Source organism: Coffea arabica, chromosome 8e, assembly GCF_036785885.1.
Source record: "Coffea arabica cultivar ET-39 chromosome 8e, Coffea Arabica ET-39 HiFi, whole genome shotgun sequence".
In the NCBI taxonomy this organism is placed as follows: Eukaryota; Viridiplantae; Streptophyta; class Magnoliopsida; order Gentianales; family Rubiaceae; genus Coffea; species Coffea arabica.
The window spans coordinates 37,883,828-38,028,006 of NC_092324.1; the positions used below are offsets into that span (position 1 = coordinate 37,883,828).

At 33.4% G+C, this 144,179-nt stretch overlaps 2 protein-coding genes and 2 long non-coding RNA genes across 5 annotated transcripts; 3 read left to right on the forward strand and 1 right to left on the reverse strand.

The window, feature by feature from the left end:
• Positions 1 to 49,908: 49,908 nt before the first annotated feature.
• On the forward strand, positions 49,909 to 55,146 carry LOC140012543 (uncharacterized). The gene is made up of 2 exons (XR_011819728.1): positions 49,909 to 50,242; positions 51,751 to 55,146. It is a non-coding gene; the product is annotated as an uncharacterized lncRNA (long non-coding RNA).
• A 9,078-nt stretch (positions 55,147 to 64,224) lies between these two features.
• Positions 64,225 to 69,381, reverse strand: LOC113704060 (zinc finger CCCH domain-containing protein 18-like). Of its 2 annotated transcripts, XM_027225698.2 has the most exons (4): positions 69,070 to 69,381; positions 68,191 to 68,502; positions 65,913 to 65,973; positions 64,225 to 65,413 (listed from the first exon to the last, which is right to left on the reverse strand). In XM_027225698.2, the coding sequence occupies exons 1-4, from the start codon at positions 69,196 to 69,198 to the stop codon at positions 64,422 to 64,424; spliced, it is 1,494 nt and encodes a 497-aa protein (XP_027081499.1). In that variant the 5' UTR covers positions 69,199 to 69,381; the 3' UTR covers positions 64,225 to 64,421. The 2 variants fall into 2 exon arrangements, with proteins under 2 accessions (XP_027081499.1, XP_027081500.1); XM_027225699.2 differs by lacking the exon at positions 65,913 to 65,973 and having other exon boundaries at positions 68,199 to 68,502; positions 69,070 to 69,356.
• Positions 69,382 to 76,387: 7,006 nt separating this feature from the next.
• LOC140012755 (uncharacterized) lies at positions 76,388 to 79,355 on the forward strand. The gene is made up of 5 exons (XM_072061051.1): positions 76,388 to 76,580; positions 76,689 to 77,886; positions 78,091 to 78,226; positions 78,648 to 78,710; positions 78,753 to 79,355. The coding sequence occupies exons 1-5, from the start codon at positions 76,388 to 76,390 to the stop codon at positions 79,353 to 79,355; spliced, it is 2,193 nt and encodes a 730-aa protein (XP_071917152.1).
• Positions 79,356 to 88,279: 8,924 nt separating this feature from the next.
• Positions 88,280 to 91,016, forward strand: LOC113705069 (uncharacterized). Its single transcript, XR_003451731.2, has 3 exons — positions 88,280 to 88,519; positions 90,090 to 90,147; positions 90,769 to 91,016. It is a non-coding gene; the product is annotated as an uncharacterized lncRNA (long non-coding RNA).
• Positions 91,017 to 144,179: the final 53,163 nt, after the last annotated feature.

Here is a 144,179-nt window from a genome sequence, read left to right on the forward strand (position 1 = left end):
GGGTTGAATGGAGGTTTTTAATTTTTATGTTACGACAATTTGGCTTTCAAGAATGGGTGATGGACTTAATCTTCTCTACTTTGTCTAATAACTGATTGTCAGTGTTGATTAATGGTTCTCCGGTGGGATTATTCAGGTCTACAAAGGGTGTTAAACAAGATGACCCGCTGTCTCCGGTACTATTCCTATTAGTTGCTGAATTCTTAGACTGGGGGTTGCGGCACCTCTTTTCTCAGGAGGAGAGTCGCTTTTGTGTGTCAGCAGGGTCTAAAATTCCCTACCTCGTTTTCGCGGATAACATTTTGATATTTACACGGTGTTCAGAGGATTGCCTAGAGGCTCTGAAGAATCTTCTTGATAGTTATCAATCCTACTCGGGTCAAAAGATTAATTCTATGAAAAGCTCTTTCATTATTTCTTCTCAAGCATCAGAAGATCAATGTGCATGGGTAAGTTCTAAATTGCACTTCTCGCATCAAGGTTTGCCATTCACCGATCTTGGGGCGCCTATTTCTAGGGGAAGAAACACCTGTTTGTTATTTGACAACATCGTTTCCCGGATGAGAGAGTGGGTGTTCCATTGAAGTGCGAGATTGTTGTCGTATGAAGGAAAGTTGGTACTGATTCGACACGTTTTCACGTCAATCCCAATGTATCTACTACAAGCGCTGCATCCCCCAAAAGCGGTTCTTCTAAGGTTGGCAAGGATTTGTAGCTCATTCCTATGGGATAAATCATTCGAGTGACGGAGTATTCATTGGATGGCTTGGGAGAATTTATGCTTCCCCCAGGAGGAGGGAGGATTAGTGTTTCGATCATTTGCAAATATGAGCCCGGCTTTTGACTGCAAGCTATGGTGGCGCTTGAGAAAAAATGATTCGATTTGGGCAGACTTCATGCAAGTTAAGTACATTAAGGGGATGCATCCCGCTAGGGTTTAGGTATGTCGACCTTCAGCGTTGTGGAGACATTTGGAAAAGATCAGGAAGGTAGCAGAAAGCCACATTCGTTGGTGTCTGGGTAGGGGGTTTATCGACTTCTGGTATAACTGGTGGCTTTCTGATCTACCACTTGCCGAGATGGTTCCTTTATTAAATCCTCCGCATATGTTGCTAGCAGAATTTTTTGACAATGGCGATTAGAAGGTTGAGGGATTGGGTGCCCGAGAGTTTGGTGCGCAAAATTCAAGAAGTCCAATTATATCTAGACCAGGAGGATTGCATGGTATGGGTAGGTGATGCCACAGGTAATTTTACAATCAGGGCTACGTGGAATACTATTAGATAGAAGCGTAGCATCTCACGTGTGAATAAATTTGTTTGGAGTAGTAGGGTACCCCTCAAGATTTTTTTTCGTATGGAAGCTAATTCGAGGATGGGTGCTCTTAGAGATGGTCCTGAAGAGGCGAGGCTTCTCGCCGGGCTCTCGTTGTTCTTGCTGTTTAGCTGTGGAAGAGTTCTTACTACATGTTTTTGTATCTGGTCCGGTAGCGAAAGATGTGTGGGATCATTTTCAGAGACGATTTGGGATTATGGACGGTCCTTCCCCTTCTGTCTCAGCTACACTCTTTCGTGGTTTTATTCGACTTCTTTGGTAACGTTGGGTCACATACGCACAATTATTCCATTACTCGTGTTATAGTTCTTATGGAAGAAGAGAAATAAAGTACGGTTTGAAGGAATTTTTGTTCAGGCATAAGATGTTATTTTCATGGTTGAACAGTTTGTCGAGCAATTGGAGAGGGTTAGGATGTTGTCAAGGGACAACTTTAGGGGCAACCTAGAGGACCCATGGTCCCGGTGGATGGTAGCTATGAATATGAGGTGTAGAGCGATGGCGGTCTCCTGGAAGAGACCTCCGGCGTAGTGGCTCACGCTAAATACGGACGCAAGTGTCAATCACGGCCGCGCTTATGGGGGAGGTTTGTTGCGAGATTCGAATGGCAGGTTAATCTTCACTTTCTACTAGGAGTTTGGGGAGTTGGATGTACTATCGGCAGAAAGTTCCTCACTGTTATATGGACTCCAGCAGTGTTCGGAAGAGCTTAGAGGGCGACTGATGGTATAGGTGGATTCGGAAAGTCTAGTTTGATTGCTCACTTCAGGAGCGATAGCCAAATGGCCGCTCTGTAACACGATCAGAAGCATACGAGCATTGCTTCTCTTCTTTTCGGCTTCAATTAAACATATATTTAGGGAGGCTAATTCCTCTGCTGATATGCTACATAAGCTGAGACTGCCATCAGAGTTATTTTGTACCTCGCAAGATTAGCTTCCAAGGAAGATCCGGGCGGCCCTGAACCTTGATCGTCGAGAGTTTTGTTATGTGCGACTATAGATTGACAAAGGGTACGCTCTCAGTGCTGGGGGGATAGTGGTTTTTGTCCTCAAACTAATTGTAATGCTGTTGGTTATTAATAAAAGCAGGGGTTGGCATCCCTACCTGGTAAGTGGGTTTTGCTAAAAAAAAAACCATACGAGTTTGAAATGTCTCTTCAAATTACTTTAACCCTTAATAATAACAGTAACTCATGTATAAATTGGCACTTCTAAATTGTCTTGTCATTTAACAATTGAGAATTATTTCCTTTACTTTTCATTGCTTTCTTGCTATATAAGAAGAAATTGGGAAATCAAAATTAGTGAATAATTGTAAACGACCAAGTGAAAAATTATCTTCAATCTTAATCTGAAAAGGAAAAGAATTAACAAATAAAAATTATCCTTAAAAATATCATGGCAAAATATTCCTTATAGATAACACACTTGAATTTATTTATTTCTTGTTAGAACGCAATTGTTATTGGATAACTTTTAAAAGTATTCAGTAATAGAACGAAATTGTAAGTAAGAAATAGGAAGGAATCAATGGAGGATATAGGTTGGCATGTCAAACTCGTTATTCAATAATGACCATCACTAACAATTGTTTCAAATTAATATTTCTACTTTATAATGTAATCTATAAATCAAAATGCATTAATTATTCCTTTTGTTTTATTCATTGTTGACATGTGTTGATAAAACAATTAACTATAATCTTGGAGATACTATGGAGTGATAGTACCATGCTAATTGTTGTTTCACTATATTAATAACACTTCTGTCATTTAGAAGTTGTATTCTTCCACAGATGAGGGCGAGTCTAACATTTTCTAGTCATTATGGATAGAGCATTAGTAATATGCTATATTGAAATTACAATATTGTTTAAACAATATATTGAATATTATAATAAATTTTCTTAATTTTTGTTTCAGTTGTGCAGATTAATACTCACTAAAAAAACGGCATGTAATGGAAAGACAATTGAATTAGTTATGAGGTATTCTTGCAGAAGAAAATTCATTGAGAATTGTGATAATTGCTTCTAGTAAGTTATTAGACTACTAGTTGTTGGTTTGAAATTAAGATGTGGTAGTTCCAATAGTATAAAACCATATTGATGACTTCTAGTAATGAGACTATTCGCCACTAGAGTAGAGATATTGAAAAAAAAAATGGATATATATATATATGTATGTATGTATGCATGTATATGTGAATATATATTATAAAATATCGCTACTATAATAGATATATAACCATAAAAAGTAGTAGTTCGAATAGTATAATATTAGTCATCTATATTGATAATTTCTAATGATGAGATAACTGATTGCTAGAGTAGAGATGTTAAAAAATATGGATTTATACTTACTATAATTGGAAATGAATGAGAAATTTTTTTGTCGAATATTGAATTTACATAATTTATATACTGGGCCGTTATTCGAAGTAATTTGACTTGAATGTCAATAATATGATATCTTTGCTATTATATATGCGTGACAAAAATTTGAATCCAAATTTGAATTAAAAATATAATATACATTGAGGGGGATAAGATATATGTCCAAATATGTTAAAAATTACCTATGAGGATATAACCATCTAGGAACTAGAGATCCCAAGAGCTAAAGTTAGAGACAAACGAATTATAGAGTGATTTGGGTGATTATTATATACTTATTATGTATTATACCTTTTTATGATGAAAAAATTATCATTTTACTAAAGCTGCACTAATGACAAAAATTATATGAACTATACATAGATATAAATAGATCCCAAAAATAAATGCATAGTACTACAAATCTAGAAAAGCAATATAATATTACATTGAATCTCCAAAAAAAATAAAAGATAAATTTTTATAGCCCCAAAATCTTTTGTGGGTGTTTCTAATCATACTGTTTGCTTTCTTCTATATCTACTAATGAACTAATTTAAACCCAGATGTGAAGGTGATATCTAACAAGGTAGATATAGAATATTTCAGATTCGACAACCAAATCTGAAAAGATTTAGACCTAATACAAGAAATAGGCTAATTACAAAAATCTCATTAGAAATTCCTAAGAGATGAGGAAACTCTCATTAAAAATCATAAGAGAGAAGAAACTCTCACTAGAAAATCCTTGGATAAGAGAGAACTCTCACTAGAAATCCTTAAAGGAGAAAGAATTCTCATTAGGAAACCTAAGGAGAGACTTTATTGTAAACACAAAAAATAAAATAAGAAAAGGTATGGAAGGGAGGGAGACCAAAAAAGACCAATTGGCCTCCTTCCCAAAGAAGAAGATGTTCTGTACGCTTAGGAAAGAAAAGTTCAAGGGAAGAAAGCTCTTAACCGAATTGTCTCAATTATGTATTACATCTAATTTTCTTCCTAATTGTCTATTCCTATGGTGTAAGTGCATGATTTCTTATGACGTTAAGTGAGATTAAAATATATTTAAATCTCTAAAATAAATTCTATAACCCTTATAGGTGGAATGTGTTAGGAAATTGATTTAATTTCTTTAGATAGATTTCTTGTTTTGTATGGAAGTAATTAGTTTTCTAATTGGTTTTAGTTACTTGAATTAGTAGCCAAAGAATATTCTATTTAGTTTAGAATTAGAAGTTATTTTCTACAAGCGTAGGAATTAGAATTGGTTTCCTATTGTTATTTGGGTTTTGACCAAATAATATTTCCTATAAATAGGTGGGTTGACATACTACACAGGGACATACTAAGGGCACACAAGAGGCAACATGTAGCCTTATACGTGGGTGATGAGAGAGGGTTCTTGGGAGATGAGAGATGGTATGCAATGGTTGGATTTGGATTCAAGTTGTATTCTTGTATAGGATTTTCTTATCATAATAAAGAATGTATTTCTCTCCGTGGACGTAGGTTCAATGGTGGAGCCGAACCACGTTAAATATTCTGTGTCATTTATCGTTCATGCTTGTGGTTTGCCCCCTCATTAAATTGTTGTGTACTTGATGTCTCAATAGTTGTTTATTCCACGTTTGGATCCTAATAAGTGATATCAGAGTTTCAGGTTGCGAGACTAGACAATAGAGCAAAGTTTGTGGTTGGATCCTTGTTAACTATTGAGATCAAATAGATTGGTAGTTGTTACTAATTGAACAATTTAATGAGTGGTGTCCTTATTTCAATGGCTTGGCAAAAAGCATTGATGGTGAAGGATGGAAAGTTGAAAAGTATGAAAATACTTGACGGTGAATCTAGACATGTGATTCAAGGGTCAAGGAAAAAATGGAGTCCAATATTGATTTTGAACGTGAATCGGTGGAGACTTTTTCACACCTCCAACGGTTGATATTTCATCCCGATGAATTTTAGATTTTGGTTATATTGTTTGGGTGGTGTGGTACGTATCCCAAAAAAATAAAGAGATCTGATTTCCATGCGCCAGAAGACTCTGACAGTAATGAGTTTTTCATTTTAAGTGGAGTCTTGGAAACCACACATGGTGAGACAGTCCTGAGGATGAGAAGAAGTATGGTGATTTTACCACTTGGTTGCCTCAATTGTTAGGGTTAGAACTCACAGAAAGGGATCCCGGATTACAAGTGGTGGTGAAAAGAAATCCTACAAAGGGAGATGATGAATTGAGACACTTTCTCACGAGTCAATTGAAAATTGGATTCGGGGTAAATACACATGTTCATTTGTCAATTGAATCAATTTGGTGTCAGGACTGTATTGATTCGGGTGTGTTGTTCAGTACCATATTATTTGGTAGTTGAAGGCAAATGGTTGCTAAAAGAAATTTTCATCAAAGTGGAGATTTATTAGGAAATTGACTTAATTTCTTTAGGTAGATTTCTTGTTTTGTGTATAAGTAACTAGTTTTCTAATTGATTTTAGTTACTTGAATTAGTAGCCAAAGAATATTCTATTTAGTTTAGAATTAGAAGTTATTTCCTACAAGTGTCGGAATTAGAATTGGTTTCCTATTATTATTTGGATTTTGACCAAATAATATTCCCTATAAATAAGTGGGTTGACATACTACACAGGGACACACCAAGGGCACACAATAGGCGACATGTAGCCTTATACATAGGTGGTGAGAGAGGGTTCTTGGGAGATGATAGATGGTATGCAAGGGTTGGGTTTGGGTTCAAGTTGTATTATTGTATAGGATTTTCCTCTCATAATAAAGAACGGGTTTCTCTCCATAGACGTAGGCTCAATGATGGAGGCGAATCATGTTAAATATTGTGTGTCATTTATCTTTCATACTTGTGGTTTGTTCCTCATTAAATTGTTGTGCACTTGATGTTTTAATAGTTGTTTGTTCCGCATTTGGATCCTAACAGAATGTCTTAATTATCGGATTATCCTAGCCTTGATAGATTTATCTATACGAGTGTAGAAGTGGGGCATGAGAATTTGGGCTGATTCTCTAGAACATTCGTGAAAATCATGATAAAGCACAAGGTTGAGATATACTGGCTTATGAAATTTGTTTTAGAACTCTTAAAGATTCATGTGTGAAACGATTTCCCATGGCCTTATAGATTCATTGTTTAAAGGCAAAATCTACTTTTGCTCTAGTACGAAATTGCAAAACACCAAATGGAAGTATAAAAGCATGGCCACCTTCATTATGAACGAGTTTTTAATCTTTGCGCTATTGATTATTAAGCATTGATTATATGTTATTTTTTTTTATTGAAATAAGCATGGTATTGATAGAGTATTTTATTTAAAAAATAAAAATAACAAAAATGAGGTAATAAGGTTTTCAATTACAATTGTTTTACATAAATTTATAATGGCTATAATAGTTAAATGATCATAATAGCTATAATGGTTTTATGAAAATATGAATTTGACAGTAATAAATTAAACTTAATTTTTATGCATTGTAACCAAATTTTATAATGATTACTCTTTATTGCCTATTTGTAACTCCTATACAAGTCTACCTATAAATAGATAATGAAACAATTTGTTTCTAATACTTTTTAGATTTATCTCTCTATATCCTATAAGGGGATTTTCCTACTATCTTTCTTATTACTATATAAATAATACTAATTTCATACCTAAATGAATTTTTTTTAAAAAAAGTGTAAAAGGTAAAGTGCAGTTGCTTTAGTTCTCTGCTACCTAGCGAAGATGCTCAACAAGATCTGTCATGCTTTCAAATTTATTATAACAGATATCACATATGATGAGAGCTAATGTGTTTCAATTAACCTTTTAGGGTAGGGAATCTATGTTGACATTCGCAATAATACCAATGAATCCCAAGAGGTGAAGGTTGGGGTATTTGCATTTTCTTTGTTATACCGGCTTTTGGGGTTCTCACGGGATTCGGGTTAGTTTATTACCACAAAAGTCTTAACTTGCTTGGTAAAAAAAAAAAATTCAACAAATACTCAAAATTTATCAAATATTTTAAGAAACACTACTATAAGACTTAATATATATTCTAAAAAAGAAAAATAAAAAATGAAAGAAAAATCAAGAATAAAAACAAACAAGAATCTAGAAGCTGTAGGATTACCATATGTTCACAAGAATTCATCATACAAAGCAAATAAATAAAATTTGAAAGCAACAACCCACAAAACATCATATAAAATTTTTAAAAAAAACATATCAAACCTTTCCAACTTCTTGAGATAAAAAAATAGACTTCCTGTAGAATTTCCATGAAAAGATGCATAAGAATGTCATGACAAATTACAAATTAAAAAAGATAAAGGAATAACAATAAAAGAAAAGGAAAAAATCTGTGCGCTACCTGAGTTATATTAACTAATATTGTGTCATATTTAAAGTGTTTAACATCCATTTGTTCTGCACAAATATATTCTAAGGGGAGAAATGCCTTATGAAATTTAGTAGGTACTAATTTACTGTCAAAAATTGTACTAAAACTACCGGTGTCTACTAGACCTTGTACTTCTAATTGCTAATCTTGTATTGTAATTTTACATTTAATAATAATTATTGTTAATGTATTTTGTCCTAAATATTCTATTTAAGGTTGAGAAAAATATGTGTTCTATATTATGCTATTCTTCATTTATTATTTGTTTTATCGCGCCCCATTTTTGAAATAAAAGAATGGAGTTTTAAAAATGGGTTTTTTTTATTTTTGAAAAATAAAGAAAAATGTCCTAAAATGGGATTTAGAAAATGTGACGGCTTGGGTCTAAAATAATAGTCTAAAAGGATTTTTTTTTTAGAAAAATAGGAGTTGCTACTTGGTATCAACTTTAGGTATACCAAGTCATCCAAAAATGTTTTTAACAAAATAAAATAAAAATAAAAACCCTTTTTGACAACTTCAGATTTTTAAAAACAAGAGAAAATGAGTTTGGCAGTCACGATTGAAGAAAGGAAAAGCAAATGTTCAATTAATTCAAACCCAAGGCACCTTTTCAATCTAATCTAAGTTAGTTGCAAGATTTAGTTAAAATTTTCCTAATTTATCCGTTAAACTTATCAAATTTTGATGTTTCCTATATAGATGCAAACCTATATTTAAATAAGATATTGAAAGGGACAAAATGTCCATTCAAGAATTAATTGGTATCAATTGCATTAATTGCGAAAGCCAAAATGATTTTTTGAAGAGGTCACGAGTATGCAAAGATGAAATTTAAAGGAAAGAAAATTGAATCAAATTATATATATAAATATAAGTGATCAAAGGAAAGGAAGTGCAACATAATGGGTACGAAGAGATAAAATTCGTGATTTAAGTTTTCTTCTTATATAGAGGGGTAAGAGTGTATTAAGATTAAGAAGTCATACTCGCTCATTTCTCATATTCGAAAGGTAATTCTTGTAATCTATGCATGCAAATGAACTAAGCTATTTCCCAATTGCCTAAATGAAATACAAGTCTAAATGATATGATTTTGCGCATGTAGGGATAAGAGGATTAATATAAAGGATATATCATGCAAATAGAAATAACCTAAAATATCGAAAAATGCATAAAATGCAATGAATATCACGCAAAGTATGAATCTAGTGCACGAAAGACCTAAAGGGTCTAGTATTAGATTAATCCATTTTTACAAGTTCTCACTAGTGTTGGACTAGTGAGAAATCAGAATAAAAATCACAACTAGTGTTGGGTTAGTGTGGTGACGTCGTGCACTCATTATAAATAAATAAATAAAACATATAAAAAGCAAATAACACATAAAGCATATAGAGCAAATAACATGTAAACATAATATTTAGATGCAAAATTCTAAAAAAGCGAAAAAATACATAAGCACACAAACATACAAGCATGCAAGCAAATAAAACCTAACTATTACATTTGGAAGTCCTAACTACAATCTAAAAGAGGAATTTTGAAAATAATACACCTATCTATTACATTTATCTAACTAATTATATTTTTAGCAAAATTAAAATCTATCTATTACATAGTCTATCTAAATACATTTTCTTGGGTAAAATGGTAAAACCTATCTATTACAATTTGACATTTAAATGCCTCCCAAATAATCATCAAAATTAAATAAAATAAATGAAAGCTAACAAATGAATAAAATAAAAGAAAAGTACTTAAAACATGCAATTACACATTAAAAAAACACATAGGGGCACATTAAAAAAATTAAAGATATTAGAGGGTACCTCCCTTGAAGTAATAGTTAAATGAGGTAGAATTTGCCCTACTTATACTTCAAAACCAATAAAATGGTCAAGACACCAATTTTATTAACAATTTAAAAGAAAATATAAAAATGTAGCAAATTCACTTTATTATTTTAAAGAAATATGATTAAATAAAAATTTCCTAAAATTTACTAATTAGATACATTTAAATGAAGCATGATTAACAATTAAAAAAGATAAACAATTATTATTAAGAAATCAAAATCATCAAGGACTTAATTACAAAAATTTGAAAAATTTTTGGATCAAGTTATAATTTTTAAAGAGATCAGGGTTAAAATCAAGAAAAAATAAAGTTCAGGGGTCAAAATGTAATTAAAAGAAGGACCTAAGTGAAAGAAATTTAAAATTTTAGGGTCACAGAAAAATTACTCAAAAAGTACGGACTGAATTGTAAAATTTTGTATCTAACTTGAAAAACAACCTTGGGCCATATTTTGGACCAAAACTCTTTAGTCCAAGGCAAATAACCGGATTATTTTGTTAAAAAGAACAGATCAACCCAACTAATTTTTACTTCTTAAAACCTAATAAGAAACGTTGGGTTTGAATCTCAAAACCCATGCACAAACCCAACATGAATTAAATTCTTGACCCAATTCTTTAGTTCAAAAACATGTTCCACTAAACATTTACAGACCAAATGGATCTAACATAACAAAGTAAAACAAAATAAAGGGAACATAAATAGAGAGAAAATTGGCAAGAATTTTCCGGCGGTTATGAAGTTTCCAACGGGTTGACTCGCCGGAAACTGGAGAAATTCCAACCAAGTTGGCCGGAATCTCACTGGAACCCCTTTTTTCCAACCTTGAGCTTGGATCTTTTCTAATGCATGTAGCTCATGGCATTATGGACTCAAACAAACATTAAACAAGGTCCGAAAAACTAAATAATCACACAAAAATGAAGATCTAAACTCCTTGAACATGAACTTCCATCAATACACTCAAATCCTTTGCATTAATGTCAAATCAAATAGGCAAAAGTTGTGAAAATATTTGAGGATGATTTTGGACTAGATTGAAACCAAAAAAACGTGAATGGAAGAAGATTTGTTGAAACTTCAAGCGTGCACTAGTGAAGACGAAGCAGCAACTTTAGAGCTAAATTTGAGGGGTTTCTGGACGTTATTTCCAAAAAATTTCTAAACAAAACTTTCTCTACTAAATTCCTAGATTATGTAAAAATTGAAAGCTCCTCAAATGAAGCTATATCAAAAGAGAAAATCCGGTCGCAACAGAGCTAAACAATCATCATTTTTTGTGAAAAAATTTCCAAAAATTTTTCTTTTCCCCTCTCGATTTTCCTTTCTTTTCTTCTGTTTCTTTTTTCTGCTGTTTCCTCTCACTCCTCCTTACTCCTAGAAACGTCTTTCTTCCCTTTTAAATGAAACTAAACCGCAAAACCTTCATATCAATGGTGAAGATGAGACTGGTTTTTGCTGGCCCATTTTGATCTGTTTTATAGCCTTTTTTCTAGAGATTTCCTGATGATTCCTGCAAGGATAGGGTGACTCTTTACACCTCTATGCTTGGGGGAAAAGAAAGGGAAGAAAAATTCGATTTTGCTACTCTAAAAACTTGCCACCTTCGGTTCTGTTTTCTGTTATTTTGGTGAGGAAGATGAAGCGCATGTGCGGGTTTATTTTTTGAAATTACATTTTCAGTTTCATTTTCTTTCATTTTCTTTATTTTCCTACAAAAACCAGCCAATCAAAACTTAAAATAAGAATAAAAAGTAAAAAAAAAGATCAAAATTTTGGTGTCTACAGTTTGCCCCTCTTTATCTGACATTTGAATCAAAACATAGACATCAAATTACTTACCTGTCTCCTTTGATTGCCACTGAATCAAAACAAACAAGTGGGAATTCAAACAAGATTGAAATATGCATGAATTTATTTACATCTTCCATCGTATCAGATATAGTATAAATATGAGGTTAAACGAAATTCATGTTGGAAACAAAATGAAATGAAGAAAATCACAAAAAGCCAATAATTAGAATAAATAATAAGAGAATAGCTGTATTGGATTGCGAGTTGATGTTTATTGGTGGGATTTAACCCAATTCCAAACAACCAATGAAAAATTTGAAAAATCATTTTGAAATTAGATTGATTGGTGGGTTCCAATCCAAATCTAAATAATTAATGGAAACCTAATAGATTGATAGAATAAAATTGAAACCCAATTAAATAACAGATTGATGGGATAAAATCTAAACCCAATTAAATAACGGATTGGTGAGATAAAAAACCAATCTCAATTAAATAACACATTAGTTGGATAAAAGACGAACCCAATTAAATAATAGATTGATCAAATAACACATTGGTGGAATAAAATCTGAATCCAATTAAATAATAGATTGGTGGAATAAAACTCGAACCCAATAAATAATAAATTGGTGAGATAAAAATCTGAACCCAATTAAATAGCAGATTAATGGGATAAAACCCAAACTCCAATTAAATAACAGATTGGTGGGATAAAATTTGACCCCAATTAAATGACAAATTGGTGTGATAAAACTCAAATCCAATTAAATAACATATTGATGGGATAAAATTTGACCCCAATTAAATGACAGATTGATGAGATAACACTCAAATCCAATTAAATAATAGATTGATGGAATAAAAACTCAAACCTAATTAAATAACAGATTGATGGGATAGAACATTGACTTAATTAAATAAAATATTTGTGAGATAAAAATTTGAATTCAATTAAATAACAGATTGGTGGGATAAAAATTCAAATTCAATTAAATAACAGATTGTTGGGATAAAATTCGAGTCCAATTAAATAACAAGAGAAACGAAAATACGTCCCAGACCTAGATTATTGGTGGAATAAGACTCAAACTTAGACGACTAGTGAAAAAAATAAAACTGCGAATTACTAATCTTGAGAAAGCGAGTTTCCAATGTTCATGCCACTGGATTGGAAGAACCAAAAACTAAAAAAAAATACTTCCAAAAGAGTTGAAATGCAATGTGGAGCCTAGGTTAATTGAAATGCAAGGTTTGGAGTGCATTTATGATTTTTTCTAAGCAAATATTGAGCATATTGATAGAATCCGATATCATCCTTACAAAATTTTGCCCTAGTGTAGATCGGATTCAGTTAAAACAAGTGTTGTTCTTTTCCTCCTTTCAAAAAGGTATAACTAATGGTCACATAATCTAGCCTGCAAAAGAAAGCAAAAACAACTACGATGAAATATAACGCTACCATTGTGCAATCCCTCGAATTTTGAGAGCCATGTAAACATGAGCTTTGAAACTGCCTCATTTTAGAACTGTTCTGCAGCCTATTTCGGATCTTCTAGTATTTGTACTATTCAACCATACTATATATCATGAAACATATTCATTTATACATCTTTTACGATAAATTATGGGGATTGTCTCTTGACAAAATTCAATGAAAAATATAAAGATATATAAAGCCTATAAACAACGTTATTTCATGCAATGACACAAAATAGAGTAAAAATGACATTCAATAAGAAAAAAACTTTTATTGAGTTTACAAAAAATGATTTAGAGATTCTAAATGAATCGGATACAAATCTTGAAGGGCCACCTTTGAAGAGGAAAGATACCACATTTAACACTTTTTGATATCATCCTCCTGGAATCCAGTGTTGCCAAAAGAATAACAATATGGAGAGAAACTCAAATAAATATAGTTACTAGCTATTCAATTCTCAACCTTTGGCTTTGTATTCATGACTCTTTATGTGTTTCAAAACACTATTTGAGCGCCCTTTCAAGTTTTCACTAAGATTACCCTCACCCATTTTTATATTTTTCTTTCTCTTCTCTTTTTTCTTTTCTATTTTACTTTCCTTTTTTCTCTCTCTTTTTTTGTTTCTTCTTTTTTTTTTTGAAAAAGGCACCCTTTTGAGTTTTCATCTGACGAACCACTTTAATTTACAGCCTCAATTCAATTCAGAAATATGTTTTAAAATTGATAACATCTGTGAGACAATCCTTCCTTTGCAAAATTAGTAAAGATGTATTTATAGCATTTGTCATTTGATTAAAAGTTTTTTTGTTAGAAATATTGCAAAAGGCAGAGGTCGGGAGCTTTTAATTTTCATAATGGGGTCAGATGGGGATGTTAAAAAAGGTTAAGGTTTGAAAGCAGATCTTTTAAGGGGGTTTAAAATGATTCTGAAATCACATTTGTCAGAACTTGCCCCAATTTAGGGCTACTAAAACTAAAAAACTAAAATTTCCCTAGTTTAGTTTTGACTGCGCTTTCTCCTATCTTTCCTTTATCTTGTATTTTTCTTTTCTCTTTTTTTCTTCTTCTCCTTTTTATAAAAAAAATATATAGAAAATAAAAATTGCTCCAATATGAGGTTTGTGATCCTCAAGGACTGCCAAACGAAAAGAGTAGATCATTTTGAAAGTTCAAAAGGAAAAATTAGGGACAAAATGTTTAAGTGGAAAGGAAGAAAACCCGCCTCTTAATCTATCATATTCAGTAGTTCTAAGAGAAAAATTACATAATCAGATGAAAAATCTTTTATGTATGTCTGAATTGACTGATTGAAGAAAAACTTGTCTGTTAATCTCCATGAGAATAAGCACTTCTCCAAACAATACCTTCGTAATAATGAAGGGTTCCTGCCAATTTGGGGCAAATTTTTCTTTCGTTTGATCTTGAATTGAAAGAATTCGCTTCAAGATCTTGCCTCTTTTCTCGAATAGTCGAGATTTGACTTTCTTCTTGTAAGTAAAAGTCATTCACTTTTGATAACATTGGGCATGACACACAACATTTAACCGCTTTTTATCAATCTGCGATAACTAACTGCTCATGACGCTGGTTAATCCATTCAATTTCCTCTAACTGGATTTTCATTAGAATGCATAACGATGGAATCTCAACTTTTGCAGGTAATACCACTTTCATTCCATACATGAGAGAATAAGATGTTGCTCTAGTGGAGGTCTTGATTGCAGTTCTATGCACCATTGACACAAGATAATTTTTCTTGCCAATTTCGATATGTTTCAATCATCTTGCAGATGATCTTCTTCAGATTTTTGTTTGCAATTTCCACAAGTCCATTCATCTGAGATTTATAGATAGCAAAATTTTGGTATCTAATTTTCTCATAGTCCATCTACCACGGCATTATTAAGATTCTTTACATTGTTAGTGATCAACATTTCTGGTACCCAAAAAAGACAGATAATATGACTCCTTTAAAAAATCTGCTACTACCTTCTTGGTTACATGCATGTAAGATATAGTCGTAACTCATTTGATAAAATACTCAATCGTCACTAGGATGAATCGATGTCCAATCGAAATAGGAGGATCAATAGCCTCAATTACATCCATTTTCATATTGAGTATAGCTAAAGAGCAGTCATACTATATAGTTCTATAGGAAAAGTGCGTATAACATTGCAGGCATTTGACATTTGATTCATTTTCTAATAAAATCTATATAGTCATACTCCATAGTGAGTCAAAAAAATCCCATTCTCATGATCTTTTTATCCAATAAATATCCATTTATGTGTGATCCACATACACCACTATGCACTTCTTTCATCATATAATCAACTTTCTCTTCATCAATGCATCTTAGAAGGTTCAAATCAGATGTTTTCTTATACAACACTTCTCCACTTAAAAAAAACTTCGAAGACATTCTTTACAAGAAATTTTTGGCAACTAAATTGGCATCTAGAGGATAGGATATTGTTTCTATGAATTCTTTAATATCACTATACCAAAGACGACAATCAGAATCCTTTTTCACAACCAAATAATGCACTGGTCTTTTCTGAAATTGAATATGTATAAACTTGATCACCAACTCATCCGGATGTTAAATCATTGAAGACAAGATAGTTAAAGCGTCATCGAAGATATTGCGAGTGCGAGAAATATGTCTGAACTCCGAGAGTGAGGAATATGCTTGAATTCCAAGTTTCTAAACTTATCAGCCAAATTGAGCAGATTACAATAATACAACATGATTTTTGAAACTCGAATTACCCATTACTTGAGTGTTTAATGCATGAACAACACTATTAAATTCTTAATCTCCATTTTCAATGCCATCTTTAATCCAAAAATGCAAGATTCATGTTTAGCTGTATCGTTGGTATAGGAAATTGCAACTTAGCAACGACAGGGTAGTGCTTTCCTTCAAGTGATATAAGAACAGCTTCGATCCAATTCCAAAAGAATTCGAAACTCCGTCAAAGAATAATCTCCATCTAGGGCATTATTCACTCATATCTTCCATTATACTAACAAATAAGATTTTCTCATCAGAAAAATAAGTATGTAATGATTGGTAATCATTCTCCCTCAAATTTTCAACCAAATGATCAATTATGACCTGCTCCTTGATTGCCTTTTGGATTATGAAAATAATATCAAATTTAGCAAGAATCATTTGCCATTTAGCCATACACTCTATCAGCATAGGCTTTCCTAATAAATATTTCAAATGATAGGAACGGAAAATGAGATAAGTAGTGTGATTAAGCAAATAGTACCTCAACTTTTGTGCTATCTAAAACAAAGCACAACTCCTCTCAAGAAAAGAATAATTGGCCTCATATACTGTAAATTTCTTGTTGAGGTAATCAATGGCTTGTTCCTTCTTCTCAAAATCATTATGTTGTCTCAAAACACACCCTACGACTTCATCAAATACAGACAAATACATAATTAGAGGTCGCTCTGACTTAGGTGGCACTAAGATCAAATGGTTCAACAAAAAATTCTTGATTTTATCAAAAGCCTATTGACATTCTTCATTCCAATCATTGGCGTATTTTTCTTCAATAATTTGAACAAAGACTCATATGTAGAGGTCAATTGTACAATAAATCTGTCAATAAAATTGATCTTTTCCAAAAAACTTTTCACATCCTTCTGAGTTTTCAAAACGGACATTTCTCGAATTATTTTGATCTTTGCAGGATCTATTTCTATTCCCTTTTTACTAACAATAAACCTAATAATTTACCAGCAGGAGCCCCGAAAGCACATTTTGCAGGATTTAACTTCAACTTATATTTCCTCAACCTTTTAAATAATTTTTTAAAATCAACCAGATGATCTTCAATTTTCTTGAACTTGATTATAATATCATCCACATAAACCTCTATCTCCTTGTGAATCATACCATGAAATAAGGTGGCCGTGGTTCGTTGATAGGTAGCTCCAATATTTTTTAAATCAAAATACATCAGCCGATAACAGAATGTTTTTCAAGGAGTGATAAAAGTAGTTTTCTTTCTATCCTCTTCTGCTATTAGAATTTGATAATTTTTAACGAAACAGTTATCAAAGGATTCAATTTCATGTCTAGTAGTATTGTCCAAAAAGATGTGAACATCTGGTAGAGGAAAATCGTCTTTCGGACGAATCTTATTAAGATCCCTATAATCAACACATACTTGCACTTCTCCATACTTTTTCGAAACAGGTATTGAATTTAAAAGACATATAAGATAATGAGACACCACTATAATCTTGGCATTGAGTGGGTTCTCAATCTGTTCCTTTATTTTGAGATTCATATCTAGTTTAAACTTACGAGATTTCTTCTTTATTGGCAAAAAATTTGGATTAGCTGGTAATCTGTAGACCATTACATCTGTAAAAATTTCAAACATATCATCATACGATCCTGCAAATACATCTTAAAATATAGTTAGAAATTCAATCATCTCCTTCCTCTGTTTTTTTTTCAAATGAACACTGATTTTAATTTCTTTAACATCTGTCTTAGTGTCAATATTAATGATTTCTATTTCTCCTAGATTTGATTTGAATTTATCTTCATATTGTTTAAAAATCTTTGAAATAGACTCATATTTTTCTCACTATCACTCTCGTTTTGAATTTTAAATTTCATAATTTCAAAGTCGTGAGAGACATTGAGATTGTAATCATCGAATTTTAGAAAGGTAATATCCAAAGGGTTAAAAGATTTTAGTGACCATCTGAAAATAAAAAAAAATTCATAACCAAGTAGAAGATAATAGAAAGATAAACAGAGATTTTTTTATTTTATTGAATTTAAAAAAATAGATAGAAAACTGAACAAGAACAACTACTTCACAAATAAAACTTTAGTTAAAAAACACATCCCTCTTAGAGTGATGCATTGGGAATGAAATTCATTTAAACAAAAACACATATTAAAATAATACTGAAAGAAAATAGACAACTAAATGACAAAAGTGTTTTTATCTAAAATATTATCTAGACATAGATTCTAACCAAAGACAATCTCCTAAATTTATCGAAATTTCCTTCGAGAGAGAAGATAATCAGCAGTCTAGTTTTACATAACTCTTTCGAAAATTATTGGAAACTTTAGACATTTTGACGGTTCATCCTTGTAAGTAGCTCCGATGAACAACTGAGACAAACCCACCTCTACTTCATTGATTAGGTTCTCCTCATCTAATTCAGATAGCATTACCCGCAATGAACAAGAAAAAGTTAGTGCAGGGGTGGAATACTCGTGATAATTTGCTTTCTCTCTTTTTCTGCCCTCTTGCTAGTTTGCATCTCTTTTTTATGCTTAGCAGTCAGTTGAAATCCGAATCTAAATATATCTTTTTGTCTTGAAAGTTCTATCGACTCTAAGATTTCTTGCAGATTTCGTCCAAGACCTTTGCCTACCTCATATTTTTTTTGGATTATCTCTTTGGCCAAAATAACATTAACTTCTAGCAGATTCGATTTCATTAACAACTTTTCTTTAAATATCCATCCCACTGAGATAATATCAGTAACATGATGAAGAAAAACTAAAGTCTTTCTACTATTTTTCCTTTTGATCCAAAATTAATGATCATGGTACAGTCATTTTCAATGAACACAGTGACTAGTTGATTGTTCACAACAAATTTTAATATCTGATGGAGAGTGGACGACACTGAATTAGAGGAGTGAATCCAAGATCGTCCAAACAAGAGATTGTATACACTTAAAAAGTTCATAACTTGACAAGTGACTTGAAATTGAATAGGTCCTATCTCCAGCACTAAGTCAAACTCGTCTATAGATTCCCTCCTTGCACAATCAAACCCTCTTACAATAGTTGTTGAGACAAGAAATCTAGCATAAAAAAATCCTAACTTTGTAAGAGTATTCTATGAACAGATTTTTAAAACTAAACCATTATCCATCAAAATTTTGGGTAGGAACTTTCCATTACAATGTACTGTTATATACAATGGTCTATTATGTCCAATTCCTTTCGGAGTCGAATCATTATTAGAAAAAGTGATGTGATTAGAGATTAGAATATTTTCAATAACAGGGGGGAACTTCTCGACAGGAATGCTTTTAAGTACTTGAATTTCGCTCAAGATCTTAAACAATACCTCTCTATGTGGTTCGGAAGTCAAAAACAAATCCAAAATAGAGGTTTGAATGGGCATTTTATCCAACTGTTCTATAATCTTATACTTACTCCTCTTCAGCAGTTTTAAAAAATCCAATGCTTCCTTTTCAGTCACATGCATTTTTGGTAGTGGAATACCCTCCTTGGCTCTTGTTTGAGTATATATTTGCCCACAACTTTTTCAGATTTGATAACGATAGTCACCTCTTTTTTCAACATCTCATTATCTCCAATCAATTTGGTGGGTTTGCTATAATTTCACAACACTTCATGTAAATTATGAGCGGGCAATTACTTTGAAAATTCAAATACAATAGTCTCAAAAGGCGGCAAGTCTATAATGAAAAGTTCTTCAATGTCCCCAACTTCAGAGGTTCCTCTTCTAACATCACTACAAGAAATATATTTTTCAGTGACAAAAATTTATGTGACAACAAAAATCTTGTCACAGATAACCTAATTCAGTGACGACATTAGGTGTCATCATAGATGAGTACAGCACAAGCATAATCAGTGACAACATTGGAAGTTGTCATTCTCAACTCGTCACGAAATAGTTGGCGCGCATCTCATTTGATGCCGCGGGAAATGATTTTATGACAACTCAAGTAAAGTCGTCACAAACGCTCTCTCTACAGTGACAACATAACTTGTTGTCATTGAAAGTCTACCCGGTTCCAATTTTGTGACAACTTTTTGCGTCACTGTATACTACAGTATTTTCATCAACTTTCACTAATTCTACTATGACACCCTAATTTTATTATTTAGCCCCCAATTCTTTTATATTAGCAAAAGCACCGAAGATATGACACCCTAATTTTATAATTTAGCCCCTATTCATTATGTATTAACAAAATGCAAATGATATAATAACAAACTATTTTTAGATATTTGTAATTTTTGCTAAGTTGACATAATAGACATGTCTGAGCATAAAAATTTTTTCATGAATTATTTATTATTACTTATAACAACCCTCAAAAATCAATAACTGAAATAATTTGAAAAAGTGTAATTGAATATAATTTGTAGTCTAATGTTAGCACTGTGAAAGATTAGTATAACGTGTAACACATCATAAGTAATAATTATTTTCATATGGAATGGGTATATACGAAATTAAAATTATTCAGTAAAATATCTGTCGTGCAATAAGATTGAGAGTTGTAACACATTTAACAGAATATTTGATTACATGTTTCTTTTAATTTATTATAAAAACTAAGTAATAGACAAAGAGTAGGATAAGCATGAGTAAGAAGTGCTATACTGTATATAAGCAATTCTATAGTATTTTCATCAAATTTCACTAATTCTACTATGGCACCCTAATTTTATTATTTAGCCCCCAATTCTTTTATATGAGCAAAAGCACCAAAGATATGACACCCTAATTTTATAATTTAACCCCTATTCATTACGTATTAGCAAAATGCAAATGATATAATAACAAACTATTTTTAGATATTTGTAATTTTTGCTAAGTTGACATAATAGACATGTCTGAGCATAAAAATTTTTTCACGAATTGTTTATTATTCCTTATAACAACCCCCAAAAATCAATAACTGAAATAATTTGAAAAAGTGTAATTGAATATAATTTGTAGTCTAATGTTAGCACTGTGAAAGATTAGTATAACGTGTAATACATCATAAGTAATAATTATTTTCATATGGAATGGGTATATACGAAATTAAAATTATTCAGTAAAATATCTGTTGTGCAATAAGATTGAGAGTTGCCACACATTTAACAGAATATTTGATTACATGTTTCTTTTAATTTATTATAAAAACTAAGTAATAGACAAAGAGTAGTATAAGCATGAGTAAGAAGTGCTATACTGTATATAAGCGATTCTATGCAGGTTAAATTTTTGAAACATGTTTTATTGTGTAAGTTTTATTGTAAGGTAATTGCTTAAATAATTTGTATATTGAGTTGTCCAAACCCAAAAAGATGTATATAGACACAAACAAGCACACATATATATACATGCACAAAAAAGAAACCAATATCAAATAATTTATTTGATATTTATAGATGAGATTAAGGAAAAAAAAAAGAGATTAAGTATGAAAAAAGAAACCTGAAAAAAAAATTTGGCTAAAAAAAAAAAAAGAAAAAAGATGTATGAAGCTAAAGGCGTGAATCCTGGAATCTCAAAGACGTGCTTAGATGCCAAAAAAAAAAAGAGTGCCAGTCTGAAATCTGAAAGAGGCGCGAGGCGGGTGGCTGAAATCTCTACAAAACGACGTCGTTTTTGGTTGTTCACACACAAACAAAAGTCTCGCCGCTTCTCTCTTCCAACACTTAGACAAATTTCATTCTCAGTCTTTCCTTCCTATGGTGAACTAACCCTTCCTTCTCGTAGATTCGAAATGCCGCTCGCCACCGTTAGCCGCTGAAGTCCGCCGCTATCCACCACCATCAGCCGCTGAAGTTCGCCGCTACCCAGCAACTTGAGCTTTATTCTTTAGCCTTTCCTTCACCATTGACGATGACCCTTTCTCCCCTCCATTGACCCGCAACCGCGTCGAAATGCCGCTCACCACCGTTAACCGCTGAAGTCCGCCGCTATCCACCACGATCAGCCGCTGAAGTCCGAGCTATCCAGCACCATAATTTATTCTTCAGCATTTCCTTCACCACTGACGATAGCCCTTTCTCCCCTCTATTGACCCGCAACCACGTCGAGCTCTTTAGCACCAGCAAATCCGAGGCAATTGGGGAAAGCTATACATTTCTCAGGTAAGTTCAACTGAAGTTTGTTCTTTGTTCTTCATTTCCTTGCCATTTTCGAACCTACATTTTAATTTTCCCCTGTTTTTGTTAGCTCATTATCCAATGGCTTCTGTCCTGCCCCCGAAAGGCTTCATTTCCTTGCCATTATCCGAGGCAATTTGGGCTTCTGAAATGTTGCATTTTACATATTACTTTTCTTGATATATGATACTGATTTCATGGCTTTTCATATGAATTTTCATATTACTTTTATGGCTGCTTTTCATATGACTTGTAGCCTTAATTTTTGAAAAGGCTAGTTAACAAATTATTCTCTTTAGTTTGATATTAGAAAAGTATTTTGTACTAAAGGCTGATGTGTCTATATCTAGGACATGGATAAAACTTGGATGAAGATTAGCAATAGGAAGGACAAGGCTTATGAACTCGGAGTCAAAAATTTCCTCAAGTTTGCATATTCTCAAAAAGTTGAAAATCAGAAAATCCCGTGCCCATGTACACAATGCAATAATTTTTGTAACCAAACTAAAACAGTTGTGGAGGATCATTTATTGACTCAAGGCATTCGTAAAAGCTACACAAGATAGATACACCATGGGGAACAATTTCGACACCAAAATTGTGGGGATAGTACTGAACATGGGGATGGAGAGGAGGATAGTGATACTGAAGATTTAAATGACATGTTGCACGACATTGGGACAGCACAATGGGGGGACAATTGGGCTGGTAGGGAAGAATCAACGGATGATAGTCTAAATGCGAATCATAGTGACACAGATAACTTTCTTAAATTGTTAGAAGATGCAAAAAAGGAGCTGTATCCAGGGAATCATTTTTACTCAAAGCTATCCTTTGTAGTCACTTTGCTCCATTTGAAAACAATGAGCGAATGGACTATAAAGTCCTTCAATGCATTGCTGGAAATTTTTAGGCATGCACTACCTCCTGAAGCCACAGTTCCCAAGTCTTTTGCTGATGCTAAGAAGCTCATTCAAGACTTAGGTTTTAAATCTGAAAAAATCCATGCTTGTGTCAATGATTGTGTTCTCTTCCGCAAGGAAAATGAAAATTTAGACACTTGTCCAAATCTAAATTGTAAAGAACCTCACTACAAGATGGCAGGTTCAAGAGTTCCACGCAAAGTTTTGCGTTACTTCCTTTGAAGCCTAGGCTGCAACGATTATATACCCACAAAGAAATAGCTTCAGATATGAGATGGCATAAAGAAAAGTGTGTGCATGATGATAACATTATGCGGCATCCAGCAGACAGTGAAGCATGGAAACACTTTGATAGGTTGCATCCGGACTTCGCCGTTGATCCTAGAAATGTGAGGTTAGGTCTTGCAACTGATGGTTTCAATCCTTTTGGGACCATGAGTAGTGCTTATAGCATCTAGCCTATTTATCTAGTGCCATACAATTTGCCCCCTTGGAAGTGTATGAGAGATCCTTTCTTTTTCCTATCAATGCTAATTCCTGGGCCTAAATCCTCGGGAAATGAGATTGATGTTTACATGAAGCCTCTAATAGATGAACTGAATGAAATGTGGCTTGGTGTTGAAACATATGATGCATATAGTGGCAAGAAATTTGACCTCCGGGCAGCTTTACTATAGACTATAAATGATTTTCCAGCTTATGCAATGCTGTCTGAATGGAGTACGAAAGGGTATCAAGCATGTCCTATTTGCATGGTTGAGACAACTTGCGTACATTTACCACACCGAAAAAAGTTGTGTTACACAGGTCATCGCCGCTTCTTACCCATTGACCATTCTTGGCGGCGAGAAAAAAAACCTTTCGATGGTAATGTGGACTTTAGGAATCCTGTTGCACCTTTATCTGGAAATAAAATTTTGGATCAGGTACAAAATATGGAGGTAAATTTCGGGAAGACCAAGGCGCAATCCAATGCAAAGAAACGCAAGCGTTCTGAGAGTGGTTTGAACTGGACAAAGAAAAGTTGTTTCTTTGAGTTACCATATTGGGCAGACCTCCTTCTTAGGCATAATTTGGATTTAATGCATGTGTCAAAAAATGTCTCAGAGGCTGTCATTGCCACAATTATGGATATTGAAAAGAAAACCAAAGACCACTAGTTGTGTCGTCAAGATTTGAAGGATTTGGGTTTGAAAAAAGAGCTACATTTGATTCCAAATGGCGACTCTTATATCATGCCACATGCCTGTTACAGCCTAACCAAGGAGGAGAAAAAAAAGTATATGAGTTCTTGAATTCTGTCAAATATCCAGATGGGTTTGCCTCAAACATTTGCCGATGTATAAAGAATGGCCAGTTTCAAATTTCTGGAATGAAAAGTCATGACTTCCACATTTTTATACAAAGGCTACTCCCACTTGCAATCCGTGGAAGTTTAACAAAAGAAGTTCGGCAAGTGCTATTTGAGTTAAGTGAATTCTTCAAAAAATTATATGCTAGAACATTACATAGAGAGGTTCTGGAGGAGTTAGGCCAAAAAATTGCAGTCATCTTATGTAAATTAGAGAGGTTGTTCCCTCCAGCTTTCTTCGATATAATGATGCACTTGATGGTTCACTTGCCTGCTGAAGCTTTCCTTGGCGGTCCAGCTCAATATCGATGGATGTTCCCATTTGAGAGGTAGAGAGTTGTACATATAGCCTTGTAAGTTTTTTTTTTTATTAAAGACCACTGCAATCTTCTAATTTCTTTTATTTTCCTTTGAGAAAGACATATGGCAATGCTGAAAAGTTATGTTGGGAATAAGGCCAGGCCAGAGGGATGCATTGCTGAGCGGTACATAGATAAAGAATGCTTGACATTCTGCTCTATGTACCTAGACAATATTGATACGATATTCAACAAGCCTGAACGAAACAATGATAGGGGATATAATACTGGTGAATTGTCCATTTTTTCATGCCCTGGTCGTCCATTTGGAGGGCCCAAAAGGGGCAATTTCCTTGACTCAGAGTTGGAAAAAATTCATACATTTATATTGAACAATTGTGATGAGCTTGAGGACTATATAAAGTAAGCTTTTAATGTTAATTAAAGCTTGTACCTTTGTTCTATTGTTTGATATGTTCATAAAAAATTTATGGGTTTATTGTTTTTGTCTATAGTGCGCATAAAATGGAGTTGGAGGTAGAGAGTGTTGAAAATGTGGACCAAAGGCACGATAGAGAATTTGCAAAATGGGTTAAACAGCGTGTATGTTTGTAGTGTCATTTGGACAGCCTACTTTTTTTATCTCTAATACAATAAATTACTGATTTAGGTGAAATTGTCCTTACTAGGTTATGTATGGCAGCGAGGCTTCCAATGGCGAGCTTCGAGCATTAGCATTTGGGCTAGACAACCGAGTTTGCATGTATACGGGCTGCATGGTTAATGGGTATAGGTTTCACACGAAAAATCGGGAAAGGCAAAGAAAGACTCAAAACAGTGGTTTTGTAGTTAGAGGTGAGCATGGTAACAATATGATCGATTTTTATGGTGTGATACAACAAATTATTGAAGTAAGATACTGGCTCGGGAAAAAAGGTTATAGTATTCAAGTATGACTGGTGGAAGACCGATGATAATGCTGGGATGCAAGTGGACAAAGAATGGGGTATCACAAGTGTCAATTCGTCCAGAAAATGGTATGAAGACCAACCATATGTCCTCCCTCAACATGTCCAACAAGTCTTTTATCTTGAAGACTTGAAACTAGGCAAAAACTGGTTTGTCGTCGAGAGGTTCAGTCCAAGGCACTTGTATGATGTTCCTGAAGATTTAGAAAAAGAACCAATTGTTGAGGAAATATATCAAAAAGAAGCAACTGGGGATTTCACTATTATAATAGACCTCGACAATCCACCATTACTTTCAAGAGAAGACAATGAGATACCGAAGGTTGTATCTTCATCCATTGTACATGCTGAGAAGTCAAAAAATAGCTCAAATGGCACCTTTGAAGACTTCATTAATGATGATGATGAAGTGAATGAACATGAGTCTAACAATGAGGAAGACGAAGAGGAGATTCTTAGTGATAATGACATCGATTCGGAATAGGTGAAATTGATGAGGACTACATGACACTAAGTTTAATCTCTTTAACTCCGGCTAACTAGTTTTTATTCCTAAATTATACTATGCTGTAACACTAACTTCTTGTTACTTTTAGATGGCTGGACCAGGAAAGCGAGACCAAATGCTGCAGAGAAAAGCTCAAGGTGCACAACAGCCTGCAATACCTAATTCAGTTGGAAGCAATCAACCAAGAAGTGCATCCAAGAGTGTATCCTCAGAGAATGCAATATCTGTCACTCCAACTTCTTCACCTAGAGAAATTGCTAGTGAGAGTAGGATGATACACCCTCAGACATCTGAGTCTCGTGCATCCGGAGAAAATGAGACTATTCCAGTTTCGGATGAGCAAGAAAATGGTAAGTTAGACTTCATTTTCACGGCTGAAATTAAAAACCAAGTTTCTATTTCATGACTGACTTTGTTAATGTGGTCAAAGTAATGTATGGACTGATATTTGTTAATAGCTATGCTGCTGTCAGCAAGAAGAAGAGGATGTACACGAAATCTATCATTATCAAAAAAAAGGGAGGCTAATGAGACGCTCACCATTGAAATTGATGATTGTATTCGGCGGATTGTTGGGAAGGATTCTCAATACTTCATCACAGAAGGGGGTTGTGTTGTTAGGAAAGCTGCTAGGCTTAATGTTCCAAAGTGGTCCCATCTCAATCCCGGTGACCGAGAAGGCATAGACAGCACGGTTACGGTATTTGTTGACCTACTAATACTCTAATTTCATGATAGGGTATAATTTGTTAGTAATTTTATTATTAATTTCCCCTTTTATTCCTGACAAATATTGTGTTAATTGCTGACATTTACTTATATTTGGTACCATGACTTAATTTCAGGAATGAAGCAGAAAACCATAAAAAAGGAAGGACTTTATGGAAAATAGGGAGACTTCTAAGGGCTTCAATTCTTGGGCCCTTGAATTGGTGGGGGACCACAAGCTAGTGGAAAGCATCTAGTCATTTGGGCTCTTAAAAGAAAGTTACGGGAAAGAGACTTGGAACAAGAAGTACTTGGAGGGCTTTGTCCACATGTGTGGGGACCACCTAGATAGCCTTTAGTCATCTTCCTCTTGTTGCTTAAATAGGGATAACGTAGAGTAGCAGGGACATTGAGGGCTTTAGTTTTAGTTTTTTAGTTTAGTTCTAGTTTCCTTTCTTTGGACTGGCCTCTGACACACGCCAGGTATTCGACAATATTCCCCAACGGGGAGATTTTCTCATGAGGCGTGGTTAAGCTTTTCTAGTCAAGGGGACAACTGACGATTTGGTTCGACAATTACTGTGAGATCGAATCTGTTTTAATTATTTTCTCCATTTATTGGTATTTATATGTTCCTTGATTTTAATTGCTATGGCCTTGTGTATGATTGATTAGTGCGCAATAATTAATTATTCATATAGGCTATTTTTGCTAAATAGGGGTAATTGAATCCGTAATTGTTCGTTATCTCTATCTCAGTAGCAACTGGCGTAATTGGGTTTATGTCAGGGGAGCATATGATCTAATTTAAACAAACCCTCGTAGCGTGCTTGTTGGTTAGGATTGGGCCTTTCTAATTATTAATGCAATCTAGAAATTAAATCCTACGGTCGTACCTAGGGTTATTTTTGGGTTAGAGAAATAGCTAACGGTCGTACCTTAGCTATCGAGAAATTAAGGAAGGGTTGGTTGTTTATCGCGTGCATGACAACTATAACTAATCTATTGCTAAATGTTGGAATTATTTCTGCATCAATGATCAGTGCATGAACCATTTCTGATGTGTACCCTTGGCTAGAGTTTTCTCTTAATTATTTCTCTTAATCAATTATTTCCTGCAGTTAATTTATTTAGTTAGTATTTAATCCAAAAACCCCTCATACTTTGGACTCTAGAAGAAACGAATTATTCCCAATCCCTGTGGATTCGACCCTACTCACCGCTATATACAAAATCTGTATTTTTCTCGAGTAGGTATTTATTATTGCACAGGTTCGGCACCTACCAATTTTTGGCGCCGTTGCCGGGGACTGGTGTCAGATTAATTTGTTTCCTTTTTTTTTAGTTCACCTTGTTTTCATTTTCAATTTATTTTTCTTTTTTTTTTATGGCTGCTAACATTCCATATTTTGATGATAGACTGGACTTTGTTCCTGAATGGGGTTATGAGACTCATGTGTTTCCTAATGATCAATGGGATAGTGCAAATTGTGGAACTTATTTTGACTCAGGTTATTCAACTGACACATGCCCCGCATTTCAAGATAATCTAAGTGCTCCAATTGATACTTTTGGAGATTTTCCACCCCAATATCAAATGCAGTATGACCCTTATTCAAACGGGTATGATCAAGGATGGTGGGATAATTCCAATTTTGATTATGCGACCGGGCCAATGGATTTTCAACAGCAAGAGTCTCAACAACCATCGTCCTTGTCAGGTATGTCTTTTCAGGAATTGGGTGAATTATTTATTAATACATACTGATTCCAACAGGAGACACAAATGAGGAATGAGATGATGAAGGATCCAATGAGTTATCTAGCAGATCAACTATGTCTATTGATATCCAAAATGAATCGATTGGCTTCTCAAATGGAAGAATTGTCCTCGGAAATCATTGTTGATTTTGAAGAAAATGAGAGTGCAATTTGCTTGACTAGTGATGAGGAGATGCAAGAGTGTCAAAATGAAAAATGTACAGATGCAGTTGAAAAAGAAGCCGAAAAGGAAGAAATGGAATCCCAACCGCAACCCATTCAAGTGAATGAATCCAATGAACAATCTCCAAATGCGGTGACATCTTCTCCACTCCTTAATCAATATTTTCCTGACTCCTATTCTTCAATTCCTGTTACTGAAATTGATTTTATTATACCAGAAAATTTGAAATTTCATGACAGGAATAAATTAAGAGTGGCAATGGAAAAATATCTTAAACCGAAGAATGCATGTGATGGAGGAGTGAATGGAGAATGCAAATTATCGTTGACTTGTTTAGCACCATTTACTAGTCCATGGAAGCCCGCAACTCGTGTGCTCAAGGATTACTCTATTTACGAGGGTTACCAGGATCACATTGAAGATGAAGCATTGAAGCGAGCCTCAAGATTTTATCCTCCGTGAACAAGCATAGCATGTCTAGCCAAAGACATTAAAGAAAGTCGCTTTTTGGGAGGCAACCCAATTGTTGATTTTGTTATTTTTGTGTTCAATTTCTTAAATATGTCGTTTCTCACTTGGGTACTAATCACTCTTGATGTTTCCTCACTATGACCAGAATAGGTAATCTTGGCGTGCCCACGTGGTGTTTGTATCTCCTGAGGTCAGAGGATGTTTGTCAATCTTGGCGTGCCCACGCGGTGTTTGGGTCTCTTGAGGTCAGTGGACGTTTACTAATCTTGGCGTGCCCACGCGGTGTTTGACGACCCAAAACATGAAAAAAAAATAAAATAAAATAAAATACAGAAAATTTATTTTCCTTTTTCAGTTCTGTGTTTCCTTCAAAAATTCAAAATTTGAAAATTTAAAAAAAAAAAAACAAAAACAAAAAAAAAAAAAAATTTTTTTTAAAAAAAATAATAAATATAAAAAATTATTTCTTCTTCTTCACTTTCAGTTTAGTTTCTTTCAGCAATTCGTTTTTTTTGAAATTTCAATTCGAAAAAAAAAAAGAAAAAAAAAGAGAAACAAAAATAGACCAAAAGCTGTTATTTTTCTTTTCTTTTTCTTTCTTCTTCTTTTCTTTCTTTCCTTTCCTTTTCTTCTTCTTCTCCGCTATTCCCCTGTTTTCCACTTTTCCTTCTCTTCCTTCGTTTGTCCGCCGCCGCAAGCCCACGCCACCAGCTCTGCCCAGCCACACCTAGCCGCCGCCTCCAAGCTTCACCCACGGCCTGCTCCAGTACCAGCTCTCCACCAGCGCGCGAGCTCGAGCTACACCAGAGGCGTTCGCCGCCTCCCCTGCTCTCCCTTCGCGACGCCACCAGCAGCCGCGGAGCTGCCCGCCGTTCCCCTCACTCTCCCTTTCAAGCTCCACCCGCCACCTCCACTCACCAGCACCTTTGACCACCGCCAGCGCTCCTTCTTCCTCTCCTGCAGCGGCGCTCGTCCAGCTCCTCTCCGTCCACGCTCCACAGCCGCGGCCACCACCTCGTCACCAGCTCAAGGCCAACAGCTCCTGCTCGCAGCTCCTCCACGAAGTGACTCCGTGCGCTCCTCCGCTGCTCCTCTGCTCCACCACCCATGCCATTTGCTTGGTGTCTCTGGTATGAAGCGGAGGTATTAGTTTTTCCCAATTTATTGGCTAACTTTCTAAGGTAAATTACTTATATTTGGAGTACTATTTCTGGAATAGATTTCTAGATTGAATTGGGCACAGACTTTGGATTCAATGTTGAACTTTGGTTTTCGGTCCCTGCTAAATTAATTTGCTGAATTCTTGATGCCCTATGACTGTTGATTTAAGTAGCTAAGGTATTCGGGCCTCTGCTGAATTGTAGTTGGCAGAGTTGTGCATTTATTTGTTCAATCCATCAACTATAATACTTAGTGCATTGATTGTTGATTTCATGGCCATAGTTACTATCCCAATTCATTTGGTTGGTTGAGTTGTGCAATTGACTGTCCAATTGGAGACAGTTGTTGAGATGTTGGGTGGAATTCAATTTATTTGCTACCCCATTTGGGGGTGCTCTCTGGTATTGATTATATTGTTGAATATTATTTGGGCTTTGACTACTTGAGATTTCTATTGCATCTGGGGGATAAAATTGGATGACTTTTGTGCCAGTTTATTTGTTTGGAAATTGTTGGGGGTAATTTGGGAGTTACTTGTCAATTGGGTCCCGTGTTACTCTCTGCCATTCAGTGGTACTGAGTGGTGTGTTTGGCGTTATCACATGTCTTGGGTTGGCCATTTGATTTCAATTTTCCTTATGCATGCACGACTTTCTTGAATTGTTCTTCTTGCGAGTATTGTGCACCAAAATTTCTGAGTCGATTTTCGTATTGTGGAATGACTAAAGCCATCTATTTAGAGTCCAGAATATAGGCAATATTCTCATCATCGAATAATGTACCCCAAGCCTCAATAATCGATATTTTCATTAAAATTTCGTTCGGATAGATTCTCTTATCAAAATTGATGGTGAATTTGATCAAATCGGGTGTGAGTGGCGATCCTTGAACACGTCCTAACTGTCTGAGAAACCTTTTTGGAGTATAAGCCATGATGCCTTGAATTCTTAGCAACGGAATAAAATCTGATGATTTGGTGCGAAGAGCAGATTTGAAACAGTCAGTCCAATCCAAAATCCACCTAATCCTTTGATCTGGCAGTATCTTCAAAAAATCCAAATAGTCTAATGCACTTTTCGGTAGACAATTTTTGTCGGCTCTTTTGTGATGAGTCACTAGCCAATTGTACGCAATTAAGAGTAAGCTATCAGAAATAGATAATTGTCTCCTAAAATGCTCTATAACCCACATATGCAGAATTAGATTCGAACCATGAAAGAATTTTGCTTCCCTCTGACAATTGATACAAGTAACAAATATATGGCTAATATGATCGGTACTATAGAACACTATTGATTCTTAATCCCAAGAAAAAGGTCAAAACATAAGTTTCGTGATTTTGAAAGCAATCTTCTTATCCCTTCTCGAAAAGAGATAAATTCCAGGCATGATGAGTCCATATACCCATGGTCTTTTGCGCTCCCACATTATCTTAGACGTGAACGAGAAGTTCTCGAAATACCCGTCGAACCCATTTCTTAGTGCAAATCTGTCAAATAGGAACTTTACATCTATACTCTGATCAGATCCTTAGACTACAGACTCTTTCAATCTAATAAAGTGAAAAAATTCAACCTTGTTAGAGGCAAATGGGAACATAATTGTTGTGCCATTTACTGACAAGTTAAGAAGACCGATTACCTCTTCAATTGTCACAGTCATTTTTTTATTTCCTATCCTAAATGTCGAACAGTTAGAATCCCATAATTGTATCAAAACCTCTATTAAGTAGCTGTAGAAACCAAAATTTCAATTTTTATTTAATTCAATTTTAGCTTTATTTTTTATTATTTATTCTTGTTTTTATTTTATTTCATTTAGTTGACTAAGTTTACCAAGATGATAGTTAGTCGTTATTTTATTTATTTTAGTAAATTAGGTTCATCATTTTTCTTTTAAAACATTTTTACATTAAATTTCAGAAAAAAAAAACAAAATTCTTATAAAAATTCCAATCTTTTTTTATCTTTTCAATTTTTTCAAAATAAAATAAAATGAATTTTTGCAAGGTGAAATAAAAAAAAGGAATGTAACATTTGTTATTTATCCTAAATTTGTTTTGGAAAACAAAAAATTAAAAAAGGAAAAATATGTGGAACACATGCATAATAGATAGGTGAAGGCCATGCAAACTAGCTAACTGGGATAGGTAAGGGCTAGACAAGTGTCCTCATTTTTTGTTGACACCACCACAATTGCTAGATTAGGTGGTAGGACACTTGTTGATTTGGGATAATTTTGGAGAAAAATCTGGAAATTAAAGATAAGAAAAAGAAGCCACGGGAAGAGAGAAAAAAAGGAAGCAAAGGAAAAAGAAAAGAGAGAGGCTGCGGACAGAAAAAAAAAAAAAAGAAAAAAAAGGGCTAGAGAAAAAAGCAAGAAAAACCAGAGAGAGAGAATAGCAAGATCGAGTGAGATTCAAGGGGAGTGAAAGCAAGGAAAAGCAAGAAAATTGCAGGGGAAATACACTGCAGTTCATCAGTCCAGACTGTTTTTTTGGGGTTTTGGGTCAAAAATTTGATTGCCAAAACATTGTCTATTCAGGGATTCTTTGAAATCTGGGGTATATAGAGATAGTGTATTACCACTTTCCTTAAAGGATTCACTCAAGAAAACATCTGCGAGGTCTCCAAATTCGGCTGCAAAATCGGAAGCTCGAGAGTTCCGGTACTTTCTGGGTCTGCTCAAAGAAATTTTTCCTCTAGTTCGTTCGATTGTTGGAGGATCCTGCAAGTCCAGATCAAATTGTGACGCAACAGTAAACTCTTTTCTCTCTTAATTAGGGTACCAGCATGCGTAAATCCTTAGTTTTTCTTTCATCATGCCACTGTTGGATTCTGAGTGGTGTTTTCTTGCTGCTTGCTATTTCATCACTTGACTCCCTTGCGTTGTGGTCGAGTTTGACTATCGACAAGGTCTGGAAGCTAGCTGATTGGCCTGATAAGTTCAGGTCATGGTGAAATAAGTTGCATTTTGCTTAAACTTTGAAAATCTAGCCTGAACCTGTGATGCATCAGAAAATTGTGCGTTTCCTCTTCATGGTTAAGCTTGTCCCTGTCTTTTCCCTGTTAACTGTCATGGTTATGGTTGTTTAAGTCTAGAAAGTGTTCAGTCAGAGTTTTTCTAGAAGAATGAAGTTTTGCTTAAATCTGTTTTTTCGAATTTGTGGGTTTTCTCGTGAAAATAGACAGCAAACCATTCGCTAGTTCTTATGTGCTGTTTTCTCTTGTTTGTTTTTTCGGCTTCATGGGTTCCCTTCGTTTCATACCTTTCTTTGACTAACCGGTCAGATATTGAGATTCTCTTTGATGAATGTGAGTCATGCCCAGAATGCACGCAGCAAAAGTTTGCTGGTTTGCAGTTGCTGATGCGTTTCTCCATTTCTTCGTTGGTTACTTGCATATCCACGTTTCTGTCCTTCTTGTTCTCCTTGCTTGCGATCTTCTTGTATCCGTGCTTTAAAGTCTTCTCGCTTGTTATATGAAACAGTGAGTTCCATGTTTGCTGGAACCATTTTTGTCGAAAGGCTGCGAACATGCTGCACGGTTCGCAGCTCGTGAAGTCCGTAGCTCATAAATTTGTTACACAGCAACTCACAAGTTCCACACTTATTTGCATTTGTTTGCATTGAAGTTTATCATTTGGTTTATGATTGTTTCATCATGTTAGTTTCCAGTTCTCCAAGTGCCTGAAGGAAAATTGCTGATTTTCATTTTGCTCACTTGCTGATTTTTTATGCGTGTTCAATAGTGTTGTTTCTTTCTCTCATTTTCCTCTTGCTGTGAGCAAATCACCTTGAGTTTGCAAAGTAAGTTCATGCACGACTTTGCTACCACAAACCCAAAACTTGGTTGAAAGTTGGGGAGGGGGGGAAGTTTCCTGCTTTCCTTTTGGTGGTAGTGCTAAGCTTAAAACAGCAAGTTCACGAATTGCTAAGAAACTGATTAAGAGGCTTGTTTCGCTAGTAAAGCAGAAGTTCTAAATTTCCTTTTGGCCGTTAGCATGCCTTAGTGAAGCAATTCAAGTCTTGCATGTTTAAGGGGATTCATTAAGTTTAGCTTTGATGTTTCACAACCTTGGCGATTAATATACTAAATTTGAGTTATTTTAGGAATAAAAGGGTAATAAAGCCGGTTTTGCAACTTTGTTCAAATTTTTTTCAATATTACAATTTGACCCCACAACTTTCCAATTCTTTGCAATTGGGTCCAATTTTGCATTTTGTTGGCCTTAGTTGAAAATCTTGCTTCGTTTAGTTACTTTTCATTTGTAAATATTAGGAGTTTTGGGTTTATTTAGAGTAATTTATGTCATGTTTGCATATTTCTTTAAATTTCTCAATTAAAGTGGTGCCTTAATCGTTTTTTTTGTGTTGGAGGGTAAATAAGAGAAATTTCATTTCATTAGGCCACCAATTCAAGGGAGGTACACTTTTCTCCTTTATTTTGATTTTTTACTTGATCCTATGTCTCCTATGTGATTTTATGTGTGTAATTGCATGCTTTTTTTTAGAATGTTTTTATTTCATCTATTTATTTACTTTATTTGTTTTAATTTAGTATATCTATTTTAATTTAATTTAAATGCCAAATTGTAATAGTTACGTTATTATTTTATTTCATTTCATTCTTTCCCCTTTTAGATTGTAGTTAGGGTCTCCAAATGTAATAGTTAAAACTTTATTTGCTTTGTGTGTTTTGCATGATTGTGTGTTTACATGTTACTCGTTTTTTTTGGGTTGTTGCATCTAGATACCATACTTGTGTGCTATGTGCTATATGTTATTTATGTGTTTACTTGCTTTCATTATGTTTTACATAATTTGTTTAGTTATAATAAATGTATGACGTCACCATATTAGTTCAATGCTAGTTGTGGTCCCTTTTCCCGCTTTCTTGCTAGTCCAATGCTAGTGAGAACTATAGACATGGGTTAGTCCAACGTTAGACCCTTAGGGACTATCCACGCGTTAGATCATGCTGATGTGACAAAATCACTACATTTCATGCATATTTTCTACTTTTTAGGATCCTTATCATTTTTGCATGATATTTCCCTTATATATATCCTTTATCCCTATGTGTGAGACATAGCATTTAGATTTGCATCTCATTTAGGAAAATTAGAAATAGGTTAGATCACTTGCTTGATTAGATTAGGAGAAAACTCCTCGAATATGGGATATGGACGAGTATGACTTTTTAGCCTTAACACGCTCATATTCCCTCTGTAAAAGGAAAAATCTAGTCACGAATTTTAGCCCCCCGCACCCATTATGATGCATTCCTCTAGGTCATGTATATTTGTATAATTATTATTTTATTTTCTTTTCTTCGAGTCTCATATTTTGCACATTCATGACCTCTTCAAATAATCACTTTTGGGTATCGCAATTAATGCGATTTGTACCAACTAAAATTCGAAAAGATAGGTTGACCCCCGATACATTAGGTCTAGGTTTTGCATCCATATAGTGACATCCAAACGTGATAAATTTTTAAGTTAAAATAAGAAAATTTTTGACTGAATTACGCAAGTAGCCTTGGTTAGGTTGAAAAGATACCTTGGATTTTATCCTTGCATTCCCTTTCTTCAACCATGACTCCCGACCCCTTTTCTCTTGATTTTCGCAGACTTGGAGTTGTTTAAAAAGGATTTTCTCTACTTTTTCTTTAAAAATTCATTTTAGGTGACTTGGTACACCTTAACTTAATATCAAGTGGCGACTCCTATTTTTTCATTAAAAATCCTTTTAAACTATTATTTTGGGCCAAAATCGTCGCATTTTTAAAGTCCCATTTAGGCCCATTTTCTTTATTTATTTTCTAAAAATCAAAAATTCATTTTTCAAAAAAAATTAATCAAAATTCATTTCTTTATTCATTTTCTAATTAAAAATTCATTTTCTCAAAATTAATCAAAAAATTCATTTTTATAAACACGTTTATTTTTCATTTAAAGAATGGGGCGCGACAGTAACCGCCTGATTCAATAGTCTTAAAATCTCTGATCGGTCCTAGGTAAGACGTTATTTGATGAATTTTACTAGACAAGAGGAGCGTAGGCCACCTCCGAACCTCAATTGGAGCTACCAACAATTGTTTAATTCATCAAAAATTGTCCATCTGAAGTATAAATTTTGGGTCAAATACCTTACCTACAGCCCTCACTTCTCCAATTTTAATGAAAATTTAAACATGAAAATTTCATAAATGGTTAGATACCCAGTGGAAAAAAGGTTGACATAATTCTAAAATGAAATTCCCTAAATAGCATTCCCTCTAAGGTTAATGTATGATACTAGTTTATTAAATCAAGTAAATATGTAACAACAAGAGTTAAATATGACCTAAATGAGCCTTCTTGATATGTCGGGGTAGGTCTAAAATGAGATGCAATTATTAAGACATTGATGTGGTAAAATATAATTTAAACATGTAATAACCTATCTACTAAGGTAGGCTCTTAAAAGAGTGCCATATCAGCACTTTTATTTTAGGGCTCATGAATGCAAGAAAAGAAGAAAAAAGAGAAGGGTTAGTTCACTTGATAAATAATACATAACACATTAGAACAAAAATGAAAAGATAAAGAAAAGAGAGGGGTAGAATCCTTCTCCTCGTATCTAGTGTCTCTAATAAGGTAAGGTAAACTCTGTCCTAGGTAATTTTCTAATATGAATGCATGAGATTTGTTCACAAATGCAAAGAGACTCAATAAAATTTCAGGTTCCCAAAAACTTCAGACCAAAATGCAAAGGGTCATCAATCCCAAGACCCTTAGTCGGTACCTCGAGTGAACATGAATTACAAGTTTCTAATGAACATGAATTACAAGCTTCTAGACAAAATTTACAAACTTCTAATAAACATGAATTACACTTATATCTTAAGGCTAAAATTGGATATTTATTACAGCACATACACGAGTGATCATCTGAACCACATCTGTGTTGCCAATTATGTTCACAAATAGTTTCTACTAAGTTTCTTAGAATATTATCTATATTTTCTAAATGTTTCATTTGATCATAATAATCTTCCTTAAATTTTCTATTTGATTCTAATAATTCTTTTATTAATTCATTTATACTATCACTGCTTAATTCTTGTTCAAAATGATCTTCTACTAAAACTATACTATATATTGATTTTGTATCATCCATGTATTTGTTTACTTGTAATATATCATTATTTACACATTCTACTAATATTATATTTTTATTATGCATATTATGCCTTTTATTACGTTCTCTTGCTAAATGGTCAGTGCTACGATAGGTACAATAGACTAATTAATTATTATAATTTCTTCTAGAATTACATTTTTTAACATGTTTATCTTTATTCAAATAAAGTTTTCTAGCTAGAGATTTTTTTATGTAATATTTTTTATGGGTTTATATATATTTTTTCTTTTTACCTTCTTTTCTTCTTTCTCATACCTTTGTGGGATATATATATCTATTTGGAAAAACTATATTTTCCTTTTAATTGTTTAGTAATTTGAATATTTGTACATTTTTCTACAAGTTGAGAAATAATAAATTGTATCCTAGTAGCAATATTATCTAATTGGGGTTCTATTATTTGTTGTTCTAAGAATTTTTTATGAATTTCAGATCCTAAGGGGTCTGGTAATTTCATAAATAATTTTTCTCCTATTGTTTTATCATAAAAGCATCCTGCTAATGTTGGATAATAATAAAAATCTTGTACAAAAACTTTAATATAAGACCAATTTCTAATATGGAATTGTTCTAATATTCTCATGACCTCTTGTTGTTGTTTATTAATTCTTACATTTGGTTGTGATTCTAATAATAACAATTGTATTTTATTTGTAAAATTATATGGATTAGGACCTAAGAACAAGTCTATGGCAGAATCTCGAGGATAATTACTTTTATAGGATTCCCAAACTACTTTAACTGTTTCTCCTAAAAAAATTTTCTAAACAATTATACATTTCTTCTGCTGTTTGTTCATATTCCAATTCATCCCATTTTCTAGCTACCATTTGTGACCATATTTGTAAAACTGTGTACAATAATTGGGGGTCATGTGCTGATAAATTAAGGATTCAACCATCATCTATTAATTTTTTATCTATTATTTCTAATCGCATCCTCTTACGTTTAGGTTTGTTTTCTTTTTCTACTGTTGTATATTCTAAGTAAGGAGTTCTAGGAGGTTGTTCTGATCTACTTTCATTTTTATTAGTATATAAAGGAGATGTTGTATTGTTAGATTGTCCTATACTTTCCATTACTTCTACTAAAGGTTCTATTTTTATTTCTGCCGGAGCTTGGTATTGTCCAATTCTAATATTGCTATCACTATCATAGTAACATTCATCTTCTTCTTGATAATTATTAATATACTACTAGGTACTTAAAATTATTCATATACGACTAGGTACTTTCCCTTGATAATTATCCTTCCTAAAATAGTATACATCAAAGATTAAAATTTCATTAGATCATACATTAGTTCACCTTTTGCATACTCTTATAGCCAATACGCTTTCCTCGGCTAGCAACGGCCTTATTTCCGCAAATCTTTTACTAAGGATATCTAAGAGAGATTTTAAGAATTTCTTATAACCTTATTCTCAGGATTATATTTGGGAAAGGAAGAATGGGCAAGAGACAAGAAAACTTATTTTATTGGAAGTAAAGTATTTACAATATCAGAAGAGGAATGTTTTCCCATGGATATTCCATAAGGTCGAAGTCTCATGGTTTATATAGAGTCTGCTAATATACACTTTCCATTGGATACCCGTACTTTTTTCGAGATCCAAGGGTATTACAGTATATGTAATATTTTCTAATCTTGTTGCTAAATCCGGACACAAAGAGTGGCTCACGTGATATGGGCCCCATCTATGTTTCCATCATTTTGTCAAGATTCTCTATTCCTTCTGGTCCCATCAAGTCTTCGAAATCGTCATTGCTTGCATCAGCTTCCTCAAAAACATTTCTAGTTCTTTCCATGCCATCTTTAAATTCTTGAAAGTATACCTTTAATATATTCAAAAATTTTGTTATTATTTCGAATTCTACTTCTGCAGCGTAATATTGATTTTGTACATATATTTTCTGGTTTTTACTTTCAGCAAAAATTCAAAAATTTTCCTGCTGCATTGCATCTTGTCATGTTTCACGGCATAAGTTCTTAGTCTTAAATGTTTGAGATATTTTTGGATACTTTTTGTGCATGGCTGAATAGGGTTTAACGTATCCACTGGTGCAAATAATGACCTTTGCACAAATTTGATTAATATTCTATGAATAGTTGGTTCTGCATCATATTCTATCCATACTGGAGGAGCAGTCTTGATTTCAGCTTCTACTTGTGCTAGTCCATATTCAAAATATTTTAAAATAGCAATTGAAAATTGCCTTCCAAACTAATCAGTTTGATCTGGATCATTGAAACGTACCTTTTCGAGGACTCTATAATCCATTAATAATTGAGGCATTAATTCTAGTATTTCTAATCTTGCTTGTGTTATGTCTAGTTTGTAATATGCCAGAAATATGTATGCTTTGTTTGATCTAATTTTGGTGCTTTACAGTCTGGTTTGCATACTTTTGAAGGATTTTTATGATAAATTGGTTTTATTCGGATAGCTCTATGGTTGGGTTGAGTATATACTAAATGGCAAAAATAGGTTTCGACGGCTTCAAATCTTTTATAAAAGTTTTTTTCAACCTTTGATAGAGTAAGTTGGATTATATAGGTAGGAAGAGGGTTTAGTTCAATTTCAGGTTTAAATAAAAGATGTGGTCTAAGAAATTCAAAAGGTCTTTCTAAGAGTGATTTTCTTTTAAGAATACCGTAGGAGGTGATCTTCCTTTGAGCTCAACTTCTTTGGATAATGAAACAATCAACTCTTTTTGAGATTTAATTTGTTCATTATAAGATCTGCATTTATCATTTAACAATCTAAATTTTTTACTCATGCATTCACAGTGTTTACAAAATCCTATATTAGTAATAAGATTATAAGCGGCTGATTCTATATAATCGATGGTCTATCTTGCTGTGATAATGTTCTAACAGAGTCTTCGATGTAAAAATTTATTTCTATTGATTTATGAGCAAATTCTAATGCTTTTGAAAGATCATAAAAGCCTTTATATAAAGGACCTTTTATTCCTTTGATTTGTTCTAAGACTTTTGTCCATGAAGAATAAATTCTTGGACCTCGGATGATTACATAAAATGTAGAACTTTTAGAAGGTAACTTTCTAAAATAATATGATAAAGCATTTAGACTTTTAATTTTCTGGGTTACATTTTGTGTTTTGTTGTATTTCTAATTGTCGAACACAATCTTTTGGTTCAGCTGTATGACAAGAAGTCAGTAGCATTACACGATCTTTGAATCCATGGTTCGCACAGTGAAGTTTTGTTTTGACCATCCTATAGGGGCCCTGCCCTTTTCCTTCGCTACTAGGAAAGTAAGCAACTTCTATTAGTGCCGGACCTTGAGTTGAATTGATCGTGTCATGTGCAACATCCATCATCAAACACAGAGCATATGGATCAGATGTTCTATTACAGTAATAATTAGTTTTTAATAGCCACTTTTTTTAACCATTGGGAGCATGTTTTGGACATCTATAAAATGCCAAATCTTCACCATTCAACCCCAACAAGTGAAGAAATATTGTTGAGAGTTTATAAATCAATTTCTTTCATCTCTTGTTCAAAATCAAGAGCTTAAACCTGAATATCTTTCATTCTTGAGTTTTTATTGTAAAAATCATATTATTGAGGGAGCTATTGAATTTTTATTTTTATCATGTAAACTACTTTGATTTTTATTATACCTTAAATCATTTGAATATTTATATGACATTTCTTATTAAGGATAAGTAAAACCTTGGAGAATGTGATCTTTACTTGTAATATATTGAGGTTACTCTACAGAGAAATACAAAATTTGACTCAAGTGTGAGTGAACTCACAAAGGAAGCTTGATCCTCATTAAAAGATGGATGTAATGGAAGAATACAGAGACTTAAAAGAAAATTGGAAGTGGATATAGGCATCAAGGAGGGTAACCGAAGCACTATAAATCTCTTGCGTTTGACTTTTTTTTCCTACTCTCATTATCTTTAATTGTGGTTCTTACTTGCCTAATATGATTCGTGTGAGTTTTGCTTCTTTTTTTCATCTTATTGATTATTACAAAGTTTCATCTTTTACATTCTCCACTTAAATTAGGTTGCTTTGGGGCTAATAACAACCATGCCAACCAACTTTAATAGTACAGATTATTTGCATATTTTATGAAATATTGAGATAAGATGAATTTTATTAATTTTCTTAGTGAATTTAATTGGTGATATTATTTTATCTAATATGATTATTTTAGCCTAGTACCAATAATTTTAAGATGATTATGCTTTTTTAAGAAAATGCTATACTTGATATTTTGTTTATATGATTTTGACTAATGAAATTATTATGGAACACTTGAAATTTTAGTGTAACTATATAGCATGTTTTAAGCCTTGAATTGGATTTGTCATTCTGTGCTGGTAACATCTTGATTTATAATTGTGAAATTACTATATCTAGTTTTTGTATATCAGCATATGGTTTCAAGACTAAAATAAATGGAAAAGAAATATCTAACTACATGAAACTGCATATGATGTCATAAGAGACATTGCTAGCTCTGATGCGATAAATTTAAATTTTTGATATGGAAAATGCTATGTACTCAAACTCTATTATTGCTATCTTTGATTTCTTGGTGGTAATAGAGGAAATTGTTCCTTTCTTAAAATCAAATCTGATTTTTTTAAGACCTTAACGTCGTTTGCAAAATATATACATACATACATATATATATATATATATATGAAAGTAGCTATTTTAATCACAGTGTTTCTCACTCCTATGTGACATGCCTAATTGAAAAAAATTAACGGGTTAAGGGTCATTTGGGTTTTCCCCATGCTGAATCCTATTTGGATTATATTATGTGTTTAAAAATTATTTCTAATTTTAAAATTACTTTATAAAATAACTAATCTTATCTTAATGATATATGCTTTCTATCAAATTATTACAATGATTATATTATATGTTTAAAAATTATCTTTAATTTTAAAATAACTTTAAAAATAACTAATCTTATCTTAATGATATTTGCTTTCTACCAAATTATTACATACAAGTATAGTAAAACCTTTTGACACAATTATTGAAATCTTATTGAAATTTTACATATCCCATAAATTACTTGCTTTCACCACCATATCATTGATTAGTATTCAAATTGTTCATCATTTCTTCTAAATTTTGAATTAACACAGTGTAAAAAAGAGAATTAACTTTTATACCAATAGATTTACCAATATTATTGAAATTTAATTATTTATTGATTAAGAAAAATGGATTAATGGATCTTTTTTCTACTTAATTAAGTATGAATATATAATTCTGGATTTATGGTCATTATAAAAATTTAAATTATCTAAAAAATATTTATAAAATAGAATATCTACCAAGTTTTGGATATGGGGTACATTATTTGATGTATACTATCATATTATAGTGAAAGTATGTAAACAAATTTTTAAAAATTAGTAAATAATTGAACATTTAAAATAAATTAAGTTTTTAAAATTAATATGAATGAACATGTAGAACTGTTGTTAATTTTTATATTTATATTATTCATATTTGTATAAATTCACAATAAATAAAAAAAAGACCGTGCTAAGGCACGGGTAAAATTCTAGTTATGTATGATAGAATCTCCGTTATTAATACATTCATAACCTCAATTACATACAATGTACCAATAAACGTTCCTTATTTCAATGAAATAGGACTCTAATATGTATTATTAAATTATAATTTCAAAATATTTGTACATCATTATATTTTAGTCAGATTTCTGTTGTTCTCCAAATTTACTAGTAGATAAGAATAAAATAAAATGCTATTAAAGTATGATAACTATTACAGGATTTAGGTTTATACTATTTATGGCAAATACGAAGTGCAAAATTTTGATATTACGTGCTAATATAAAGTTTAAACATGCCGAGATATTATGTGTTATTAAATTTGTGTGGCATATGTTTTCTTAAGCATGTTTTAAAATCACCAAATTTCAAATTTTGACGAGCAATGGGGGTCTTAGCTTGGGTACTTTTCATGCTGACAAGTAAAGATTATCTCTAACAAAGAATTATATATGTATTAACAATTGCATTAATTGTATGAAGTTGTGAAATTTATTGTTTAGAAATATAATTCTTAGATAATTCAATTCTAGTTTTTGACTTGTGATAGTTCAACTTGTTACTTCAAGATTTTGACTTTGACATAGTATTATATACATGTCAATAAATAAACTCAACAACTTTCATCCAATCATGCAACTAGAGATTCAATTAGAGTTATTAATCCTTTTATAATTAGAAATTTGATCCTTTTCAATGAAAATTGTATATAAGAAATTGGAAGAGATCAATGCAGGATATAAGCTGGTATGTCAATCTCATTTTTCACTAATGATCATTACTAACAATACTTCCAAATTAATATTTGTACTTTATAATGTAATCTATAATACAAAATGTTTTAGTGATTCCTTATTTTTCTACTCATTGTTGACATGTGTTGATGAAACAATTAACTATAATTTTGGAGATTCTATGGAGTGATAGTACCATGCCAATTTTTGCTTCACTATATTAATAGAACTTCTGTCATTTAGAAACTGTAATCAAGCTTGGATTAGCTGTTTTTGGGGGTGTTTTTGAAAAATTTTGCTGTAGCAGAGTTTTTAGAGTATATTTTGGAATATTTTTAGAAAATATTTTGGGATATTTAAGAGTAGAAGAATTTCTAGAATATATTTTGAGATATTTTTTAAAATTTTAAAAAAATTTAAACTAATTTTTAGATTACTTTTTAGAGTACTTTTTAAAAATTTTTGTTGTATTTGAAAAACTAGTTTTTGAAAAACACTCCTATCCAAGATGAGAGCGAGTCTGACTTTTTCTGGTCATTATGGATAGATTATCAATAATATACTGCGTCGAATTTACAATATTGCTTAAATAGCATATTAAGTATTATATTGAATTTTCTTAATTTTTGGTTCAATTGTGTAGATTAATGCTCACTATAAAAACAACACATAATGGAAACACAATTGAATTACTTATGATGTATTCTTGCAAAAGAAAATTCATTGTAAAAATTCTATATATATAAATATATATATGCACATATATATTGAAAAAAATGTTGATATATGTGTGTGTGTGTGTGTGTATGTGTATCCATAAAAAGTAGTAGTTCCAATAGTATAATATTAGCCATCTATATCGATGATTTGTGAGACTACTACTAATAAAGTAGAGATGTTAAAAAATATATAGATATATACTTACTGTAATTGGAAATGGATGAGAAATTTTTTTGCTGAATGTTGGATTAACATAATTAACATATTGGGTCATTATTAGGAACAATTTGACTTTAACGTCAATAATATCATATCTTTGATATTATATATCTGTGACAAAAATTTGAATTCAAATTTGAGTTAAAGATATAATATACTGTTGTAATTGTTTACAACAATTGGGACATGAATATCTTTAAACATTCTCTAATAATTTCAAGACAAAGATGGACTCCTTAATCGATTTAGATAAAATGGGTCACGAAATTATTTCAAAAGTTAACTTTGCTTACATCAAGTTCACTTGGAAAAAACTAAAAGTTTTTGGAGTTGTTTCATAAAAAATCTGGATGTAAGTGGTTCACCTTCTTCCTAATAATTGTTTCTTTCTTTTATAGGTAATTTCTTAAGAAAGCTTTGCAAATTATGTGAAGAATATTTTACGATAAAATTATTATTATGTGGAAATGTAATGTTAGACTTTCGAAACATTTATTATGTTAAGAATATTATTTTTGTGTAAAGTTGGATTAATTTTTGCTTTCAATAATTGCTAACTTTTATCATTTTTTAAAAATAGAAATCTATTTTATTAATCACCATGAAAGTACAAAAGTTCGTAAACAACATTGAAATTCACCGAACTCTTGCACGAAATCTTGGAAATCCTAATCTATCAAGTCTAACTTCACCACGAACCATAGCAGGTAGAACCGCAAAAGTATCAAAAATACAATCAATCTCTAGTGCAACCCTTACGTTGGCAAGTCTGTCAGCTGGCTTATTCGCCTCCCTGTAATAGTACTAGATAACACGAAAATGATGCTGGTACCTCATCAACTCATCTAGTTCCTGTTGCAATCTCCAAGGGCATGCAAAGCACCCTTGAATCATCTTTATCAAAACAAGAGAATCATTTTCAATATGCAAATCATAATATCCACGAGATAGGCATTGCCGAACTCTGAAAAGCAAAGACTTAGTATACGTTTGGTTCGCACCTTGGAATCGGATTTAGATTTGAAATCATTCATCTTGGGTTTGGAATGGAGTTAGTCATTCCAATACATCTATTTGATTCAATACCATGAATGTATGCAATTACTATAATTAATATTTGGTTTGTTGGCTCTTTTAAAATAAGATATAAGAAATTTTCACTAATTAGATGTATTAGTAAATTTAGTATAACTAATTAATAATTTCTATTAATAAACATGTATAATTATTAGTATAATTGATAATATCAATTATATATCATATATTAATATACATTATATAATACATATAACAAATAATATCATTATTATAAATTTGTAACTAATTAAATTAAATGTTATATATATAATTAAATATAATTATACTAATATTATAATATCATTATATATAATTATAAATATATATTATATATAAATATTAATTATACTAATCTATTATATAATTATAATGTATATTATATATTAAATATAATTATAATTATAATTATAATATATTATTATATACACATATATTATAATTATAATAATTATTATATTTATAATTATATAATATATTAGTATTATATACACATATATATTATATATACACATATAATATATAATTAAAATATATATAAATATCAATATATATTTATAATATTGTAATATAGTATAATATATTTATAAATATATTATATAATATATAATATAATTATAATATATATATTTATTATATATTTATAAATATATTATATAATTATAATATATTTTTATATAATATATAATATATTTGTATATAATAATATATTATAATTATATTGATAATATATGTGTATATAATAATTATAAATATATTATAAAATTATACTAACATTATAATAAAATATATAATTACAAAGGATTAATCTCCTATACACTGACAATGTATACACTTTCACCATTAGATGCATGACACATAATTTAAATTTGAATTTGAAACTCAAATTTTGCGTATGTGTCATTTATCCAATAATAATAGTGTATACACCGTCAGTGTATATACGATTTACTCTAATTATAATTAAATATTATAATTGTAATATATATTATATAATTATATATATGTATATGTATACAATTATATATTAATTTTTTTAACAGGTGGCGGGGCGGGTATCATTTCTAAATGGGGGAAAAAATTCCCCCTGCCCCATTAGCCTACCACGGAGTGGGTGGCCCAATTGCCATCCCTAGTTTTCAATAAATTATATAGGAATCAGACTTGGATTTCGTCTAAAATCCTCCAGGTTACTAGAGAATTGGAGAATTTCAAATTTTTAAATATCATTCCAAAATCTCAATTTCAATGGTAGTAATCCAAACAACAATTATGGAATTTATTCCAATTCTCCATTCCAAAACTCTCTTACCAAACGCCATGTTAAGCTTCGCATGCAAATGTGGCAAATGGCCAAAGAAACATGAATAACCAAAGACAAAATTCCCTTGCACATCACGTAGCAAACCACCCCCACCACTTAAGCTTGGGTTTCTTTTAGAGCACCCATCCGAATTTATATATGCCACCATTGGAGCCACCCATCTCAGAAAGACTAAGACTTTTCACGGCTGACCAATCAAGAAAGAATGGGCTAACTTTTATCATGGTTTTCCTTTAGATAAAAAATAATGAGTTTGGGATTGTGAGATCGTATATCCCTTTTATCATGGTTTTCCCTTAGATAAAAAATAATGAGTTTGGGATTGTGAGATCGTATATCCCTTATAATATAAGAGGCAAGGCTAACAAAGTCAATAAATTTGAATTATGTAGGTATTGTTTTTGCTGAATATAGACAAGCAATAATTTTAAAAATTATGATATGTCTTGAAAATTTGATGTCTAAAATTTCTGGATCTTGGTAGTTATTCATGGAAAAGAAAAACTCTAAAAGAGTGAGCAGAAATTGAGCCAATATATTAAAGAGTTATGATTGGGCAATAGTTTAGTGCTTGTCCTACAATTGTGGGTTAGTTATAAGCAAAAGGATCTTAATATAGATTGTTGTATTGGGGGAGGGGGAAGGGATTGGTCGAGCGGTTCGGGGAAAGGGAATGTAAGTGAGAGGCACCGGGTTCGAATTCTTCCATTTACACCAAAAAAAAATTAAGAAAAATATTGTTGTATTCTTTGTATTGATAGAGAATATGATCACATAATAATTGGTGCATATTAATTCCTTTTGTATAAATAGTAATTGTACACATTAAAGACAATGATTCCTTTGTTGCTGCTAAATGTAAGGTAATGAACTTCTCTTATTAATAAAAGTCTCATATTTTGCTAAAAAAAGATATAACAGTTGTCAAAAGATGGCAAGAGAATAGAAAACAAAGTGAAACGATTCATTTTTGATAGAAGATGGTTGAAAAAGGATGGGCTGGAACATGTAATAAAACAGGCCTGGGAGGAGGAGCAAATAGTCTCGAGTATGTATAAAGTGCACAGAAAAGTTGCAAATTGCAGAGTAGCTATTCTCAAATGGAGAAATAACTTCCAAAGAAATGCCAGAAAGAGAATTGAAAGTCTTAAAAAACTCCTGGAGGAACTCCAAAATTGAGTGCCAAGACAAACAGGGAAGAAACAAGGCACTTAAAATGCAATTGAAGGAGGCTTATGCTGAAGAGGAGCTCTTTTGGAGCCAGAAATCTAGAGTCCAATGACTAAAGGAGGGTGATAGGAATACTCATTTTTTCCACTCTAGTGTGAAAGGAAGAAGAAAGAGGAACAAGATTCAAAAGATACAAAGAGAGGACAGCTCATGGACAAACACAGAAGAGGAAATTGGAGAAGAAGCGGTGAAGCAATTTAAAGACCTTTTCTATAGCAAGGGAGTGGATCAGGCAGATATGGGTTTGGAAGGAATATCATAGACCATCATAGACCAAATGAACACAGACCTCATTCAACCTGTTAAGGAGAAAGAAATTAAAGAAGCCTTGTTCTCCATGAACCCAACAAAATCCCCTGGTTCAAATGGCATGACACCAATCTTCTTTCAGAAATTCTGGCATATCCTTAAAGCAGATATCATACAAGCCATTAAAAGTTTCTTTCATTCTGGACACATGTTGAAAGCAGTAAACCATACCATCATATCCCTCATTCCTAAGGTAGAGAACCCCACTGAGGTCCAGCAGTATAGGCCAATAAATCTTTGTAATGTCCTGCACAAAATCATTTCCAAAATTTTATCAAACAGACTGAAAAAAGTTTTGGAAAACTGCATCAGCAAAAACCAGGCAACCTTTGTGAGAACTCGGGAAAAATTTATGGGTACACTTCGAACTTATATCATTACATTTAATTTGTTATTAAAAATCTTATGTATAACAAATAATTGGTTAAATTAAATGCCTAATTGAATTCCTATAAATTGAGAATTTAGAAAATAAATTCAATAAGTACATGTCTAGAAGTGTAGAAAAATTTTACAAATTAAATAAATATATGACGTGCATATCGCAAATTGTGTTAATTGCAAATATTACTAGACACGTAACATACACTAGAAGTTTAACAAGTACATGTCTAATAAGTTTTCTTTAAAGCTAAATGTGTCAAAATCAATGTAAGAAATTTTTAAGGTAAATGCAAATTAGAACAACGAAATTTTGAATCAATGTATGAGACGATAAAATTGCGGACTCCTGGCAAACAAATGAACTAAAGACCAAACCAACCTTAGACCTTTGGTTAATCTTCCATGCAGCCAAGAAACCAACTAACGGTACAACATAAAACCAAACTGAAAGATAGGCAATTGTTTACCAAGATTAAGCGGTGGAAGGGAGAAATCAGTAGGATTTGGCTTCTAGCTGTGGGCGGTGAATAAAACCTGTGATGACAGCTGCCCATTTGTTTACTACATGAAGTGATGACCAAAAGGGGGAAAGAGGACAGCGGTGAAATTGTTTGGGCGGTGGCCGAGTGAAGAAACACATTTCATTTCTTTCTTACCAATCAAATATTAAGAGTAAGACTGAGAGAGAGAGAGACGAAACCACATTTCTTTATCTCAGTACTCAAACCAGAGGGAGAAAAAGGAAATATATCTGATTTCCTCTTGCTTCCAGTCGCAACCGAGAGAGAGTGAGGAGGGGAGAGTTAGAGAAACCAGCTTGTAACCCCAGTACCGTGAGCCGAAAGTCAATACAAAGGGGAGTCTGGTGCAGTTTAGGAACTGAAGCAGGAAACCATACGTGCAGCCTGCAAATTTTTTTTTCAAACACTAGGTGGAAGGAAAGAGGTAAATGACTGCAATAATCTTTCGATCATCTGGTATAATTGACTGCCTAGGTTGCATGTTCAATTCTAGATAGGAAGCTGAGTTTAACGTTGCTAATGACTGACTAAAAGTTGAAAAGAAAAACTGTGGCAACCAGAAAGAGTAAGCCGGAAAAGATTGGAGTTCGCTGCTGGAATTTTTTTCAGTTTCAGCCGAGGGAAAAGAAAGAATAATATCAGGTTTCCTTGTTGATTTTGCTCCAAAATTTTACCCTGAAACTTGATTCGTTGCATAGTATCCTAGCTTTAACCTGCATGGAAGACTTGTGTATAAATAACGAAACTTTGAAGAGCTTCATGTTGTATTATCAGCTGCTGCATGCGTTTCTTTCAATTTGACCGAGTAGAAGGCCTGGTTCAGCTATGGTTTCAGCTCCTTGGCTGTTTCCTGCAAACCCTTTGCGTCTAACTGATTTACAGAGTTGAAACCTGTCCTAATGCCTCTAAACTTTAACCAGAAAAACAGGAATGAGTAGGATCTAAACTGAGTGATGAAGGGGGGGAACAAGTTCACTGATTGCAGGTTGTTGGCCGAGGGAAGGAAGCAGAAGGTGCTTCTGACAGGCCATTTTTGACCTTAAAAATGTGAGAACTGGGTGTCGATGTCTTTATAAGAAATGTAGGTCTATGTCTTAGTTTCGAAACGCTATAAAATTTGCCTCAATCCGATAAGCATAGCTCTAGTTATGATCAAAACACCAGAGGATGGCAAAGCTGCCATCTTCCTTGTTCCTCATTGCTTTCTTTTATTTCCCGAATGCATTTTGCTATAATGCTAGCCGTGAGGAAACCTATTTTTTTTTTAACAACATTTCATCTAATTTCCAACCTTGTAAGCTTTCATAAATGGTAGCTACAGTTGTTTTGAGATTTAATGGCTATATATAGTTCTACGAGTAGAGCTAAATTAAAGCAAATGAGACGAAAACTCATGAAAGTTACGTACCTGAATTGGCTTCTAATCACTTAATATTGTCCTTACAAATATTTTAAAGACTATAAAATTGGAGGAACTGGTGTAGTGGAATAAAATTTAAATTCCAGATAACCTAGAGTTTAATCAATTAAAATGGCACCAATGGAATACTCCTAAACCTTAATCTTAGAATCTTGAGTGGAAAATGATTTAATCCTAAAATAAATATTTTTATAAATCGTTAACCGGGGAAATACGTATGTTTCTTGATTTAAGACAATAAAGTCAATAAGTCTCGAAATAAATTGGGGAATAAATATTGGGGGATAAATATTGCGTGTATTTTGTATTTTAAGGTCAAACTTGATTTTAATAAGTTAAACAATAAGGTAGAATAAATGTTGAATATGTTATATTTTATATTTTAAAGTCAAACTTAATTTGAATAATTTAAATAATAGGCGAACATCTACAAATTGTAAATTTACCAATTTAAATAATAGGTGAACATCTACAAATTGTAAATTTACCATGGAATTATATATTTATCTCAGGAAGTAGCTGCGAGCCAGGAAACAAACCCAAGGCTCGAGAGTAATTTATTTAAGAGTTTGGTGAGTGTTTTTCGAATTTATGTGTTTAACTGTTTATGTTTACTTAAGTAAAATTATGTGATAAATGTGCTTATTATGAAATATTGTTAAGTGATTCATTGCAAAGTGTATTTTAATTGTCCCTCGCCTTCTAAGACGAGAGTGTACTTTATTGCACTCGATTTAGTTGAGGTTGAAGGTCGATAATTGACTGAATGTTACTGTAAGTGCGCATGAATGTAAGCCGTATGTGTGCCTCGCCACATCGGCTGAACTGGGCCCCAAAACCCTCTGTTCAACGGACTATTCGAGCCAGCAAAGGGCTTGGTCGGGTAGGACTGTAGTTTTGGGTAAATGTTTCGGTATACTCGAGTATTACCATGAGGTTGGGAGATTATTGAACTGATTATTGAATGTAGGGGATTGTTTATTATTTTGGAGGACATAAAGAGGTGAATTGGCGGAATGTACAATGATATTGAAATGAATGTACAATGACAGTGAAATGATTGTCTCTTGACACTGAAATGAATGCTCAATGACATTGAAGTGGCTCTAATGCGAGCACCGTATCCTTTTAAAAGTGATTGTTTAGTGAAGTGTTTCCCCAATTGCTTAATGAAAGTGATTGTACAGTGAAATGTGCACTACTTGCTTAATTGTACTGATTTAAGGGTTTATTAAAAGTTACTTGCTCGGCAAACCTCACTGAGCTTTAACTCAGCCCTTTAGTTTTGTTTTCCTTATAGGAGTTGGTGGTCGGGGAACGAACGAGGGATCTTAGGAAATTAACGTGAAGACTTTTGTGATTGTAAATCCTTTAGTTTCATATTATGGTTGAAACTTTTGTATTGAATTTGGTATTGTAAAAGATTTGAGCGTTTGGTTTTGGTTTATCAAAATGTTATTTCTGAAGTTAATGTTAGTGAGTTCTAGCGAAAGTCGGGCAGGTGGTCCGCTAACTCCTAGGGTATGCTCTGAGAGAAAGTGGGGTCGTCACAGCCTTTGTGCCTGGAAGATAAATTTTGGATAATGTTATAATCTCTCATGAATACTTGCATTACCTCAAAAACAAAAGACAGGGGTCTCAAGGTTTTATGGCTTTAAAATTAGATATGTCAAAAACTTATGACAGGGTGGAGTGGGGATACCTGAAAGCAATCATGGCAAGAATGGGGTTCTGTGATATGTGGATCAACTGGATAATGGAGTGCATCACAACAGCTACGTTCTCTTTCAACATAAATGGGGAACCAAAAGGTTATGTAATACCTTCAAGGGGAATTAGGCATGGTGATCCTTTGTCACCTTACCTATTCCTACTAGTATGAGAAGGCTTTTCGAATTTGTTGGCTCAAGCAGAGAGGAATCACAGGTTGACTGGAATGAAGATTAGTAGAAATGGCACTTCAATAACTCACCTCTTCTTTACAGATGACTCCTTGATATTTTGCAAAGCAGAAAAGACTCAAGCTGAAGAAGCGATGGAAATTTTGAAGAAATATGAAAAAGGCTCAGGACAGATGATCAATATGGAAAAATCCTCAGTGTTCTTTAGTAAGAATATGGAACAGGATGAACAAAGTGAGATTTGCAACAGATTAGGAAACATAAAGGTGGTGAAACAAGGGAAGTACTTGGGCTGCCAATGGTTATCACAAGAACCAAAGACCAAATCTTTGGTTTTATCAGAGAAAAATGCCAGAAAACAATCTCTAACTGGTGCAACAAGAAGCTAAGCCAAGCAGGGAAGGAGATTTTGCTGAAAACAATAACTATGGCAATGCCAACTTATGCAATGTCATGCTTCAAGCTTCCAGTGAAGTTATGCAAAGAAATAAATGTGTTGATGGCAAGATTCTGGTAGGGAGAAGACAGTGGAAAAAGAAAAATTCACTGGTGTTCATAGAAAAAGATGACAGCTGACAAGAACACTGGGGGATTAGGATTCAAAGACCTCCAAGGTTTCAATAAAGCTTTGCTGGGCAAACAGATTTGGAGGCTACTCACATGCCCGAATCTACTGATGAGTAAAGTGATGAAAGCTAAATACTATCCCAAGGAATCACCATTGAGATGTGAAGTAAAAGGTAACTCATCCTAGATATGGAAAAGTCTGATGGGAGCAAGAGAGGAAGTGCAAAGACGAGCAAGAAAGAAAATTGGAAATGGCAAAAGCACCAACATTTGGGAGGATGCCTGGATACAGGAATGCAAGAGAGGTAAACTAGAATCCCCTAAACCCCCAGATTGCAAGATCAGTAAAGTGAGTGATTTGATATCCAACTTTAGATGGAATTCACCACTCATATTTAGGATCTTTAGTTCAAAGGAAGCTGGAAAAAAAATACTCAAGATGCCTGTAAGCTGAACTGGTAGACCTGATTGCTACTTTTGGAGCCATAGCAACAATGGACAATACACGGTCAGGTCAGCATATGAAGCAATGACAAGAGAGGATAGGCAGTTGAAAACACATGAGAGAAATGAGGGAGAAACAAGCTGGGTAGGGGGAATTGAAAAAGCTTGGAAACAACTATGGAAGATTAGGATAAAGCACAAGCAAAAGTTGTTTCTATGGAAGAGCTTGCATCAAGCATTACCAGGAAGGGAAGCAATATATAGAAGAATAGGAAAAGGTGATATGATCTGCAAGGTGTGTGGAGAAAACAGTGAGACAGTGGAACATATATTCTTCCAATGCAGAAGAGCATGAATGATATGGCAGATGGCACCACTACAGTGGGATGGACTTAAGGAATATACAAGTGATTTCAGAAGGTGGTGGAGTAAGCTAATGGAAGTGAAGGCCAGAAAGGATGGAATGGAACACATAGTGGACATACTTTGGCAGATTTGGAAAGCCAGGAATGAAACAGAATTTGAAGAGAAAGATAGACATCCAATGGAAGTAATTAGAAAAGCAGTCAAGGAGTGGGAGGAATATCAAAAATCTCAACAGACAGAACATCAGATGAGCATCTCAGAAACAGAAATAGCACATGAACAAGAGGAAAGGGTGGGGGAAGATGAAAACATGCTGAACATTTGTGAAGATGTGGGGCAACATGTAGAAGGTCAGAACATGGGAATTGGAATCACAACAGAAAATAATATGAGCCAGATATGTGCAGCTTGGATATTGAAAGAGAGAAGCACTGGATTAGTTGTGCTGGATAATCTTCTAGCTATACAATTGGCACTATGTAAGATAAAGGAACAAGGCTGGCAGTCCATCAAGATCCAAACACCATGCTCTCAGGTCCTAAAATTGATCAGGAATCAAGCCTCAAGAGATATACGTTTAGCAGCTCACCTAGAGGACATAAAAGACCTCAGCTCAATGTTTAGGACATGCTCATTTGATAGTTTGCCTGGTGAATTTAATAGGCTCAGTGTAAGACTGAGTAAATTAGCAACGCACATACATTTTGATGAGGAATTCCTAGATCCTCAGTGTCTCAATACACTTTTGTAAAGCCCAAGTTTGAGCCCTTGCTCATATATTGTAATGTTCTCTTATTAGCAATAAATATTTCTATTGTTTCAGGAAAAAAAAGAATAGAAAACAAAGCACAAAAGAGTAGGACATTAGAATTAATTAATCAATGTATTGCTTCCATCGAACACTAATATTTCATTGAATTGTGGCATTCAAATAAGTAAAATAATTGACTATAGTTATTATAACTATTTAATTTACTTTTCAATATCAATGTCAATGCATTTTGAGCACAGTGGACACTTTATATATAAAGACAAGATTTAAGCACTTCTACCTAAAGAGTTAAAATCCATGTTTGGAAACTGTTCAAAAAGACTTGTGGAATAAAATTGACCATTTTTTATAGGCCAGAAATTATTGTTTGAGCAAAAGACTATGAGGTGCCTACTAAACGAGTTCAATTTAAATGTTTGTGAAATATAGATTTGCTACAAGATATACCATGATCATCAAAGAAATGTTAATGATATTTGAACATGTATATTAAACATGAAGCATATTTCGCTGTTGGTTCTTCATCCGTGGTTGCCGGGACCCTTGATTTTTTCATTTGTTCATGCAAAATGTTCAATGGAGAAATGTCGTGAATTATGATACAACTTGCTAAGTGATAAATCTAGTGCTTCTCCGTGGTGTATTGGGGGAGATTTTAATATCATAACGGCCCCCACAAAAAATGGGGAGGCTGGCCCTTCTCAATGGCTGAAGGCGTGGAGTTTCTGGCGTTCATGGAAGAGGCTAGGATTTTTTATGCTGGATTTTCGGGATCGAGTTTTACGTGGTGTAATAATAGGAGGGGACGAACGCGAATTTGGAAACGGCTAGATAGATTGTTAATCAATGGAGAGTGTCAAGGTGTTGCTTCGGCAATCTTTGTTGTCCATCTAGCAAGGCACCCATCGAACCACTCCTCGCTGAAAATCTCGTTTGCTTCCAGGATAGACAATAAACCGCGACCGTTTCGATTCTTAAATATATGGGCAGCAAGATCAGATTTATTGGAGGTAATTCGACGGGCCTGGAATGTGGATATGCCGGGCTCCCCTTTGCGGATTTTGTGCTCTAAACTGCTGGCGACTAAGAGGGGTATTCAGGAATAGAATAAGCAATCCTTTGGGAATATTTTTGATGCGGTCAGGGAGGCGGAGGTAGGCTTATTAAGAGCCGAAGCGGCTGCTGAGAATGATGTCTTTGAGGCGGCGCAAGTTGAGCTACAAAAGGCCCAAGCGGAGTTTAGGAGGACGCTAGCGGTGGAAGAACAATATTGGCGTTAGAAGGCTAGAGTAAAATGGCTTCGTAGTGGAGACCGGAACACCAAGTACTTTCACTCGGTGGTTCAGCAGAGACGGGTCCAAATAGGGGTGCAAACGAGCCGAGCTCGAGTCGAGCTTTGGCTAATCGAGCCGAGCTCGAGTTAATTTTGTGAAGCTCGAACTCGAGCTCAAAATATCAAGCTCGAGCTCGAGCTTAAAAAAATAATTATTATTATTTTATTTTTAAAAAATAAAAAATAATTATTTATTTTTAAAAATGAATAAAACAATAATTTTTTTAACAAATAATAAAATATTAGGGATATATATGTAATTTTACTATTAAAATAAAAAATAAAAAATAAAAAAAAATATATAATTGAACTCGCGAGCCAACGAGCTTAATGTTTTTGAGCTCGAGCTCGAGCTCAAAATCGACTTAATTAGCTCGAGCTCGAGTCGAGCTCGATATTGACGAGCTCGAGTCGAGCTCATATTCGAGCCGCTCGCGATCGGCTCGATTCGCGAAACACCCCTAAGTCCAAGGAATGATACATAGAATTAAGAAAGCAGATGGATTATGGGTGGAGGACGATGAAGCGATAGCAAATGAGGCGGTTGCATATTTTTCTGATCTGTTTTCTGGATCCACAAATTCCAAGTTGGGTGGGTTGCTAAACTTAATTCCATCGATGCTCATAGGGGAGGATAATATGGGGTTAGAAGAGGTGCCGACCATGGAAGAAGTTAGATGAGTGGTGTTCGCAATGGATGGAGAAAGTGGTTTTATGAGTAAGTTCTTTACCTTTGCTTGGGACATCATTGCTAATGATGTTCATAGGGCAGTGGTGAGCTTCTTTTGTGGGCCAGAGCTCCCTCGGTTTATCACGTCTACCTCTATAGTGCTGCTTCCAAAAGTTCCTAATCCCCAAGATTTCTCTAAGTTTCGGCCGATAAGTCTTTGTAACTTTTTCAATAAACTGGTTTCCAGGATACTGGTGGAACGTGTAGCTCCGATTTTACCAAAAATTATCTCTCCTCAACAGATAGGGCTTGTCAGAGGGCGGAACACCACGGAAAATTATTTGCTAGCCCAGGAACTGATAACAGGCATTGGTAGGAAATCCCAGAGAGGCAATGTGGCGCTAAAGTTGGACATGGCGAAGGCGTATGACCGGATGTCTTGGGTGCATATCATTGGTGTTTTACGGAAATTTGGCTTTGGGGAGAGGTTTATAGACATGGTATGGCGGTTAGTATCGAATGTCTGGTTCTCGATTATCATTAATGGGGTGTCACATGGGTTCTTCAGATCTTGCAGGGGTTTGTGACAAGGGGATCCCTTATCTCCCGTGCTGTTTGTTATTGGCGCGGAAGTGTTATCCCATGGATTAAATACCTTAGCTCGACAAGTGGGTTTCAGGGGATTTACGGCCCCAAGGGGCTGTCCTACTGTTACCCACCTAGCTTTTACAGATAACGTAATAATTTTTTTGAATGGGTTTTTCGCTGAGTTAAAAAGCATTATGTAGGTATTGGGGACGTATCAGCAATCTTCGGGACAATTGGTGAATGCTTAAAAGAGTGGATACTTAGTTCATCCGTCAATGTCCCCTGCTTGCAGAAGGGTGATTGAGAGGGTCACGTAGTTTTCGCGGCATGTCTTCCCATATCGGTGTCTTGGATTTCCTCTATATATCGGAAGGTGTAAGTCATCATACCTTGGGGAATTAGGTCAGGCTATGCTGCAAAGAATCATCTCCTAGAAAACAAAATTTCTCTCATCGGGGTGAAAATTAACCTTGCTCAAGCATGTTTTGATGTCCATCCCAGTACACTTGTTATCAGCTGCCGTATTACCTGCCTCAGTGTTTAAAATGGTAGAAAAGGTGTGTACAAATTTCCTTTGGGGGGAATCGGAGGAAGGAGTGAAATATCATTGGATTAGCTGGTCTCATTTATGCTATTCGGTTGAGGAGGGAGGAGTGGGACTTAGATGGTTAAGAGATGTTTATGCGGCATTTTCATGCAAACTGTGGTAGCAGTTTAGGACTGGATCGTCGCTCTGGACAGGTTTTATGTGGGCTAAATATTGTAGAGATCTTCACCCATGTCATTGAACTGAGTCGGTATGCCTCGGGGACATGGCGGAGAATGCTAAATATTAGTAGGCAAGTGGAGCTATCTATGGTCAGGCTGATTCAGAAAGGTTCATGTCATTTTTGGTATGATAACTGGATGGAAAATAGCGCATTGTTTCTTAAAACTACGGTGAATCCAACTCTCTCTTTCACAAACTTCATTGCAAATGGGAAGTGGGATGCACACTTGCTCTCCCAAGTTATCCCACTCGACCTATTGCCTTCTGTTTTGCACCACCCGGTCCCTCAGGGGGGGGCAGACTGATGAGGTAGTATGGAGTTTGACTTCATCTGGCAAATTCTCATTGGCATCGGCCTTCGATGAGGTACGTCAAGCTCGAAGTTCTTCGATCGTTCACTCTCACATCTGGCATAGTCGCATCTCATCAAAAGTTTCCTTCTTTATGCTGCGTTTGTTGCTTGTTAGGCTGCCACTACCTAACATTTTATATAAGATGGGTTTTCAGATGCCTTCGAAATGTCTATGCTGTCATGATGGAGCAAGCGAGACGTTGGAACATGTTTTTTCGAAGGGTCAGATTGCGAAGGAGGTATGGAATTATTTTATTAGCATGTATGGTCTCAAGGGTATAGGGTCAGCACTACGAGCTCGGGTAGTGGCTTGGTGGATGTGGGCTCCGAGGTCAGAGAAAAGGCGACTCATCTTCACGATGTTGCCTAGTTTTATTTGCTAACACATTTAGAGGGCAAGGAACAAAACGGTGTTTGATGGGATCCGGATGTGCCCAGTTACTATTTGCCAAGCCATTATCTTTGACATTACGTCAGGGATAGAAATTCATTTTAATCAGAGACTTGGAGTGGTCTCATTCCCCCAGCTGTATGACTGGTCTGGTCAACAAGCTGGCGGCTTTAGATATCAGCTTGTGCGGTGGAAGGCAACGGAGATGGGAGGTCTAACGCTGAATACGGATGGGTGTTCCAAGAGCAATCCAGGATGGAGTGGTGAGGGGGAGATCTTGTGTGATTCATCAGGCAGGCCTATATTGGCTTTCTCGGCGTTCTTTGGGAGAAGATCAAGTTTGCACGCGGAAGTTCTAGCAATGTTAACTGGGCTTCGGCAGTGCGTAGAGAAGGGATTCGTCGATATTGAGATTCAATCGGATTCTCAGGTATTGGTGGGGATTCTTCAACGACACTTTTGGTGCCCATGGCAAATCCGTCGCGAAATAGAGCATCTCTAGAAACTGGTGGAAGATGTGGCGCGGTTTTCTCATTGTTTCAGAGAAGCTAACAGTGTAGCGGATATTTTGGCTAATGTGGGTGTCACTCATCATCAGCATACGTGTATTATCTATGACCACTTAAGCATGTTCCCAAAACTGGCAAGGGGGGAGATTCGACTAGATAGGTTAGGCATGTCATCTGTTAGGAGGATAAAGGGGGAGAGAAGGCGATAGTGCGGGTTGGAAAATTTGTACTTTTGGTTTACCTTTCATCAATAAAGAAAAACCTAGTTTATAAAAAAAAATGAATGAGTGCTTCATTTAAGATTTAACTTTTTAAACAATTCCAAATTGATTACATTTTAATATGGTTTATTAAACATGTCTTTAACTATTAAGCTTATTGAAAATGCCTTAAACCCGAAAATAAACAAATAAAGTATTAAAAAAGATATATTACTGAAGTTAGAAGAAAATTTCCAAATAAATTAACCTTCAACGTTCAAAAATTAAATATGTGGAACATATAAAAGTATAATTTAATTTTTCACTCGCCATATAGTTCTCGATTAAATATAACTATAAACAGTTACAATAAGAAGTTATTTGACATGCGACACAAGTACACCTAAACTAATTAACAATTTAGCTTAATAAAAGTAGTTCTCCAATCAATTAAAATTCCATGATAACTATTTTGAAAATTTTTTAAGGCTAAACCCCATACAGGGGCTACCCCTTAATTTTATTAAAACTGATGAGAATATAAAGACCAAGGCCCATTCAAGCACATGGGGAATTGGAAGATTCAAGTGAAGACTAGTTGATTGCACGAATGCTTGAGTTTAGTAGGATTATTTGATTTTCCTCGTTGATTTTGATTATTTCTCATTTTAAAAAGTCTAGGTAATTAAGATAGTTTAATTGCGGCCCATTTGTTAGTAAGTGAGGCCCAAAATCTTCCTTAAGTATGTAGGGTAGTTTGGTCAAGATTTGGATTAGGGTTAATGCTTGTAAGGGCTATAAATAGCCCCACTTCCTCTTTGTTTTGGGATCGGTTTTTGACTATTAAATACAATTAGTGAGTTTTCACTTTCTCTTTGGCAAGAGAGCTGCCTTTGAATACTTGAGAATCTTCTCAAGTTATTCATCCGAACTTATCAATCGAGTATCTCCTTGATTGTGGCGTTCTACTACCTCCAATTTGGTTCGTTAATTCGAGTAGTTACGGGTTGAGATAATATCAACTACCTCCAATTTGGTTCGTTACTACTCGAATTAACGAACCAAATTGGAGGTAGTAGAACGCCACAATCAAGGAGATACTCGATTGATAAGTTCGGGTGAATAACTTGAGAAGATTCTCAAGTATTCAAAGGCAACTCTCTTGCCAAAGAGAAAGTGAAAACTCACTAATTGTATTTAATAGTCAAAAACTGATCCCAAAACAAAGAGGAAGTGGGGTTATTTATAGCCCTTACAAGCATTAACCCTAATCCAAAAATTGACCAAACTACCCTACATACTTAAGGAAGATTTTGGGCCTCACTTACTAACAAATGGGCCGCAATTAAACTATCTTAATTACCTAGACTTTTTAAAATGAGAAATAATCAAAATCAACGAGAAAAATCAAATAATCCTACTAAACTCAAGCATTCGTGCAATCAACTAGTCTTCACTTGAATCTTCCAATTCCCCATGTGCTTGAATGGGTCTTGGTCTTTATATTCTCATCATAAACATAAATAAAAGTAGAGGAAGCATAAACCTTACCTCCAAATTACACGGGAAATTCCAAAAATTAAAGGAGGAGCACTACTCCCTTATAATGCAAGTGACAACTAAGTTTTACATATTTTTATTGAAGGAAATCCTATTCTATCCATCTGTGACTCGGCTTTGACTAATCTAGGCAAGTGGGCTATCTGTGTGAAATTTGAGTGATTTGCTCTTGACATCCTGCATTAGCGAGTGCATCTGCCAGTCTATGAGCTTGAGGTAACAATAATTAGTCTAGATAAAATAATGACTTAATTGCATGAGCTCCTCTATCTGTTGCTGAATCATCCATGGGCAATGATCTTTCCACTGAAGAATATGAACTAAAAGCATAGAATTTACCTCAACAATAAAGTGATGATACCCTTCCTCCAAACAGGACCGGAACCTAAATAATAGGGCTTTGGCCTCTGCTTGCACGCTAGAGAGAGTACCAAAATAACAAGTGTAAGCCATAACAAAGGAGCCTAAACTATCACTCAAAATTCCTCCACCTCAACCTTGACTCGAATTTCCCTTTGAACACCCATCTGTGTTCAGCTTGAACGCATTCAAAGCTGGTTTTAACCATCTAATCACCTTTGAAGAGTTTCTTGTAGTATACCTCGACACACAATCGATAAACACATGCCATGAATTCTCACCAAACTGTTTTGGAATTTTGCTTATTTTAAAATTTGCTCTTGCTTCTCTAATTTTCCTTTCTTTTTTAATTTTACTTCTCTATTTCTTCCTTACCAAAAGAAACAATGAATAAAGTTTTCTAACATTTACAAGTGTTCTATATGTTGTATTAGAGAGCTAAGTTGATAGCACTATAGTACTTTAAATTGTTAAAACTTCTATTCTTGTAATTAATTTTGAATGAATAATTGTTCTAGTTTGTATCAAAGGAACAAACACTTACAACGTGCAACGCACATATTCCTATACTAGTTTTGTTTAAAGACCGTCACAGTTGTCAATCATTTTCATTGTATAATTTAGAAAGTGATAATTTCAGAAACCTCCTTTGAGGTTTCTAACAATTTTACTTAGCTCCCTTCAGGTTTAGAAAATAATATTGACCTCTCTTGATGCAACAAAATGACTAAAATATTCTCCACTTAATTGATAATTTATTACATGGGAAGGATATATAAAACCAAACGAAAGGGGCTAAAAAAAAAAGGACTGACTAGAATAACTCATCGCGTACAATGCTTCTTGTATTCTCTCCATTCTCTTCTACCTCTTCTCGTCTTCAATCCATTAACACCATCATCTCTTTCATCTACCAACTACACCATCATGCAAACCTGCCATCAGTAGTGTTTATTTTTTATTTTTTTTCTCTCTTTCCTCGTTATTGTACTGTCAACCGCTCTTTTTTTCTTTTTCCTACGTATGGGTTGCATATGTTCAAGAATCAAAATTGTTAAAACCACAAGTTGAGGGAGCCGATAGAATTTCATCTTCGAATTAGATGGAGATTAAGAAGATAGGTGTGATAGGGAAAATAAATCTAACTGATGGGCGATAGTTGGAAGAGGAACAGGGATGAGTGAGGGTTATGTTATTATGTCTTTTTACGTGCTAAGATATTGATATCTTATGTTATTATGTCTTCCAGTGGGGTCTTTTTTTTTGGCGGATTTGCAACTGTTAGTGGTGGTTTGCTATGGAGATTAATTTGTTCTATGTTTCTAAGCACCAATAGAGCTTGAGGTTGCTCTTAATATTGACATGAGGTGGTGGTTGGATAGGTTTTATTCCGTTTTAGGCGTTGGTTTCATAATATGGGATGTGGGTGTTGGTTAACAGAGCCAATATAGTGTCGATTTGGTACTGATGAGGTTGCGAGAGACTTTTAAAGGGTGTTTCAGTTGGTGATTATGGTTGATTTGGAGAGGTAGCAATTCGGGAAGAGCGGGGGCATTTGGGGATAGCAAAATTTATAGAATTCGGAATATAAACTTGGGCTTGCTTGATTAATATGGTTAGGTTTTAACACTCTTGCTATGGGCATAGCATGGGTGAACTTTAGAATTATATATTTTTTAATTGATAAGTAAACCTTTTTCCATTTGCTTTTGAAGTATAACATTTCAAATGGGTGTTTTGCAATATTTCAATATGACTCTAGACTACTGCGTCTATATTGTTATTTAAACAACAAAAGTAGAAGAGGTCGGTATAATTTTTTAAACTTGTAGGGAGCTAAGTGAAATTGTTCGACACCCCAGGAAAGGTTTCTGAAATTATCCCATTTAGAAGAGATAATATAAGTTGTGCCATAATAATGCGTAAAAGTATTTTTACAGCTAAAATGAAAGTAACTACATTTCCGCTATGTCGGGTTTAAGTCAATAAAGATTTAAATAAGATCGTAGCCGAAGCAGCAAATCAAGACATCAGGCACAATTTAAAGAAAACCTATGTTAGATTGCCTTATAAGAAATCTGAAACTGGACAATTGGCATTAAGAAAATACTACTGTATAATCTACACCAAAATAGTTAACCCTCAACGACAGTAAAAGAACCACAAAAGACTATTAATTTGCACCAAACTAGTAAACCTTCAGACACGGTAAAAGAACCATCATAACTGCGACTGAAGCTGTGTCATAATGCAAGTTCTACTTGTTTAGATAGACAACATAAAATAACAGAAAACCATCATTAATTCTTGTAACCTTGAGTAATGATAGTTCTAGATTTCATAGCTAGATCTATTATCGACAAAACATACATACAACATGCTGTATGATATCAAATTTACCTTAAAACTTGAGCCACCTTTTCTCTTTTTCTTTGCTGATGACTGCACTTGAAGCAGATGCATGCGCTGCTTCAGCTTCGGCTAGAAGTTTACGGGTCTCTGTTAGCTTCCTCATAGCAGCCTCATAAACTACCTTCTCTTTCTTGTTTCGAATCACCATTTCTTCTAGTTTCTCAACTCTCATCCTTAACTCCTTTACCTCATCTTCATATGCAACAAGAAGACTCCTATCTTCGTTCCTTCCTGCACCATTTGCCATGTTCTGCTGCTTCTTTGTTGATCCACCATTCAGAGTTTCACCGTGCTTTGCAAGTTGGGTATTTATGAGGCTAAAGACATCTGGTTCAGATTCCTCTTGTTCTTTAGCAGCCCTACAAGCTGCTGCAAATTTTTTCTCACGTTTCCTCTTTCCACCCCTACTTCGCTTCTTTCCTTGATTCTCTTTATCCTTCTTATTTTCCTGATTTTCAACGGCATGATCAAGAGACTGCTTTGGTGGAAGCACTTTAACAGGAATAGGGTCTACAATTCCTTGTCCAGATGCACCTAAACCCATTCCATCCCGATACCCCATGCTTGCCATCATTTTGGAGGCTATACCCCTAGTGTGATTCTCCCACTTAGCAAATATGGCAGTTTCAGTCTGAATGCCTTTTTGTGAGGTCGTTGTTTCCAGAAATCCCAAACCACGGGAGTTATCTTCCCCAGAGTCACTAGAATCAGTTTCTTCTGAGCCTAAATCACTATCTTCTTCATCGCTCACTTCAGCAAATTCTGATAAAGAAAGAGCTCCCACACCAAGCTTTGCAGAGTTTCCATCATCTCGAAAGACAACATGCCCCAGATTGAGCTTCTCATCCCACGATTCTAGTTCAGCTTCTCTCCAGATGCCAAACCTGGCATCTTGCAGTGCCCATATACTTGACCCTGCTAGTGATTGTTCCCATACTGTCGGAATATATTGCTTTAGGGAAGAGATTGGCACATCAACACCTGCAACAACAATTTAGTATAGATGATAGATGACGGAAGCCTAGAAAATATGTTTAAGCAAATTATAAAGAATGCAACTATTTTTAACATCTAGAAAGATAGTCAACTACACAGAATCAGCCATCTGGACACCAGTATGGTAAAGAACATGTAAGACCACAAATACAACCCCTTCTCCTTCCCTCTCTGAAATAGAAAGAGATAAAGGCAAGAGAAGGATAGAAGAAAGCATATATAAGACATGAAAGCAAGAAAAGAAGAGGAAACTATATAAATGAAGGTGGACTGCTCTTAACAAAACACAAATCCACAAAAGGGCAAAAAAATGAATTCCACCACATTTTCTCCTCCAGCAAGCAGAAAAATGTCTCTCCCATTTCACAAACAAGTGTTGTTAGCTCATTTTATCTGGATGAACTAATCCAAAGTGCTAATGTAGAACTCCTTCCCCATTGAGCTATGACAGATCTATTTCTTGGACTATTATGTTGCAACATACCATGTGATAAGCGGCAACTACTACCAAATCGACACCGTTGCTGTAGAAAGAACTTGCACATCTGCACTTTGGTAGTGTAGGATTAGTAAAATGATGCAACCAAAGCCAGCATATGCTATGGAAAAACTCCAATAATAAAACAAAAAATGCTGAAACCTGTTTTAACAATGCCATAGAGCTTTAAGCACATTTTTCTTCTTGTGGACCTCAAAGAGTTAAAAACTTGGTTGAATTAACTAGGAACAACAATGGGAGAAGAACAAGTATAAAAGTGCAAGTTCCAAAAGTTGCACATCAGTAATTTCTGAGGTATTATCCATATCCCACCATTTGTACTTCCTACTATAGTGATCTCTGTGCATGCCAAATTTGAAGTTCATAACAATCGAAATAGCACCTAATCAGAATAGTGATCTCAAAAAGGCTTTACAAATGTAGACTTACTCACTAGGCGTTAAGAACCTATATTTATCTTTCACTTATCCCAACTCTGAAGTTCAAGAGGATTTAGCAGCAGTATGAATCATGCATCCAAGAATGGGAAGTATACGTTGTAAGAATGAAGGGAAGTGATTAACAGTTGTAAATCTAGAATACAATATATGGTGTAAGTCAAAAGAAAAGATACAGCATAGACTTAAAATTGTTGTCAAACTCATTCTAATAAAGGGTCTGTCTATGCACAGATTTAAAAAAACTCCAATTTAAGCTATATTCATATCATCAAATTTGAAACCATGATAAGTACAAAAAAGGACAAAAGATAGATCAATAAACAGCTTAAACTGAACAAATTTCAAGACAAATTAATCTAACATTAGTGCTCAAACTGCTGAACATCTAGACCTGACTTCCCATGTACTCTTTCTATCCATTCCTATAGACAAGAAAATAGGAGCCATTATGAGTCAAAAAAGGAACTACAAGACAAAGTTATGCATCAGTGCGTATCAAATTTTTTGTCCAATTTAAGGTGCAGTAAAAGACATAATACACAGAAAGATGATACTTTCACAGTGTAATACCAACACACAGCACAAGGAACAACACAAGATTAAGATCTTCAGAACTACTTGGCACCAAAAATAACAATAAGAAATACAACCCACTAATTCTATTGGTTTGGTTCATAAGGCCCAGGTTACGTCCAGTGTGGCTTGAAATTTCAAAACTTAGTTACAATTCCTTTTTTCCCTCTCTTTTGTTTCAAAAAAAATTAGAAACATGTCTGCCGGTCTTATACTAAGTAATGTTGAATGCAAATCAGTCTCTAACTGTTGACATATATCTAGCAGTCATCTTTATGGTCCTATACTTGTTTGTTTACAGGTATCCAGTTCAATTTTCTTTAACCATGAAATTCAAAATGAGCTTCTGTAAGTTAACACATGTAATGAACACCTGGAACCTTGGTAACAAAATTTTACATTGTTACCTCAATGATTTGATCCAGTGTTCTTCACATGTTGGTCCAAAATTCCCTTTTGCTTATGCAATAGAAAAACGCTATTCCCAGATCTCCTGCAGGAGCTTTGGAAGATCATGGAGATCTGATTGACTTGGGAGTTAAAAGCACCAAGCCCATCTTATCTCAAACCACCTCACACAACATTGATATCCTATTCAATTGATTTCTTTTTGATTAATTTCTTTTCTTGCAGTCTCAATTTCTTTACTTCTTTAACTTTAGACACATTCACATCAACTGGAAAATGGAGGCTTTCGTCTGTCTTTCAACTTAGCACCCCACCCCTACTTGGCTCGCCAATTTCATTTTGATAATGAAGCAATAAACTTTAAGTATTCTAAAACAAGATGAGTGGCAAATGTATGTGCTGCAGTATCACCAGTTAACAAGACATTAGTAGCTTGCAACTATATGCTATAGATCATGCAACAAATTTAGCTGCATGGAACCACAGTTCAAATAAGCAAAGATCCCATGGATTCTGGTCAAATCTAGTGCAAGGAGGACTTTATTACTTAGATAAAATTATTGTAATGTAAAGATGGTAGTTCCATGCCTGACTTGACCAGAAATCATTATGTGACAGCATATCTATATTAGTTTAGAATGTGCTTTTAATCCAAACTCAAGATACCTGATTCCATTACAACCGAATATGAGATAACATTTTCAATGCATTGTTCATGAAAGCATCAGAGTCTTTGTAGCACTCCAAGGAAATAATAGTGCGAATGACATTAAAAGGGTAATCTAAAAGAATATTAAAGCAATCATGACAAATTACAAAAGGAAGAAAAAACTTGTACTCACCAACATACTTTCAGATGTTGGGGTAAGGAAAGAAATCTTCGCAGAATTGGAACCTTCCAACCCCAGAATGAGGCCATTATACCACCTTCCATCAGTATGCCGGAATCTGCACTTAGATCCAACTGAATAACTTTGATCTACCACTGGTTCTACTTCAACATCATTTGGATCAAGAGATTCCACTTTGACATCCTCGACATGGCCTTTTGGACCTTGTAGAACAAAATCAGCCTCTCGCAATAACCTTGCTCGTTTCAGGTGGAGAAGGCCTTCCTCAACATCTGCAATTGCCTGTACAAGCTCTGCTTGGACCTTATCAAAATGCACATCACAAATCCATTCAGCAATCAAGCAAAGCAAGAACCCACATACATATTTGCATTTACTTGGCAGTTCATAGTATATAATGATAAGTGCTTATCGAGGCTCGTATAAAACATTTAAATCATGTACCTCATTTCCCTGTATAATGGGATTTTCTCATCCGTATCACAACCTAGGATGAACTAAAATTAAAAAATTTCATTTGGTAAAATAAACATTTCCTGTCTCTAGATTAATCAACCGGGGCTTCACGACAATCTGCTACACTAATAACTCTGTTTTATCAGAGAATCGAGATCTCAAGAGTCAATATTTACTGTCTCTAGATTATTCAATTTGCCGGAACAGAATCAATTTCCAAATAAGCAATTTTCATGAATAAAAATCTGTTTTTATCTTTTCAGTTATTAACTAATTAAAATATCCAACCTAACCAATCTTTCAAAAACAATCTACACAACAGAAACAATTAGTCATGGAAAAGAGGAATTTTCGAAACCCTACGTTCTGACAAGAACTTACTAAAAACGGAAGAGAGAGAGAGAGAGAACTAACGGCGAGGAGTTCGGCGTTAGAAGGATCAAGGGCGAGAGCGTCGTTGAGGGTATTGAGAGAACCTCTCTGCTCCTGTAATTGAAGCTCCAGCTGCTCTTCTAGAGCCTTCTCGTCGTCGTCATCCGCCATCGCCCAACCTACGTGCTAGAGAAAACCCCAACGGATTACGGATGACTGAGAGTGAAATTACGGTGGGAGAAATTCCACCCTAGTATTTGGTAATTCTTTGTCTAGTGTTCCTTTTAAAATGGAAAAAAGAAGCTCCAGCTGCTCTTCTAGAGCCTTTTTTCCATTTTAAGTTTGGAGAGAGAGGAGAGGGGGAGAGGTTGTTTGAATTAAGGGTAAAATACAAGGAACCTTCTTATGGTTTCGCGAAAAGACACATTATCCCCTTATTATTTAAAAACCTCCACATAAACACTCTAAATTTCATAACTAAAGTGAAAATTACCTTCTGTTTACCGGCTGACTTTGTCAAAATCCTATCTCTTTTATCTGTGAACTCCTTTGGCATCGATGCAATGTTCAACTCTCTCAGCGTTTTAACGAATCTCAATCCATTCGGAACCATCTCCAGCTTTGGGCAATATACAATTGTCAATACCGAAAGGTTGGGCATGGCTCCTTCATCAACATTCCACTTCTCTAAGTTGTGTAGACATTCAAAACGAAGAAATCTAAGTTGGCCAAAACTTGTTGCCTTGTACCTCATCTCTTTCCCGAGAATATTTAGATTTCGCAAGTGAAGTGACCGGAGATTATGAAGCCTTTCCGGAGTTTCCATGGAATATTCCTCTATCCCCATTGTGGTTAGTTTCAATTTAAGAAGGCTTGCATACATGTATTGGGCTTCGTACTTGGGGAAATTGGCCAGTGGACCGTGTACCTCTAAGACTTGAAGATTGCGACTAGAGAAACATTGACCAATAGCATCTGACAATTTTTTCTTGGTTAAGGCAGCTTCAGGTTGTTTCGGGCCTTAGTTCAGAACTCGTAAATGTCAAGAAAGCTGCTGCTATGGATTCTGAAGTGCTTAATAGTGATGTCTTGAAGCTGTCGAAAGGAATTGGAAATATTGCTGAGGTTGTACGATCAATTGAAGCAGCAGGGTCAGCGGGGGGCAGCAGCCAGAAATTTTCTGAATCAATGAGTGGTTTCATGAAGATGGCTGAGGAGGAGCTTATAAGAATTCAAGCTCAAGAAAGTGTTGCACTGACGCTGGTGAAGGAGATCACAGAATATTTTCACGGAAACTCAGCGAAGGAAGAGGCTTATCCTTTCAGAATATTCATGGTTGTGAGAGACTTTCTATCAATTCTTGATCGGGTATGCAAGGAAGTCGGAATCATAAATGAGCGAACAATAGTTAGTTCCACTCACAAATTTCCAATTCCAGTGAATGTGAATCCTAATCTATAGCCAATTTCCAGTGCTTTTCCCGGAAGGCAGCGGTATAGTTCTTCAGATGATGAGTGCTCTTCACCTTAGTTCTTCGAGGAAGATGACAGCTTCTACTTGCTATCAGCGTCAAAATGCTAAGGTTTCTGGTCGATGAAATTCTTGTTGTTGCCTTATCAGAGGCATTGTTGGCTACTATGCTAATTAACAAGAACCATAAGACAGCAGCAAACACAACAGCTCCAGCTGTAGCCCGCAAAGCCTTCGTGAAGGGTAGCTTGAGAATGAAATATAGCAATTGAAGGGTAGCTTAGGAATGAAACTCAATGTCTTTTCAAAGAAATCTCGCATATCCATCGTCACTAGGTCGCACGCCCGGTTACAGGTCAATTTCCACTTTAGTTATGAAGTTTAGGGTATTTATGTGGAGGTTTCTAAACGATAGGGGGTAAGATGTCTTTTCGCGAAACCACAAGGGGGTTCCTTGTATTTTACCCTTGAATTAATGGAGTGAAAGGAAGGTATACACTTTGTTTAAGCTTGAATTTTCGTCGTTCATTCGTTCTTAATTATTTTTTTCTCTATTAATATATTTCAAATGAAAAGAAATTTAAGTAAAAAGGAATCAGAGAAAGAAATTCATCTTCAAAGCTTTCCATGCCTTAATGCCAATAGCTCACTGCTTTTAGCACTTCATCTTTGCCTTTGTGAAAGGAAAAATATCATTTGAAGAATTAAAGACAGTAGTGATTAACATATTAGTTGACGCTTTGCATTTTTTTTTTATTACATTTTTAATTTACATCATATATTACAGTGACATCATGTACTAAAGTAATATGGTCTTGGTTCTCCCATTTAATATCCAACTAGGCGGCTTTGCCTTGCTCTTCATGTAGGGTTGCCCATGATTTGGTGATGATGGTGTCTTTTTTTTTTTTGTTGGCATGTGTTTTATGATAACAGGAAAAATATGTTTTATCGAAATATTTATTAAAAGAAAAATATTTATTATGCAATTGTCCGCTATAGTATGCTTATTAATAGAAATTACAGAGGAAAAAGCACATTGGGGAGAAATAAAATAGAGGAAAAAATGGAAAATAATTGAAAAATTAAAGATGATGACATAGTATAAAAATTATTGTTATGCTATTGAAATGAAGAAATAGATAAATAATGGATAAAAATAGTGGTGATGAATGTGTGTAAAGAACATTAAAACTAAAGGGATCTTTTTAATTATTTTATAAATGAAAAAAGGAAAAAAATCTGAAATACAGAGAAATCTAAATACAAAGGGATATGGAGTGGAATTGATAGTAAAATATTTCACTAAATTTAAACAAGAAAAGGAAAAAATGTGAAATGTAGAGAAATGTGGAGTAAAATATATAAAATAATTTTTTTTAATCATGCGCTTTGTATTCAACTAGAGTTCAGCATATTCAATTATAAATGATTTAATTTTTTGTGAGGAACTGAGGGGTATTTGAAGCATAATTAACACTAAATTGTTTAACTAAATTCAAATGAAAAAAAAGGAAAAATTTTAAAATTTAGAGAAAATTGGAGTAAAAGCTATGAGATGATTTTTTTAATCATGTCATGTTTATTTAATTGGAATTCACCATATCTAATGGAAAAGATAATAATAATAATAATAATAATAATAATAATAATAATAATAATATTATTATTATTATTATTATTATTATTATTATTATTATTATTATTATTATGCTTTTAAAATTAAGTAATAAACAAATAATGTCCAGAAACAATAATAGTAGATTTGTCTAGAAAGTATTGAATAAGTGTCTAATCAAGAGATTTTTTTTATTTTTTTTAATATAAACAGAAAATATGTGGAATAAAATTTATAAATTTGGAACAAAATTCATGGAATCTTTTATTACACCATTCATTTATTAATATCAATACAAAGTAATCCATTCGTCCCACACTCATAGTCTATTTTTCATCTGTCCTAAATTATAGTTTCACTCCAATTCACGCAGATCTTATCTTAGAAAATGCTTTTTATTAGCGAATTAGTTTCACCCGAAGCATCGGACCAATGATGTTCGCCGCTACGGAGCTCTTTTATTAGCTTGTTTGTGAGCCTTACCTAGGACTCACTTTTCAATTAAAAAATATAATTAAATTTTAATTTCTCTAAAAATATCTATATTTAATGTACTTTATTATCAATGAGTATAATCTACTTTATTCATCAATTGCTTAGATTTAGGGTTTGAATGGTACAATTTTTATAGTATTGTTATTGTAATTAATGTAGAGGTATGGTGATTAGTTATACTTCTGATATTGGTTTAATGGTATTTTAAGAAAATACTAGACTGGATTTACTCTTTTAACAAAGTTAAGTAGCTTTTCTTAAACTATGTGCAAACAAATACTACCAAAGTAGAATGGAGGGAGTAATTAGGACACAATTTATCAAGCAAAAAGCTTTTCAAAGAAGCAAGCAGGTAAAAATAAATTAGCCTTGCATTCTCTATGTGTAGCCATTTTCAACTATTAAACATTTATTTTTCTATTATCTAAAAGTCATTGAAACAATTGGTGCTCAGCGCATTTAATACAAAAAACAATTAGCATAATTATTTTTTAGCAACGAAGAAATAAATAAATGGTGCATAAAAATAGTAATAGTTAATGTATCCAAAGAGCACTAAATAAGTGTCCAATCAAGGAAACTTCTATTTTTTCGCTAATATAGAAGAATTTGGAGCAAAATGTATCCTGATTTTTTGTTAGATTATTAGATTATGTTCATGAATGGCAAGCATCTTTCACTAATATAGAGAAATTTGGAACAAAATTTATCCTGGAATTTTTTGTTAATTATGTTTATTAATACAAAGTAATAGTTAGGAAAAAAGTCATTTAAGGAGGGGGAAAACTCAAAGAAACAGGTCAAGAAATAATAAATTTTGCTTTATATGTTGTTTGTTTAACCATCTATTGCTATTACTATTTTTTGGCTATTTAAAACATACATAAGTAATTAAAGCTCACCATTATTTTTTGTCAAGACTTTATATGTTGTTTGTTTAATCATATATTGCTATTATTACTTTTTGACTATTTAAAATGTACGCAAGTAATTAAAGCTCACCACACTTTGTTTTCTTTTTGAGCAATATAGAAAGATTTTGATCAAAATTAGTATTAAAATATTCAATTGAATTTGGAACAAAATGATATTAAAATGCTGTTTTTTTCACGCAAGTAATTAAATGATGCATAAAAATAGTAGCAATGAATTCCTGACAAAAAGTGTCATATAAGTGGACACTGAAGGGACCCTTTATTTATTTGTTTACTTTTGGCAAGGAATATAGACAAAGCTCACCATACCTCTTCTTCTTTTCCAGTAATGTAGAAGAATTTCAAACAAAATCGGTATTAAAATATTCAATTGAATTTGGAACAACATTATACTAATTTTTTTGAATTTGTGCAAAAAGTGCTATATAAGTGGCCACTCAAGGAACCCTTTATTATTATGTTTTAGCAACGAAGAAATAAATAAATGGGGCATAAAAATAGTAATAGTTAATACATCCAAAGAGCATTAAATAGGTGTCCAATCAAGAAAGGTTCTCATTTTTCGCTAATGAGTAAATCGTTCCTACACTAACAGTGTATACACTATCATCGTTAGATTCATGACATGTGTGCAAAAGTTGAATTTCAAAGTCAAATTTTGCATAGTTGTCAATCATCCAACGTTGATAGTGTATACACTGTCAGTGTTGGAAAGATTAATCCTTTCGCTAAGAGTAAATATCTCCTACACTGACAGTGTATACACTATCATCGTTGGATTCATGACATGTGTGCAAAAGTTGAATTTCAAATTCAAATTTTTCATAATTGTCAATCATCCAATGCTGATAGTGTATATACTGTCAGTGTAGGAAAAATTAATCCTTTCGCTAAGAGTAAATTTGGAGCAAAATGTATCCTAATTTTTTTGTTATATTATTGATTATGTTCATTAATAGCAAGCATCTTTCACTAATATAGAAAAATTTGGAACAAAATTTATCCTGGAATTTTTCTTTACGCTATGTTTATTAATACAAAGTAATAGTTAGGAAAAAAGCCATTTAAAGAGTGAAAAACTCAGAGAAACATGTAGGAAGCTTTATATGTTGTTTGTTTAATCATCTATTGCTATTATTATTTTTTGACTATTTAAAACTTACATAAGTAATTAATGCTCACTATTATTTTTTACCAAGACTTTATATGTTGTTTGTTTAATCATCTGTTGCTATTATTACTTTTTGACTATTTAAAATGTACACAAGTAATTAAAGCTCACCATACTTCATTTTTATTTTCAGTAATATAGAAAAATTTTGAACAAAATTGGTATTAAAATATTCAATTGAACTTAGAACAAAATTATATTAAAATTTTGTTTTTTCACGCAAGTAATTAAATGATGCATAAAAGTAAGAGCAATGAATTCTTGCAAAAAGTATTATATAAGTGGACACAAAAGGGACCCTTTATTTATTTATTTATTGTTGGTCAGGAATGTAGACAAAGTTCACCATACGTCTTTTCCTTTTCCAGTAATGTAGAAGAATTTCTAACAAAATTGGTATTAAAATATTCAATTGAATTTGGAACAAAATAATACTAATTTTTTTTAATTTGTGCAAAAAGTGTTATATAAGTGGCCACTCAAGGGACCCTTTATAATTTTTTTTTGGGCTCAGGAGTGTAGACAAAATTTGGAGCAGATTTTTTAGTGAGCAATGTAGGAGAAATTTGAAGCGGAACTCATACTAAAAAGTTAATCTAAATTTATATTTTCGAATGACTAAAAAATGTAGTCTCGGTCCAAGTTTCAAAATATTAATAGTTATATAGTTATCAAAAGAGAGACAAAAAAGCAAAAATTTGGAGCAAAAGGCAAGATGAAAAGTTTTGAAATATTAATATGGCCTTTATGGAGGAGAAACAATGGAAACAAAAATTAAGCTGATACAAACTAAATCTAGTAGATGTAAGGAAATAGAGTGGAAGAAAGCATGAACAATAGATCATCAATTATAAAAACAAAAATATCAATGGAGTAAGACATATCTTCGAAGTTGAACCCAACTATACTGAATACAAAGTACACTACTACTATTATAAGATCAAGAAGAGGAATCAAATGTCAAAATTGCTCCAGAGATTGGGAGCAATTCACGATCGAGCCGATAGAACATCAGGGGGATGACACGGCATTGTTCCTCAACCTTTCGCGCTTTTAATAGGTAGGTGTCAGGATGCAAAATATATGTCTTAAGTGTAATAAATGCCAAATTGAGCATTAGTCAGTATAGCTTCAGATATTAGCAAAACGGTGTAGTTTCTGCTTAGCTTCATTACTAGCAAACAGTGTCGTTCCATTAATGATGTAATTAGGTTGTTAAGTTGGTTGTTAGCTACCAGACAGAGGTTGTTAGGATTTGTTATATAAGTGGGACCCACAGTGATGAAAATAACAAATTTCTGGCAATTGATTTCATTTCCCTCTCTTCTGATTCTCTCTTTTCTCTCTCTCTACTCTCAATCCTCTGCTTCTTTCGTCTTCTCCTCCAATTTACTTCCTATTCACCCAATTCAATTCAAGAAGTTCCAGAATTAACCTGAGTTCGTGACAAATTGGCATCAGAGCAGTAGATCCTCGGAATCCATACCATAATTCATGGCAGAAAGCACTAGGTTCTGCACATTAGAGGAGCAAGTAAGAAAATAGAAAATTAAGCTCCAGGAATTGGTGGAATCCCTACATGCATCCAAATCTGAGCACTAACAGATCAAGAAGGAATTGAAGTCGGAACTTGAAGAAAACAACAGGCGGATAGAGAGCTTGCTAACAGGAATGGAGCAGAACTTCAATCAGATTCTCGAGCAGAAATTCAGTGATCTGCTACTTAAGATGACTCTTGGAAAAGAGAAGGCAACAAAAGGGAGTGGCAGAATGATAGACCAGACACCACTCCTACCAACTCCACCAGCTCATCAAAGGTTACCAATAGAATGCGAGGCTCAGAGGACCTTCAAGAAAGATTGGAGTAAGTTCCAAATTCCAAATCCCCATAAGATTGACTTGTAGATGTTTACTGGAGAGAATCCTAGGGAGTGGCTATGTAAATGCAATAAATATTTCCTGAACTATCAAGCTCCAGATGAGCACAAAGTTGATGTAATTGAAATGTACCTAGAAGGCAAGGCTGACAAATGGTTCCAAGGGGTTAAAATTGAGAAACCTAGGCTAAATTGGGAAGAATTTGGGGAACTACTATGTCGGAGGTTTAATGATAGGACTTGTAGAGACATAGTGGAAGAATTTAATAAACTGCAACAGATAGGGAATGTTGAGGAGTATCAGGAGAAGTTTGAAGAGTTGAAGGCCTTGATGATGATAAAAAATCAAAATTTGGATGAAAATTATTTCATTTTTAGTTTCATAAGTGGACTGAAGGAGGAAATCAAACCTATGATCAAGATGTTGAAACCTGCTACCCTGGCTGAAGCCTTTGCACTGTCTCAGTGGCAAGAGTATTCCTTGAAATTGCAGAATAGGGGTTCTAAAGAGAATGTCAAACCTCTAGGAGAAAACAGGCTTGGAATGTCAAGGAGCACTGCCACAGTCACTGGAGTTAACTCATATAAGATTCCCTTCCACAGTAATCCCAAACATCCTAAACTGGGGAATTTACAGGAAGGTACAAAGGACCCTAGGAGGCTTTCTGCACAAGAAATGCAGTATAGGAGGAATAATGGATTGTGTTTCAAATGTGGGGAGAAATTTGTGGTAGGCCATCAGTGTAAGGTTGGCCATACGAACTGCATGATATTGGAAGAGGAGGAAGAATCTGCATTTGAAGATGCACATCCTGGACAGGCTATGGAAATGTCCTTGCATGCCTTATCTGAGGCCTTAAAGAGAAAAACAATCACACTCACAGGAGTTCTGGATGGGGAACAGATGCTCATCTTAGTAGATACTGGAAGTTCTGACAGCTATATCAGTAGTGAGTTGGTCATTGGAATGGATATCAAGCACCAGTGGGTTGATCAGCCTTTCTCTGTTATCATGGGAAATGGAGCCTGTGTTACCAGCAATGTTGTTTGCCCTAATGTGCAGTGGAGTATTAACCAACACCATTTCAGGTTCAACCCACAGGTAATGGAGCTGGGAGGATGGGATATAATACTAGGGGTGGACTGGATGACACACTTCAGTCCCATCACATTTGACTTCCAACAACTTAGGATATCCTTACACCATGAGGGAGGTGAGATTCACCTACATGGGCAAGCAGACAATTGTGACATGGACCTGATCAGGGGCAAAGACTTGAGGACATTCATTGAGTACAAAAGATAGATGTGCATGGCCATGAATTCTCAACATGATGAAGAGAACAGACTAGAACCTATACCACAGGAAGTACAGAAACTACTACAGGAGTATGAAGATGTATTCCAAACTCCCAACTCATTACCCCCAAGCAGAAGTGTAGACCATGAGATACCCCTTAAACTAGATGCTTAACCATTCAAACTGAAGACTTACAGGTATCCTCATTGCCACAAGGAGGAAATAGAGAGGCAGGTGGCTGAAATGCTGCAGAAAGACATAGTCAAACATAGCAACGGCCCCTTGCTTCTCCTGTGTTACTGGTCAAGAAGAAGGAAGGCACCTGGAGGTTCTGTGTGGACTACAGGAAGCTGAATGAACTCACTGTCAAGGACAAGTTTCCAATACCCAATATATATGAACTATTGGATGAATTATCAGGATCTGTGTTCAAAACCAAACTGGATTTGACTGCAGGTTACCATCAAATCAGGGTCAAACCACAGGACACCTTCAAGACAACCTTCCAAACCCATTGTGGTCACTTTGAGTTTCTAGTCATGCCATTTGGGCTCACAAATGCCCTGCAACTTTTCAATCATTAATGAATCAAGTATTCCAACCTTATCTGAGGAGGTTTGTCTTAGTTTTCTTTGATGACATCTTAGTATATAGCCCCACACTAGAAGATCACATCCAACATCTGAAGATTGTACTGAGTCTCTTGAGGGATAATCAACTATATGTAAAGTAATCCAAATATGCATTTGCTCAGAAAAGGATAGACTACCTGGGGCATACCATTACAGACAAGGGAGTTAGCATGGATGACTCCAAGGTTGGTAGCATTTTATAATGGCATATACCACAATCTGTTAAGGAGTTGAGGGGGTTCTTGGGGCTAACTGGCTACTACAGGAGATTTGTAAAGCACTATGGGCTGGTGTGCAAGCCCTTGACTGAACTACTCAAAAAGGATAATTTCAGATGGAACACACAGGCACAGGCAGCCTTTGAACACTTGAAGAAGTTGACGTGTTCAGCCCCAGTTCTCAGGTTGCCAGATTTTAAAAAGGCATTTGTGGTTGAAACAGACGCCAGTGGGGGAGGTATTGAGATAGTCCTAATGCAGGAAGGGCACCCCATTGCCTTTCTGAGGAGAGCACTGTCACCCAAGAACTTGGGCCTATCAGTTTATGAAAAGGAACTTCTTGCCTTGGTAATGGCAGTCACAAAAGGGAGGCATTATTTGGTTGGCAGCCACTTTATTATCAGGACAGACCACCGGTCATTGAAATATTTGCTAGATCAAAAGTTAAACACTGCACTCCAGCATAAGTGGATGACAAAACTGATAGAGCTAGATTATGAGATACAGTATAAAAAAGGGACTGAAAATCAGGTTGCAGATGCCTTATCCAGGAGACATGGAAACTACTTCAACCCCTCCACTCAATTCATGTCTAGCTATTACTGCAGTTAGACCTGCCTGGGTTGAGGAATTGCAAAAAAGCTATGAAACTGATACACACTGCCAAGAGATAATGGCTCAGTTGCTATTGGATTCCAATTCTCACACTGACTACACTGTGGTAGATGGAGTGCTAAGGCACCAAGGGAAAATCTATGTTGGGGGTGCCAATAACATCAGAAATCAGATCATTCAAGTGCTCTATGCTTCAGCAATAGGAGGGCATTCTGGGCAGAAAAGTTGTTGGCAGAAGATTAAGTCACTGTTTCACTGGCCAGGAATGAAACAAGAAGTGATAACCTTCATACAAAACTGTGATGTATGTCAAAGAAACAAATCTGAGAATGTTCCCTACCCTGGCCTGCTGTAGCCAATTCCAATTCCCACACAGGCTTGGGCTCACATTTCTATGGATTTCATTGAGAAACTTCCCAAGTCACAAGGTTATGATACCATACTGGTAGTAATTGATAGGTTCACTAAGTTTGGTCACTTTATTAAACTCACTCATCCCTTCATAGCCAAGGTAGTTGCACAAACCTTTCTAGATAACGTATACAGAATGCATGGCCTACCTGAATCCATCATCACTGACAGAGATAAGATTTTCACCAGTGGATTCTGGAAGGAACTATTCAAGGTTATTGGGACAGAACTACATTATACATCCTCTTATCACCCTCAGTCTGATGGACAGAGTGAAAGGCTCAATTAGTATGTGGAAAATTACTTAAGGTGTATGACAGGAGAAATGCCATCACAGTGGAGCAAATGGCTGACTCTGGCTGAATGGTGGTACAGTTCTATCTATCACTCCAGCCTCAATATGACACCCTTTGAAGCATTGTTTGGATATAAACCAGTGCCTCTGCCATTGGGACCTTATTTGGATTCAGTGGTGCCTGCAGCTGCCAACATGATCCAGGAAAGGAACAGGATCTCCAGTTGCATAAGGAACAACCTAGCCAAGGCTCAACAAAGGATGAAATACTTTGATGATCAGCACAGGACTGAGAGGAAAAATTTTCTATAGGGGAGTGGGTGTTCCTGAAGCTTCAGCCTTATAGACAACAAACGGTGGCAGTCAGAAAGTGCCTCAAGTTGGCAGCCAAATACTATGGTCCTTTCCAGGTGGAGGAAAAGGTTAGCTCAGTAGCCTATAAACTACAGTTACCAATAGGCACTAAACTGCATCCTGTGTTTCATGTTTCATTGCTTAAGAGGAAGCTTGGACCAGTGCAAGAAAGTTCCACCAAGTTACCCGAGTTAGACACACAGGGCTAGTGCCCACTGCAACCAGAAGCAATTCTGAGAAGAAGAGTTATTATGCGAGATGGACAACCTGTCATTCAGTTCTTGATTAAGTGGAATCAATTGGATTATGAAGAGGCTTCTTGGGAGGACAGATCCTTCATTGAAGGCCAGTTTCCTACATTCCAGACTTAAGGACAAGTATGTTTTTTAAGGGAAGAGGATTGTCAGGATGCAAAATATATGTCTTAAGTGTAATAAATGCCAAATTGAGCATTAGTTAGTATAGCTTCAGATATTAGCAAAACGGTGTAGTTTCTGCTTAGCTTCATTACTAGCAAACGGTGTCGTTCCATTAATGATGTAATTAGGTGGTTAAGTCGTTTGTTAGCTACCAGACAGAGGTTGTTAGGATTTGTTATATAAGTGGGACCCACAGTGATGAAAATAACAGATTTTTGGCAATTGATTTCATTTCCCTTTCTTCTAATTCTCTCTTTTCTCTCTCTCTACTCTCAATCCTCTGCTTCTTCCGTCTTCTCCTCCAATTTGCTTCCTATCCACCCAATTCAATTCAAGAAGTTCCAGAATTAACCTGAGTTCGTGACAATAGGATTAACAGTTCGTGCATGTTATAATTTTGTGTGCCCTACAAAAATGAACCAGATGACACGAACCTATTAGTTTACGTGGTTATCAACTTATCAATTATAATTAACTTTCAAGATTTTCCTTTCAATTCGAAGCTAATTAGTTTTCTACCAATATGTAATACCTATGCAAGCTTCAATTCTATGGTGTCTAGACTTCAAAAATGCAAGTGTAAGATGAATGGGCCTTTTTTTTTTTTTTTTTCTAAGCGAGAGGTCTTAAATGGACATTATTTTAATTTGAATTATCACATTCTCATCCCGAAATTCCACAATTTCAAATCGATTACTCTTTTTGCCCTATTATTTTTTGCAATACTTATTTTCCTTTATCACCTTGCTTTTAATAAATCTTTACTTCATTCTGTTAACTTTAATTTTGACATTTTGCGGTATAAAAATATCAAATATTGTCGCATTGAATCTCAAACCTTTTAATGTTAGAAACATTGCACCTTAAAAATCACCAATTCGTCATGATATTAAGGAAGTTTGCGAATAATATTTGCTTATATCCCACGTGATCCTTCCTTCTCAATGTTTGAAATCGACATCACTTCTAAAGGATTACCTAGGAACTGAATGGAAAAATAACTTTTTGATTGTACAAGTTTAACAACACGAGCAATCTGGGGTGATTTAAGACAATTTGATAGTCTTTCGTTGTAAAGGATCTAAACTAAAAGTTAAGGACGCAGGGTAAAAATCAATTACAGCATGAAAGATGGATGTTGATAATACACCTTAGCATTCAATTGTTCTTTGTAATTTAAAAGCTTTAGCAATGATAGCACCCTGAAAGAAAAAAGTTCTCAAACAAATTAAATGGAGTCGAATTTAAGGAGTTGAATAAACTTGTTCATCCTGTATTCTCGTTGAAATTACAGAATTAGTTAGAGTAAACCTTTTTTAATATTTTGTTTCTAGGTTTAGACAAAGCAAAAGGAAATATAAAAGCAATGCTAGACAAATAAAAGAAGTTCACTGTAGAGAACCTCCATTTCCCAGCCAAGCAAATGCACATGCATCATTTTGTTCGTGGTTTTTTCTTTGTTTGTTCTACCTTATATTTAGTAATTCCCCCCCCCCCCCCAAAAAAAAACAATAAATTTAACACTTGGATACCAATTAAACCAGTGTTCCTGTGGCACTTGTTTGACCATTGTTTTTTCCTTTTTCTTTTGGCGCTTGCTAAAAATTTAAAAAATTGGGTATCAATTAATGGGTGCTTCTATGACACTCGTTATATCTTATTAATGCACAACATGTGATAGAAACGTAAACACTTACATCTATTCTTTTTCTTATATTCAATTACTTTGTTTAGTTATTTACTTTTTCAAAAAAACTTAACACTTAGGTCCTAAATAACATGCCAAGCAACTGATTAATATGTTTCAATTTAACATTCTCCATCTAATCATTAAGGTTCTTTTTGGAAACAATTTTTTGTTTTCCTACGAATTATAAACGAAAACATGCTTTGAGTTTCTTAAACAAATTTGAAAACAGAATTTCAATAAGGATTTGGTACTGTGGCAGCATGGTCGTCCTCTCATGTGTCTGGTATGTGATTTTTCTTTCCCTTTTTTCCTTTTATGTTGATGTAATTGATACACACGTGTACTAAAAGTGTAAAAATTTGTATTCCACATATTTCACTAAGAAAGTATGGTTAAAGATGATAATCTCGATGCATGTTTGACAATATTCTTAAGGTGTTATTTGTTCAGACTATACAAAATATTTGCTACAAGCTTATGGCAAATTGTCTCGAGAATTCGACAAGATGTAGAGAAACTTGATAGCAAATGTCAAGTTTCTCTTACAAAGAAAGGATAAAAAAAATAACTTTGTATTATGTTTGCTAGAAGCTTGTTTTTTTATATAGTGAAAATCAACTCAAAAGACACCAAAACTTATCTTCCACTATTTTCTCTTTTTTATGGTTATTAAGAGAGTGAATTAGGGTCTTTTATTGAATAATAATCGCCAAAATATGTCGAAAATTCTTCGGCTTCCAGGTAGAATCCCCAACGGGATTCATTACCACAGCCATGAATCCGGCCACCGATACAATGACCCTTCATGTTTTAGGAAGGATTCGCGGATGGATTCTGCTATGCTTAGACTTGATTCCGTCCGCGGATTACGACCATAGAGCAGCAAACTTTCGAGACTCCTCAATCTATTGCAAAATCCAACTTACCATGATATTAATTTGGGGGGCATATTTTACATTTTTTTTTTGTCCATCATTTTGAGTTTCCAACAAATTCATTTTTCCATTTCAATTCACAAACTATACCAACAGAGTAGACTCTGGCATTGCACTGGAAGTTTCAGATGCTTCTTCTCCCTTTCTCCATCTATTGTCTCCCCCCCTCCCTCTCTCTCTCTCTGCCTTTCTTTCTTTGTTCATCATCGATGAGAAAGTCCTCTCCTTCTCTCCTCTTCTTCATCTTCTAGTCTAATTGAGAGCAATGATAAGAAAAAAGATGGTATGTATGTTTTACTTTAAAGTTCTTCTTTCTTTACCTCTGTAGAACTTCTCTTGCCCTTTATTTTCTTTTTTTTTTTTCAAATGGGTTTTAGTTGTCTAATTTTCATATTTCTTATGTCGCCGGTGAAAATTTTGAAATTACGTCTAGTAACTTAATGAGATCTTATAAGATCATAACTATCTGAAATCATATACAAAAATAAAGCTAAATTGTGTTGTGTGTAGATTTTGCTTTGATTGTGTTGTTTCGTCCTTTTCAAGTTAGTTTTATTTTTAGTTAAAGAGTCCAATATGTGCTTGTGATATCAATATTGAGTCTTGAATATTCATAAAAAAGTTAAATGCTATCAACTTCTTGTCCGATAATACTGAATCCATCTTGAACAAAACAAAGGATCAAGGTCCCCTTGAATACTAAATATTAGTAAATGCTATGAGCTTCTAATTATCATAATATTTGTTCTTTTAGTCGGATGTGCATTTACTTTTGTCAAACAAAAGAGATTGTTATTTACACAGAAAAGGATTTATGCTTAATTTTTCATTTTGTCATTTTATAGGTTTTCCATCTAATTTTTCTCTGGCAGCCCACATCTTCGTGATTGAATATAATCATCATCGGCATCACATATTTTATTTTCTAACTTTTATTTCCTCTTTTTAATTCTCTTTTTTGTATCTTCTTTGAAATTAGATACAAATGTTTTGCAGATCTACTTGATTTTATTCTATTTTCTAGAGGTATATTCTACTTAGGTTTTGTAATTTTTTCCTAGTAAGAACTTTTTTGTTTTAACTCTGTCTCTAAACTCTAAGGTCCATTGGAATATTTTTTTTTTCGCTCTCATTCTTGAGTATCTACTGTTATTAATTATGAGAGAGCATATGATAAAAAGATTAGTTGAACCGTATCGTTCTTATGTTATAAACAGTTCTTTCTTCAAATTATTTTTAGCTACCTAATTTAATTAATAGTGGCTTTTTCTTTCTTCAAATTATAATAATAATTAGCATGACTTTTGAGTATAAAGATGCTTTTCTTTCTTTTTTTTTTTTATGGAATTTCAATGCCTGAAATAGTCTAAAGATCTATTTATTTTTTAACTTAAATGTTTTGTTGGTGATATATCCCTCATTTCTTTTTTTTTTCCTATAGAATAATGAGGTAAAAAGTGGTAGCATATTAAGGTACAAAAAAATTGAAAGAACTCAAATGCAATATACTCAAATGCAAAAGAATTGTGCTTGAGTTTTCTAATTTTCTGTATCAAATAGTAGAAATTCTGTACTTATTCTTTCTAGAGAAGCATTTCATTTTTTTTTTTTGGAATTGAAGAGAATCGTGCTTGGTTTTTTTGAGTTGTGTTTGTTGCTAGATGTTGTCGTCTAAAACTTTATAGATTGAATACTTAAAATCTATAAAGGGTTGTTCTTTCCTCCTCTTCCAAAATTTCTCTTGGCCTTTTTCTTTTCCCTTTTGTTTCTGGAAATAGGGTTTAGTTATCTAATATTGTTGCTAGCTTTTTGAGCAAACATTTTTTTTTTGGTAGGATAATAGGGCTATTCCAAAAGTTTCTATCTTTGCTTGATCGTCTTCAAATCCAAAAGCAAGAAAATTTGAAAATTTATCTCCAAATTATCAATTTCATTGCTGCCTCTTAATATTTATTTCCTTTTGATATTTCTTATTTTTTTCCAAAATTTTCACCTCGTTAATATCTAAAATTCGAGTATACTGTTCCTGATTTTTTTATCCCTACCTTCTCGCCAGACAAAGGCAGCCAATAGAAGATTATGACCAAGAAACATTGCACGCAATTTTGTTTCATTGGGTTTCATTCTTCTTGATCTCGGGTTTTCCTCTACTTTTTGTCATGTTTTTAATTTTATACTCTTTTTAAACAATTTCTATGTTAGCATTCATCTTTTTTTGGGTCTTCTAAAGCCCCCTATACAAATTTGTATGATTTTTAATATAGATGGGAGAATTGCCTAATATATTTTCTGGTTGTTTTGGATCCATAGGTTTTAAAAACCTTATCATAATTTCTTTGGCTAAAAAAGATTATTTTTGTTAGTATTTTATAACCTTTTTTTCTCATTTTTTTTTTTAGGTTTTGTATATGAACAATTTATTTTTCCTCATTTTTAGTGTTGGTGATTTTCTCTGGTTAAGTTTTATAGGGCGACTAGTTCATTCAGCACTAGTGAGTCTAAGCTCTAAGCTTTTAGCATAGTTCATATTTGGACAGGTAAATTGTTACATTTTTTTTTGTTCTTGATAGTGTGAGGAGACAACAAAAATGAAGGCACTTTTTTCCAGCTTTGAGGGTATGTTTAGTTTTTCTTTTTTTTTTTTTAAGGGATTGTTTTATCAATAGCTTATTATCCATTTGACTGACTTTTCCCTTAATCGACAGGCTTTACGATTTTGTTTTGGAAGAAATTATTTTGTAGGGTATTTTGAACATAGTTTGGCTGATATTCAATATGTTTAGGTTATTGTCATACTGCTGACTATTTTAGAAAAGGTTAACTTATTTGTCCTTTTATAATTTTTTATGAATTAATTATTATTGATATTTTCACTTGAAACATTTTATTTATTAACAACCTTCATGGTTTTCAAGTTTGGAAGATATTTTTTGCAATTCTTTTTTCCCAAAAATGGTTTGGATGATTTAGTATCTTTACTCTTTGTCGTAGAAATATTTTAGAGAGAGTTTATTAACGTACTATGTGTCTATAGATTACTTGTTACAACTCTTTTATGATTCTTCTAAACAAAAACATCTCAAAAGTGATGACCTTGTGCTGTTTAGTGCCTCGATAAATATGACTTGCTATTTGAAAATCATTGATTCTTTAGAGCTCCATTTGCAATACCATTCAAAAACTCCATAATATAGGATGTAACTTGTTAAATTAGTGGCACGGCATTGACACGAAGGAGGATTCTATTGATGGTAAATGATCATAGCATGATTATCTTATAAGGCCTATTTGCAGAGATATGCATCTTTATAGTTGAATATCATTTAGAGTTGTAGATACACTAATTAGTGTAGTTCATTGCTTACAAACTTTCTTCTACTGTGATAGAAAGAGCTTTTACCTTTGAAATGGTTTCTTTTTATTTTTTTTGTGCCTCTTTTCTTATGTTTGTAATGACTATGCTCCTATCCTGTTATGAAACAACTAAAAGTGTGGATGTCCATTTGTATTCTCAAGAGGATTAATTCATAATTCATTAATTCCAAGAGAATTAATTCATAATTGATTGCTTCATTATGTAAAGGAATTACATTAGATGAACGGTTTCAATCCATAGACCCATTCATGTATTTGATGAACCGTTTCATAGACTATTCATATTCTTGTAGTAATGAGTGCTTAATAGAATTGATATACCTTTAATTTTGTAGTACCTATATATAGAGGTATCTTGGCACCTCTTGATATGACCTTTGATTAGTTGAAAACAATAACAAAATTATTCTCTATTCCTCTACTTCTTTCTCTAATATTTCAATCCCTGTTATAGTAGTTTATTTTATTAGTTTTACAACACGTTATCAGCACGAGTCTCTATTTCTGAGCAAAGGTGAAACACAACACTCTATCGAGATTCTGCTAGTGTCAAATCAACTATTGGATATTTTTTCAAGCAACTCTTGACTACCTATTGAGATAAATCTCTAGCCCACAAACTTGTTTCAATTTCTTATGGCTAACATTTGAATGATCACAAAATACAAGTGTCTACTGCGGAACAACCACTAAACACAAACATTTATTGTTTGACATTTTTGATGTAATATTTCTCCTTTTAATTCTACTTATTTATCTTTAGAATTATTTGTTATAAATACTTATATTCTGATGCAATGAGTTTTGGAGATGCTATTATAGAAAATCAATTATGTTTGAGGATCCACTTGTCCTTTGAAATACGTAAAGAAAAAGATTCGACCACCCGAAAATGGTCGTTCTTTAACGAAAAGATTTGGCCACCAGAAGATGGTCATTATTTCAAAACTTGGTATGATAAATTTACTTATGGCTGCAAGTACACAATTCTACTATGTTTAGAATTATTTCTTAGTTAAAAATAATATTCTCTACATATTTGTCGAATATGCTCTTGTAGTAACAATATTGAGAGAAAATTTGAGAAGTATTATGTACTTATTGTGTGAGAACTCAAACCAACCGATATGAATAGATAAAGATATGTATTTTAGGTGTTACACCATTTGTTAAAACTATTTTTTTTTCTTGATTAGCCTTACTTTGAAATTTAGTAGTCTGTGGATGACTTTGCTTTCTTTGTTTTTGGAAATGAATGTGAGTTGCACTTGTATAACCAAGTTTATTTTGATAAGTTAGTGGGGTAAATTATAGAGATAAGAAAATTAAAGGGGCTAGGTATCAATAATTTCATAGTTGGGAGATATTTTTATTAAGAAGTAATCCTAGCAAGACAAGTGTTGCACATCCCTTAAGTCTTGACCAAGACATTAGCTAGTGTATATTTTATAACTTGGTCTCTTGAAGAGTTGAAGAGAAAGGGAGAGGGCCGTGGATAAGGAGAGAAAAAAAAAGAGGGAAAGCTTCATTGTTTTCATCTTGAGTTGTAGCAAAAAACTTGGAGGAATCAAGAGGGGAAAGCCATAGCACTTCAATCTTTCACTAAAACTTGAACAAGGAGGTGGTTTGCTCCAAGAAGAACCAAGTTTTTCTTGCTTCTAAGTTCCACCTTTGGTCAAGAGGTAAAACTAGAAACTCAAGCTTTCTTTTATGAACTTGAAGGGCCTTTGATTATTGATGTGATTAGAAGACTAAAGACATGATTTTTATGAAGTTCTATGGACTTGAAGTTGGGTTACCTTGGCTGAAATTGAGGGTTTCATTTGTTCATGTAACTAGTTGTTTGATTCGTAAGTAATACTTGTTAATTGATGGACCTCTTGTACAAGGGGAGAAGTATGGTTAAATTTTAGATGATTCATGACTAATCTTTCTATTTTGGTTGATGATTGATTGCTGAAATTTAGGGCTTCATTGATACGAGTGATTGAATGGTTAGTTTGCAAGCTCGAATTGGAGCAGGAACCTTGGAACAGTTTCGGGAGAATAGTCATAACTTGGTATAGGAAGGTCGGAATTGAGTTCCATTTGTTGCGTTGGAAACTAGATTCATGGGGATAGAAACCGTGAAAATTTCAGACCTTTGTTCTATTTGTGTAAATTATGGTACATTTCCAAAGTTTGCTGATTTTTGAGACTGTTCTACTTTAATTTTATAGCTGCTGGAATGTATAGCTAAAATTTGACTTGGTTGTGATCCGAAGCTCTTAAAGTGACCTTCTAAACATATGTAGATCTTTGAATGTAGTTTTTTGTGTCAAAATTTGGTGAATTTTGGACCAATGTAACCCCTGTTTCAAATTTTGTCAAGAATGTTGCCGGTGTGAAGGGTTTGGGTAAGTTTCTTTAACAGTTTAAGTCTGCCCTGTTTTGTGACTAAAACTGAGCTGCGAATTGCTCCATGTTGTAGATCGAAACAGCTTTTGTCCAAAACATAAAAGTGGTAGAAAATTGAGTTATCTTTCTACCTGAAAAATTTCAGATCAATCAGATCATTGTAGCCTGAGTTACGGCCAGAATCCTAGTGTCCGCGCAAAGCCTTATTTCTGGTCATGATTTTGCGGAAGCCTCTGACCATGACTGTTCGACCCTGAAAATGTGAGAACTGGGTGTTGATGTCTTCATAATAAATGTAGGTCTATGTCTTAGCTTCGAAACGGCATAAAATTCACCTGAATCCGAGATGCGTAGCCACAGTAGTGCTCAAAATACCGTAGGGTGTCGAAACTGCCATTGTTTTTACGTCTTGATTACCTTTCTTTTACTCCCGTTTCCTTGGTCCGACTTTGCATGTACCTTATAAGTATCATAACCCTGGTTTCTTATGACCTAACTAAGTGTTCAAAACATGATTTCTAGTTGCACCTATTGACTTTCAAATAGTGACAAAAAAAAAACAAAAACTAGAAAACTAGTTACGCTATATTTTTTTTCCTAAAAGATCTTTTTGTTTTGATCCAAAGTGGCTTGTATGTTCTTAGAATGTGTTTAGGTATCTCACATATTTCTGGGATTTTGAATCAAGTGCTCTTGCATATGACTTTTTAATTTGATTGACTAAACCCTTAAATGTGGACATTTTCTTCCTTAGTGTTTAAGTTGAGCTTGATGGCTATGGCTATCTTCTTATACGAGTATTGTGATTTGAATTTGATAAATTCTTGGTATAATATCTATGTACTTTAACCACAGAGTTCACGGGCGAGCCGAGCGACGATTCGGTGATTAGCTCCGATTACCTTCGCTAGTGGTGAGTGTTCCTTGCATGCGTGTATGCTATGTGACTTTCTTGTATAATACTGGATAACTGTCATACCATTATTAGGCGGGTATGTACTTTATCGCACTCGACCTACTCAAAACTAAATTTGTGTGTTTTCACTGATACTGACTGCTACTGACCTACTGTACTGACTACTACTGACCTACTGCACTGTCCTTCTAGTCCGAGACACTCGAGCAGATCCTCCAAATGAGCACCTATCTCCTGGACACTCGAGACACTGTTCAGTTGAGAGGCTCGAGTAGTGTTCTTCTCGAGAACACCATCTCCTAGTTGAAAGTGCCACTGCGCATGTGATTAAATTATGTGTTACAACGTCTGTGTGTTCATTTCATCCAATGATCTCTTATTAATTTTAAGTGTTTGGAACTGGCGGTCATGACGGACTGGAGTAGCTTCAAGAGTATCATTTGACATAAATTGACTTATTTTGTCATTGTTCAACTGATTATATGATGCAACTGGTTCTCGTTGTAACTGAAATTGTTTAACTGTTGCTTACTTTTTTCTCTAAATTGTGATATTTGCGTGACTGTTAGGGGCCTCACTGAGTTTTAGCTCACTCCTTTAGTTTGTTTTCCTTAACAGGGGGCGGAGGACCCTGAGGAGCAAGTTGCAGGTCCTGAACTTTCGATACTTTTGTGTAAATGGCTTTAGAGAGCATTTTGTAGCTTTAGTTTTTGTTACACTCAAGGTCGGGTAGTTAACATGAACGTAAATTTTGACGGTATATACTAAGGTGATTGTAAATTAGAATTTTGTCCTTTGGAATTGTAAGTGGGGAGTTTGGTTGTAATGCAAGTACTTTGTTTATGTAAGTTTATCTTTTGACTTAACCTTTAAGTTTGGAATGTTATTTGGTTTATTAATATCCTTTTGGAGTTTGAGATGTAATTTATCTGAGAACTGTAGTGAGTCCCGGCGAGAGTTGGGTAGACGGTCTGTCGAACCCTCTGGTGCGCCTTAGGGGGAGGTGGGGCTATTACATATTGCATGCTAGTTCTAGTCCATTCCCAGAAGTGAATGCAACTAAATTTCAATTTACTAGTTATGGTTGCTGCTATGACCATAATTTTGGTAAATATGTATTTTACCATGACAAAAGAAAAAGTTACCACTTGAAGTGGAATAATAATGATAAGGACAAGAAAGTAAGGATCCTGAAGATAAATGTCTTGAAATACAATTGACAAATAAAAATTATAATAGCATTTTCACATGGCCAATTTCTTTAAACGCCCTGAAAGTGTATGATGATTGATTTAATTTATGATAGTAATTGACTTTTCTTCCTGAGGAAGAAATGGTTGTTAAATATTTAGGATCAAAGGATTATGGTGATGATATTTATCCCATAAAAAATATGGTGCTAATGATATGTGTCTCATTAATAAGTGCTACTCTATACACTATATTCCAATAAGAGAGACAAACACAATCAATAGTAGTGCTCAAGTGATTGAAAACTTCAGAAGAGTCACTAATATATTTCTCTCTGTAGGAGAAAAATTTATTATAAATAAAGCACTACTTTTACCATGTCCGGAAGAATTTATTGAATTTGAATATCCGTCGAAATGGATATCAAATTGAGACACTAAATGAGACAATAATAAAGATCATGTTTAGAAATCAAATAAGATAAAGATTAATTATATCATAATAACCATTCGAGAGAGAAATAGTTATCGATATAGTTGTCTTCATTCTCATTGATTTATAATCATTAGCTGCAGTAAACCAGAAGTTTACTGATCCCAATGGATATATAATTTGATAAAAGTGAGAATATTTGAGAGTCGACGAGTATTTATACATACCCCTTTTATATTATATATGGTTCCAAAAGAAATTTAAAATTTATGTCGAGTATGAATCACCTTTTACGATTAAATATCGTAAAATATTAATGAGTGATCTATTGAATGATTCATTTATTCTGATGAGCTAATATTCCCGACATTAGGAGGAGGAAAAGATCAACCGAAAGGAAATCATTTGAAAAATTGGATTTCGTCGATCCTCATACAAAATAATGTGAACTGAAAGTTCAAGAAATTATTCATTTGCAGAAAGTTGCAAATCAATTGTCAAATATATTTATCGATTTCAAAAGAGTCATTAAACCAACTATTCCTGTAGGAAATACTCTGGTTAAAATTAATATCCCTGAAGGACATGTACAAGTGCTACAAATAAATTTAAGGCCGTCGTATCTAAATAAAGTATAAATTGATTTCAAATATCTTTAGAGATTAAATAAATGTCATGACAAAATTCAACCTCTTGAAGAGGTCGCTCCTGAAGAGCCAACTATGGAAGAGAATGAAATCATAGAAAATTTAATTGGAGCCTAATGAAATGTAGCACTTGATATTATAAAAGTTGATGAGGATCATGAATCTAAATCGGTTGATAAATGTCAGTATAGAAATGATTGGCCAAAATGGAAAGATGCGATCTAATCTGAATTGGATTCACTGGTTAAAAGAAAAGTTTTTGGACCTGTAGTCCAAACACCATAACGTGTAAAGCCAGTAGGATATAAATGGGTATTTGTGAGAAAAAGAAATGTGAAAAATGAAATTATGAAGTATAAAGCAAGACTTGTAATCCAAGAATTTTCACAAAGGTTTGGATTTAATTATGATGAAACATATTCACCTGTAATGAATACTATCATATTTAGATATCTTATGAATTTTGCAGTGCATGAAAACCTAGATATGTGTCTAATGGACATCGTTACTGTATATTTATATGAAAATCTTGAAAATGATACTTATATGAGAATTCCCGAAAGATTCAACATGCCTGAAGCATGCAAATCAAATCTTAAAAATATTTATTCTATTAAATTACAAAGATTTTTGTATGGGTTCAAACAATCTGGATGTATGTGGTATAACTGCCTTAATAAATGTTTAACTAAAGAAGGCTATACCAATGGTCCAATATGTTCATGTGTTTTTATCAAGAAAATGGGTCAAATTTTGTGATAATTGTTGTATATGTTGATGATCTAAATCTGATTGGAACTCCTGAAGAGATTCAAAATAGTGTTAAATATTTGAAGAAGGAATTTGAGATTAAAAATTTTGGAAAAACAAAATTCTGCCTTAGTTTACAAATTGAGCATTCGAAAGGTAGAATTTTTATCCACCTAACTGCTTATATCCAGAAGGTATTAAAGCAATTTTATATGGATCAAACACATACATTAAGTACCCCCAATGGTCGTCAGATCACTAGATCCTAATAATAATCCTTTTAGACCACAAGAGGAAGATAAAGAGACACTTGGTCCTGAAGTACCATATCTCAGTGCAATTGGAGTACTAATATATTTTGCTAATTGTACAAGACCTGATATATCATTTGCAGTGAATTTATTAGCAAGATTTAGTTCATCACCCACAAGACGACACTGGAATGGTATTAAACATATTTTTCGCTATCTCCAATGAGCAATTGATCTTGGTTTATTTTATTCAAATAAATTCAAACTTGAATTGCTTGGTACGCTGATACTAGATATTTATCTGACCCGCATAAAGTAAGATCTTAAACTGGTTATCTATTTACATATGGAGGTACAATCATTTCTTGGCGATCTACAAAACAATCATTAGCCGCCACTTCGTCGAATCATACTAAAATAATAGCAATTCATGAGGCTAATCGAAAATGTGTTTGGTTAATATTAATGACCCACTACATCTAGAAGAGTTGTGGGTTATCTTCCGAAAAAGAAAATCCTCCAACTATATTATATGAAAATAATACAGCTTGTATAGCTCAATTGAAAGGAGGATATATTAAAGGAGATAGGACGAAACATATTTCACCAAAATTCTTTTTTACTCATGATTTACAAAAGAATGGTGAAATTGATGTGCAACAAATCCGATCAGATAATAATTTGACAGATTTGTTTACCAAGGCATTGCCGACTACAACATTTGAGAAATTGGTGAAGAATCTTGGAATGCGATGGTTAAAAGATTTCAAATGATGTTTGCATTAGGGGGAGAAATTAATACACAGAAATAGTGCACTCTTTTTCCTTCACTAGGGTTTTTGTCCCGTTGGATTTTTCTCTAGTAAGGTTTTAACGAGGCATATTCTTTATGTAATAGACATCCAAGGGAGAGTGTTATGAAACAACTAAAAGTGTGGATGTCCATTTGTATTCTCAAGAGGTTTAATTCATAATTCATTAATCCCAAGATAATTAATTCATAATTCATTGCTACATTATGTAAAGGAATTACATTGGATGAACGGTTTCAATCCATAGACCCATTCATGTATTGAATGAACCGTTTTATAGACTATTCATGTTCTTGTAGTAATGAGTGTTTAATAGGATTGGTGTACCTTTAATTTTGTAGTACCTATATATAGAGGTACCTTGGCACTTCTTGATATGACCTTTGATTAGTTGAAAACAATAACAAAATTATTCTCTATTTCTCTACCTCTTTCTCTAATATTTCAATCCCTATTATAGTAGTTTATTTTATTAGTTTTGCAACATATCCATATTAATTGTTGTATCCAATAGAAACTTGTTGAGGTCATTGATGGAGAGAAGTAAGATAAATATTGTAACGAGTTCTTTGTTTAATAGATTTGTAACAGAGTTACCATAAAATAGAAGTTTTGCCTACTAAATAAGTAATGTGTTAAGTTCTTTGTTTCACTGTAACTTGTCATAGTCTCCATAGGATATAGAAATGGGCAAGGCATATATCATTCATTGCATACATGGATATGATTATGATCTAAAGGTACTTGAAATGATTGGATTTCTATATTTTTTGTAGCCAACATTCTATAATGCTCATTTTCTTAGTTAATTAAAGTTGAACTGTATTGTTGTTTTCATATTTTGGTGCCTTCAGGTTCTTGTATTGGTATTGCTCAATTCAAATAATAGATAAGTTTGACATATGGTAGGATTCTAGAGTAGAGAATTGAGAAAAGATTTATGATAATACATGACCTCTGAAGAACCTTTCACTATCTCCGACTGGTGTGCTAAATACTGTTATATGTTTTTCATCCATTTGACTGCATAAGCTTGTCAAGTGGTCACTCGTCATAGTACTTTACTTTTGTCAAAAGTCAGGACTAAGGTTCTGTTTGATAATTCAGTTCAACACTTAACTTAATGGATTCAGATTTTAATATACTTAGACCATTTGATAACCAAAAATTAAACATTTGAATTAATTAAGTGGCACTAAATTTTTTAAACTAAACTTGCTCTCAAAATTAAGTAATAAGCTATTCACTTATCATTGAATGTGATATGCACTCAAATCTATTAGATTTAATACTTAATAATTTAATAACTTAATGAAGATTCAAATTTTAGACTTCAATTATCAAACTTTAGTTTTATCAAATGCACCCTAAGTCATTAAATTGAGAAAAACCAACTGAAGAATTAACTTTCAGTAGGTATTGTAGTAATTAGTCCCTTCATAATGAACATGCTTTCTAGGAAGGTTTCCCTCTTAGATCTCTCAAAATCCAGTAGTCCATTCATAATATTTTGTATATTTCTACATCATCTTGAAAACTTAACACTACAACACAATTAGACTCAAAAACTATTAAACTTCTTACCAATCTGTTCCTTGTCGTTAATTCTTTTTGGGGGCTTGTACATAAATAAATGACTGCTGAGGGATTCTTTTTTTTTTTTAAAGCAAAAAAACTTGCTAGCTCTTAAGAAATGATATTTTTTAGGCAGATGTAGTCTTACTATTATGGCAATTCAATTACTTGCATATGTCAACAATTGCGTTGGAGCATGATATTGTTGCCTATGTTATAATTGCCTAGTGCAGTAATATCTATTGATTGTGCTAGAACTTTTTCCAATATCCAAGACTGAGTCTGTAAATTGGCCAAGCATTATATGTATAGAGTTTTTGCCTTCTTAAGTGAACTCAAAATGACTATGTTTTAATATACAATTACCGTTACAAGTTGACTCTACCTTCTATTAGATACCATTATAAGGTTTAAAATAACATCAAACTTTGTATCTAAGCGTGGTTAACTTGGACTCATTGCAAAATGCTAGATAGTTGTTAATTTTTTGAATTATTCTAAAAGTCTAATATTTTTTGAAATCTAATATACTCTATTTTCTTAAAATCTAATATTTAGAAATCTAATATTTTTCCTAACAAACTACTATTCTTTAAAATTTTAGGGTTAAGGTGAAATAATTTCTGGAACTGAGAAATAGACGAATAACTTCAGATTATCTTTTTTCTTTTATAATGGCTAATATCTTATTTCTCTTTGCATATTCGAAACTCTAATTTTATTGGTTATTTTCTCAATTGAATTTGTTATTTATTTAAATATTTCTTTTTTTTCATTTTTCAGTCAGGATGCTCGGAAGAAGGTTGCTTGGGCTCTTAACGGATAGAAAAATGGGTAACAAAGAGTTGAATTGAAACAGATGTTATCAGGAGACACTTATAAAGGCAAAAACGGAAGGATGCATGGTGACAAATTGAAATGCAAGCAGACAACCTTTGACTTATTTGGAAGCTTAGGTAATAAACCTTTCACTAATTCAGAAGCTCATTGCTTAGAATACAAATGAAACATTGCGAATTACTATTTGGATGATAATAATGTTTTTGTTCTTTGTTTGATAAGTGCTCATTTTCTCAAATCAAGAAGGGAAGTAACAACAGCAGTAATAGATTAGCTAAATATGTTGTCAATTTATGTTAGAATATTGGATGGAAATCTTCCTTTCTTCTGTGGCTAACACAAGATGTGAGAACTTGCAAAATTCTTCATATTTTCATAAAATTCCCTTTTATTTTGAATAAATTACTTTATAATATCTTTACTACTCATTTACTCCCTCATTAGTAGTACTAAATAATAGAATTAATAGTTTTACCCTTAGTTTTATAGTTAAGGTAAAATAGGGTTTTTACGTATTTTGGTAGTGTAATTAATTGGTGAGGTGTGTGTACTAAATTTGGTGGTTAAGAGTGAGTTTTAGATAGGAGGAAGTGAGTGATTAGAAGTGCTATTAATAAGTTAGTGAATCATAAGTTAAAACACAAGTACGCGAGAGTTAAGGAAAATTGGTTTGAACCGACGTGTACCGTTTGCTTCCGATTGAGTACCCCACTTGACCAATACTTTGTTACCCTAATCTCCTTGTTTTTATTTCATCTAATCCTCCCTAAATTAACCCTTAAGTCAGCCACCATTATTGACTAAGGAAAAGGAAAAGAATGACAAATTGGTAGGGTGACAAGTGTTGATGATCTAGCTACCTTTGACCAAGACTAATTTTAGTCTTTATCTTGCAAAATTGAACAAAAAATCCATCATCTTTCTTTCTTCTTCTTGGTGGCCGACTTCAAGAGAGGGAAAGGAGAGAAAATCCATCAATTTATCATTTTGAATCATACTTGATTTGGAGGGAAATCAACCTAAAACCCTAAATTAATCCGTAGAAAGTTGCATCAAGGGAGCAAGAAGGCTTGTAGTGGATTGAGTTGGGAAGGACAGCTCTTGTTTTTGTATTTTCCTTGGAGGTTTCAAGTATGAAGTTGAAGAAGGAACTTCTCTTTCTATTCTTGCAATTTATTGGGAAGATGACTTGAAATTGGAAGTTTTATGGAAGATAACCTAGATTTGTGAAGATTGGTGAAAATTTCAGCTTAGGGTTTCATTTTCTAGCTTGAGTAGGTGATGGTTATATGCTTGATTTAGTGAGTTATTGGCTTGGTATGTATATGCTTGAGTTGAGGCTGTTTTGTGATAAGAATGAAGTCTTGAATTGGCTGGAAAAAGCAGTAAACACAAAGGAGGTGCCGCTGAAAATTTTATCCGCAGGAAACCCTGGGCAGCCTTAGAAAATCTGCTATATCTTGTTGTAGAAAAGTCAGAATTTAGTTCCGTTTATTGCGTTTGAAACTAGAGTTAGAATACTATCAATCGTAAAAATTTCAGCCTTTTTCTCAATTCTCATGAATATCTGTGATTTTTCAAAATTGACTGAAATTGCATACCTGTTCTGTCTTTTACTGGATGAAGTAGCACCTTGAGGCTCGAATTTGACTGACTTATGAACTGAATCAACTTTTGGACAAAACATGAAAGTTATAGGGATTTGAGTTAACTTTCTACCTAAAAAATTCAGATCAATTGGATCATTTTAGCTTATGATTTGTCCAGAGCACTCCTGACTGCACAAAAACTCGAACTTTCCTGACCTATTTTTCATGTGCTTCTGACTGTCCATTTTTGACCCTGAAAATGCGAGAATTGGGTCTTGATGTTTTCATAGGAAATGTAGGTCTATGTCTTAGCTTCAAAATGCGATAAAATATGCCTCAATCCGATAAGTGTAGCTTCAGTTGTGATCAAAACACCAAAGGATAGCTGTCATCTTCATTGTTTCTCGTTACCTTTCTCTTGTTTTCCGTTTCCTTGGTCCGACTTAACATGTACTTCTCAAGTGTTCTAAACCTAATTTCTAACATTCTAAACAAGTATTCAAAACATGGTTTTTAGTTGCACATATTGGCTTTGAACTTAACCGTTTTTGATCATTTTCTTTTACAAATTATGTGTGCACTTTGCCTATATGACTTACTATACTTTTCATGCCTTTTTCCTTTGATATAGAAATATAAGTTATGCAGCTTGCACTTATGTATGATTGGCTCTTTGTGGATAATATTTGACTGCAGATTTCAAGAGTGGCCAAGGTACTGGCCTTGAACTAAATTTTGATAAAACGTGACTTGTTTAGGGTGAGTGTTTCTTGCATGTTTGTGTATTAAATGATTGTGTACTTGTTGTGAATATTCAACTGAATGTTAAATGCTTTCTAATGATTGCTAAATCGATTTTCGATAGGTGAGTGTGTATTTTATCGCACTCGACCCAAGCCAAAGTAAATTTTCAATGATTGAATGCTACTTGTGCATGAATGTAAGCCTTTTGGCTAAACTGAACCCTTGCCCTTCGGTGCCAGTCGACTCGAGCTAGAAATGGATTCGGTCGGGCGACTGGTGACCCTGGGATAATGTTTGGTATACTCGAGTATGACCACGAAGGTTGGTGGAGAACTGGCCAGTGAATTGGCTAATGGCGAGAAATGAAATCAATAAATGAATGTCAAGAATATTGAAGGAGTTTTCACTTGAAAAAAAAAACTATTTTCTAATATTGGAGGGATAAGGAAAATGGTTGGCGAATGAATGAACGAATGGCTCCATGTGAGTATGTATCCTTTTAATGCGTGTGTTTTCATTGCTTTTATATTATGAATGTTTTCTTGATTGATTGTTGTTGAATGAAAAATGTCCTTGTTTCAATTGCTTGGTTATGTGTATGGGAACCTCACTGAGCTTTAGCTCATCCCTCGATTTCGTTAAATTTGTTTTCCTTACAGGGTTTGAGAGAAAGGATGGGTGATTAGAGGAAGACTAAACTTTCGATTAGAACTTTTGTTGTGTAATAGTGATAGTATTAGTAGTTGGTTGGATCCTGAACTTTTGTACTTAACCTTGAGGATTGTGTATCTGTGTTAATGTTTGTATATATGTTAAGTTTGATTGGCACATATTTACTTGCTTTTGAAGTTGTAACTCATTTTATTGAAGTGAGTGAGCGAGTCCTGGCGAGAACTGAGCAGACAGTCCGCAAAACCTTGGAGTACACCCTAGGGGAAAGTGGGGTCGTCACACAAGATGTATAGGATTGTTCAGACCTTTGTCCTATCTATATCTACACAATTGTACCTATGTGTGTCTGTTTCAATGACATTTGATGATTTTGATATTAAAAAAAAAAGTTGGCTTTCATGTGATTTGAAGTTATTTTTGTTTTTAATCTAAATATTAGATCTTATTTTTACTACTCTGTTGTGGTTTTTGCAACTAAAACTTTTTTGGTTGTGAATTATGTCTAAACAAGTTGGATATGATATCAATGAACCTCTTAAGAAAGAGAAGAGAGAGTTTTGTTTTACTGTAAATTAATGTCTTGTTGTATATTGACTCGAATAACAGATATTCTTTAATCGACTTGGTTGACTTACTAAGTACCATAAAATTGTAACCTCTATCAATTAATTTTTGGCTTGTTATAATACGTTGAAGAGTGAAAAGGTGACCAGAACAATGGATAGGGTTGTCTATATGATTTACAAACCAAAATACTATATGATGTCTCTTGCTAGGTATGGAGTATAGGTTAACTATGATGGTTGCTCATATTAGTAGTATGAAATGTACTCTTTTCTCCTTTCTTTTGAATACTTAAAGTATTTACCTAAGTTTTTTAAACAAAACATGGAAACAAATTTAGAAGAGTTTATTTACTTCCAATATGCTGTCTCTTTGCAAATATGAGTGATATAGAACTCGAATAGTGGAACATTGGAAGCTAATGGGGTTTTCGTCTTTGTACTTTATTATTCCCTACTTTGTAATGTTTTTAGCAATTGGTCCTTATGTGACCAATCACATCAGCTTTTATGATGATTAAAGCATTGTTTGTTTTATACTTCCAATTCTACTAGTTTATCCAATTTAAATATGACTGCCAAAGTATCTTTAGATAAATATCACTTAAATTGTACTATAACTTATTTCCTTTTCACAATTATTGCCTTGATAACTTTCCATGAACATTAGGAAAATCTACTTTGATTATTTGTATTTGATATTACGCTATTCACTTTAGTGTTTTCTCTTTTGATAAACCAACTTTCCTACATGCTTAAGTTTAAACCTAAATTAATCATATATTGCGATGTTGACATTATTTTGCAATTATTTTATAATAAAAATATTTTATTGTTTTGAAAAAAAATAACTAGTACATATCGTTTTAGGCGTAACTCGGATATATCAACCTTATAACTTCAACCATCGGCATGGTGATCCCCTTCTAGTTATAAGTAGTTGAGGATAAGCCATATAGTTGGAGCTTTGTCTAGTAGCATGTTGGTCCATATATTTCTTATATTTTCAAGGGGACAAGTACCTAAGATTTTTCCACCAGAAAAAATATATGTCTACCTATTTATATTTGTCTAAAACTTAGATTAATCTACTAGATATATGTACAATCTAAATTTAGTTATTTTATTTTACATAAGAAAGTAAAGTGGAGAACTGAAGAATTTAATCCCCTAGTAAGCTTCGAGATGTAAATGATCCATGGACCTCTAGAATAGATATTAAAAATGGAATGATAATATTCTAGGCAACCATATGTTCTAATTTTTTTTTCAATTTTTCTCAATATTGTACTTTTTGGAGTAAAAAGAGCTAATTTACCGTAACTACCAAAAAATCCTGTGAAATTCTCAGATTTGACTTATATATTGTTCATCTCAATCCGTATCTTTTGATGATTACAAAACAAATGAATGTTACTAATATTCCCTAAATAGATGTTTTCAGATTTGGAGCAAAACAGGCTAACATATGTTGAAGCATGAATCGGACGCACAAAAAGTCAGCATCGGCCGTCCGACAACTTTCGAGTAACTTCGGACGCATAAGGAACTCACTCTTGGACGTCCGAAAATAATAAGTCGAGTTCTCTAAACTCACTGACTTCGTTTGGACGTACAACACCTGAGTACTGGACGTCCGACAAACGTTGCAACACTTCGAACACAAAGCATTGAAGCACCGGACGTCCTAAACATTTCAAGAAAATTTCTTGAACTCACTGCCTGCGATCGGAAGCGGAAAACCAGCCTATCGAACGTCCGACACCACCAACGGCTAGTTGACTCTTCAGCTGCCTTCTATCCGTTGGCAGCATTAATTAAAGTACTTTTTGGTCTCTTATAAATAGAGCAAAGTCAACCACTTCAAAAAAACTTTCGCATATTGAGACTACATCAGATCTTGAGTGATTCAAGTGTGAGAATACTCTTTAAACAAGATTTGTACTCTTAGTTGTAAAAATTTCAATAAACTTTTCAAGTGTATTTCTATTTCTTCAATAGTGTAGCTTTGTGAGGGTTATCCGAATGATAATAAAACTTCCTTGCTTGACCAAGTGCGGCTTGGGGCGAGGAGGAAGTGATCCTTCCTTTGTACACAAGAGTTTTGTTGTAAGTTGATCAACTTGAAAAAACTTGCTATATAAAGTGGTATTCAAACTCAAGTGGAGTTTGAAACTTGGTTTGCTATTCTATCCTTTTACTTACTGTCTTGTAATATAAATTGTCTATCTCTCCTACTCTCAAGCACTTGTGCTTATTCATCAATTGCTCCATTGTGTGGTCCTTTAGAAAAAGAGGGCAAATTCTCAAAAAGTGACTCATATTTTGGCTAGTTTTCAAACCACCTAATTCACCCCAACTTTTAGGTTGTATTCGATCCTTACAATTGGTATCAGAGTTTGGTTTCCTAGAGATTAAGCTCAATCGGTTTTGGAGTAAAAATGACAACTAACAATGCAATATTTTTTGAAGGACAATCCGTCACTAGACCCCCAATATTCAATGGATCAAATTATGTGAGTTGGAAGGAAAGGATGATTATCTTCTTACAATCTATTGATATTGAGTTGTGGTTATTGTCAATGAAGGTCCATATGATACCTCTATTATTGATGAAGTTACTCATAAGCCGAGGCTAAAAACAAGGAGTGAGTTGACTGATGATGATAGAACTCATCTTATCTTAAATGCCAAAACTATGAACGTATTATACAGTACTTTAGATTCAATGAGTCTATTAGAGTCAAAGGCTGTAGATCTGTAAAAGAGATTTGGGATAAATTCAGAGAAATTCATAAAGGAAGTGAGAATGTGAGAGAACAAAAGAAATCCATTCTGGTCACTAAGTATGAATCCTTTAAGATGGAACCTCATGAAAATATTGACAAGATGTATTGCAGATTCAATGATCTTATTAAGGACTTAGAAGTACTTGAAAAGGATTACTCTCTAGGTGAGAAAAATAGAAAAATTCTGAATATTTTATCCAAGAAATGGGAGAGTAAGGTGACTGCCATTGAGGAAGTTAAAGATCTAAATATCTTGTCTATTGAATCTCTTATTAATTCTTTAACCTCTTATGAGTTAAAACTCAAGTCCAAGATGCAAAAGGAAGAAGATACAAAAGTGAGAAAGAGTATTGCTCTAAAAGCCTCACAAGATGAAGATGATTCAGCCTCCTTAGATGAAAATAAAATGGAAGGTGATGACAGTTATATTGCACTCATCACGAAAAGTTTTAAAAGAATACTCAACAAGAGAAGATTCAGAAAAGATGGACCTAGCAATTTCTTCCCGAATCAGTCCAATAACTTGAGAAACAAAGGCAAGCTAGAGTTCAACAAAAAGTAAACTGATAAGTGCTTTGAATGCGGCCAACCTGGACACTATGCAAATAAGTGTCCAACGAAGAAAAAGAAGAAGAGCAAGGTTGAACGAAAACCAAAGTTCAACAATTTTCAGATCACCTGGAATGACTGCAATTCAGAAGGTGAAGTCAAAAAAGAAGAGGAATCTGTCCAAGTGGCTTTCATGTCATTAGTGATGAAGAGGTAACCACGTGTAACTTTCAAACTGATAGTGATAGTGAATCTGATGATGATGTTAATCCGTTTTTGAAAAAAATGCACAACAGTTTGAAAGAATCCTATGTTAGAAATAAGGAACTAAAACAGAAAATTAACTTTCTGATACAAGACAATGCAAGCCTTTTTCGACAAAACAAATGTCTAAGCAATGAAAATAAGAACCTGAAAAGGATTGAAAATAATTTGCATGCTGAACTTGATAGAAAAATAAACTTCTGTAACATGCTAAAAAATGAACAAAGTAACTTGAAAAGAAGAATGGATGATCTTAGTTAGATGCTTCAACATAAGAAACAAAACTGTTTTCAAAGGAATGACGCAAAATCTCATTTTGGTACTCATAAAAAAAGGCTGAATCACAATGCAAATGAGTTGCTATCCATAGGAAAAGGCAAGTCAGATTTATTAAATCTGTTCATTTGAATAATTCTTTAACTGAGTGTAGTTTCTGTTGTCAATTTGGCCACATAAAAGTAATTGTTATGTTAGAAAAAATATGAGAAATGACATGAGATGCATGTGGATGGTTAGACATAATACTAACTCTCAAGAACTCAAAAAATAAAGGGTACCAAATATTATCTTGTGGATCTTTGTGTAGGTGAACCTGGTAAACATTGTTAAAGAATCAAAGTGATTCATAGATAGTGGATGCTCAAGACATATGACTGGTGTTACATCACAGTTCATCAAGTTTAAGCCAAAAGCAAGCGAAAAGGTAACTTTTGGAGATGACAACAAAGCCAAAACTGTTGGAATTGGTGATGTTGGTAAGAATAGTCAAATCTTTGTTCATAATGTTCTTTTAGTTGATAATTTGAGCTACAACTTGTTAAGCGTTAATCAATTGTGTGATAGGAATCTGTTTGTGTTATTTAAAAAGCATGAATGTTTTGTTCTTGACTCAAAATTCAACACTGTTTTCAAAGAAAAAAGAGTAAATGACATTTATGGAGTTATTCTTGAAAAAGTTGATTCCTCTAGCCTTAGTTGTCTCAAAACAGCAAATGAGGGCCCCTGGCTGTGGCATAGAAGGTTCTGTCATTTCAATATGGATTTGCTAAAAGAAATTTTCAAAAAGGAACTTGTTAGAGGGCTTCCAAAAATCAAATTTGAAAAAGACCGAATCTGTGATGTTTGCCAATTTGAAAAACAAGTCAAGATATCTTTTAAACTCAAGAAATGTGTTTTTACTACAAAGCCTCTAGAACTTTTACATTTTGATCTATTTGGTCCAACTCAAACCACAAGTTTAGGTGGCAAAAAATTTTATTTTGTTGTTGTTGATGATTAATCTAAATACACTTGGGTGATATTTCTTGCACACAAAGATGATACTTTCAAAAATTTTGTTTCACTATTTGTAAAAGTTCAGAATCTGATTGGTTTGAAAATCATTATAATAAGAAGTGACAATGGCTCAGAATTTTGTTTCTGTGGTTTTCCAAAATTTTGTGATAACAATGGTATTACATATGAATTTTTCATTGCAAGAGTCCCCCAACAAAATGGAGCTGTTGAAAGAAAAAATAGAACTCTTCAAGAGACTGCTAGAACCATGCTTAGTGAATGTAATTTACCAAAGTATTTTTGGACTGAAACTATAAACACAGCCTGCTATACCATGGACGGAGTACTTTTAAGACCAATTTTGAACAAAACTTCAAATGAGCTGATGTTTGATAAAAAGCCTGTTGTTGGATATTTTAAAGTTTTTGGTTGCAGATGTTTCATTCTAAACATCAAGGAATATCTTGAAAAATTTGATAAAAAATCTGATGAGAAAATTTTTTTAGGATATTGTGAGAATAAGAGAGGTTTTAGAATCTATAATCATAGGACTCTGGTTATAGAGGAAACTATACACATTACTTTTGATGAATCTAATAGTGACATTTCCATGAGTTGTGGTGAAGATAATGATGTAGGTGTTCAAGAAGAACTAAAAAAACTAACAATCAGTGACCAAGACACTGTTTCACCAGAAAATGATTCAAAGGAAGATGAAACTCAAGACAGTCCAACTAGGAAAAACAACGACAGAGAAACTACCACTCCTAATGATCTTCCACGAGCCTGGAAATTTGTCCAAAACTATCATAAGAAACTCATCATTGGTGATCCATCCGAAAAGGTCAGAACACGTTTCTCCTCTAGACAACTAATAGATAATTTTGCATTGATCTCACACTTTGAACCCAAAAATGTTGTTGATGCATTGAAATATGAGAACTGGATTTTAGCTATAGAAGAGGAGTTAAATCAATTTGAAAGAAACAAGATTTAGACATTAATTGTTAGACCACAAGATCATCCTATCATTGGCACCAAATGAGTTTTTAGAAATAAAATGAATGACAAAGGTGAGGTAGTAAGAAATAAGGCCAGACTGGTAGCTAAGGAATACACTCAAGAAGAAAGAATAGATTTTGATGAATCATTTGCACCCGTAGCTAGGCTAGAATCAATTAGAATATTTTTGGCCTTTGCATGTTTCAAGAACTTTAAATTATTTCAAATAGATGTTAAAAGTGTTTTTTTAAATGGATTTATTGATCAAGAAGTATATGTTGATCAACCTCTTGATTTTGAAAATGAAATTTATCCAAATCATGTATTTAAACTTTCAAAAGCTTTGTATGGACTAAAACAAGTTCCAAGAGTATGGTATGAACGTTTGAGTGATTTTTTGATTGAAAATGGTTTTAAAAGAGGCATTGTGGATACTACTCTTTTCACTAAACAAAGTTCACGTGATCTTTTAATTGTACAAATATATGTGGATGATATTATATTTGGTGCTACTAATGAGAGTTTGTGCAAGAATTTTTTCAATATCATGCAAAAAGAGTTTGAAATGAGCATGATGGGAGAATTAAATTTCTTCCTTAGACTCCAAATGGTTCAAACCTGAGATGAAACATTCATCAATCAAACCAAATACACCAAGGAGCTACTAAAAAGATTTGGAATGGAGGATTCAAAACAAGTTGGAACATCTATTTGCACATCTACCAAGTTTGACAAGGATGAAAAAGGTACAAAAGTTGATGAAAAGAAATATAGAGGTATGATTGATAGTTTGATTTACTTAACTGCTAGTAAACCTGATATTATGTTTGCTGTGTGCCTATGTAATCGTTTTCAGTCTTGTTCAAAGAACTCACATTTGAATGCGGTAAAAAGAATTCTTAGATATTTAAAAGGAACCTTGAGTTTTGGCCTTCGATATCCTAAGTGTCATGAACTTCCTCTGTGTGGATTCTCTGATACTGATTTTGGTGGCTGCAGGGTAGATAGAAAAAGTACAACAGGTATATGTAACTTTCTTGGAAATTGCTTAGTATCTTGATTTAGCAAAAAACAAAATGCTATTTCATTGTCTACAACTGAAGCTGAATATGTTGCTGCTGGTGCTTGTTGTGCTCAATTGTTGTGGATGAAAAATACATTGAATGATTTTGATTTAGTGTATGATTGTGTGCCTATGTATTGTGATAACACTAGTACCATCAATTTGACAAAAAATTCCATTCAACATTCTAGAACTAAGCACATAGACATAAAGCATTATTTCATTTGCGATCTTGTCCACAAGGGTAAAATTTGTGTTCAATATGTTTGCTCTAAAGATCAAATTGCTGATATCCTCACAAAAGCCCTTCCACTGGATCAATTTGTATATCTGAGAACAAAACTGGGCGTTTCAAAAAAAATATTCTAAGATTTTTTTTGGTCATTCTTTATCGGACGTCCAATGGATTAGAACGGACGTCCGACAGTGTTCTTCATCCATTTTCCAGAAAAGTTTCGGTTCGGACGGTTGTGTCGGACGCTTCACTTCTTTCGGCCGTCCGACACTCAAACATTGCATCTTATAAAGAAATTCTCTGCGTCATTCAGTTTATTCTTATCCTTTTATCTCGGACGCAACTCTTCACATTCTCTCAAAGTTCAAAATTCAAATTCGTCTCTCCTTGGAATAAGTATCAAGAAATCACTCTGACCGACACCTTCTCACACCTATTGCGAGTTTATTGCACTTCGTAACTTTTTCCAACCGCCAACTACACTATAAATCTCAATTACTACTCGAAACCCTAATCACAAAAACTCACTCTCTGTGGACTATTTGTGCATCCATTGTAGTTCATACTGAATTTTTCACCGTTTGATACTCATTTGCATCACATCACATCACACAACATAAACCACACTACACTTCAATCATGGTAAGGATTAGAAGGGGATCCGTGAATGCCGGACGCACTTTCAGGCTGCGTGACGAAGAGGATGAAGATGTTCAAGTTGTTGAACCCTTCATCAAATCACCCAAGAAGAAAACTGGAAACCGAGGTGGAAAAACAAAACAATCTGCAAGAAAAAAGCAGAATGTGCAAACTAGAGAGCCATCTGCTGAACCATCTGATAAGCAGATGGAGGAACAGCAATTTGAAGGGCATCCAGTGAATGACAATGAAGAGAAATCAGTGCAGCCCACCAATGCAGATGTAACAGTAACCAAATCACCCAGAAAAGGAAAAAGGACTGCCAAAAGGAAGAGCATTGCTCAACCCAAGGAAAAACAAACTGTTGATCCTTTAGGGGATCAGCAGAATGCAGAAAAAACTGCTGAGGAACAGCAAACTGAGAAACCATTTACCAGGAGATCACCAAGGACAAGGTCTGGTGTCCAGAGTGCTGCGCAAACTGCTCAGCGCAGTGGAAAAAGAAAACGTCATGAGCAGCCTGAGACCCACACTGCTACTGAACCCACTCCTCTACCCAAATTCATCGACGATGAAGCCAAAGAAAGGTTTGAATGGATCTCGCAGAAGGGTTTCATCACCCAGAGGACCATTATCCCCTACGAATTTCGTAAACTTGATCTTGAATCTGTTCTCAACCTGTTTGAATTCCAAAAATGGACCCATCTTTTAACCATTCCAAACACATACTATCCTGACGTGGTCTATCAATTTTTTGCTAATCTTAGGAAAGGCAAATCACATACTAATCTCATTTCTCGTGTCAACTCTGTTAACATTGAACTGAACCCTGACATTGTTAACTCTGTTTTAGAAACCAAAATTGAAAGTGGTTTTAAAGGCAAAATTGTAAACTTTTTTTCATACGAAGAATTTTCCTCTGCATACCATCACTTTCATGTTGCAAAATTAATGACCTACTTTCAATCTCACTTTAATACTCCTGCTGAGGCTAGATTGGAGGATCTTAGCCCTCAGAACCTGATCATTTTTACCATAATTTTAAACTTGTTGGTGCCCATTGATGGCCACCGAACTGATGCAAATAAACTGACACTTTATTTGTTCTACTATTTTTTGGAAAAAATTCGAATTGATTTTGATTTTGTCATGTGTAAGTTTCTGCTCAAGATAAGTACTAACAGCTGTAGGAAACTGTCCTATGAAAAATTTCTGACTCCTATTTTCAATCATTTTGAAATTTCTTTTACTGGCAAATCCCTAAACGTGGGTACATCAACTGTGTTCTCAAAAGCTTACTTTGAAAGAAAAAATCTGAGATTTTTTTAGGGTCAATGGTGTTACAAAGAAACAGTATCTGAGTCTAGGAGAAAAATGTTTATGAAACCCCTGTCACCCCTAGGACTCCTCGTGACCAGTCAATGTATGTGACACCCTTCACCATTCATCCCAGAAAATCAGCCTCTAAGTTTCCTTCATCCAACCTTGAGGTCATCACTCTGCTTGAGGATCTCAAACAGCATATCCTACTTCTTGAAGATGGGTTGATGACGACCATGACTTCTGAACAACAAGCCACCTTCGTTGCTAAAAGAAATCTGCTTGTACCTCCCATTCCTCCAGAAAATGAAACTGCACAGCGAAAGGAGTTCGGAACTGAGCCAACTGCTGAAACTACTCCACAGTACTGTGCCTCCATTTCTCAACCACAGGGCAAGGGAAAAACTCCGGCAACTGATGGAGGAACTGAAGAGGAGGATGATGATAATGAGGATGAGAACACTGAGGAAGAAGACCCTGTTCAGTTTCGTCTGGCTAGAAGAAGGTCTGGACCCTCCAAGATCACAGTTTAGGCACCCTTAAACACATGCACCTCATGGTAGTTCATAATAGGTTCTTGGCATCCCTTGCGTTTCAAACTTTATATGTTTTGTATTAAAACCTCTACTTTCCCTTTCACTGCTGATCTGTAAGAATATTTGGATATTTTGTGTGCTTTGAACTTGTGGTTTGTTATTCCTATGATTTTGGATAAATGTTTGGCACTTAATGTCTGATATTATTTGTTGCTGGATGATATTGTTGATAATATGGCCATGGTTGATTTAATGATGACAAAAGGAGAAAAAATGGATTGGATATGAATTCTCTATGTGAGGGGAAGTCATCTTTTTTCTGAGTAAACATGGGTGAACATTATTTTGAAGGGAAGTTGTACTTAAATTTTGTACTTAAGCAAAGAGGGGAGATGCATTAAGTAAGGGAGAGCTGTACTTAAATTTTTGCTCCATCCATTGTTTTGTCATCATCAAAAAGGGGGAGATTGTTCATCTTAATCCGTATCTTTTGATAATTACAAAATAAATGGATGTTACTAATATTTCCTAAATAGATGTTTTCAGATTTGGAGCAAAACAGGCTAACATACGCACAAAAAGTCTGCATCGGCCATCCGACAACCTTCGAGTAACTTCGGACTCATAAGGAACTCACTCTTGGACGTCCGAAAATAATAAGTCGAGTTCTCTAAACTCACTGATTTCGTTCGGACGTACAACAACTGAGTACCGGACGTCCGATAAACGTTACGACACTTCGGACACAAAACCTTGAAGCACCGGACGTCCTAAACATTTTAAGAAAACTTCTTGAACTCACTGCCTGCGATCGGACGCGGAAAACCAGCCCATCGACGTCCGACACTACCAACAGCTAGTTGACTCTTCAGCTGCCTTCTATCAGTTGGCAGCATTAATTAAAGTACTTTTTGGTCTCTTATAAATAGAGCAAAGTCAACCACTTCAAAAAAACTTTCGCACATTGAGACTAAATCAGATCTTGAGTGATTCAAGTATGAGAATGCTCTTTAAAGAAGATTTGTACTCTTAGTTGTGGAAATTTCAATAAGTTTTTCAAGTGTGTTTCTATTTCTTTATTAGTTTAGTTTTGTGAGAATTATCCGAGTAATAGTAAAACTTCCTTGCTTGACCAAGTGCGGCTTGGCACGAGGAGGAAGTGATCCTTTCTTTGTACACAAGAGCTTGGTTGTAAGTTGATCAACTTGAAGAAACTTACTATATAAAGTGGTATTCAAACTCAAGTGGAGTTTGAAACTTGGTTTGCTATTCTATCCTTTTACTTACTGTCTTGCAATATAAATTGTCTATCTCTTCTGCTCCCAAACACTTGTACTTATTCATCAATTGCTCCATTGTGTGGTCCTTTAGAAAAAGAAGGCAAGTTCTCAAAAAGTGACTCATATATTGGCTAGTTTTCAAACCACCTAATTTACCCCCCTCTTAAGTTGTTTTCGATCCTTACATATATAGTTCTTAATAGGAAGGGATTCTAGCTCACTATGCAAGAATATATATATATATATATATTTTTGAATGATCAACCAAGCTCCTAACTTATAACTGTGTAATTGATTCTATAAGATATTGATTCTTATATAGGTTCGAATTGATTCTATAAGATACATAGGGTGACATTGCAACGAGGTAAAGCTGTTGCTTCTTCCTTCTCTTCTCATTGGAGTAGTAAGTTGAATAAAAAATCAACATGCTTTAAGTGTGGTGCTCTTGAACATAATTGGTTTTGCATGAGAAAGAAATTCTAAGAAATTGATTGAGTCAATTTAGAAGCGCAAAACTAAAGAAGGTTTTGGTTCAAAGTGCAACTCATGGTACCATTTTGTGTATGAACATCAGGTACAGGATATTTGACAATTGTTCTAATGAACATGTAATAATCATTAAATGTATGTGATAAATATTCACCAACATTATCTAGATAAATTTTCTTAATTGGATAATTAGGGAATTGTGCTCATAATTTTATTATCTGAGCAAGTAATCTTGCAAACGCCAAATTATAAGTAGATAATAAACTAACACAAGATCATTTGTGAATGCATCAATTAGCACCAAAATAACTAAATGGTCTACATGGTGGATCTATAGACCCACATATATTACTTTGAATTTGTCCAAAAAATATAGGAGATTCAATTCCTGTCTTAGTTGGTGATTGTCTAATAATTAATTTTCTTTCAGAACAGGCAACATATGAGAATTCACTAAAATTTAACACCTTATGACCTTTTAATGAATGCCCTTGTGAGTTTTTCATTATTCGTCTCATCATTATGCAGTTAGGATGTCTAAAACGATCATGCCAAATCATAAAGTCATTGGAATTAGTAGACTTCTAGTCTTCTAGATGATTAACATCAGTTGCACTTATTTTTGTATAATATAAGTCAAAAGAGAGAGAACGTAACTTTTCTAATACACATTTCTTTTTAGAAATGATATTTAAAATTAATAAATATTCACCATTTATCTCACTCATTATCTCGATATGATATTCATTTCGATAGATATCTTTAAAACTCAACAAATTTTTTCAAAATTTAGTAGAGAGTAATATATTATTTATTACAATTTTAGTTCCTTAAGAAAAAATATAGTAGCTCTTTCAAAACCTTTAATTAATTTAGCGCTACCACTTAGAGTGTTGACATTTGTTTCTCCCATATCCAAATAGAAGAAATACCTATTATGTTTAAGTATGGTATGCATAGTTGCACTATCAATTAGACAAATTTCATCATTACCATTTTGGCATCCATTTGTTCTTCAGGAAAAAATAATGAAGAAAATTACAAACAAAAGTGACAGGTGTTGAGTCTATGCAATAATAAATACTTACTTGAGAAAATTATAATTTTTATATATAGGGTGAGTAGGGTCGAATCCACAAGGATCGGGGAAAATTTGTTTCTTCTAAAATTCATAATCTTGGGGGAATTTTATAAAAATGAAAATAATTAAACAACTCAAATAAAATAAATTAAAAAAATTAATTAATTAAATGACAATTTCTTAAAATTGAATCAATAGTAATTAAATCTAGCCAAGAAATAATTTTGAAAATGGTTCATTTAATTGATCATTGATGGAATAGTAATTCCACTTACTAACTAATAAACATGTTATAACTGTCAAACAAGTGCTGACAGTCAATTTCTCCTTACTTTATCGATAACCAAGGTACGACCATTAGCCACTGCTTTAATCAAGAAATAATCCTAGGTACGACCTTAGTGTGAAGAACCAAAATTTATTTTATATTTTATTTTATTTCTTTGAATACATTTTCTTTACTTTACTTTATTGGCTTAATTTCCTAGATATTTTTATAAGAGAGTCAAGATTTTTAATCATTTTTCTTCTACGGTTTAAAAATGTGCCACAATTTAAAGATGTGTTCGAAGAGTTTAAATGGGAGAAATTACATGGTAGGATCCCTCTCGTATATCAAAAGCCTTTCCTTCATTCAAGTACAACATGCAATGGTGACAAAAATGAAGAAGAAGATGATGATTCACAACGCGATAAAGACAAAGACCAAGACCAAAAACTAATTCACGAGCAATTTACCCAAGTGATTTCAAAGAAAACGAGGAAGCAGCTTTCAAAAAAAAGGTAAAACAATGCAAAAACGTCAAGATGTTAAATAAAATTCCTATGCTCACTCACAATCCCACAAATGTGGGGCACCATCGTATGGATGATTTCGTTCGATTCATTTGTTATATGTTTAGATTCGCAGATTTTTCCATATGTGCGTATTATTGTTGATCCTTAGCTGTCCCTTTTACTTTAACAGAAGTCAGGTTTTGGCCCCCCTCTAATTCGTTGTACTCTTTTCGGATATAAATAAATTAAGGGATGGATCCCTATTTAAAAATATATATATATTAAGTTTGTAGAGTATTATGAAAGTAGGACCCACTAGTGAGGTGTGTGCGATAAATTTTTGAACATTAGGAGGAGTTTTATGCAAAGGAATATTATTTTTTAAGGTGTTAAGGGATAATTAGAGGTTGGTTAGATATTTTAATATTTGGAAGACAATTAGATGAGGATTAACCCTTGGAGTGCCATTTGTCAACAAAGCCATGGAGCTTTGAGTTGGACCAACACCATTCTTAGCTTTTAATTAAAAAAAATTGACCAAAAACCCTTCATTTCTTCTTCTCCTTGGCCGAAACTTCTAGCAAAAAAGAGAGAAAGAAAACTCCATTTTCAACCTAGAATCTTGGTTGAATCTTTGAGATTTCATCCTAAACTTGCAAACCAAACCATAGAAAGTGAGATTTAGGAAGGAAGAAGGACTTTGGTAGAAAGATTTGGGAGAAAAGAAGCTTTTGGTTGCATATTTTCATAGGGTTTAAAGGTAACCATGTCTAAAAACCATCTTTCTCTTTTAACTTGTATTTGAATGGATTTAAGACTTGATTTTGGTAGATTTCATGAAAAATTTCATAATTTGTGTGGTGGTTTGAAAATTTTAGCTTTGATTGAGAAATTTCAGCTTTGGATTTTTCAGCTTTTATATATTATTTTTGCTTCATTATAGAAATTTCCACCTTGTAGTGGTGAGTTTCAGCTTAGGGTTAATATTTTTCAGATTTGATATGGTTGCTTTTGAGCTAGATAATTGTCAAATTTTAGTAGCTTTGTGGCCTTAAACAAGTGTCCTTTATAGCCTATGACTTGTGGTCTTGATTGAGAATGGTTTGCCATGAAAATAAGTGTTGAGTTTGGAAGGGAAAGTTAAGAAAATAAGGAGAAGTGTTGCTGAAATTTTGTTTCTTTCTTTCTTGTGATATGAGTAAAAGTGATGATAGAGGTGTGATTTTTGATCGGTTTGGACTTAGGTTGCTTTTGATTATTTGAATCTATCTTGGTAGTGTCGCATAAGCTGAAATTTTGTCAAAAATCATGTGTAAAACAAGAGAAAAAATAATGATTACTTCTAGCATGCTTTCTAGTTTCATTTATCCAACTATAAATTCGAGATTGGTCAATTTTCTTCTAAAAGTTGTGCGTATATCTTACGTATATTTTGCTAAGTTTCATGAGTTGTACATACCTAATTTATCTCTCTTGGTCTCTCACATCTTTTAGGTCTAAATGTTTTTCTTTTCACACCAACACCTTACTTGAATCGTAACCCTAGAATGCACTTGGATATTCCTTGATTGGCACTTTCGAATTTGTTTTTAAACTTTGTGTTTTAAGAGGCCAAAGTTGGATAGATGTATGGCTCATAGTTGAGTCTAAAATGTGCACTTCATTAACCTAACTTTTGAAGGGTTGGACCATGACATTTTGTCTTGGTTACTTTTAGGGTTTGACGGTGTAAACGAGCCCACTCCGGGAACGAACGTTTAATGTTATTCTACTTTGAAACGGTGAGTGTATCACTTGCTTGACTTGTTATTTAAGGAAAAAAGGGAGGATGAATTCATTAGAATTCGTCAGGGAACCCAAACCATTGCTGAATATGAAACTCAATTCACCAGACTTTCTAAGTTTGCTCCTGAGCTAATGGTAACAGAGCAAAGGCGAATAAGACGCTTTATATAAGGGCTAAATGTCAAAATTCAGAAAGATTTAACAATAACCCAAATTAATGCGTTTAGTGACACTGTGGAGAAAGTCCAACGGGTGAAAAGTGCGAGGTTTTAAGTTAGAACCTTTCAAGCAAAGAAATGGGGTGCACCTAATAGCGATTTTGGCCAAACCGACAAGAATGTACCTCCTTAGCTTGGAAGAGGGACAGGCGGAATAAGACTTCGGGGAACGCCAAGAGGAGCTCCGTCAAGAGGAAATCAAGGCGGTAGAGGACAACAAAGAAATGCCTCGCAAGGAGACTCGGCATCAGCTTCCTGTATCTCCTGTGGATACTATAAGAAGCCGAATCATATGGAAGAAAGTTGTTAGAGGAAGAAAAGAAAATGTTTGTGCTGTGGAAGTGTCGAGCCTCAGATTGCCAACTGTCCAGTCTCGCGTCGAGAAGGGAATGGGACCTAGCAGTCAAATAAGACAAACCCTGGCAGACAAAGGTGGAAGGAAATAGACCGAAAGTACTGATTCAGATGTATGCAATAGAGCAACATCAAGTCCCTGATTCATTTGAGATTATAGAAGGTACGATCCCTATGTTCTATCGTCTTACTAAGATTTTAATAGATCCTAGTGCTACCTATTCTTTTGTCAACCCTAGTTTTATGTGTGAAATTGATGTGAAACCTGCTAGACTACCATATGATTTAGAAGTTAATACTCCTACAGGTGACCAACATTTGATCACTAGTACGGTTTATAAGAACTGTAAAATTTGGGTTGGAGAGTAAAAACTGTTGGGGGATTTGATAAGTTTAGCCATTAAGGGGTAAGATGCTATCTTAAATATGGATTGGTTAGTTCAATATAATGTTCAGTTAGATTGTAAGAGGAAAATGGTGAAATTTCATATACTGGGGAAAACAACCTTAAGGTAAGATGTGAGGGATTGATTAGTCTCATCTGCACTCGTTTCGGGTATTCGGGTTATGAAATTATTGAGTAAAGAAGTGTAGGGTTACCTAACTTTTCTAATAAACACTCCGACAGATAAGTTGAAAATAGAAAATATTTCAATAGTAAAGGAGTATTCGGATGTGTTTCCTGATGAATTAGTGATTTTGTCTTAGGAAAGAGAGATATAATTTAAGATTGATCTGTTACCTGGGACATCACCTATTTTTAAAACTCCATATCGGATGGCACCTGCAGAACTTAAAGAATTGAAGTTGCAGTTGCAAGATTTATTAGAACGAGAGTTTATTCGAGAAAACGGATCTCCATAGGAAATTCCGGTACTTTTTGTTAAAAAGAAAGACAGAAATTTAAGACTGTATATAGACTACCGGAATTTGAATGACGTCACAATTAAGAATAAATACTCCCTCCCATGTACTAATGAATTATTTGATCAGTTGTAAGGAGCGGTGGTGTTTTCTAAACTAGACCTTCGACAGGGGTATTATCAATTGCAAATTAGGAAGGAGGATATACTAAAAAACTGTATTTAATTTTAAGTATGGACATTTTGAGTTTGCAGTAATGCCCTTTGGACTAACCAATACCCTTGCAGCATTTATAGATTTGATGCATCGAATTTTCAAACCCTACTTGGATCGGTTTGTAGTCCTGTTTATTGATGATATTCTTGTTTACTCTAAAATTCGGGAGGAGCATGAGCAGCATTTGAGAATTGTTTTGTAAACTCTGAGAGAATACCAGTTATATGCTAAGTTTAGTAAGTGTGAATTTTAGTTGGAGAAAATCTCTTTTCTAGGGCATGTGATTTCGAAAGATGGCATCGCTGTAGATCTAGCCAAAATGGAAGCTGTCGCTGAACGAAAACGGCCAGAAAATTCTATTGAGATTCGTAACTTCCTAGGTTTGGCAGGATATTACATCGGTTCATTAAGGACTTCTCAAAACTTGCTGGTCCTTTAACTGATCTGACAAAGAAGCATAGAAACTTTGTTTAGGATATTAGATGTGAAACTACTTTTCAAGATTGAAGAAAAGGTTGATCATGGTACCAGTTTTGACTCTACCTAATGGAAAGGACAGTTTCACTGTAGATACTGATACTTCGAGGGAAGGATTGAGGTGTGTATTAATGCAAAATGAAAATGTGATTGCCTTTGCCTCTAAAAATTTTAAACCTCATAAGCAAAATTATCCGACCCATGACTTGAAATTAGCAACTATTGTCATTACGCTGAAAAAGTGGAGACATTACTTATATGGAGTAATTTTTGAGATCTATACGAATCATAAGAGTTTTAAATATTTATTTTCTCAGAAAGAGTTAAACATGAGACAATACCGATGGATGAAATTTTTGAAAGATTATGATTGTACTATTAACTACTATCCTAAGAAAGCCAATGTAGTAGCGAATGTCCTAAATTGAAAAGGTCAAATGGTTGGGTTAATGATTAAGGAATGAAATATATTAAAAAAATTAATGAGTAAAATTCTCGCCTTGAACGCCAGAAAGTGATTTTCAAAAATATTACAGTGAGATCTACCCTACTAGATCAAATCAAAGAAATTCAGAAGAAATACTCTACAATACATAAGTGAACAGAAAATATGAAAAAGGGGAAATCATCTGACGTCAATTTGAGTTTTGAGGGGATTTTGAGATATCGAAACGGAGTGGTTGTGCCGAAAGATGAAATATTGAAAAAGAAATTTTGGAGGAAACTCATCGGTCTAAATATACGGTCCATCCAGGAAGTAGTAAGATGTATTAGGATTTAAAAGAGTTATATTTGTGGGATAAAATGAAAAAGGAGATTGCTCAGTACGTTCAAACCTGCCCCACTTGTCAACAAGTCAAAATTGAATATAAAAAACTCTCAGACTTGTTACAACCCCTTGAGATACCTGAATGAAAGTGGAAGCACATTACGATGGATTTTGTCTCAGGTTTGTCACGGACGCAAAGAGGTCATGATACCGTTTAGGTAATCTTTGATCAGTTAACAAAATCGACTCATTTCTTACCAGTGAACATAAAGTATTTCATGAAAAAGTTAGCTTAGTTGTACATGAAAGAGATGATAAGGTTGCATGGAGTACCCGTAAGCATAGTCTCAAACAGGGATCCTCGATTCATGTCTCGATTTTGGCAAAAGTTACAAGAAACTTTATGAACCAAATTTAACCTCAATACAACATATCACTCGCAGATAGATGGACAATTAGAAAAAAACATTCAAACTCTCAAGAATATGTTAAGGACATGTATTATAGATTTTGGAAGTAGTTGGGACTAGCACATAACGTTGGTGGAGTTCCCTTATAATAACACCTATCATTCATCTATTCAAATGGCACCATACGAAACTCTCTACGGAAGAACCAATTTACTGGGATGAAATAGGGGAAAGAAAGATTTTAAATTTAAGACTTGCATTTGAGTATATTTAAGACTTGATTTTGGTAGATTTCATGAAAAATTTCATGAAAAATTTCATAGTTTGTGTGGTGGTTTGAGAATTCCAGCTTTGATATTTTTATTTGAGTTTGGCTATGATCTATTAGCTTGGCCACGTGAATTTTTCAGCTTTTATATGTTATTTTGACTTCATTATAGAAATTTTCAACTTGTAGTGGTGAATTTCAGTTTAGGGTTAATATTTTCAACTTTGATATGGTTGCTTTTGAGTTAGATAATTGTCAATTTTGGATAGATTTGTAGCTTTTAACAAGTGTCCTTTATAGCCTATGACTTATGGTCTTGATTGAGGATGGTTTGCCATGAAAACAAGTGTTGAGTTTAGAAGGGAAAGTTAAAAAAATAAGAGGAAGTGCTGCTGAAATTTTGTTTGTTTCTTTCTTGTAATATGAGCGAGTAAAAGTGATGATAGAGGTGTGATTTTTAATCGGTTTGAACTTATGTTGCTTTTGATTGCTTGAATCCACCTTAGTAGTGTTGCATAAGTTAAAATTTTGTCAAAAATCATGTGTAAAACAAGAGAAAAAGTAATGGTTACTTCTAGCTTGCTTTCTAGTTTCATTTGTCTAACTTTAAACTCGAGATTGGTCGATTTTCTTCTAAAAGTTATGCATATATCTTACGTATATTTTGCTAAGTTTCTTGAGTTGTACATACCTAATTTATCTCTTTTGGTCTCTTACATCTTTTGGGTCTAAATATTTTTCTTTTCACACTAACACCTTACTTGAATCGTAACCCTAGAATACACTTGGATATTCCTTGATTGGCACTTTTGAATTTGTCTTTAAATTTTGTGTTTTAAGAGGCCAAAGTTGGATAGATGTATGGCTCATAGTTGAGACTAAAATGTGCACTTCATTAGCCTAACTTTTGAATGGTTGGACCATGACATTTTGTCTTGGTTACTTTTAGGGTTTGATGGTGAAAACGAGCCCACTCCGGGAACGAACGTTTAACGTTATTCTACTTTGAAACAGTGAATGTACCACTTGCTTGACTTGTTGTTTAAGTAAACTACTTGTGACTGAAATTTATGCTTTGTATGATTGTGACTTTGGTTTAATCTGAAATGGACAGGTATGTATTTTATCACACTTAATTCCACTTGATTGTTTGACTGGTCTACTGTTTATTTGAAATATGTTACTTGTGTATGAATTTGATGTTGTTTGGAGCCCAATATCCGACGACCTTACTGTGAATTTGAGGTCAAACCTCATTGGTAGTTAATCGAATCGAACTAGCAAGGGTTTGGTCGAAATAGATTGACGGGCAATGAGGAAAACTGTCACTGATCTACTGAGTATTGGATTCTTCTTATATTTGGTATACTCGAATATTACCACCACTATTTCTGTTTGGTGTTCGGGTTCCGTAAGGCGTATGATTGGTGGATGAAAACTGGTGTAAAGCGAGGATCTACAGTCAATGATTTTGCTTCTCTAAACATTGATGGAGTGTCAACGGGTTTAGATCAAACTAATGCGACTGGAATTGAGCTCTTGAGAGCCATCTGTATCCTTTTACTTGAAACACTTTGTGTTAGTTGTGGTGTTTACTTATTTTCCTAATTGATGCTTATATTTGATAGATTAAAATTCAAATTATGTGATTTTTCGATTGCGTGACCCTATGGTTCCTCATTGGGCGAAAACTTACTCTGTCACTTTTGTTTTCCTTACAAGGGGCGAAGTCTTAGGAACGTGATTTTTGGGGAAGAGTTGAGTTAGTTATAAATTTTAGGCATTTTGTTTAAACTCCTTTGTAATAGTAAACCTTATATATATTTGTATAAAATTGAATATTTTGGTTTGTATTTTAAGTTTGAATCGTTGGTGATTCTATTATATATAGTACTGGGTTGACGATTTGAAATAAATTGAGTGTTTTAGTTCCTTCTATGAAATTTTGGATTAGTTAGTCTTAACGAGAGTTGGACAAGCAGTCCGCTAACCCTTAGGGTACGTCCCGAGGAAAGGTGGGGCTGTCACACTTAGAATTCAATTTCCTAATCACCTTAAGAATTAAAGAAGCCCTGTTCTAACCAAATAACACGCTATGAGAATTATTTTAAATTAACCCATATATTCCAACGACATAAATCCAATCATGCCAGTTACCACTAATTTAGAACAATTAAACGATTACAGATTTAATTGTCCTACTTAATCTTAGGTTATTGAATTAATCTAAATTTCAGGCCCAAGATATTCGAATAACACTACAACCATAAGAAAATAAAGTAGAGAATATACGAATACCAAAAAATTAAAGGAATAAATAAAACCAATTCAATCTCATAATTTTACATAAACCAAATCCTCTATTGTTTTTTTACTAGAAATGAAAATTTAGTTCATCACCATTGAGGAAATCCCACACGAATTAATTGAGTTCATTGACATTGGTGTTTCCCTAAAGATGATGTATTTTATTCGAAGAAAGGAAAAGAAAAAGAAGAGAACATGTCTCTTGTGTCTTGTGGCTCAATAGAACAAGATGAGATACCTGATTGACTAGTCTCGTCACTAGTCATTCGTTTTTTAGGCTAGAAAGAATAATGAAATGATAATGCAGCTAGTTTTACGTTTTCTACTGCTACTAAACTACTACTAACTCAAATCAAATTATCCCACAAATTCTATCTTAACCGAAAAGAAAAAGTCAACATCAACCATCTGATAAAACATCTGAGTCTCGACATCCAAAACTTCACTTCACGGCTGGATATTACACGTTAACTCCCAAATTTGCCGGACGTGCAAAATTTAAACTTTGACGTGACCACGCCGAACAATAAATTTAGTGAAGAACTCATACCTTTTACTTCCTTTTTTATCCAAATCCCTACAACCAACGATAATTATAAAAAATAAATAAAATCCACTAATTAACACAATATTTGATAAAAAAAAAAGAGGAAAATAATCATAAAATTAAAAAAAAAAGTGTATCCTATCAAAAAGAAAACATTAATAAAGAATTAAAGTCCATAAATTACATAATTTATAAATCAAATTACATAAAAGATGCAAAAATAATAAAATAATAAAATTCTAAATGAATATTAGGTATTTCGCATGTTATCATTTTGCACCTTTAGAATGCTCAAAGAAATCAATTATGTCAGTATATGTTATATTAGCATCAGCATCATCATCATCATAAATATTCTTATGATCAATAAAATTTGTTTCAGCACTTTTGCCTTTCTTTTTCAGTGATGCCTGATAAAATTCAATAAGTTGTTTTGTCGTATGACAAGAACGAGATCAATGGCCTTCCATGTTATATCAGTAGCATTTATCTTTATAATTTTTTTGGGCAAAATACCCCAGCAGTTTAACGTTTTTTCACATAATCCTCCTATGTTCTCAAAAGCTATATATAACCCCCTAAAATTTGGAATATAGTATCAAAATGACGAAATTTGCATTCTATAACAGAGTCAACTAAAATGTCAAAAGTGCCTCTATGTAAAGTTAAAAATTATTTATTAATTATCAGGAGGGGGGTTATGTATATATTTTAAAAACCATATGGAGATTATATGGTAAAATATAAAATCATATGGGGTTAGAGTTTCACGCATATTATGTTTATATATTTTGGTTACTTCAGTCATTTTTACTTTTAAACAAGGATAATTTGGACATTTTCATGGGTTCCATTACAAATGATCATTTTCATCATTTTGATACTTTAATTCAAATTATGATGGGGATATATATAGGTTTTGAAATTATATGGGGTTATGTGAAAAATTGCTAAATTACAGGGGGGATTAAACATATTTTACCCTATTCATTTTCTTCATTTTCATTGTCATCTAACTTCTAACAATTAGTTTGTTTCTTGCCATAGTTATGATCAACTAGGTTGCAGCCTTCAAACAGAAATTCTCAGCTTCACTCTATCAGTTTTTAAGCATTAATATAAACAGAAATTTCAGCAACGTTCGTTCAAAAATCAACACTTTGTCACTTAGATTCAAGCAAAACACTACATGCATGTCACAAAGGGAGAGATAGAAGGTATATAAAGTATATTTAAACAAAATCCAACAAAATTTTGAAGAAAAGAACCGAAAAATGGCATCTTTATCTCTCAGTTATCAACCACCACTTTGTCCAGAGATTTGTAGTTTTGGATGAACTTTTCTTCAGCTAACTTCTTTTTTCTTAGTTCTAATTCAATCTAAAACATTATGAACCAAAGGTGGAAGTAAAATAAAGAAGAACTTAGTAATTTACCTCTTGTTTCCTCACAGTTTTAGGTTGGAAGTTTCGGCCTTTTCTTTCTCGATTTTCTTAGGTTAGATGAGTGAAAGTTTTCCTTCTTTCTTGGCTGATGCTCAAGGTTAATACGATCTCTATTGCGTAACGAAACTCGTGTTCAACAACTCTAGATCGTGATGGTGATATTCAAATTTGACAACGGAAACTCTATGACCCAATCTAAACTCGGAGGTGCAAACTTCTTGATACAATTTTAACCCACAACCTAACAAGTTAGCAAACCAAGATTTGATAGAAGGCGCCACAAACAAGTGTGATTCTTGTTTGATAAGCCAAAACAAACACATAGAGCTCTTCTAAGATGTTTAAAGGTAGTTACGAAAAGTTAAGAGAGAAACTCTCACACAATTTTTTGGACTAAAATGTTCAAACATTATTAATGAAATAACGTTGCCTTTTTCTAGGTTACAAAGACACAAATCCAAATCAAAATAGGAAAACCCTAGAATCCTGAACTACTTCGAACTACCTAAACGACTAATTCTGAATCAACTAGAAAAAACTAATTTTGACATTATTGAACTTAAGCTGGCCGTACATATTATTATTAAATTACCAATAAAATAACAAACTAAAATACTTAATAAAACAGTCAACTAAAGAGGCGCATCCGAATCCACTTCAACCTTCACTTGAACTTGAACTATTGGATCACATGCTCTCATCAAAGGTTGAAGAAAGTATGAGAAGCTTCTAGTTTACTTTTGTGGTTTCTCTTAATTTTTGGCAAGCAAAGGAAGATGAAGAATTGTCGTTTCTTTCTAACTCTTTCTCTCGGCCAACTTATGGAAGGAATGTAACACTTTGATTCTTTTAGGTGTTAGTAGTATGCATGCATTAGGACGCATGTAAAGACAAGTGTCATTCATATGTTTGCTGTTTTTTTTTTAAATTTAAATTTATCATGCTATTTTCCCACAATAAATCCTTCATTCTACCTTGTACTAATGTTTTACAGGGTAGTGATACAATTTCTTAAACTATACCTATTTATTCATTAGTTAAAAGGAGCAATTGAACATATAAGTCAATCAATAATAAGAAGAGAAAATACAACGTACACTAAATTTTAAATAAGGCACAAAAATATTTTTTTTACGTTAATATTTTCATGCTCTTATACTTTCTTCCCCTTAAAAGAATTTCGTTCTCGAAATTCTCACCTATGCTTGTAAAAAGTTCTGAATATTTCTTTTGCATCTCTTCTTCCAACTCCTAGGTTGCTTCTTCTAATCCGTGATATTTTCATAAAATCTTGATTAAGGGAATTTGCTTGTTTCTTAATGCCTTCACTTTTCGCTCCAAGAGCTGTATAGGCTATTTTTCATAAGATAAAATTTCATCCATTTCAACATTTTCAGGTTAGAGTACATGAGTAGGGTCGGGATGATATTTCTTTAATATCGAGACATGTAACACATCATGGATCTTGGCTAGCTTGGCTGGTAACTCCAATTGAAATGCCATTTTACCCACTCATTGGAGAATTTTAAAAGATTCTACGTATTTCGGTTTGAATTTTTTCCCTTGTCCAACTTTAATGCTTCCCTTTAGTGGTGTAACTTTAAGGAATATTCCATTTCCAACTTCAAACTTCAAATCCTTCCTCCGATTGTCAGCGTAACTCTTTTGTCGACTCTGAGTGGTTTGAATTCTTTGGCGAATCAACTTTACTTTCTCATATGCCTTCTCAATCCATGTTCAGGCTCATAATCTTTCTTTCCCCTATTTCATCCAAATAAATCAGAGATCAGCATTTTCTCCCATAAAGAGCCTCGTAGGGTGCCATTTGAATAGAAGAATAGTAGCTGTTATCATAGACAAACTCAATTAGTGTCATATGTTGATCCCAATTTCATTCAAAATCCATCGCACATGACCTTAACATATTTTTAAAAGTTTGAATAGTTCTTTCAGAGTATCCATCGGTATGTGGATGATATGTTGTACTAAAACTCAATTTAGTACCCAAAGTGGTCTTGATTTATTGCCATAATCGAGATACAAATTGAGGATCTCTACCCGAAACTATACTTATAGGTGTATCATGTAGTTTAACGATCTCATCTAAATATAATTTGGCTAATTTCTCAAGGGAGTATCTCATGTTCATGGGCAAGAAGTATGTCGATTTGGTTAACTGATCAACTACAATCCAAATTCCATCATGACCTCTTTGGGTGCATGGCAATCCTAATATAAAATTCATAGTGACATGCTCTCATTTCCACGTCGGTATTTCTAAGGGTTGTAATAATCCTGCTAGTTTCTGATGCTTTACTTTAACTTGTTAACAGGTGAGACATGTTTGAATATACTGAGTAATCTCTTTCTTCATATTATCCCAACAGTATAACCGTTTCAAATCTTGGTGTATCTTATTACTGTTGGGGTGCACCGTATACCTGGATCGGTGAGTTTCCTCTAGTATCTCCCATTTTAACCCTTCATCTTTCGATATAACTATCTGATTCTGGAATCTTAGTACTCCTTCAGGTCTTATACTATAGTCGGGTAACTGTCCTCTCAGACCTTCTCTTGCCATTTTCACAATGTAAGGTTTTGCTTTTTTGTATCCTTAATACGTTCCAGGAGTGAGAATTGTACGGTAATATTTTCAAGAATCACTTTTTGACAGTCAAGTCAAGGATTCCACCTACTAATTTCCTCTAGCAAGCTCCATTCTTTAACCATCATTCCTGCCCCTTGAACTTTTCTACTAAGAATATGAGTCATTACATTGATCTTCCAGGATGGTAATTAATAATACATTTATAATTGTCTAAAAATTCCATCCACCATTATTAGGCTAAGTGCTCAGATTATTGCTGAAAAAAAAGCCAAAACAATGTTGCTCTGACAATATAGCAGTATAAAACTATGCCTACTGGGCTGACTCAACCCAGTAGGCAAGAGAATTCTTTCTTTTTTTTAAAAGGTTTGGCTGCCAGGCTGACTTGCTCAGCAGCTACTAGAAATTTGTTAAGAAAAGCTACAGGCTGTCTGCAACTTAACTTCTTTTTTTTTTTTAAACTTGCACGCTGTCGGGCTTACTAAGCCCAGCAGCCTGTAGCTTAATTTTTTTTTAAAAATTAAAAACTTATGCTACCGAGCTTGAACCCCGGTAGCCTTTGTGGTTAATTTTTTGTTTAAAGTTCAAACATAAGAAAAAAGGTCAAGATAAATTTGCTAAATCAATTATTTTTTAAAAAAGGTCAAGTAAGCCCGACAGCCTGCAAGTTTTTTTTTTTTTTTAAGGAAAAGTTAAGCTGCAGGCTGTCAGCAGCTTTTCTTAACAAATTTCCATAGCTGCCAGGCTGACTTTTAAAAAAAAAATAAAGAATTTTCCCGGTAGGCATAGTTTTATACTACAATGTTGTCAGAACAGCATTGTTCTGACTTTTTTTTTCGGCAATAATCAAAGCAATTAGCCCCATTATTAGTGCAAATTCAAATCATTTTGAGAAAATAAGTACTTGAAACTCTTGTAATCCGTATATACTTCAAAGGTCACTCCATACAAGTAATTTCTTCACTTTTTTAGAGCAAACACGATAGTAGCTAATTCCAAGTTATGCATTGGATAGTTTTGTTCATAGAGTTTCAGTTTTCGAGAGGCATATACAATTACTTTTTTTTCTTGCATCATTATACACCTTAATCCTTCTCAGGATGCATTTGTATATACTGCAAAACTATCTTTTCCATTTAATAGTACTAAAACAAGTGCAATAGTCAACCGTTTCTTGAATTCTTGAAAATTAGTCTCGCAGTTGACATCCCATAAAAACTTAACATGTTTCTAGGTCAACTTGGTTAGAGGTCTTGCAATCTTAGAAAGGTTCTGAATAAACTGACGATAGTATTCCGCTAAATCCACGAAACTATGAATTTTAGTAGGATTTTCTGACTGTTTCAGTTGATAATGGCCTCTACTTTAACCAGATCCATAGTGATTCATTCCTTAGAAATGATACGCCCTAGAAATCATACATTTTCTAACTAAAATTCACATTTATTGAGTTTATTATACAGCTTATACTCCCTTAAAGTTTGTTATACTACCCTCAGATGCTACTTAAATTCCTCTCAAGTTTTCGAATATACCAAAATATCGTCGATAAAAATCACTACAAATTAATCCAAGTATGGCCTAAAAATCCAATGCATTAGATCTATGAATGCTATTAGGGCATTAGTTAGTTCAAAAGGCATCACTATAAACTCATAATGTCCATATCAAGTATTAAAGACCGTTTTAGGTACATCTTCCTTCTTAATTCGCAGTTGATGATATCCCTACCTAAAATCTATCTCAGAAAATACCACAATTCTTTGAAATTGATCAAATAACTCGCCAATATATGGGAAGGCATATTTATTTTTAACTGTAACATTATTTAACCTCCAATAATCTATGCCTAGTCTCAACTCTCCATATTTCTTTTTGACAAACAATTCTGGCGCTCCCCATAGGGATACACTTGGCCATATAAAATTCCGTTTCAATACAGAATACCGTCCCCCATTCTTACTAAGAAACTGAAAGAAACCTTGTACTATATTTTTAACTCCTTAAGTTCTACTAGTGCTATATGATAAGGTGTCTTGAAAATTGGGTTTGTTTCAGGCATCAATTCAATTTTAAATTCTACCTCTCTCTCAAGAAGTAATGATACTAATTTTTCAAGAAAAACATCCGAACAGTCCCTTACCATTAACACATCCTCAACCTTCATCTTATCCTCTGAGGTGTTAATTAAATAGGTAAGATAATCTTGTGTCCCTTTACTCAACAATTTTCTAACTTGGATCTCCGAAATAAGGGCAAAGGAAGCCAATCTACCATTTACATCCAACCTTAGGGTTGCTTCCCCAAATATACAAAATTCAACTGCTTTAGTTCTACAATTCAAATGGGCATGATACCTGACTAAACAATCCATACCTAAAATGACATCATAACTCTGAATAGGTAGGGTTATAAGATCTGTCAAAAGTTCTCTTTCCAATCCATATCTCACAATGTTTATAAATGGTATCAGTAAACAAGCAATGTTCACCCGTAAGCATTCTAACTTGTAAATAGTGTGATAATTTTTCAAGTTTCAAATTAATCCCACACATAAAATCAAGAGTCACAAATGAATCAGTAGAACCAGGATCAATCAAAATTCTAACCAAGAAATAAATTACAGGGATCATACCTTCAACCACTTCGGAGGATTCCGGGTTATATTTTCTATCTATGGCATACACCCTAACTGGCGTCCTTGGCTTGTTCTCACCTTCGGTAGACTATCTAGAGGTAGTTCTATCGGGTTATGGAGCATTATTGTGCTTAGGGGGCTATTTAAGACAATTTCAAATTTGATGATCAACACTCTCGCAAAATAAGCACTTTCACCCCTTTCTCCAACAGTCATTCTTCGAGTGATTAGTCTTTTCGTAGTATCCTCAAACTAGGTAGGATATCGATATCTGGTTTCCTCTCGAGGCTCCTCCAAACTGTTCTCCTTGCAATTGAGCGCTTCCTAGCTGGGCTCCTCTTAATTGGACTCCTCCTAATTATCCTTGAGCCTATAGTGGGAATCTCTCTCCACTCGCTTCTTTTCCAAATTTAGGTGATGGGATGCCTTCTCTTGATTTTCCAGAGGTACTTGCCATACCCCCTCTTTTGTGTTTGAAAGATTTTAAGTTGAGACTTTGTACTTTCAACTGATTGGGTTTTGTCTAGAGCCTTAGCGAAGGTGTTTACTTGGACTGTGGCTAAGGCTTCCTGGATTTCTAAATTCAGTCTTTGAATGAACCATCATTTTCTCTTTTGCTCAATGGCGACTAATTTCGGAACAAAATTTGACAATTTAGTAAACTGTACCTCATACTCATCGACACTCATTGTTCCCTGCCGAAATCGTGGGAATTCATCCTCTCACTTCTCATGAATACAAGGAGGAATGAACTATTTGTTAAACTCTTGAGTGAAGTTCGCCCAAGTCCAAGGGACTCGCTTCTTTTCCCACCTTGTTTTATAACATTCCACCAAGAACGAGCCACTCCCTCACACTGAAATATCACAATTGTCACTTGCCTTTCCTCCAAATACCTTAGAGCGGCAAAAATATTTAGGTGAGCCAATTCTCAGTCACTTCGAGGTCACAACTCCCTAAAAATTTAGGTGAAGAAAATTTCTGAAAATGCTCTAAAGCTTTATCTTTCCCCATCTCACGATTTCTAGGCTGTTGTGCAGGTCTGGGTCTTGGATGTCGATCCTGTTGAGTTGCTATCCTTTCTATAAGGTTCGTCATATGATTTAAAGCCATGACTATCTAATTTCCTATATCAACCCTTGCTTCGCGGGTTAAAGCAGTCGAGGCTTCTTGCTCCTCCCTTTGTTCTTGGTGTTGTCTAGGCCTATCCCAACGTCGTTACTCCCCAGACTCCATATCAACATACAATCGTTCTCTTCATGAATGAATAATGACTAGTTATGCACACAAATAATAATACTTACAATATTATTGAATGCACATTTATTTCCTTATTATGTCATAATAGCACCAAATACATCACAATAATGCCAAATACATAACCATTCAAATTGTCACAAATGAAGCCAATCACAATACATAGCAAGTTCAAGTACAATTGAAAAGGAGCCAATCAAGTCAAACAATACAAATGCACATGACACCAAAAACAAAATATACAAAAGTTCCTTCCCAACCATCCCGACTAGCGGTACAAAAGTTTTAACCTAGCATAAGACTAATCAATCCATAATGGAGCTAGTAGATCCGATCTCTTCAGTTGATTCTGCCCCATCTTCAACTCTAGGGATTTCTTTTCTTTGGACTTCTTGGTCTAAGTTCACATCTCTCATGCTTTCCTCCATGACTTCCTCAATTATAACTTCACATTCAGCCAAAATTCCTTCAGTCCTATCTCAAACCTATCTTAGGATCCTAGTGAGATGATCGTTTGTTTCCTGTAGCTATTCACGCAAAGCATTGGTTTGTTCCTGCTCCCCTGTCACATCAGACTCCAACTCTCGGATTCTACCATTTTGCATTCTCACGATTCTCCTCATCTCTTGGATTCTTGTATGAGCCTCCTCATTTGCCCTCCCAAACCTCTGCCTTTCATCCACTATGGCAAGTACCACTTGATCGGGATACGAGTAGATTCTCCAACAATCACATCGACTAGTCATCCTATGTCCTGGGACGTACTACCGAAATGGCGCACCAGGTCTCTCCTGAAACAAGAGGGTCCGTTGAGAATTCTGAGGCACTCTATGTCTGCAATTTCCTTCCATTTCCTACAATCACAAGTTAAATTAGGCTCTCAATTGGATTTTCCCCTAAAATCTTGTATTCAACATTCTTCCCCCCCCCAATTAAACCTTTAACTTGCTATGATTATATAATTCCTCAATTTCCTAGATCGTTTCAATCTTAGACTTCGATACCACTTGTGATGACCCCACCTCCCCCAAGAATTTAGCGGATCGCCTGTCTAACTCTTGTCAGGACTCACTTCGCTAACTTTCTGAAACATATTGACTAATACAAAAGATTCATATAATCCTATTTACATCTCAAAAGGAAAAGGAGTTCAAATTATAAACTTAGATCACCACTACATGTCTAGTCTATTACAAATCAAAATTTCGAGACTTAAGTCAACTATTCCTCGTCTCTCTTACTTGTCGTCCCTATAAAGAAAACAACTAACGGATAAACTTATGCCCAGTAAGGTTCCAAACAGGCAATAACAACTATTTGTCAACCAACATATCAGTTGATAATAGTAAAACAAAATTCATAAGTTGCATTAGCAACTTTAAAATAAAATAGCACAATTCATTAAAAGGATACAAGTTCAGTATGGGAGCCAATTCACTATCATCGCACGATCCACCGTCAATTGTCCAACGATCTACTTCATTCAATAAACAATTCAATAATCACTAGTTACAACGTAATATTTGAGTATACCACGATTTTACATACCAAAAAGCCCATAAATCTCCCATGGGTCAACCAGGTTGCACCCAAGGATCTGGCAACCAAGGCTGCTAGCCTACCCAACTAAACCTGTTGTCGACTTGAATAGGTCGTCTGGCAATGGGTTTTAGGGTCTAGTTCAGCCGATATGGTAAAGTACACACTCAACCTACAATACATGCACAAGTAATATAACTTTTGGAACAATAACTTTTCAATTTCACTTGAAACAAGGGCAATAAAGTAGACCCCTTCCAGCACCTTTATGTATTCAATGGATTCATTATAAGACATCCAAACCTTCCATTTTAATTTTAACAATCATAAACCAGTCAAGCATACATGAAGTGTCCATTAAAATCATTTAGTCATAAATAACAATAGGAACACTCATTGATTTAGATTCAAATCACGTGTTGTCTTTGGGGTGGAGTTCTTGATTAAACTCAACTCCTGAAATCCAACATAAGTATTTATAGTTACTAAATTATCTCAAATTCTTATTCTAATTTACTAATTTGTGTATTTTCTATATTAATCTAATTAACAAGTTTAACTTATCTAAATTTCTTCAAAAATCACGATTTTGAGTCATGATTTAGTACTTAGTATTTTGTTAAACTTTATATATTTATAAAATAATCCCAATTTTTCTTCAAACTTACATTTAGTGTTTATTTCTTACATAATCCGATTATATAATACATGCATGTCAAGATAAATGAAGTAAATAGCATAGGGAGTGAATTCTTAGTAAAACTCAACAAATTTCTGGAACAAAATTGAAAAAAAAAATTGAGTTCATTCTCCATGGTTCAAATAGAATTTTCCAGCTTTGATGTTTCTTCCAAAATCATCCTTTCTTACTTTTAACTCAACAAATACCACATGCATGTTTAGATAAAAGAGGTATATGGTATACGAAGCGAGTTCTTGAACAAAACCAACAAAATTTTGGAGTTAAAGCTGCAAATTCTCAGCTTCACTCCATCGGCCTTCAAGCATCAACGTAAATAGAAATTTCAGCAAGATACCTTAAAAAATTAACACTTGTCTCGCTTATATTCAAGCAAAAAACTACATGCATGTCATAAAGAGAGAGATAGGAGGTACATAAAGTACATTTAGAAAAAATTCAACAAAATTTTGAAGAAAAGAACTGAAAAAATGGCAGCTTTATCCTCTTGGTTGTCAACCAGCACTTTGTCCAGAGATTTCCAAGTTTGGATGAACTTTTCTTTAGCTAAAATTCTCTTTTCTTGGTTCTAATTCAATCTTAGACATTAGTAACCAATGGTAGAAGGAAAATAAAGAAAAACTTAGCAATTTACCTCTTGTTTCCTTACGGATTTGGGTTGGAAGTTTCTGCCTTTTCTCTCTCGGTTTTCTTAGCCAAGATGAGTGAAAGTTTTTCTTGTTTCTTGACCGATGCTCATGGTTGAAGAAAGTAAGAGAAGCTTCTAGTTTACTCTTGTGGTTTTTCTCGGTTTTTGGCAAGCAATGGAAGAGGAAGAATTGTGGTTTCTTTCTAACTCTCTCTCTCTCTCAGCCAACTTATGGAAGGAATGCAACACTTTGATTCTTTTAGGTATTACTAGTGCGCATGCATTAGGATAAGTGTGAAAACAAGTGTCATTCATATGTTTGTTGTTTTTTTAAATTTAAATTTGTCATGCTATTTTCCCACAATAAATCCTTCGTTCTATCTTGTACTAATGTTTTATAGGGTAGGTGATGCAATTTCCTATGGTATACCTATCTATTCGTACGTTAAAAGGAGCAATTGAACATATAAGTCAATCAATAATAAGAAACGAAAATACAATGTGCACTAAATTTTAAACAAGAAATGAAAAAAAAAAAATTTTACGTTAGTATTTTCGTGCTCTCACAATCATAGCTAGGGCAGCATGGCTTTAGGTAGAGCTCTAACGTTTGGTTAGATGCTTGGTGGCTTCTTTGGTAAATAGGTGGTATAGACCATTTTGCATTGTAGCCAATGCATGAATACCAATAGATGCATTAATTGGAACAATTATTTTAGAAAATACCTTGATGACAAATCTGCTACTGGACAAACCCCTTGCCTCACACTTGAACTTAAGTCGCTGGCAAACATGTAAATTCAAAAATAGAGTTACAAATGTAATTGCAAATTCCACAATATGGTAAATGTTTCATTGGAAAATTGGATATACACACACAATATCTTCCTGAAAAACACAAAAAGAAACCTTACCTCTTCAGACACTACCTTGGTAATATGAAGCTTAAGCAACTCATCCAACCATACATTGTGTAAACGACCTCCATTATTGTAGGTTTCTAAGAAACTACTTAACAAAAGCTTCGAAAGAGCAAAAGGCTTTCAGTTTCAGTTCAGAGATGCTTTCCAAGAGGTCCCTCATCTTCCATCCATTACTGGCTCTGTTTGGATTCAGCATTTTTTGAAAAATAATTTTTTATCTACAATGCTACAGTAATACACAAACAAAAATAACTCCAAAAACATCATATCCAAACAATATATCAAAAACAACTCCAAATATACATTTCATTTTATATTATATATATATTAATATTTATTTATTTATATATAATATTTTTTATTTCAATTTTGTTTTATAATATGTATATTTATATTATATATATATTAATATTTATTTATTTATATATAATATTTTTTATTTCAATTTTGTTTTATAATATGTATATTAATATATATATTAATATGTATATTTCAATTATGTATATTATATTATATTATATTATATATATAAATTATATTAATATTAATATGTATATTTCAATTAAGTATATTAATATGTATATTATATATATTATATCAATTGAAATAAATATATATATATTCATTTATAAATATTAATATTTTGTTTAAAATATATTTATATATTTATAAATATATAAATATCTTTATTTTTATATATTTATATAAATTTATAAATATATTTATTTCAATGTTTTATAATATGTATATTAATATATATTAATATGTATATTTCAATTATGTATATTATATTAAATATATAAATTAAAGTAATATTAATATGTATATTTAATTATGTATATTAATATGTATATTATATATTATATCAATTGAAATAAATATATATATATTTATATATAAATATTAATATTTTGTTTAAAATATATTTATATATAGTTATAAATAAAGTTATATATATTTATTTAAATATAAATATATTTATTTATATATATTTTTTCAAATTTATAAATATATTTATTTCAATTTTGTTTTATAATATGTATATTAATATATATTAATATGTATATTTCAATTATGCGTATTAATATGTATATTATATATATTATATCAATTGAAATAAATATTATATATTTATGTAGTAAATATTAATTTTTGTTTAAAATATATTTATATTTATATCAATATATCAATATATTTATTTATATATATTTATATAAATATATAAATATACTTATTTCAATTTTGTTTTATAATATGTATATTAATATATATTAATTTGTATATTTCAATTTGTATATTTCTATTATGTATATTATATTATATATATAAATTATATTAATATGTATATGTATATTTCAATTATGTATATTATATATATTATATCAATTGAAATAAATATATATTTATATATAAATATAAATATTTTGTTTAAAATATATTTATATAAATATATATATTTCAATTTTGTTTTATAATATGTATATTAAATATATATTAATATACATATTCATATTATATTAACATATATATTAATATGTATATTAATATATATTTAATATACATATAAATATTAATTTATAGAAACAGAGCCAGTATATATTTAAAAAAATCCAAAAAAAATTATAAATTATAAAAATACTCAAAAATATATTTTAAAAATATCTCTAAAAACAATCCCACAAAGCATCTACATTAAAAGTTTTTAAAAAACACCTTCAAAAACAGCTAATCCAAACGAAGCCAGTATTATATTAAAGAAGCCATAACTGCTCACTCTAATCATCCAACTCTTTAAAGCAACTCAATTGATTTTGTAAATGTTCAAAAGGGAAAAGGTTTGCAGTTACATTTCCACCATCAAGCACTGAATTAATCTTGTTCTCAATGCATTCATGTGAGCGTAAACGTGCTTCAATTATTCAATTAACCTGTCGAAGTATTTGCACAAGCTCAATTAGCAATTACAAATACATAGAAGAACCTCTTTGCCTTAACTGCATTGCTAAGGGCTACTCTGAAGAGTAAAACTGAAACAACCGCCCCATGACTACACATTCACAGGTGTAAGTATCACCCCACTAAGGGTATGGTGGGTAATGCACACACCACAATGCATACCATGCTGGTACTCTAACCTTAATGACTTGTACACTACTAATGTATTGCCTAAAGTGCTGCTCAAAAGATCAAAAGAAATTTATCCACCAAACAAACACCAACTCCATTTTATGTATACTAGTGCTTAAAACACACTCAATGCGTGTGCAATAATAAATAAATATTTAAAATTTTTTAAAGATATTTATTAAAATCTTCGGATGCCATTTCCGTCACCTTTTCTTTGTCTCTTTTTGGAGTGAGTGGAGTTGGTATAGTGGTTGGAATGATTGTTGACTGTCTTGTCTCCTTTTGAGTAGTGGTGGTAGCTGTCCACTTTAATTTGTCTCCAGTGGTCAGGAATCTGATTACATTAGTTTGATCGCCAAATTCTTGATTGAATCCAGTCCACCATTTTATTTTGAATTCTCTTACCAATGACATTGGCAGAGGTTTTTCTAGTTCTTGATGAATTTTGAAACTCCAGCAAAATATCCATGGCACTTTGAATTCCATGTGGAATAAAATTGGTCTTGTATATTCTTCCCCCTTTGCTCTTTTTAGATATGTTTGAAATCCCATGAGAACATTTGGTGGTAGAATCTCTGGTTGGGGTCCAAACCATTTCCACCAGTGATTGAACCAAATTGGGAAGTCTTTGCTGCAACTATCTTTGAATGTGAAGAACCAGGAATGGTTGAATGGTCTAAAAAGGAAAGCACGATACCATGCCATTTTGTAATCTTGATATGTAAATCCATCTGGAATAAAGTTTACTGAAAAGGATTTTTTGGAATAAAGAGAAGTCCATTCATTAGGAGAACAAACTTTCTTTATAATACACTTGGAATGACTAATAATATTTGGATTCTTTTTATCTGGAATGGGGTAAATCTCTACAGATTGAGTATCTGTAAGGATTAATTCATAATAATCTAGATTTTTTGAAGGGTCATCTGGTTGCATAGGGACTTTTATGAATATATATTTCATCATATTTAGGAATTTGGTAGGCTGGAATAAATTGTCTTCCATTCGGAGTCTGAATGGAATAGACGTATCCTCTGGATAAAATTGATTTTTCTTTATTTTGAAGGCTAGGAGAATCTCGTTGAGTTCTCAAATAATTTGTGTATTCACGATCATTTCTTTGAGCCATCATTGCTGGATCCATGTCCTTGTAGGAATTCTCTGGTTAGAAAATCTGGTAAAGAATTATTTTCTCCTTTAATAAATTCTATATCAAAATCAAATACAGATAAAATAGCTTGCCATCTAGCAAATATTTGTTTTGAAATAATATTTTGAACATCTTTTTGTAGAATTTCTTTTGCAGATTTGCAGTCTATTCTAATTAAAAATTTCTTATTGTATAAGTCATCCTGAAATTTTGATATACACAAAACTATAGATAGAATTTCTTTTTTAATAGTTGAATAATTCTTTTGAGGATCTGACCAGGTTCCTGAATGAAATCTAACTAATTCTTCTTTTGAATTATCTATTTTTTGTTTTAATATTCCTCCGTATCCTAATTCTGAAGCATCTGTTTCAACTATCATGAATGCTTTAGGATGGGGTAGGCACAAACATGGTAATGATTCTATTTTTGCTTTTAAATATTTTATTTTTTGAGTATGTTCTTCTGTCCAAGGTTTTGGGTTTTTCTTTAATCTATTAAATAATATAGAACATTCTTGTCTTAATTTAGGAAAGAAATCTGCTATATAATTTAAGCATCCTAAAAATCTTTGTAATTGATTTTTCTCTTTTATCTCATCTGGAAATTTAGTAGCGAATTCTAAAGCTCTATTTATTGGCTTTATTGTTCCTTGATATATATTATGTCCTAAAAATCTTATTTTTGTTTGAAATAATTTCATTTTTGGAGCAGAAATAACTAATCCATTTTTCTTAACTATTTTTAGAAATATACTTAAATGTTTAAAATGTTGTTCTAATGATTCTGAAAATATTAATACATCATCTATATAGACTATGCTGAATGAACTATAAGGATTGAAAATATCATTCATTATATTTTGAAATTCTGATGGTGCATTTTTTAATCCAAATGGCATAACTTTCCATTCATAATGTCCAAAAGGTGTTGTAAATGCTGTTTTATATCTATCTTTTGGATCTATTAATATTTGCCAATATCCTGATTTCATATCAAATTTTGAGAATATTTTTGCATTAAATAATCTATTAAGCAAATCTTTTTTGTTGGGAATAGGATATCTAATCCATTGTAAAACTTTGTTTAAAGGTTTATAATTTATTACTAATCTTGGAACTCCTCTTTCTTTTTCAGCTTGATTCATTACATAGAATGCAGCACAACTCCAAGGTGATTTTGAAGGTGTTATTAATCCTTTATCTATTAATATTTTTATTTCTTTTTTACAAAATTCTAGTAGTTCAGCATTCATTTGTATTGGTCTAGCTTTTGTTGGAATATTTTTTTCATTAAAATCTTTTTCATAAGGTAATTCTATCATATGTTGTTTTCTATCCCAAAAAGCATTAGGAATGTCTGCACAAATTTCTTTTTTAAATAATTCTTCTAATTCTGATATTCTTTTTTGTATTTTAATATCATTTAGTTGTTCCTCAATTTTTAAATAAGATTTTTCTTCTTTAATATAGTTTATTTGTTGTTGTACTTTAGTAATGGTATTTATTATTTTATATATTGAAGATGTTTGTAAGGTTTGTAATTCTCTTTGTCTTATTGGAGTTAAGAATTTAAAGGTAATGATTTTTCCCATTATATTTACTGAAATTCCTTCATTGTTTACTAAAAATGGATAAATTTGAATTAAAAAAGGTGTTCCTAATATAACATCATGATTTATATTGTTTACAATTATGAAATTATGTCTAATGCAATATTCATTATTACATATTGATCCTTTTGTAAATTTATATTTTACTTCTAAATCTTCTCCATTTGCTGCCATTAATTTTTCTTTTGTTCTTTCACAATATTTAGTTGGAATTATTCCTTCTTTAATACAACTTGTGTCAGCTCCACTATCAATTAGAGCTACAAATGTTTCTTTGAAATCTTCAACTGTGATAGTTACTAAAGCGAACCATTTTTGAAAAGTCATTTTTTCTATAGTATTTATATATTGGTCTTCTCTTACTGGGTTTTCTGCTATTAATATTTCATTCGTTTCAGTATTAGAAGTTGAAGGTTGATTGTTATTTATTAATGTTATTTTTGATTCTATTTCCAAATCTTTTAGTTTTAATTCTATGATTTCTTGTTGTAATTGTTTTACTTGTATTTTTAAATTATTAATTTCGGATTGAAGATCCTTAGTAGTTTCTTTTTTCATTATATTTATTTTTGGATATTTATCTATTAATTTTGAAATGCTAAAGGGTTCTATTATCTTTGGCATTTTATCTTCTTGAATAATTAAGCTTTTTAATCTTTCTAAATATTCTTTTTTAGCTATTGGGTCTTCAATTTTTTCTATTATATCTAATAAAAATTCTTTATCTTCTTTTTTAGTTATAACATTTATATATTTTGGATTACAGTTACAATCTTCTTCACTTTCGGAACTAGTAATATCATCATAATAGTCTTCTTCAGAACTTTTATCTTTTTCATTTATTAACAAATTTATTAATTTATTTTTAATTTCTTCGTCATTTACACAGATTTCTGTAATTTTTTCTTTTAATCTACATTTGTTTGCTTTATGTCCTATTTTACCACATTTGTAACAAACAATTTTCTTTTTAATGAATTTCTTTCTTTTAGTTGGTTCATTTTCCTTAGATTTTATATATCTTGGTTTCTTGGAATATTTTTTAATTCTCTTTTTATATGCTGATGGTGATTTGATTCGTTTAATTCCAAATGCATCACAGAATGATCCTACTTCTTTTTGTTTTGATCCATATTTTATTTGTAATCTTAATTCTGAACATAATATTAATCCTTCTTTTTTCACAAAAGCAAATAATTGTCCAAAAGTAATATTTTCGAATGAAATTACATCTGTTCCCATTTCCTTTTGTAAATTATCCATTATCCTTTGAGAAAATAAACTTGGTAATCCTGTTATGAATCTTTCTTTCCAGAATGAAGCATTACAATCTGGTCTTCTTAATACATTTGTTAAAAACATATCTTTATACCATCTAAAATCTGATAATGTTGGGCATCTTAAATTTGTTAAGAATGTTTTATTTGAATTTAATTCTTCTTTAGGATTTCCTATGAAATACATTACTATTGTTACTATTAAAAATTCTCCAGCATCTGACTGTATTTGAATATTTCCTTGATCATCTTCTATTTCTTGTGTATGATCTAATATTGATAATTTATCTTGTAATGTTAAAGCATTATCCCACCAATTCTTTAATTGTCCAGTAAATCCTGAGACTAATAAAGTTGCAATATTTCTTTCTTGAATATTTTTAATTTTATAGGCTAATCTCGCCATTCCCATTTCTTGTAAATTATTTAATACTTCATATTCTGCTTTGCCATCTATGTTCCATTCATATATTGAGTCTCCATCATATTTAGTTGTTCTAAATTTTGATCTTTCTTCATATTGAATATCTGGAGGACTTGGTCTAGGATAATAATTTTTTGAACTTACCATTTTCCAATTTTTATTATTACTATAGTTCTTTCTTTTTATTCTATTTATTTGATTATTTTCTTCTTCAAATTGATTTTCTATTGGTAAAAGTATATTTTCTTCTATGTCTGAATTTGCTGATTCTTCTGATAAATCTTCTAATTCTTCAGTAGAGTTTTCTTCTATTATTTGGTCTAAGGTATTTATTTTGGGTGTTGTTGGTTTTCAATCTGTAGTTAGATTTTGTAATGCATTAGATATTTTATTTAATAAATTATCTGTATTACTTATCTTTTGAGTACTAATACTTTGTACTAAATCTTGTTCTTCAAATTGATTTTCTATTGGTAAAAGTATATTTTCTTCTATGTCTGAATTTGCTGATTCTTCTGATAAATCTTCTAATTCTTCAGTAGAGTTTTCTTCTATTATTTGGTCTAAGGTATTTATTTTGGGTGTTGTTGGTTTTCAATCTGTAGTTAGATTTTGTAATGCATTAGATATTTTATTTAATAAATTATCTGTATTACTTATCTTTTGAGTACTAATACTTTGTACTAAATCTTGTTCTTTTTCTCTTGTCAGACTTCTAGGTTGAAAATGAGGTGCTGATATATCATTTGGGAATTTTAAATCTGGTTTCTTTAGTGTATCAATTTTTGTATTTAATACTTCCATATGTTGAGATATTGTATGAAGAATTTGATTTGTATAATTATTTTGTTGATAAACTTTTTTAAGATCTTCAAGATTTATTGAATTATTTGTACTTGATTCAGCTTCTCTTCCATTTTTAAAAGGTGAGGCTATTACTTCTCCTTTTCCTAGATTAATTTTTACTTCTTGTAATGGAGGGTGTATTGATGTTAATATTTGATCATCTTTCAATTTCCATTTTTTATATAAATTAGTTTGAACATTTATTTGTGGAATATTATAAACATCACTTATTCCTAATTTTGATGTGTAAAATGTTAACCATGTAAAGAAAGGAAAGTCAAACTTTTGTTTTTCTATTTCTATTTTCCATTCTAATATTAATTTTTCTTTATATTCTGATTCTAATTGAAAAAACCAAATTCTTTTTTCTGTGTTTTCTTCATCATCAAAATCTTCTTGTAAATATTTATGATTTATTTTATATGGTCTATTTATAACATTTATTTCTCCTTGCATTTGAGAATGTGTTGGGGAATAGTCAGATTTATTTTGATTTACAACTTCTGGAATAGGAGTTTTATATTTAAAATTTGATGTACTTTCCATAGGGAAGTTAATTTCAGATGACTCATAATTTGAACGTCTAGCTGGTAACCATGAATAAGATGATTCTGGTCTTTCTCTTAATGATGTAAATCTTATTAAAGTACTTCCATCCGATTTTTCTATAATATCTTCTGCAGTAGTTTGTTCTATATTTCTTGCTACTTGTGGATTTTTAATTTCAAATTCACTAGGTATAGTAATTTCATTCCATTTTAATCTTTTTGGAATATATGTAGTAGGTCGATCTGCATCTACTTGTAATAAAGTTGTTTCGTCTTTAAGAGTTGGAGTCATTATGAATTTTGGATTTAAATGTGAAGATAAAGGTCTATAATATATTCTGTATATTATTGCAAAATTCTTTGTATGTTTTTCAAATTCATTTCCTTGTAGATGAATATCTAGTATAACTGAATTTAATATATGAGGGTCTGTTAAATCTATTGAAAAATTTGGAGCACAGTTAAAATATATTGGTCCGTTGCAAACATTAGTTTGAATCATTGATAATAAAGATGTTTTATATCTTTTGAGTCTAGTGTCTCTTAAAGCTAGGTATATTGGAGCATCAACTCCTAAATGGAATAAGGGCTTTACAGCAATTTGTATTAATCCAATATGAATATAACGATATCCTTTACTTAAATATTTTTGAATTGTACTATGATTTAATAATTGTATAGTTTGATATTCTTCTTGAATAGATATTGTTTCTTCATGGGTTTTGACTGATAAAGCAGTTTTGAAATCTAAAGGGCCAATTCTATAAATGTGTTCAATTTTTTCTTCTGGGATTGTCCAATCTGAATTGTTTATAGGCATATGATATTCATGACTTTGTACTACATTTTCTTGCTTTGAATTAGATCCTATTTTTAATTGTCTAAGAAATGCAGCCATGCTTAATATTTAATTAAATTTTACTTAGACGGGAACAACCGAGCCTATGCCTGGAACATTCTATCTTGGACTTACCAACGGTCTAACAAAGCATCAAGTCTTACCAACGTTTTCAGTAAAGTTTAATAAAATATGTAACATAAATGCATGAAATAGCCAAGTTAAAATAGAAATGTAATTCAAATAAAGTAAATGTAAATGCAAAGTTTAAATATGCGTATGCAAATTAAACAAGGGTGTGGCTCTGATACCACTTCTACCTGGGGTAGACAAGACAGTCAACAATCATTCCAACCACTACACCAACTCCACTCACTCCAAAAAGAGACAAAGAAAAGGTGACGGAAATGGCATCCGAAGAAACAGCCAGTAACTTTTTAATAAAGCAAATCATGCAGAATCCCGAGATGTTGAAAGAATATCTGAATTATTTACAAAAGCCAAAAGAAGAAGACAAAATAGAGGAGCCAGCAGGATCATCAGAATCTACTTTTGATCCTTTTGATGACCCCATCGGTGGACAAAATCCAAACGACTTTTGAAAAAGAATGTCGGCCACAACAAATGAAAGCAAAATTGAAATGAAGATGAAATGCAGAACCGAGCCTCTATAAATAAGATTCAAGATTCAGAAGACAGGCATCGGCGAAAAAATATCAGAAGTTGTAATAGACTTGTCTTAGTTTTCCTACTACTCCCACTTACTCTTAGTTCTCCTACTATTCCCACTCACTCTAAAATAACCATTGTACTCAAAGTCTTTGTAGAAGTGGATTTCATCATTACAATAAAGTCTTCAAGGTTGGAATTCATTACAAGCTTCCGTTAGTCACTCAACAATCAAAAGTAAGTCCAACTACTTATGTTTATTGCATTTCAATACCTGGGGTAGAAGTGGTATCAGAGCCACACCCTTGTTTAATTTGCATACGCATATTTAAACTTTGCATTTACATTTACTTTATTTGAATTACATTTCTATTTTAACTTGGCTATTTCATGCATTTATGTTACATATTTTATTAAACTTTACTGAAAACGTTGGTAAGACTTGATGCTTTGTTAGACCGTTGGTAAGTCCAAGATAGGATGTTCCAGGCATAGGCTCGGTTGTTCCCGTCTAAGTAAAATTTAATTAAATATTAAGCATGGCTGCATTTCTTAGACAATTAAAAATAGGATCTAATTCAAAGCAAGAAAATGTAGTACAAAGTCATGAATATCATATGCCTATAAACAATTCAGATTGGACAATCCCAGAAGAAAAAATTGAACACATTTATAGAATTGGCCCTTTAGATTTCAAAACTGCTTTATCAGTCAAAACCCATGAAGAAACAATATCTATTCAAGAAGAATATCAAACTATACAATTATTAAATCATAGTACAATTCAAAAATATTTAAGTAAAGGATATCGTTATATTCATATTGGATTAATACAAATTGCTGTAAAGCCCTTATTCCATTTAGGAGTTGATGCTCCAATATACCTAGCTTTAAGAGACACTAGACTCAAAAGATATAAAACATCTTTATTATCAATGATTCAAACTAATGTTTGCAACGGACCAATATATTTTAACTGTGCTCCAAATTTTTCAATAGATTTAACAGACCCTCATATATTAAATTCAGTTATACTAGATATTCATCTACAAGGAAATGAATTTGAAAAACATACAAAAAATTTTGCAATAATATACAGAATATATTATAGACCTTTATCTTCACATTTAAATCCAAAATTCATAATGACTCCAACTCTTAAAGACGAAACAACTTTATTACAAGTAGATGCAGATCGACCTACTACATATATTCCA

Coding starts and splice junctions, on each gene's coding strand:
- LOC113704060 (XM_027225698.2), bottom strand. CDS start 69,198: ATGGCGGATGACGACGACGAGAAGGCTCTAGAAGAGCAGCTGGAGCTT. Junction 68,503..69,069: donor CTAACGCCGAACTCCTCGCC/GTTAGTTCTCTC, acceptor CATTTTGATAAG/GTCCAAGCAGAGCTTGTACA. Junction 65,974..68,190: donor CAACATCTGAAAGTATGTTG/GTGAGTACAAGT, acceptor ACCAAAGTGCAG/ATGTGCAAGTTCTTTCTACA.
- LOC140012755 (XM_072061051.1), top strand. CDS start 76,388: ATGGAGCAGAACTTCAATCAGATTCTCGAGCAGAAATTCAGTGATCTG. Junction 76,581..76,688: donor GACCTTCAAGAAAGATTGGA/GTAAGTTCCAAA, acceptor TGAACTATCAAG/CTCCAGATGAGCACAAAGTT. Junction 78,227..78,647: donor GGAAGGCACCTGGAGGTTCT/GTGTGGACTACA, acceptor GCATTTGCTCAG/AAAAGGATAGACTACCTGGG.